The following is a 118,996-nucleotide window of genomic DNA, read 5'->3' as shown; positions in this document are numbered from 1 at the left end:
TGCAAGTCTCCTCTTTTCCCTGCTTCCGTAGCCCAGTGCGGTCGTCGCACCGATACAATCAGGTTTGACTGTGCTGTTGCTTGTTGTAGTGCTATTGCTCGGGAAGGAAGGTGGTTACTAACAGTCCCTCTTTTTAAAAAATAGCAAATTTCTACTGAATTACAAGGCAAATCATGGATATATCCGAGAATGGTACAAACTGAAAACGGGTGCATTTCCACTCGCTGGTTTTGTGCCCATGGTTTTCAGTATGCCCTGCATTTCACTTGTAGCTATGCAACACAGCCAGGAAGACAAAAATTGAGAAATTTCTTGTGTTGCCTGGCTTTAAAAAAAAAACCACAGTTGCAGCAAGACAGCCTTTCTGTTTGGGCTGTTGCTGGGGAATCGGGAGAGAGCTACTGCCATTCAGACAAAGAGGGTTCAAAACCAGAAAGACTGGTTTTGTGTTAAATAAAGGGTGGGAAATATTAAGATACAGTCTGGCTACAAAGCTCATCCTAAGGTATTCTAAACCTCATCCCATATTAGTTGAAATGGTAACTAGTATTCTAGATTCAAATGTACACCTCTATACTAGAACAAAGTTAGCACAATGAACAAATTGTATGACTTTTATATTACTGTATCTGGTGCAGAGACATGGACAGAGCATTTGCTTTAAAAAAAACCAACCAACCAACCAACCAACAACTAAATTACTGGTCTTGGCCCAGAGTGCTGCTCTAATGGGGAATTAAATCATTCAAAGAGGAGGATGTCTTCATCTGGGTTAGGTGAGACCCTACGCTGCCGTTCTGCTCAATTCGTAGAGCTGGCCCATGGTTCTACCACCAGCACCACAGGTGCGTGATCCATCACTATTGATTATCTTAATTACATTCAAAGCATCTCCCAAACGTCTTGCATATTTACTAAAGATCTGTCCTATGTGACCATTTCTGCATCTGCAGGAACAGTTTGTGTTGACTGTTTACAAGCATCTTCTCTATGTACAACCTGCTCGTTTTTTCAGCAGGAACCCCCTCGGGGAGTCTCTGGGAGGAAAGGCGATGCTCTCCACCCAGGAGGATGGCTCATTTATGCACAGGTGCTGCCTGAAGGTTGTCTTCAGGGCACACTGAAATTCCCACCTGGAGAGCTCCTGCACCAATTGCTCAGATGCTTTCTTATGAAGATCTTCAGTCAATTGCCTGGCTTCAAGTCAGTTCATTGTCTCAACTCAGGTCATTATCTCAGCTGTGCAGATGATTAAGTGAGGAGTTCCTGGTCCACCTTGATGACTTAGCTGCACTGGCTGTGCACACAGGGACAACCTTGATCCCCAGCTATACCACAACTAGCAAACTGGATAGCAAACTGGCTGGATGGTCACATCCAGAGGGTAGTGGTCAATGGCTCGATGTCCCAATGGAGACCAGTGACGAGCGGTGTCCCTCAGGGGTCCGTACTGGGGCCAGTGCTGTTCAATATCTTCATTAGTGACACAGATAGCGGGATCGAGTGCACCCTCAGCACGTTTGCAGGTGACACCAGGCTGAGGGGTGCAGCAGACACGCCTGAGGGACGGGATGGCGTCCAGAGGGACCTGGGCAGGCTGGAGAGGGGGGCCTGTGTGAGCCTCAGGGGGTTCAGCAAGGCCAAGGGCAGGGTCCTGCCCCTGGGTGGGGGCAACCCCCGGCATCAGCACAGGCTGGGGGATGGAGGGATGGAGAGCAGCCCTGAGGAGAGGGACTTGGGGGTGCTGATAGATGAAAAGCTGGCCATGGGCCGGCAATGTGCGCTTGCAGCCCAGAAAGCCAAGCGTCTCCTGGGCTGCATCCCCCGCAGCGTGGGCAGCGGGGCGAGGGAGGGGATTCTGCCCCTCTGCTCCGCTCTGGGGAGACCCCCCTGGAGCCCTGCGTCCAGCTCGGGGGTCCTCAGCACGGGAAGGACATGGAGCTGTGGGAGCGGGGCCAGGGGAGGCCACTGAAATGCTCCGAGGGTGGCCCAGCTCTGCTGTGAGGACAGGCTGAGAGCTGGGGGTGCTCAGCCTGGGGAGGAGGAGGCTGCGGGGAGAGCTGATTGCGGCCTTGCAGTGCTTAAAGGGGGCTTATAAGAAAGATGGGGACAGACTTTTTAGCAGGGCCAGTAGCCATAGGACAAGGGGTGATGGTTTTAAACTAAAAGAGGGCATTTTTAGACTGAACACAAGGAAGAAATTTTTCATGGTGAGGGTGGTGAAACACTGGCAGGGGTTGCCCAGAGAGGTGGGAGATGCCCCATTCTTGGACACATTCAAGGCCAGGCTGGACGGGGCTCTGAGCACCCTGATCTGGTTGAAGATGTCCCTGCCCATGGCAGGGGGTTGGACTGGGTGGGCTTTAAAGGTCCCTTCCATCCCAAAGCGTTCTGTGATTCTACAAACTACAAGATACACTTGAGTTTCATACAGCTCACTTGCTACAAGTTCCATAGCTCTTGCCACATATCCCAAATGATTTTAATTTTTTTTCTACTTTAGAAGGGAATGAAGGTTGCGTAGCATACATAGCAAATAAGAGAGACCTTTTCACTCACCGTAACGAACGGCAGCAGCCCAGACTTCCAGCATTCACAGGCCCAGTGCTGTTGTGTAGTAGGAGGTGGAAGAAAGCTACTTGAACAGAAAAATAGTGATGATGAGTGAAAATACAAAGCTCTGAACTTCTTTAGCCTTTACGCATAATATTAAGTATGAATCTGTGGTATTTTTCTTTTTGTGGTATCTGTATTCAGGCAAAGAGAGTATTTTGAATTTTGATCTCAGGTTTTTCTGTTTAAATACAACTCTCGTATTCATGGTTTGTCAGTCTCCACATCCCTTCTCTTCAGTGTCACCTCCAAGATAGCCTTGACTCTAGATCACCTCTCCATACTGCTCTCAGTAGAAGAGTTCCTTGGAAAGAGGCGCAGCTTTGGGAAGAGGTGTGCTGTGGGTCTCCAGTGGCTCCTCGCAATCAGCCTGTTCCCAGCAGCTGCTCCTGAGCAAGTCCAAAACAACCCCTGGCTCTACCCCAGGGGAATCTTCCCATCTTCTCAGGTATCTTTAAAGGACTGCTTTTTTCACTTTTGCCTCACTGGTGAACTGCAGTGGAGCAGAAGCAGTAATCTACTGTTATATCTTATTTTGGGGTTGATGCATCAGATCAGGACAGCTGTCACTAGTTCTTGCATAAGAGATTTCCATAAAAAATCTAGATGCTTTGGGGAAAAATGGTTAGGAGGGCAAATGACGTCCCATTATTCCTTCCCAGGTATCCATCAAAATGTCCTTATGATCTTCAGCCTCATCATGGTCAAGTATGGATGTGTCCTCTGCTAGCGCATAGCCATATAGTCCAGCCATTCGTGTGTTCCACGTTTTCCTCTGTGTGGGGCAGGGGAAATCCTCTTTTCATAGAATCATAGCATCGTTAAGGTTGGAAAAGACCCTTAAGATCATCGAGTCCAACCGTTAACTTATCAATTTTCCCTGGAGGATACAAGGAAACACTGTCTAGTCAGCAAGCCTTGGCCTGGTGCCTCCTCCTAGGTCAGTTTGCTTCCTGGCCGGGGGATGGCCTGGTACAGGCGGAGGGCATTACGGAGCTGCATGGCCTCGGGTGTGGGGTTAGGCCGTCCCAGGGGCAGAATTTTTCAGTCTTGTTGCACTTCAGGAGATTTCTTTCGTCCTGTTGGCTGCACCGTGTTACTACTCTGACATTACTGTCACGTTAGCCATAGGCAGCAGCTCCTTAAAGCTGGCAAACAGATCCACAGAACCTACTACAGGGATGAGGGCGACATGCGAGAAGTTGGTGTAGAGACGTCCAGCAGTCCCTATCGAGAGTCTGTTCATTTTGCACCTTAGCTAGGATGGAGGTGAGCGAAGGGACCCAGCGCTGAGACTGTTACAGAGCTGTTCAGTGGCTGCCATACACTGAAAACAGCTCCATCAGAGTTCAAATACCTTTCATTTAACAAGTCACTCGTTATTTCTATAATATTTCTGTGGAATAAAAGAGGGGGAAACTCCTACCAGGAAAAAGCCATATAACCATCAGTTTTCTATATTTATAAAAATCACTAGTGCAGAATTGGATTGTATGGGAAAAAATGTTTTTTTCTTCAAATTTTCTCATAAAGTTCTGTACGAGTATTATTTCTTCTGTTGTTCCTATATTCTCTTATATTTGGATTGGTTTATCTCTCCGAAATCAAGTGTTAAAAGGAAATAAAATCAACAGATACTGTTTTTGTTCCCTTCAGGTCTAAGAAATGCCTCTTCCCAGTGCAGAAGCAGAAAATGCACAGAGGAACCCTGCACCGAGACCGCGGCTTGGGCGTGGTGCTGCAGAGCGGGCACTGCCCATCCTCCGTGTATCGGGACGGGGGGGCTGATGATAAAATAACTCTTACCTGCTGATCGGATGCCATACGCTGCTATTTTCTGTCCCCATTCCATGTCTCAGTTGTTGTATCTCAGGAAGAGAACCAGGAGACACGACCCTGCAACCTCAAGTTCATGTTTTCCACACCGTCAGTAAAAAAGGGTTTCCCAGGATGCAGGATGAAACAAATGGTCTCTGAAATCCTTGCATGTAGAGCCCTCCTTGCCGTGCATTTTGCACCTAGAAATGTTCTTGCCCATTGAAACAGTTACGTATCCTGTGCAAAGCGTTTTCCTGCACTCCAACGTGTAACATAGCAAACCAGCTAAATACCGTTATAGGCGTTTAAATCCTTCTGGTGCGTCATGATGTTTTCCTGATTGTTCTGTTGAATTTCGAGTGTTACATTGCCTTAGTGCAGTGTTTATTTGATCTGGAGGTTATAACAGGGTGTGCAGCAAACCTGCAATGAGCAGTGCGGCCCCAGCTGCCCCGCGGAGTTTGGCTGCCGGTGCTCCCACTCGCAGGGACTGTCTTCTCGCTTAACTTTAACACGTTTGCTCCCAGCCCCTTCAGCAGGAGCGCAGCGACTGCTGCTCCTCATTTCTAACCTGTTCTACCACTGATTCTGCTGGTTTCTTCTTTTATTGCAGCCATCTCTCCCCTCCTCCCCTTATTGCTTTTGGGGTCTGGTCAAGCAGTTTTGTCTTCTCCAGTCCCACAAAGATACGTGCAGGTTTTCCTTATCTGCTGAACTTTTAGAGGACATCAGTCTCCTGCTCAGCACTCTCACGGGGATGCACACATGGGATGCAGCTTCTCAGCAGGGACCGGAGCTGCTTGCAGCATTCACCGGCTCACTTACAGCCAAATGTGTTTATATTCGGAGACTGCTGTATTTTCCTGGTTCATGCAACCTGCAGGAGGAATTTTAACCAGGCAAGTCTTCGTTATTGGTGCTCAGAAGGAAACCTCAAACAGGTTTCGGTGGTTGCTGCTCAGTCTGGAGAGATCCATGGGAGAGCAGATGTTAGGAATGAAAGACTATGCTCAAAACCAACTTCAGAGACGTTTCTATGATCAATTTATAATTTAAAAATCTTACGTTCTTTCCTTGCTCTGCTCTTTAAACACCCTAACTGCTAAAGTTTGTCGTTAATGTTGAAGCTGCTTAGGCTCAGAAGCAGCAATCGGGTGAGAGCTGACGGTGTCAAGCGGCAGGCAAAAATTCAGATTAAAGCAAAACCAGTTCTCAGTTTTCCATGTGCTTTTTGTCTTTTCAAGGTGGCAGAACGGTCATTTGTGGGCTCAAACATCAGCTTCAGCACAAGGAACCCTGCGCTGTTTTGGCCTCTGCCGTAGGTGTGTGTGGCGGGAGGTAATCCCTGCCGGTCCCTGGGCAGCCGTCAGGCCCTCTTCCTCGCACAGGGATTGTTCAGATGGTAAATAGAGTACGGACTGTAAGGGCTCTGGATGTCTGGCTGAGGAAATGAGGGTTTCTTTTAAAAGTGCTCCCCTTTACTGTTTTCTGTGTGCATGGGACAGTGCCCGCTAACCCACCATGCGGTTTTTGTGGGGGGCCGACAAGTTCTAGTGAGCGGGGTGAATTCAGCGCTGCTGGCGTCAACCACCAGCACTTCAGGCAGCAATTTTGCTTTCTGTCCTGCTGGTGAAACGCTACTGAAGTGAGCGGGAGTTGTACAGTGACCTGCAGAAACTGTGCTGCGGGCTGGGGAGAAGCAAGAGCTGGGGCATCTCCCCTCGAGGTCCCAGCTCGGGGCGGGGGGGGGAAGTGCTTAAACCCAAAGTCCAGTGAAGAAACAAACCAGCTTTTCAGGTGCATCGCTTCTGCGCTCAGCCTGTGCCTTTAAGCTCCGCAGGCAAACGCCGCCCCCCCGCCCCCCCCAGCGCCTCCCGGGCCGGGGCCGGGCAGCACCGCGCCGGGGCCGGGGGGAGCAGCGCTGCGGGGCCGGGCAGCACCGCGCCGGGGCCGGGAGGCAGCACCGCGCCGGGGCCGGGAGGCAGCGCAGTGGCCCCGGGGAAGGCAAAGCCGGTGAGTTCCTGCTCCTTCTCGAGTCCTTTTTAGTTCCTTCAGGGTGCCGGGCTCTCTTGGCTCGGGTGGGAAGAGAAGAACCTGCACCGTCTCCGATAGCTGCACCCAGCTGTGGGTGCTTCTTGTCCCCGTGGTTTCTGAATTTATTGCTTGTTAGGGGAAACGTTAACCTTTTATTTAAGTAATAGATGCAAATAAGTTCAGTGCTTCCTTTTTAGTCGCTTATGGCTAAATAATTTTTCTTGATCCTGGAGTGCTTTTTAGTGTTTTTCGATTCCATGTGTCTCCCAAATGTTTCGGGGGAGGCTAGGAGCACTTAGCACACACGAACTGGTGATGCTGGAGGGGATTTGTTCTGGTCGGAGCAAAGGAACCAATGCTGGCCGCAGCCATGGACTCCCCGTTGAACGGCCGGGCAAGTTGGACGCTGCGGCCAGTTGTGCCCTGCAGCTTCTCTCTCTGCAGGACTTTGCATCTTTTGCCCATTAACCTGCGTCTGGGCAGCAAGCTGTGACCTGATGGGTGAGCCTTGGGGGAAAGGGATCGCTGGACCCTCTTCTCGGAAGTCCTGGTTAAGGAGGGACGTCTTAGGTTCTTTAACACTCTGGAAACCAAGCGCAGAGAATGGTCCACATTATTTAAAAGCTGTAACGAATTCTGAAATATTCTAGAAAGAAAGTTCAGGGTACTTCATGGGAAATAAAAAGAAGTCCAGCTTTAGCAATAATGCAGACCTAACCGCTAAAATAAGCAACATTATCGTGATATGAAATACGCTAGTGACACAGCCATGGCTGTGAGCAGTTTTGACTGTGGCATGGGACAAATCTTGCAGCAGCCTCCATGGCCTTGGAATCGCACCATCATTTGAACTAAGCTGCACGTTTCTGCAGCTGGATGGTGCTTCGCTCCCGCGGTTGAAGGAAAGGGCGTGAGAGTGCTGTTGTGCTGCTTCGCACCCGCTTGTCTTCCAGCCGTGAGGCGCCCGCGGAGCGTGGCGGTGTACGGCCCCGTGTCCCGCCTGAGGGCAGCCCTGCGGGCGAGGGTGCCGAGCACAGCACAGGCCAGCGGGGGCCGAGCTGGCCGGGTGTGCCAGCGGCCAGTGGCCAGCGGCCCGTGCCTGGGGACTGCTCAGGCAGGGAGGGCTGGCTGAAGCTGTACGTGGTCGCACAGCCTCGGCGCTCGAGTTTAGCAGATGACGCTATCCCGTATCAAGACGTGTGGAGTTTCATTCCGCAGCCTCTGAAGTCAATGACAAAAATCCCATTGACTCGGATGCTGCGAGTTCCCCGCTTGACTGCTGTCTTTCATCACTGGCTGGTTTCTCTGTGTGAATTCTTCCTTTGAGGGAGCACGCCTTGCAGATGGCTGGTTTCAGGGTAGCATGGGGGTTTTGTGCCCGTGAATGGTAATGCCTACCTGTCAAACTGTAATAAGGGCTGAAGCTAGGTACAAAAAAATGTAATTTACACATTGCTTCTAATGTCTGTAAGCTGGTAAGAAAGAATACAATGTGATTATCTGCAAAATGAAGATGCCTGCTTTAGCCCCTGCTCCTCCAAGAACCTCTGGCCCAGTATGTCCACCGGCTTCATCGGGACCAAGACTTCTCCCGCAGCCTTTGCCCTGGCCCAGAGACAGTGTCCAAGGGAGGAGGGTGGTTGTCACTGAAGGAAATGCCATGAGTTAAGCATGTGAGCTTTCCTTGACCATTCATGAGCTGCAAAGTATCAAATTATATAGTGCTCCTATTGTGAAAAGTAGCTGGACAAAAATGGCACTTCTTTGCTTACTGGATACTCCCCGCGTGTATTTACTATCTGTACCGAGTTGTCAGCGAGCGCTGCCGGGGGGGAGGAAGGCAGCCTTTATTTTACTGTGTAATCCACGGCTAAAAGTTTAAAAAGTAATTGCAGGTACAAATCTGCCCAGTACTCTGTTACTAAAGGGAGAGCTCGAGGCTGAGTGTCTCTAAGGTGGAAAGGATGATAGAGCCTTTGTTACCGGCGATAATACGAGCAACGGGGAGCTCAGCCTGTCTGTCCTGTCCCAGTGAGACTGCAGAGCTGGCAGGCAGGGAGAGGATCTTCTTACTTGTAAATTGAGAGACATTTGAGGTCCAAGAGGGACAATAAACAAGGCCCGCACAGTGTCACTGGGCTTGCTGAGAGCAGGACTGCAGCTGAAGCAGCTGCACCTCCAAGAGGAGGCTGCGAGTGAGCAGGCCTTCGGGATCGCTGCTGAACTGAATGGCGGGGACTGGGAACGCGCAGCAATTTGTTCACTCGCAGGCTGCTGGCGGCCGACAGCGCTGGGGGCTCTTTGCTCACTTGCCACAGTAGAAAAGAGGTGTCCTCAGCTCAGGGTCTGCAGCCTCTTAGGTGACAGTGTCTGCTTGGAAGTAGGGTATAGCCTTTCAAATGCAGCACAACCCCACTAAATGTGAACCTACAGAGAGGTGGGGGACATGCGCAGCTCTACACGTCCAGTTACAGAAGTTGGAGATGGGTTAAAGCAAAAGGATTAAAGAAATACAATGTTAGGTGGTTGAAGGAATCAGTCTGGTGGCAGGAGATGCTCATGCCACGTGAAACAAAAAGGCCGAGTTGCTGAGCTCCGTTTGCATACAATTAAATTCCCAGCTGTAAGGAGGAAAAAGCACAAGGCTTGACCCCATTTTAACTGAGATATTGGGGTTTCGCTGTTCTCACCAGCAGACCTGTTTGCACACCCACATCTCATCATCTCCTCTGGTCGTGCTTCTGCTTCACTTACCACAAGTGACCATCTTCTCTCTTCTGCTCGAGGTCGTGGTTTGGTGGCACAGATGTGGTTTGTTCTGGCGCCTGTGATTTTGAATGGTGAACCCACCAAGTGAGGCACGTTGGAGTCTAATTTTTTCATTTTGGGCTTTCTCCTTCTGGAGAAAGGTGATTCTGCTTCTGCTGTATTCCTGCCTTGAAGTGTCACAAGTCTGATCTCGGTGATAAAATCATTGGTGCTTCACTCACCTTTGACCAAATGCTCATTACTTCCTGAGGCTGCAGGTGGATTTGCTGCTGATCTTGTTGTCTGCCTCAAGCAAGTCACATATTTTTCATACCAATGCCATCATTTCGCAAAGGCTCCGTCTGGGTGAGGACTTACAGGCATGACCTTAGGCCATGGGATGGTTTTACAGCCCTTCTGCCTGAAGGCTCAGCAGACACAGGATTGCTGTGCTGAGAGCCAGACTGCCCTGTAATGGTACCAACTTAATGTGGGATAAAGGAAATGTTTTATTAACAAATGGTTGCAGCATATCGGCTGCCCTTTATAATGATAGCGTTGGAGAAAACCATCCAAACATGCTAGAATAGAGAAATGCAGCACAAAGACTCCAGAGCAGCCTGGATTCTGCCATCTGGGGACATCAGGGTTTTCTCATATTCGTTATCTGTAAATGAAGTTGACTTTTGAAGACACGGGTACCACTGTTGCTTTCCTGTGTTTCTTTCCCTGTTTCTTTCCTCTGGTCAACAGAGCAGAGGAGAGGCTTGGCTCGTGTCCTCCTGGTGCAGGGCTGCTGCTAGGGGCTGGCAGGCCAGGAACAGGAGAAGCTGGAGAGGAGCAGGAGGGAGCCTGGGGCGGAGCAGGGTGAGATGGAGGAGTGAGCATTCCTGTTCTGAAGGGGGAGAGGCTAAGTGTGAAGAGCAGGAGAGGGCTGGGAGGGTGGAAGGAAAGGTCTCAAGAGGTGAAAACATGAAGGGAAAAACGCAGCAGAGGCAAAGGAAGAGAAGTACCAAGCAGTGGAAGACAGGAGGCCAGGGAACGTGGAGGTAAATGAAGGAAAAACAAGCCCTTTTGCTGGGTAGCCGTCAGCACCCTGCTGGGAGGTCACCACCGCACTTCAGCCTCAGGAGCGGTCACATTTTGCAAGAAGCCAGTTTCTACCTAAAACCAGGAACCACCACCATTTGTGCTGAACAGTTGTGTGCTCTGGGCCAGTCTTACAGGTGTGCATGCCACGGGGCTCAGCAGGCTGAAACCCAGAACCCTGCCATGGGGAGTCCAATCTGTGCCCCGTGCACAGACAGACGCCCAGGATCTCCCTCCACTGGCTCTGCCTCGTCCCCTTGTTGCTCCTGCACGTGACGTGCCCCGGCCCGCTGCACACGTGCTCTCACACACACGTGCTCACACACACGCGTGCTACTTTCTTGTCCTCCTTGATGAGAAGAGCGGGTGTTAGTGACAGCTTGGCTAATTAGAAGAAATATTATGGGTAACTGGATATTTGCACCATTCCACTTCATATTTTGAAATTTCCCTATCTATCTGAACCAGTTGAGAAATAAAACACATCTTCCAAGGAAATCCTATGGAGTGACTCAAGGCTGCCCTGGAGCAAAATCCACACTCCCATAGAGAAGACAAACCCTGAGCTGGCAAGTAGAAGAGCAGAGGTGGTGGCCATCTCCCAGGAACCTCAGCAGATCCTTAGGGACAGACAGAGATGGTTGCTTTCACAGGACAGTTCTTGTTGACTTTCTCTGCAGCACACCTCATGTGCCTTCTCTGCTAAAATGGAGCCATGAGAAGAAACCCCACGAAGGCAGGACTGGAAGGACTCTCTTACATCACTGAGTTTCCCCCCCCTGCTGTCAGGGGCATCGTAATTTATAACCATTCACAATTTATAATCTGACAAAACCCATAAATGTGCTTTTTCTTCTCAACATTCCTACTGGAAACTCATGCTCCTCTGACTGTTAATACTCTCCTAATTTCTGCCTCCACCAAAAAAATTTACTTTTTGCTCATCTGATTTTATGCAACGATGTTTTTCAACACATACAGCTCCTTGCCACTCATCTCCATTATGTATTTAGAGATGGTCCTTATCTTCTGTCACTAAAAAAAATTCCAGTCTCTATTTTTCTCTTTTAAGATGGACTTTCCATTTACATGCCTTTTTAACTTTTTAATTCTTTTTTAACTTGCACCACTCACACCAAAAGAAAATAAACTTTCCTTATGCTAAAAGGGAGAGCAAAGAAGATGATAAGTTTTGATTGTTTTGGGAAGTAGAAGGCTTCTCTGTCTCTAAATAGTGTATTTTTTCCAGTTAAAATGCCAGTGCAATCAATAATATGAACTTCTTTCTAGGGTCCCAAGTATCTTTTATCGTGGTATGACTTTTTATATGCAGACAAGATTAGTTCAATCATCTAACTCGTATTGTCAAAATAACAGCCAGCCATAGCCATAGTCTGTGATGTTAATTTTTTTCTCAGATGAGACCGTTGTACCTTTAAAGTCCTTTAAAGTCCATTGGTGGTAAGGCCTCGGTTGCACTGGTCGGCATATCTGGATAGATTTTTGAGCTTTCACATCCAGCATGCTGCAAGAGAGCCGGTGGCTCCAAAGCTGTTGAAAGAGGGGAGGAGGCATCACTCATCTGTATGTATTTAGGTCACAGGGACCACTGGAAAAAATGTTTCCTACCTGTCTCCTCTTAGGCAGGGCTGAATTGTCAAATGGAGATATTGTTAGCAAAACACAGGGGCCCAAAGTGCCGATCTCTGCCAGGCTCAGTTACAGCCGAAAAAGAATATTTGGAGGTCTGTTAGAAAAAAAGAGGCATCTTGAACAGATTCTCCCTTCCTCTCCCCTTTCTCTCTGTCTGTTGCCTCACAAAGAAGTCACCTTTTAAAATCTCTTATCTAGAAGCTTCAGTTTAAAGAGCTGCTGATGTCTCTTGGAAAACACTGAAAAGCTCCTCTGAAACCGTGGGGCTGCTCCCTGTGTCCTGGGTCCCTTTCTGCCCTCTCTCTCTTTCATTGCTAGATGCATTTGCATTAGAAAAGGCTGCTCCTCCGCAGCTTCCCTGTTTGCTGAAGTCACAGCCTGATTTACAGCATCAGCCAATAGCTGCTATTGCAGCCCAGCCCCTCACAGCTTCTTCTGACCTGGTAGGAACCGGCCAGTGCAGAAGTGACCAGAGGAGATGTCCCTCAGCAGGACAGAATGTGGGACTGAGGAAGGAAAAGCTCAGTGGCTTTTATGTTCTTGAGGCTGTCGATATCTAGGCAGAGTAAGTTTGAGAGATGACTTTGCCTTGCCAAGACTCTTCTGGTGGCACCTGTAAATCTGAAGTTTCCCGGCAGCTAGAGGTTGAGTCCTCAAAAAACTCACTCTGAAGCTGAGGAACTTTGGACCTTTGGCCAAGAAGGCTGGACTTCCTTGTATTTCCACTCTGACCAACCAAATTGTCTTAGATGGGCTTTTGTGTGCCAGTCTGAAGGGAAGGGTTGTGTGTCTTCTTCCTACCTGTGCTTTAATACATTTTAGGGACAGGGGAAATCAGTGCCCCGTCTTGTCTCGTTAGGCTTCTTGCAAAAACTATGACGGCTGAAGTATGGCCGATTGAATGACTGTGGAGAAAGCAGGTTATCTCAGGCTGTTTCTTTCCTACCAGTATCCAGTTGTTGATGACATGCAAAAGAAGGCCAACCACAGGCTGGCTTGTACTAGCAAGACTGCAGACAGAAAAACAAGATAAAAGTGCCCTATTTTTGGCATTTTTGAGACCATGTTTGGAGTACTGTATCCCGTCTGAGCATCTTCAGCGCATGAAAAGCATTGACATACTGGAGCAAGCCTAGCAGAGGCCACTGAGTTGATCTCGGGAGGAAGGAAAGATCACATGAAAGGGCTTTGGTTCCTGCGCAAGGTGTTTGTACCACTGGAACCAAAATACTGGAAGGATGAGTGCCGGTGCTGACCACAGGGAAGGAGAAACTGCAGCAGGATAGTAGCACAGCTGTGATTAAAGCACATATTAATTGCTCTGCTTTACTAGGCACTGGGAGCTCTCTGCTAAACACTGCAGTGAGTTTTGTCACCCACTGAATTTATTGACTGCGATTTTATATTTCCTTCACAATTCTTGCAAAAATATGGACTAGCATTGGGCTATATATGAAACCTCACCCTGGAACCTGCCTCATAAACAACTACAGGGTGAGGTTTATTATTAGCCGGTTTTAATCCACATAACATATACCATGGGGGTATAAGTAGCCTAGTGTCAGGATTTCAGTAGCTGGGTCAGAATGGTCCAGTAGAAGCAGCCAAGGATTCTTGAGGTTTTCAGTACCAGTTGGCTTTCGTACATTTACCAGCCGGAGTCGCGGGCAGGTCTCTCTCCATAGCTCTCTATTCAGACTGCAGAGTTTCATATTTAAGGATGTGACTGCAGCCTTGTCTTGTTATTTGCAGGCCTATAAGATTACTCTGAGATAAATGTTGTACTTTCCAACTTAACTGTTCCACCTGCCACTGCAGCTCCGTGACTCCTGAGCAGCACCAAAGCATCTGCTAGTGACACTGGTTGGGTTTAGGATCTTTACTAGGGGTGATGTTTGAGGCAGAAAGAGCAAGCCATGATGCCAAGCCCGGTCCGTACTCACCCCTCGCTATGAGCTGTCGTACCAGTTCACCCCGGCATCGTAGGCGGTAGGACCTTGAAACCCTGCTGCTAAATCAAGCCTGGGGGCCTGCCTGCTGAAGAGCAGGTACCGTGTGCTGTCCTGACCCTGAGGCAGAGCCCGTGATGGTAGGACACTCGTTCAGCGCTTGCCCAGAGCTCGTGTCACCAAAAGCGCCTGTGCAGAGCATGGAGATGGAGGCATCACGCTGGTTCGTACTCACAACGGGTATGGCCGTGCTCAGTGGTGGCCTCCTAGGAAGAAAGGGAAGGGGAACCAGGCAGGGAGGGGCCACCATGGTTGATGTGTTTAGGTCCTACAACCTGGATGCATTAGTAAAATCTCCTGACTGCAGCCTGAGGCACATTCAGGGGACACGGTGTGTGTCCATCCTTTTATTTGTGATAATGCGCTGGTTGCAGCTCCTGGAGTCCCCATAGCTGGCATGTCACATTTCATCCCCGTCTTGTCCTTTTCCTCCTCTTCTTTTTAATCACAGAGGCCATCTGTAGAGCTGCTCAGAAAGCATGGACCAGGTCAAGCCAGTGCTAGGCACCCAAAGAGGACTGAGGGCCAGCCGCTGGAAAGTAACCATTGCTGCTGCCGTGGTGGGCAGTGTGACAGCCCTCTACTTGGGGATCCTGCTGGGTGAGTGTGCAGCCGGGTACGTTCTGTCGGTTCGTCTGCTCCAAAAAAGAAATGATCTGCACAGCTCACAGTCCTCATAGCAAAAATCTTCAAAAGCCTTCTGCTGAGGACAAAAACTGCAAGGGTTGTCATCATCTCATGTTCTGAATATTTGACTTTAAAGCACTTTACCTTCAGTGTCGCGTGACACACATGCTCTGTTCATCTGCTCTAATGTACCCTGCAACTCCCAGGTTTCCCCTCGCTGTACCTCACTGCCCCAGCCATCTCCTGTCACAACCTCCTGCAGCTGCTGACCGGTGCCTGTTTTACCGTCCCACTCAAGAGCATGACCACCATCTCCTCTCCCACCTCCCTCCTGCTGCCTCTGGTGCCCCATGGCCAGATGCCACCTCAGGCCAGCACCCTGGTGTGGACCCCCGCCTGACGTGACCGATGGATCCCACCAGCACAGTTCTGCTGTACCGTACCACTTCCTAAGCTGGCCTCGGTACCCAGCTTGCCTTTTCCCAGCCTGTTACTGCAAGGATGGGGCCAATCTGGGGTTGCACCCATCTGTTCATGAACTTTTGTCTCAGGCTTGACAAAGATCCACCATTTTCAAGTTCAAATTAGTTCAGTGCAAATTTCTCCTATTGCATGTGTGTGGGGTAGCCCAGCATGGCCATGGGGCACCCCCAAGGCAGCCTGGGGTGGTCAGGGACAGTCAAGCTGCTCAGACCAGCGGGGTCTAAAGGACCTGATGGGACCCATGTTGCAAAGGGGACAGCGAGGAAACCTGGGTCCAGCCATGGCCCCAAACCTCTGTGTGTCCTTTGTGCCTCTGACAGACACCTTCCCTCTCTGGCAGCCTGTCATCCCATGGGAGAGACCAGCTTCGAGCACACAGTGGAGCTGCGAGGAATCACATTCAACAGCAGCCTACAGCTGGAGAACTCGGAGTACTACAGGGTGCTGACGCCTGCTCTTGAGAGGCTGGTGAGTTGAGCTGGGGTTCCCAGGAAAAGGCTTGGGAAAGACTCTGGTGGTTCCCCAGGGCCCAGCTCGACTGTCCTCATCTGCCTGGATGCCAAGGGCGGGAGGAGAACAGGGATTTCTTAAACATAGCAGCGTACACCGTGGGGCTGAGCTGCACTTTGAGAGGCTCCGTCAAGGCTCTAAGAGACATTTGCAGAGTGCGAAATGTGTGCTCAGGTCTGTTCCTTGCAAAAGAGAGGTGGTAGGAAGGCATAAAGAATGTATGTGCTGCCTCATGCCATGAGCCAGGGTGGGAAAAGGGTTACACAGGAGCTGGACAGAGGTGCTCCTGCTGCCTGCAGAGACGAGAAGATGCTCCAGCTCCCTGCAAAATCCCAGGCATCATCTAGTCCCATCTCCCAGGGGTCTTCTGCCCAGTAAGTGTGTGACCGTTGTTCTTTGCTTTGCAGTTTCTGTCCAGTTTCCAGGAATCCCAGCTGGACTGGAGCTGCACTGGTTGCACCATCCTGGGCTACAGGTGAGTGCAGACATCTCTCTCTGCAGCCTGTGCAGCTCGTGCTTCAGGGCATTCTGAGCAGCTCCACCAAGAAGGTGCGCTCACGCCTGTGTTCTTGTTCAAACCCTGTACACAGAGAAGCTGCTTTTTGGTCAAGGCTGGATTTTCTCCTAGGATTGCGCCAATGTTCTGGATTCTTTCATTTGGAAATGCAGTCAGAAAGGCAGAGGAAAATGGCTTTGTTCAACCAAAGCTGAACTTTGGGCCAAACAAAAAAATGCAAATGACCGTTTCGACCCAGAGCACATCTCCAGAGAAACCTGCGCCTTAAATTATTAAGAATTAGTTTTGTTTCCCTTGAGTTCCCTGTAGGCAGCTAGCACAAGACCCCATCCCTTGTACTGACCGTGGAGCCAATGTACCCACTAATTCTCTGTCTTCCAGCAGGAATGGCAACTCAAGCGTGATCGTCCGTTTCCGCCTCCGCTTTGCCCCCCAGGATTCCCAGCCCCTGAGCTCTGCCATGGAGGAGGAAGCTCTCAGGCACGGGCTGGCGGCTGCCCTGCACAAGCAGGGTCTCTCCCTGGCTGCCTACGGCACTATATCCTCAGCCTCTCTTACAGGTATGCTCCTCCCGCAACCGCCGGGCAGCCGGAGCAAGGCGCCCTGTGCTGGTGCTGCTGGCACCACAGGTCACACTAGCAAAACTGAAGACTGTGTCTCGGATAGCCAGCCTGCCACGGGGCTTTAGCTCCGGGGGTCCAGTGAAGGCGTCATGCCCAGCAGCAATGCTAGAAATGGAGGTGCTGTCAGGCACCCAAGCAAACCAACAAAAGATGCTCTGCCTGGCTCCCAGCGGCTACCAGCTTCACAAAAAAGCAGCACAAAGATGCGTAGCTCTTGGCGGTTGCTGAACTTCGTGGGGAGTCCCCCAGGTCCCCCTCCAGTGCTGATGCTGTCCTGCTGCTCTCTGCCTTGCAAGAGCAGCTTTGGAGGCTTGCAGCAACAAGAGAACCTAAAGCATAAATTGCAGCCTCTTTGGCTTTTCTTGCAGCACCTGGAACCAGGCTGAGGAACAGGAGATCACGCCTCAGGAGGTTAATTGCTGGGTTGTCTGTACTTACAACTGCACGGCAGCCCTTAGGCAGTCCTCAGAGTTGTAGCAATAATTCCTGCTTAGGTAGATATTTCTCATATTTTAATTATTCTCTGAAACCACCTGACTAGAAATTCTCCTTTCCTTCAGTGACTGTGGCATTGCATGCGACCATAGGACTCCAGATCCAGCGGATTTAAAAAAAAACATGTGCCTGGAAAACATGAAGGTGTGGGTTCCTCTGCAGCTCCCTCTGCCCGCCCTGCAACGATGGGCAGGGTCCCTGGGTCTTTGGGAGCCTTGTGCAGCCCAAACGGAGGGTGCACAGACACCCCTTGGCTGTAGGGAACAGCCCTGCGTGGCTTCAGCCTTGGAGCCTGCTCCTGGGAGGCTGCTCACTGCCACGGCTGCTGGGAATTCCTCCCTGCACCTGGGATCACCCCAGCAGCCTGCAGGGCTGTAGATGGCTGCTCCCCCGCTGCGCACGGTGCCTGTGGAGGAGCAAACTGAGGAGGGGCCCCGGGAAGGGAACTGGGCCAGGAGCTCACCGCTGGCCATGGGGCAGGGAAAGCGATTGCCAGGCAGGAGGAAAAGATGAAGCAAAGCCTCTGCCAGCCCTGGCCCGGGAACAGCACAGTCCACGGGAGCAAGCAGCTCCTGTGCCTCCCCCCGGGACGCCCTCACTAATCCCCATTCCTTCCACTTTGCCGCAGGTCCCAGTGAGGTTTCTCCCCACAGACCTGGACTGAAATCAGGTAAGAGCCAGGCAGCAGGAAGAGCCATCTGCCTCTTCCTCGGCTGCGCTCCGCAGCCTGACCTGTAGCCCCCGCCGCACCGGTGGCCTGGCTGCAGGTACAAGAGGCGTTTGTGCCCCATCTTGTCCATAACCTGGTGGTCCAGGGCCCTGCACCTCTTTCTCCCTGCAAGCTCAACAAGAGCTGCAGCTCCGCTCCCAGCTCCATCCCGCAGGGACACTGGCACTGCCAGGGAGCAGAGTGACAAGGACACCACAGTGGTTGCCCCTGAGGAAGCCAGGGGACAGTTGCTGGGAGGGCTGCAGAAGACACGAGTGACTCAAACCTTGCTGTCCCCAGGGAGCTGCCCTGGAGACACATTCACTTGCCTCAACACTCAGTGCACGTGGAAAGAAAACCCTGAATGCGATGGCCAAAAAGACTGCGCCAATGCCTCTGATGAAAGGGGCTGTGGCGAGTCTCTCGCAGCAGCTCTCCTGGACATGGGGGACGGGCCACAACCCGCTGCTGCAGACCTTGACAGCTGTACCACCACTGGGCTGTAACACCTTCTGGGCACTGAGTAGAGCCAAGGACATGGCACAACTCGTCAGGCCAATAGTAGATACCTGCATCAGGATGAGGGGAATTGCACCCTAGAAACACCTCGGTCCCAGCACCAACTGCAGAGGGTCCTGACAAGGCCCACCTTCCTGGTGGGCAGGTACCACGTGCCCCGAGCTGCTGGGAGCAGATCACGAGGCAGTGTCTGAGCTTATGAAACCAGCCAAGATCTTTCTCTCCAGAATTTCTTGCTTTAGAAGAGTTTCAGGGAGGATGCTGTGATGGGCCAGTGCTTTGCAGTGCTCTTTTCCAAGCCTGCAGGTTAAAGGCTGCCCTGTGACATCCCTGGCAATGTCCTGCTGCTTGAGCATGTGCTGGGAGCGTGCACAAAGCCCCAGCAGCTTTTCCCACTTGCCCCCGAGAACGCTTCGCTGGGGCGCAGCTGGCAGGATCCTGATGCACTGGCTCTCTCCTCCCTTTCAGACTGCGGGAGCCGCCCTGCCATGCAGATTGCCACCAGGATAGTTGGAGGCTCAGAGGCGTCCCGTGGGGAGTTCCCATGGCAAGTCAGCCTGCGAGAGAACAACGAGCACTTCTGCGGTGCTGCAATCCTCACGGAGAAGTGGCTGGTGTCTGCCGCTCACTGCTTTACTGAGTAAGCTCTAGCCACGCTAGCTTGCCCCCCACCCCGTTTCCAAAAGCTGCCGTATATTCTAGCCCAAGCTCCCGCTGTCCCACGCTGCCCCAGCACGCCTGGTTTCCTTCCCCTACGCCACGGGGAGCTCCTGTCCCAGAGCGGATGGCAGCATGGCTACTGGCAGCACCACCCGCACCAAGTGGCTCTGGTTTGCAGGGCGATGCTGTGGCTGCGGGCTCAGACGCTCCTGGCTCTCTCTCTTCCAGGTTTCAGGACCCAGCCATGTGGGCAGCTTACACGGGGACCACCTCCCTCAGAGGCTCAGACAGTGGCGCAGTGAAAATGGGCATCAGACGGATCATCCTGCACCCCTCCTACAACACCGACACGGCTGACTATGACGTGGCCGTGCTGGAGCTGAAGAGGCCTGTGACCTTCACTAAGTATATCCAGCCCGTGTGCCTGCCAGACGCTGGCCATCACTTCCCCACCAGCAAGAAGTGCCTTATCTCTGGCTGGGGCTACCTCAAGGAGGATTTCTGTAAGCGAAGCGTGGCAGGCGGCAGAGGAGGCATGGTGGGGTGTGAGCGGTGCGGGAGGCACCGGGGACGGGAACTCGGGCCATGCTCTGGCCGGCCGGGAGGGCTGTAACACGGGGAGCTGGTCCTGTGCAAGGCTCCCTGCTGTGAGCTCACGGCCGCATCTTTCTCATTTAGTGGTGAAACCCGAGTTCCTGCAGAAAGCAACAGTGGAGCTGCTGGACCAGACGCTGTGCTCCAGCCTCTACAGCCATGTCCTCACAGACAGGATGCTGTGTGCTGGCTATCTGGAGGGGAAAATCGACTCCTGCCAGGTAAGCTTTGCCCAGGGGAGCCGGCACACCTCCCTGCAGGAGTCTTTTCCGTGCCAGTATGCACCAAACAGCACTTCAAGAAGCCGGAGCTGACACCATGGTCACAGTCCTCCCCCAAGGTTTGAGGCCATGCCTTGGACCCAAGCACAGATCAGGGACTGCAGAAGACAAAAATGAGGCTATGTTCTCCAGTGCTTAGAGCAGGCAGTGCTATTTAAGGGGCTCTTTTGGCTATGTAACTGCTTTTCTTTGCTTCCTGAGCTGTAATCAGGGCTGGCGCTACCAACGTACCTGGCGGGTCCTCAAATCAAAATCCAGATGGCAAAGGGCAGCAGAGGAAACTAAAACATACACAACAGTTTTTGGTGAACAACTTGGTGTTTTCCCTATTAGTCTTTATCCAGCCTGGAACTGCAAGTGGTCAGCTGGAGAAAATGGTGCCTTTCACAGTGTGCGGGGAGAGGAGGACTGTGTTGGGAGAGGACGACTGTGAGTTCCATGGCTGTCCCTGTGGTTTGGCAAGGTCCTTCGTACCCGCAGCCACCAGCCGAGCAAACTGCACTTCTCTGGTGGTAACGCTTCATATTTCTGCACCAAATGCAGCACAAACACTGGAGAAGGGGCCAAGAATAGAAGACTCAAGGTTGGATGATGAACGTGATCCATCCAGTTATTCATTATTCACCCAGAGCAATCCAACCCCCAGAAGGCACTGCCAGCTTCACAAACACCACATGTCCTCCATCGGTGACACTCATATGGCCCCACAGTACCAAAGAATTGACCAGGGAACCATAGGCCAAATTAAGAAAACATCACACCAAGCTTAGCGTGGTCTCCCTGGGTTGTGTATCATGCAATGAACACCCATCATCTGGCTGTCTGGCTTAACCTTTAAGAGAAGCAATAAATGATTGAACCAGTAGAAATACTTACCCTAGATTTTATGGAGGATGTCCTTGTGCTCTTCTGGCCTATCAAGGGCACAAGGCTGCTGCTGGATAGGGTGCCCACACAGAGGAGCACCCAGAGGCCAGCAGAGGAGACGCTTAACTCATCACTAGGCTGGAGCAAATCGGCAGAGGTGAGCTGGGGTACACAGGGACAGAGAGGCACAGTCCGGCAGAGGTACGCTGAGGGTGGCCAGGGCGAGCTCGCAGCGTCCCCAGGGAGAGCTCACCATCTGGCTTCTCTTGCAGGGTGACTCTGGTGGGCCCCTGGTTTGTGAAGAACCATCTGGCAAGTTTTTCCTGGCAGGAATCGTGAGTTGGGGAATTGGATGTGCTGAAGCCAGGCGGCCTGGGGTTTACACACGTGTCACCAAACTCAGAGACTGGATCTTGGATGCTATTTCTGCCTTCCCCACCTCCATAGCCCGTACTGTCCCTCCAGTACACTCCAGTACTAACAGTAATGTGGTCAGCTCTGAAGAGCACACCACTACCACTGGAGCAATCCCCACCGCTTCACCAGCCCCAGCTGCCAGCAAGCCAGTGACTGCATCAAGACCACAAGGTATGAGCACCCGCAGGGTGGATGCACCTTGGCAGGAAGAGTGGCTGGTGCAGGTCCAGATGTCAGGTTTGTTCTGCCACTGAGCTGAAATGACTTTCAGTAGGGTGACCTACACAACCCTCGCCTAAGGGCTAAGGGCCAAGGCACAAGTGACACGCTCTGGCTGCCCTGGCTCAGCCCAGAGCAGCCCAGCAAAGTCACTCAGTGCCTGCGCAGATGAGTTTCCTGGGCTCCTTTGCTTATGCAACTGAATGTGTAATTTTGTCTGCTACCTGTGGAATTGGTTTGCTCCTGCAGGGCCAGGGCAGGGTACTAAGACACAGCAGGGTCTGACAGTGTTTAACCTGTTGACCACTCGCTCTTGTTTGCCACCTAAGGATCTCCCAGCAGTTCAAAGTTGATGGCTGCAACTTCACAGCAGACATGCATCTTCTCCCTGAAGGGAAGGAGGGCAGGTGTCCATAGGAGGACCACCGCGCTCAGCAGGCAGGGCATGGGCATGGACAGATGCCTGACACTTCAGCCCCGAGCTGCCCCTCCTCAGACTTACTGGTTAGAGAGAGCAAAAATCTCTCCTTGCTTGCCTTCTGCTAGGAGTACTCATGAGTCGTGTTTTGGCTTTTGTTCAGAGTGTGGAGGACGACCTGGGTTCTCTAAACCCAGCAAGATCGTGGGAGGAACAGACGCTTCCAGAGGAGAGATCCCCTGGCAAGTCAGCCTGAAAGAAGACTCAAGGCATTTCTGCGGCGCCACCGTCATTGGGGACCGCTGGCTGCTGTCGGCAGCTCACTGCTTCAATGAGTAAGAGCCCATCCCTGCCAGCACCGCTGTTCCAGCTCGCCTGCCCCCCGGCACAGAGCTGCGCAGCTCTACGCGGCCGTGCAGCCAAACCCACAGCTGCGGTACTGGAGTCACTGGGGAAGAACAAGAACGCACACTGGACATTAACTTTTGTTGTAGCTAGAGATTCATAGTAAAAGGGGTTTTGTGGGGAGGCTGGGATGAGGCAGGGGAAGGTTAAAGCAGCCTGGGCAGGGAGCAAGGACAACACATCTCATGGGTGGAAAAGGACAGGTGCCACAAGAGAAGTTCTTCAAGAAATTTAACTTCAAAAATTGGCTGTAATATAGGAAATAGAGACATGTGGTCAGTTCAGTCCAGTCCTGCATAGTTCTGTTAAAGGGCAGGAGCCCAAGCCCAGATTTATAAATAACCTAGACAAAGAAATAAGTAGCAAGAGGATAATGTTTGTCAAGAATAAAAATTCCTGAGAAGGCAGAAAAGGTGGGGGACTAACTATGTAGAGTTTCAAGACAACCTTAGGCATTAAATAGCTGGGCAATAAAGCAGCAAGTGAAATGGAAGGTAGGCAAGTGTGAAGTGAGGCACATCGCAAAAAAGCAGTGCTATCTGTCTGCAGATGACGATGGGTCTCCATCAGCTTTTACCATTCAGAAAGAGGTCAGAAACACTGTGGATATTGCCATGAGGACAGCAGTTCTGTGGGCAGTGGCAATGAGACAGCAAGTGAATGGTAGTAATTATTAGAAAAACAACTGAGATTACCAGTATGTTGCTGATAATCCGCAGCATACCAACTTCTCGAGCATTGCATGCAGTGCTAGAGTAACGTATTGTAAAAAGGCTAACGTAAGACACAAGGATGAGCTGGGTGGGGAACAGCATCCATAACAAGCACAACAAAATAGATCAGACTAGACTTGGGAAAAGGGACCACTGGGTGGGAATGGAGTGTGTGACAGGGACTATAAAATTACGAGGGGTACAGACAAAGTGTTCAGGGAATGCCTTCCTACTGGTTTTCTAAGATATCAAATAATCACCAAGAGCAGGCGGAAAACAAGCAAAAGGAAGCAGTTCTTCATAAATGTCATTAAACTGAATGTTTAAAATTCACGTGGGGAAAAAAAAGGAATAAAACACAACTCTAGAAAAATCCAAATAAAACCCCCAAATCCATCAAGACCTACTGAATAGAGACACCATCTGTGTGCCAGAACTCCTGAAATCACAGATTTCTGGAGGTGAGGATTACTACATGTTTACCTGCTCTTCAGGAGAGGTCCAACACTGCTGGGAACAGTTCTTTGGGCCTGACTTAGCCAGGGCTGCTCTTCTGTGTGCTGGGCTCTGCTTTGGTAAAGGAAGGTTTCAAACACCAATCATTTAAAATTGCCTGCAATTTAAATGTCAGAATTCATGGTAGGCATATGTGTGCGAGCATGCATGTTTAGGATTATGTATTTGCAGGACAAATCCAGAAGAGATCGAAGCCTACGTGGGAACAACATCACTAAACGGAACAGATGGGAACGCAGTGAAAGTCAACGTAACAAGAGTGATCCAGCATCCCCTCTTCAACCCTCTTATTCTGGACTTTGATGTGGCTGTACTTGAGCTGGCAAGACCTCTTGTCTTCAACAAATACATCCAGCCTGTCTGTCTCCCACTTGCTGTGCAGAAGTTTCCTATTGGCAAGAAATGCACCATTTCTGGGTGGGGTAACCTCCAAGAAGGGAACGGTAAGCAGGGAGCCATTACCGCTAATTTGCTTTGGAGCAGTGACGGACTCTGCAGCAAAGCCTGTGCCACTGGGACCCAGACAGTCCTGGGAGCATACAGGACAGGGGACGGTAATGGGGACAGTCAGGAACTGACAGAAGCACAAGAATAAGCGAGAATAAGGGCACACAGAGCACTGCCTTAAACCGCAGTTATTTAGGAGCCACCAGCCAACAAGAAAATGGAGAGAGCAGCTTGGCAGGAACCAGGAGAAACCAGCTGGGCTCCCCTCAGTAGTTCTCCCGTGTTAGGCTGGAGTGGGGCACTGCCTCAGTGGCCTGCTGTAGCTCTGGCAGGACAGTATGTTGGCCTCAGCAACCACGCTCTAGCAATTAGATAAAGCAAAGATCCCATCGTAGGGGGAAGGCCTGAGGGTGGCACATGTGAAGGGACAGAAGCCCCACTGTCCCTCTGACAGTTGAGCAGCAGCCCAAAGGCTGTCAGGATAACAGAAACTTGCTGCCTCTGTGCAGGATCCTTTGCACAGGTATGGAACTGCACCCTGGGGTGGGCCAGGAGCTTCAGGGCTGCTGAGAGAGGAGCTCATGTAGGACTCAACTCCTGCGTGGGATTAGATCTGTTTTCCTGAAATATGTGTTGGGTCAGTCTAAAAGCCGTTGGCTCCCACTTTCCTCTGCTGCACTCACTAATCCCGTGGTTTTCATGCAGTCACCAAGCCTGAGATCCTGCAGAAAGCGTCCGTGGGCATCATAGACCAGAACACCTGCAACTTCCTCTACAACTTCTCCCTCACTGACCGAATGATCTGTGCTGGCTTCCTGGAGGGGAAGGTAGACTCATGCCAGGTAAGAGTCTGGGATTTCTCTGCTCCTCTGTGGATTGTTCCAGAAAGCTGGGCTAACTCCCAGCCTCAGCACATCCTTGGGAAATATTTACCGAGCTGCTGTGGCCAGGCTGTAATCCACATGTACCTTAGCTCAAAAAACCCAGCCCCCTGCCTTGGAGCTTTAGAAAAGTAAATAAAGCGCCATCAAGTTGAGCATGACTTAAACCAACATCCCACTGCTCCGTCTGGCCAGACTGGAGTCCTGGAGGAAGCAGGTCTCCTGTGGCAGCGAGACAGTGGTAGGTGGTGGATGCCGTCCTTCACTGGTGGAAAGGTGCTGTCAGGAGCTATTAACTTCCATGACAAACGCCACTTGTATCTGTGCAGCCAGGTTGAGCCACTGACCCTGGTTTCAGCCTCTGCACGCTCATGTCTTGCACGCACACTGCGTGGCAGCAGCCAGCGCCGTGGGGCTGGAGAAAGAAGAGTTTGGGGCTAGCTAAGCCCTCCCAGTGTGGCTAAGGGGCAGCTCCACGCAGACCTGTCTTGGGGAGATTGGGCTGAGCAGCCATTGCCTTGCTTCTTCCTCAGGGAGATTCAGGCGGACCCTTGGCCTGTGAGGTGACCCCAGGAGTGTTTTATCTGGCTGGCATCGTGAGCTGGGGAATTGGTTGTGCCCAGGCTATGAAACCCGGTGTGTACTCCAGAATTACCAAACTCAAGGACTGGATCCTGGATACCATCTCACAGCTGCCCAGTCCTGGCACAGGCACCCCTTCCAGTTCAGCCGTCACTAGAACTTCCGCAGCCATCCTCACCCGCCAGCCCAGCACAACAGCTCCAAGTCCAATCAACAGAACCACTCTGGGGATGGAGATGACCACAACCACGAAAGAAACCTCCACAGCTCTGAAAAGCACTGAGCCTGCCAAGCCCACCCAAACCCCAGGTAAAACTGACAACAGATAATTATTGACATGTTGGTAGGAGACCTCCAGCCCCATGCTCCTCCTACACACGCTGCTGCCTCTCGCGTGCTGAGCAGGCCATGGGTTATTGCCTTCCAGTGGTGCCTTGTACCAGCCTCACCTTCAAGTGTTCCAGCAACGTCTGTATTGGAAAAGAAAATCCCGAATGTGATGGCATTGTTGACTGCAGCAACGGCTTCGATGAGCGCAGCTGCGGTGAGTACAGCTTTGCAGCCTGCAGCTGCTGCCCAGCCTTATTCTACATTACCCAGACTCCCCAGTGCAACCCACCAACTTCACATGGGCTGTCTTGGGCCCCACACTGTACACTGGGGGCCTGGGCCAGCCCCTTCTGGTCCAGGTCCTACTCAGTCTGCCAGAGCCTAGGACAAGATAAAACTGGATGAGCAGGGTCCAAATTTTCTGCCAGGGAATGTGGCCTCTTCTCCTGTGCTATAAACATTTGAACTCATTTCCCAGCACACAGGCCTTCTGGCCAGTCAGTCTGCTAGTACAAGCTGGCAAGATGGCTCTGCACAACACGGCAGCCCAGAAGATGTCTTGTCATCCCCAGGACTGCTCCTTGGACTGTACATTCCTTGCTGTGTGACAGCTCAGCCAGTCCAAATGTCCCCTCCCTGGAGGGATGATCTGTGATAACAAGTAGAAGTTCCCAAACCATACCATGTCTGCTGAGCCTTGCCTCAGATGGGTGAACGAAACTCATCCTACCACCCTGCGTATGTCTCCCAGAAGGCTGACCCATGGCACGGGCTGTGGAAGGAGGGCAGATACCCCTTTCCCTTATGGTTACTTAAAACCACGGTGCCTCTTCTTCTGTCCCAGACTGTGGCTTAACAACTGCTCTGGCCTTCAGCAAGATCGTGGGTGGCAGCACTGCGGCTCGAGGAGAATGGCCCTGGCAAGTCAGTCTCTGGCTTCGGCGTAAGGAGCACAAGTGCGGGGCTGTCCTCATTGCCGACCGGTGGCTGCTCTCTGCAGCTCACTGCTTTGATATGTAAGTCTGAGATGGGCTAGTGAAGCCAGCTGGCTCTTGGCCTCACTCCCGTCAGCCCACCTGCCCCTCCCCTTCCTCGCAGTCCAGCACCGTGGCTGGGATGTTGTGCCCCACTGGCAGCACACACTCCCTATTGCAGACGTGCCCCTACAGGTAAGCGTGAAGAGGAATGAGTGGAGCAAAGCCTGGGTATGTCCACAGTGTGATGGAGACAGGGTCCTGGCCTCCCAAGGTGTGGCCATAGTGCATCCCAGCCCCACAAGTGGAGGAACAGCCCTCCTCGTGAGGCCATGCTCCTAACAGCCAGGTTTGCTGTCTTTCTGCAGTTACAGTGACCCCAAAATGTGGGTGGCCTTTCTAGGAACACCCTTCCTGAGTGGCATCGATGGCAAAATGGAGAAAATATTCCGTATCTACAAGCACCCTTTTTACAACGTCTACAGCCTGGACTACGATGTGGCACTGCTAGAGCTGAACACACCCGTCAAGTTCAGCAACACCATCAAACCTATATGTCTCCCAGACAATTCCCACATCTTCCATGAAGGAGCCAGATGCTTCATCACAGGCTGGGGCTCCACAAAGGAAGGAGGTACTGGCTGAGAGGGCTCCCTCACATCCACGATGGCCAAACTAAGTGCCACCTACCCTGCAAGCCCAAACATCCACAATTCCCACTCCACTGCCCCAAGCGCTCCCCATGCCAGGCCAGACGCAGCCTGCAGGGGATACTAACCTGGGCAAGGCCTGGCGTCACCACAATCTCCTCCCCGGCTGCCATGCACTGTACTCCTCCATTTGGTTACACCTCTGCCCTCTTGCAGCCTTCCCAAGCTTTCTACATGCCCGCCACTGTGCTCCCCATCCCCGTAGCAGCTGCTCCAGCTGTGCTCCTGCAGTACAAGGACCACCCTGATACCATTTCTATCTGGTCAGCCGAGCTGCCTGACAAACTACACACCAAAGGGACCTTCCTGGGCTTGCTCTGCTGGGGAGGAACCCGTGCAGGTCTCTCCCTTGGCAAGCAAGTAAGGCCACAGAGATGCTCGTCCTACACACGCTGCTGCCTCTCGTGTGCTCTGCGCCAGGCTAACAGCGATACTTGTCTCCTCAGGTCTCATGTCAAAGCATCTGCAAAAAGCAGCAGTGAACATGATTGGAGACCAGGCCTGCAAAAAGTTCTACCCTGTCCAGATCAGCAGCAGGATGGTGTGTGCCGGTTTCCCACAGGGCACCGTCGACAGTTGTTCAGTGAGTGCGAGAGCAGCAAATGCTGCGGCTGGGACAGAGCAAACTCGGGCCAAGTCCCCAGGCTGTATTCCCTCAGCAGGGCCCTGCCCTGCCTCCCCTAGCTCAGCTGTCCATCCGTCCGGCTCCACTGGCCGTTGCCATTATCCAAGTCCATCCTGCATACACCTCGTTCTGCTTGCCCCACCATCCTGTCAGGGAAACATGCAGAGAGGTAATGCCAGACAAGAGCCCGCAGGGATACCATGGAGCCTGTTTCATGACCCTGCTGTGCCTTTGAACACGGCTCTTCCGTGTTCCAGAACCCCAACCTCGGATTGCGCGTGCAGGCACATCACTGAGCCGCGCTCCAGCCTGGGGAGGTAGGGGAGAGGACAGCAAATGCTCCTCTGTCCCAGAGAGAACGAACATCTCACGGCTGGGGGGGCTGGGCTGCCTTTGGCTTGACACAGGACCCCTTTCCTCTCTCCGCAGGGCGATGCAGGCGGGCCCCTGGCATGTAAAGAACCCTCAGGGAAGTGGTTTCTAGCAGGAATCACAAGCTGGGGCTATGGCTGTGCCAGGCCATACTTCCCTGGTGTCTACACCAAAGTCACGGCTGTCCAGGGCTGGATTGCGCAGAACCTCAAGCTCTGAAGCTGCACACTTCGCCACTCAGGGAAGGCGATGAATGAGAGGAGCAATTGCCAGAGGATGCACTGACCCCTCAGCTATTGTACATTTTTTTTTGATGCTGCAAAGGGGTGAAGATGGCCTGCAGGTATTAAGCAAATACCAGTGTTGTATGACCCACTGCAGTTGTGACACCAGGGCATTTGATAACTGCTTTGCATAGAAAGGTACAATTCTAGACATTTTCTATAAATAAATAAGGCCTGTTCCATCTTAAGACCTGGCCAAACATCCTATGCATTAAACCGTGGCCTTTCTAGTTGGAGGGGTGCCCGAAACATCTGCCAGAGATTCACGTAGTTTGGCTGACCGCTGTCTGTGAGCTGTCATCCCAAAGCCGAGCCAAGAGACAAGGGAACTTTGCCCCAGCCCAGAGTTACGCCCTTGCAGAAGCCTCAGCTCTCGCTGCCTTGATGAAGCCGTTGTATTGTGCAATGACTTTTGGAAAGGGTTCCCACTCAGTGCCTGGTACTAGTAAGCTCAGTGGTGATCCCCTGGGCCACCATTTGATCACAAGAGAAGGTAGGACTAAAACACTTGGACTGAAGACTGCACAGGCCCTCACCTGTATTAGAGACTAAGGACAGGCTTCTCACACCCCCCACGCCCCCAGCTCCCTTTGCATAAGGGACCACGCGATTAAACTGACAAAGATTAAGGCATAGCCGCACTGACCACTGTTCTGTTTAAGCTAGGTGGGAAAAATTCAAAGTGCTGAGATAGTGGCCCAAGGATGCAGCTCCTTCAGTGGGAGGTCAGGGCCCACTCGCCAGCATGAGGCACAGACACCTTTGTTCACAAGAAAAAACTGCTGCAGACCTTGTGTGTCAAGTCTTAGAGATGTCCCCATAGATTGGACCACCAAAGCTGAACAGCAGCTAGTACCCCAAACGCCTTCCTAGTCTTTGGCACTTAAGCTCTGTATTTGGGTATAGCAAGAGGTTTCTTCTTTCCCAGCCCAGCTGGCAGGGAGATCCACTGCTTTCCCAGGTAGAGCGCGAGCAAGGTGGGAGACCTGGCTTCCAGGCATGGCTCAGCTCAAGAGGGGTTCAGATGCGTGGCTGGAACACCTGTGGGATGCTCCCATCAATGAAACGGGACCGCTGCACAGCCAGCACCAAAAAATTCATACAGCCATAAAGAAAAGTAAAAAGGCCCCTAAGCAAACATGGCTGGAAAGCACTTTATTTTCAAGTAGTCACTCTGCCCAGTCTGGATGGGGAACTCCAGTTCAGTTTCAGTTAGTCCAAACATCCAGTTATCTCCTACTAGTTTACCTTGTGTGAGAACACTTTAGTCCCTTCACAGAAGCCAGGACCTTGGGAGATGAAGTGAAATCGGGTTTTCCCTAGCAGCTAAGGAGATGTCATCCTTTCAGCCTGTCTCCCTGCCCCAGCAAACAGTGAAATATTTTATAAAATACCGAAGAGCTTCAAAAGAAGGGACTTCAGAAATCTCACTACAGAGGCATGGGCACTTGTAATCTCCAACACTCTCCTCTTCCAGCTGCTGTGCACGCTGCTGGCTACACAGCATAAGCCCACCTTTCCAGGAGAGGTGTGTAAGCCAAGAGCACCACAGAGCTCAGCCCCAAAGCAGACCCCAGTCCTCTGCTGCAGAAGTGCTCCTCCCTCAAAAAAATGATGCCTAGAAGGTAGGCTCCAAGATGGAAGGTCTGTGCCAGAGCCAAACCAGCAGTTACAGAATACCACAGCCACACAACACATTTTATTCTATAAAGCAAGCACCCAAGTACTTCCCAGCCCTCTTCATCCCCAGCTGTGCTTGTACAGCTATTTGCCAGGCTGTGCTGCAAACCGGGTAAGAGCACCCCTGCTCCCCGGCACACTGCTGGAGCCGAGTCAAAGCCTGCAAGCCCAAGAGGGAGCCCCACATTCAGCCATACAAATACAAGGGAAGAAAGAGCCCAGTGTGGCCTGCGCAGCATCTTATAGCAGCTTTCCCACTGATGAAAAGGGACTGGGTAACTACCTGATGGCTGGGTCCGTGCTTGCTTCCTGCGCAAGGGGACCGTGTTGCTGGCTTGGCCCCCCTTTTCCACAGAAGGCTCCTTGCCCCTTGCAGCCCTTCAGCAGGGGTTTATCAGCTGCTGTATGCCTTGGCCAGGCTGGACCGGTGGGAAGGGCATGAGGCAAACCAAGCAGCTCACGGCGGCTCTCAAAGCTGGAAAATTCACTCGCTCCTGGGGCTGGTGCTAATAAAAGCCAATGGATGCAAAAGGTTCAGCGAGGGTTTATTGCTCTGCCATGGCAGGGGCTGGAAAGGCAGCAGGGTTTCGCCCCCAGCCACCTGGACTGGCCGCTCGTCCCTTCCCCACATGGTCCCTCCCTGCTCCGGGAGCCGGGGCGCTTCACATGTTGGCTCTCTCCCGCTGCAGCCGAGAGTTGTAGGCTCGGGAAACCGTGTTCCAGGCGTCCATGTACCGGTCCATGCACATGGCGATGCACTTCTGCGGGACGGAGAGCCCTCAGCGGCCGCCCCGGGCGCGGGCCCGCGGCTCCCCGCCTCTCCCCGACCGCGCTCACCTGCTCCGAGTTGTCCAGCGCCCCGCCGGGCTTCCCGATGCACTTCCGAAAGCACTTGTCCGTCATGCGCTGCGGAGAGAGGCCGTGAGAGGCGCCGCGGGCCCGGCCCGGCCCGGCCCGCCGCGTCCCGCCGCCCGCGCTGCGAGGGCAGCGGCAGGGCCGGGCTCCCCCGGGCCGCAGGGCCGCCCGCGCTGCCGGGGCTGAGCGGGACCGAGCGGCACCGGCGCAGCCCCCGCCCGCCCCCCGCGGCCCCTCCTGACCTGCAAGAGCTCCTGCGCGTTGGCCACGGCGATCTGCACCTTCACCTGCTCCATGATGAGCCCCGGGTCCAGCTTCCCCCCACCGCCACCCCCGGAGCCGAAGTCGGAGCCGAAGTCGGAGCCGAAGCCGCTCTCCATGCCGCAAAGTCACCGCGGGCGGCGGCCCCCACGCTGCCGGCGAAATGGCGGCTCGCCGGGACTACGGCTCCCAGCGTGCTCCGGGGCGGCCGCCGGGCGGCACCGCCGCTCCCAGGGGCCTCCGGCGGCGGAGGGCGGTGGCGAGGGCGGGGGGGGCCCGCGAAGGCCCCGGGGGCGGCCCCGCTCCCCGCCGTGCGCAGCGGTGGCGGGTGGCCGCTCCGCCTGAGGCGCCCGGGGGCGCGGGGTGCGGGCAGGGGCCCGCGGGCCGGGTCGGGACGAGTTCGGTGTCACCACCCACTGTGGCGGCGGCCCTGAGGCAGCTTCTGAGTCCCGGGGCTGGAAGCGCTCCTGCAGGGCTGCCCCGGGGCCGGGTGTCCCCCCGCTGCCTGGTCCCCGGCGGTGCGAGGGCGGGAGGCCGGGCCGGCGGCGGGGCCGCGCAGGGGGCTGCGGCAGGGCGGGCGCAGCGCAGCGCCCGGGTGCCGGGTTTTAAGGGGAGCCGCGCACACTGCGGCAGCGGGAAGGGACCTGGAACGGCTTTACCACAGAGAAAAGTGCCGCACGACGGCGTCCCGACATGAAATAGGAGCGTTGTGGTCTGGGCTCCCTACAGAGAGCAACCCCCTGGTGAATTTTCTCTGAAATTAATTCTTCTGTCCTTTGGTTCCCTCTGCCTTAGATGGCTCAGGTAAGAGGCTCGTACCCTTAAAGCCCGCATCAGTTGCACGATGGTGTAACCTCCATTAAGTGAGAACGTACGAATGCTGTGGGAGTTGGTAGAAGCAAACGGGAGATGACAACGCTACAGAGCTTTTTCCAGGAGTAGATGTGATGGGCAGAAAGGAGATCCCTGCTTCCCTCTGTGAGCCAAGGAACCGAGCATTACAGCAGAGCTACAGCTAAAACTCCTCTCATCTTCACAACCTAGAGCCCACGCTCCGAGAGGAGTGTGGACTGTATCACCCTGTCTGTGGGTCTGGCCCCTTGAAATCATGCCTACCCCTCGCAGAACTATCGTCAGCTGGCGTTAAAGATGGGGTAGTTGCCTATGGCACAATTTTATAATGAGTACAGAGTAGTGAAAAGAAACAGACTGGAAACTGAGCCAGGCTGGTGCTGGACAGGGCAGCTCAGCACCGCCTCAGCCCCTGCCCTAGGGCCCGAGGACCAACCCCTGCCAGGGTCTGCATCTGCTCTTGTTCTCCCAAGTCCGGATCAGGCAGGCTAAGTGGAAAGGAGCCCTTCAGGGGCTGCAGAGGTCAGCAGGGCAGCGAGGGAGGGAGAGAAGTTTATCTGCTCCAGCTACTCACGATCCTCCCTCTGCTTTTGTCGGGATCAGAGAGGACAGCGCTTTCCACAAGCGCCGCATCTACGTACAGTTCAAAGGAAAGCACGTGGTTGCTTCTGGAGCACACGCAAGGATTCAGCTGACCGCTTTTAGGGTGCGGAGCTCATCGTCCCCGCTCTCTACACAGGGAGGGCCCCTGGGCTGTATCATCTCAAACAGCCCCCGTGGCCTCTGTGTTGGTCAAATGAGAGAAGGAAACAAATAAAATGCAAAACATTTATTCGAGTGTGTTGTACAAAAAGTTTCCAGTCATAAAATGTATATTACAAATCATTGAAAAAGACAAGACATTTGGCATGCATATTCTAAAAAGAAAAAAAAAAAACCACTTTGAAATGATAAAGTCTAGATCATTATATAGTTTTCCTAAGTTCCATGTGAACATTTTCATCATTTTGTCTTCGTATTTCAATTTGCAATCTTTTACACAATTCTTTAAAAACTTGAACCTTCTAAAAACTCGTCTGCAGCAGCTGACCAGAGGTGGTCAGTTAAACTGACCAGTGACCTATAGAACCAGACCCACTACATACAGGTCGGGTTAAGAAAAAAAAAAAAATTAAAAAAAAAAAAAAAAAATCACAATTCAAGTCAGAAGGCATCACTGTTATGAAAATAGAGTTCAACTGAGAATGTACTGTTGTGCCTAAATGGAAAGCGTTTTGGCTTAAACTTTTTTAAAACAGCTTATTGCTTGCAGTTTTAGTGTAACGACGATCTGGGCAGCTGGAATACACAGTAACATCTACCTTATCGACACGGAATCGTCACTTCATTAAAAGCTCACTAGCAGCTCAATGAAATGCGTTTTCTTTTCCTGAACTCCAAGTCAATTCACTGCTTGTGCTATTCTTTCAATATTAAGCATCCTGTTCACTCTCTAGACCTTAGCATTTCAAGAAAGGCATTATGTTTACAAATAATAATTGCATGTAAATATGGTCTTGTATAAAAAAACACTTTTAAATTATTTTAAACTGGTTTAAAGCTAAGCATATTGAAGGGCAAATAAAAATTCTGTTTCCCAGGCCATTTTAAGTGAGAAAAGAAACTCTCCAATATAATTTGTCTTGACATTCAGCTAAAACAAAGCTTTGAACAATGCAATCGCTATCTCACCTTCCACTCACTGGGTTACAACAAGGCTTTGTTTCCTGCTCACACAGGGTTTGGACCCAACAGTGGCAATAAAATCCAGTATCAAATACGGATAATGCCTTTGTTTAGAGATAAGACTTTCAAAAGAAGATACAGAAAGAAGAGAGAGAAGTGGCTAAAAGAGAGCTAAAACAGAGAGCATGCGTGTTTTCACACAGCATCAAAATCTTTCTGATGCCCACAAAAGAAACAGATTCTCAAGTGTTCTGGGCTGCGGACAGGATTTCTACAAGCCTCTTCTACCTAACGCCTGCTCAGGCGGCAGTTAAAGGGCCTTTATACAGGATGCGCATTAAAAAGAAGAAAAAAAGGGCTATAAAAACCAGTAAGATCCCTGAACTGAACATGAGGTGTCCCGTTGCTCAAGGATAAACACGCACAGTAAGTGATCGCCGTTCACAGTATGGTCTGCTCCGCCCTGCAGTACAACTTTCACAATTAACACAAGCTGCAGACAAGCTCATCTGGCTTTTGCATTGCAGGTCACGGGGAGCAGATCTTTATTTTCTTCCTGAGACTTTTGGTTCCTGCTACAAACGCAAACTGCGCCAGCCAACTCCTATCTAAGGGCAAAATGGTGCTGAAGACAAGAGCGCAATGCATCGGTGTAAACTATTGTTTTTGTCAGGGCAAATCTAGAGTCCGAACCCGCCTAACCAGACACACGGGGGAATAAAGCTGTGCAGCAACCAGGGAACCACAGCCACTCTGTTACGTGGAATAAGTCGCTGCAACACAACAGCTAAAGTAACAAATACAGAGGCAAGGGAGAAAGATGTGGCGTGAAATGCCAGAGCTGTCTGTAGCCGTGTCCCGCTGCAGGGCGCCACGTCACCGTTGGGTCTGCAGGTGGATGGGCTTGCTCCGACACAAGCGTTTTCACATGGTACGAACTTAGAAGTAGGTAGTATGCGTTTATCGTATTTTATGTTATATCCTGTGATGATCTACACAATGAAAAGATTGGCTTAACTATTCCGCTGCAGGTATGCTGTTATTCCTTCCCCCTCTTAACCAGTGAGAATCATTTAGGAATCGTTTTTACTGTTTCATCCAGAATAAAGGTGTTTGCTTATTTTTCTGGAATAAGAACATCCATATGGGTAGTTACACTCAAGTAACTACTGTGATAAGAGCTATACTGCTTAACTTCCCTAATCAGAGAAGCCTTAAAATCATTTTTGTCCTGACAAGTCAAATCTACTTCAGGCTCTACATCTGATACCAGACACTGGAGTAGAAGTGCTGACTGTCCTCCAGCTTCTTCAAGAGTGGTTCACATACAGGATCAAATCAGAGAAGAGGGCAAGGGGACACTGGGTTTTATTGTAACAGAAAGCTTTAATTATCCTGAAAATGGAAAAAAAAAATCCTTGAAAGACAGAAAAAAAAAGAAACAATGCTTTTTGGTTTGGTAAAGCCAAAAAAACTCCCAGTATGGATCACCAGCCTCAAAGGGGTAGTGCTGTTATACTGGAGCTCAGCATCAAAAGCAAGAGGAAGGGATGGTGTCTAGAGAAGACACAGACACACAAAAGGACGCACGTGGAATACAGTAGTTTTTCTGTGTCTTGTAATTTACAGCTAGGAATTATTTCTCATTTTTAGTAGCCTTTTAGAAAGCACTGTGGTGACAGAATCGCCCGCATTTAGACTGCTGGCATTCAGCTTTTCCCACAGTGTCCATCACTGTTTTATATGAACATCTGTACATACCTGAACATGGTACTGAAGAATAAACCAAACTGCTTCCAACGTTAAAAAGGACACAGTTCCTAATCTAAGGACAAATTCTGCAGACTGTTACCGAAGGGCACAGTGCTCATCACAAAAGATCTGCAAGCACCAGTCCTTAAGGCTACGAGAAGACACATTCCCCATACAGTAGCTGTTACGAAAACTATGGCTCAGGTAGCAAGAGGTTTTTCCTCATTCGAGCTGCCTTTCCTAGCCCATTCTTTACAGAAACAAAAAAATTCACAGAAAAAATGCAAATTAACTACACACTCATTGTTTTAGTATTTAAGATCACAGAACAATCTTCAATTTACAGGACAATCTTGAAGAATAAGCAATCTGAAAACTGGCCAATGTAAAAAAAAATAAATACAGATCTTTAGAAAAAAAGCAAAAAGCCCTCAAACATTCTGTAAGTCTGTTATAGAAGCCATGGGTCAGAAAGGGAAATGATGTCCAGTGGTTGGAAGGTGCATTGCAAAAATACTTTTACATTGATTGCATTCATTTGCATAACAACCAATTTAGAAAAGGTAATTGATAACAGTATGTCTGAGAAACATAATTTCACTAGATACATTTTACAGAGAGATAGACATGATTTACTACATATTTAACCTTCTACTCAAGCAGAGTGGGAAAATTACATCAGAAAAATGGCCAAGTACATCAATAAAGTTGTCCCATTAGCCCAAACAGCCAAATCTGCATACTGTAATGGATCTTCTGATAATGGATTAAACCATAATTCTAAATTTCTATTAGTTTAACTTCAGTAATTCAGTCGTCCCACTCAAAAAGTTGCATCTCTGATTTATTTTTAAATGGTAAAATAAATCCTTAAGCTTCAAAAAAGTCGTTTGTTCCCACCCTGCTTGCATTACAAAGCCATCAGTCAAAGCCACTAAACTGACCTGCTAGGTTATATCTGTCAGTCACAATACTGTTCAGAGAACACAATGTCCAAAAGCCACCGAAAACATCCAAACCTTGTAGCTTGTTTGCGGAGTCTAAACTATTTGAATGGCAAGATCAGAGCTCAAGAGTGCAGGTAAAAACAGGATTCTTTGCTGGCATCAAATGGTATCCAAATTTTGTATCCAAACTAACAACTAGTGGAAAAAACATTGGCTTGTACAGTAGCCAGTACATTCTTTGGAGCAGTCAAGTATTTTTCCTAGTGCTTAAAGATGTACTACTGTATATCCCTATAGTAACCTGACGGGACTAACCCTTACGGGAGCCGGTTATCGCCACAGAAATGCAGCAGAAGAAACCTTGAGCTAAAGGGGCACTGTCAGATACAAAATGCATCATACTGCAATAAAAGTCCCCTGCTGCTCATACAAAGCTTTTTTTTTTTTTTTTTTTTTAACAAACCAAATTATTCTCCCTTCACTCACTGGTAGACTTTACTTCGAGCATTTGAACATTGCAAAGCAACGCTTACGCCCTAAACAACAGCAGTTCCTTTTAACTTTTTAAAAAAAGTCATTAAACTATTTCTGTACTATTTTGCAAATGCGGCTCCTTAAGATATCCGACAGTGCCCCTTTAAATACAACACAAGTATGAACAAGCTGCATCTAGCTCCGATTAAAAAAAGTCAACATTTACACAGGATAACCTTTAAAATCCCCAATAATTATCATCGCCAGAAGTAAAAATATTTTTAACAGCTAAAAACTTAATCATTCTGTTTAATGCTGAATATGTCAAAAGCATTAAATCATGATGCTTAACATCATAAATGCTGTACATCACAACTTGTGCCCATGATTTAACAAGGTCTCCTTTGTGACAATGTCAAAATCCCCTGAAAAAAAAACAGTTAAAAAACTCAGGTTTTGACACTTTCGCACTTTAAGATGGTGTATGTGTTCAGGAAGCAGAACCCACCACTCTCCATCTTCTGAACTCATGATTTGGAACTCAGGTGTTGACCAGTTCGGATGGTTTTACACTGGGCTGTCAAATCCTGGAGCAGGACAAGACGCCACGGTCCTGAGCCGAGACCGTCTCACGTGCAGCTTCCCTGTGGAACTGCCACTGGGGGAGGAGCGTTTTTTAATGAACTTGGCGTCTAGTTTCCCTAAGCTGGCCACTGCTGAGGACACCAGGCAAGATACTACCATTTCTTAAAGCAGGGAGGAAACACTACTGTGAAGCTCTCCTGGGGCCCTGCAGATAAACATGCTGTCTTAAACTTTTTTTTTTTTAGTTATCCTGGTTATATATGAAATTATAGATTTACCGTACACTCGAGGAGTCTCATCCCATTTTAGCTAAAAATTCCTTTTCTGCTGCAGGTTTGTACATAGCACTTTAAACTCTGTGTGGGAAAATGTTGTATTCCAATATAGTGTTTCAACAAAGAGGGAAAAAATAAAGAAATCTATTAAAAATTCTGGCAGTTTTGTTCAGTAAAGGTTTTTTTTGATTTTTTTATAAAAATGTACCAAGGAGTAAACTTCAAAGAAATCAGATGATGCATATAAAAATAGTTTTCAGTGGCTCTGGAGGGAAAAAAATAGCAAAAATAAAAGGAAATAAATGAAAAAAATTAGCAAATAATAGTTTCTTTTTTCTTTCTTCACATCACTGAGCATCCTCTAGAGGTTGTTCTGGGATCCCCCTAAAATAAGACAGACACAGTTGAACTCAAGTCTTACTAGCTTTTCATATTGTAAGCCTAGACTCTGACTATAATCTCAGTAGTTAAAAGCATTTTTTTTTTTTTTTTTAGTTTAGTTACATTCAAGGAACATCACAACTACAGGGAAAGCACAGCACACGTCACAGTCTGCTGCAGGATTAAGACACTGCTACTCGGGCTGTGGTTTTCTACGACAGGTTGGTTGGTCCATACTCTCAACACTGATACAGGTGAGAAATGAAAATGTTGTTAGCTTTAGAACAGGAGGTTCCTTCCTTTATTTCAAAGGATGTTGCCATTTGAGAGAGATCTGTGCTGCATAGCTGCTGCTTTGCGTTAAAAAAAAAGTTTCTGTTTCAGTTGCTTTATACCACAAATACTCTGCTCAATCTCCTGGAGACCAAAAAAGCTTTCAGAACTCAACTTCAAACCTCAAAGAATGAGTTGTGAAAAGAGCTACTAATGGCCACTGATCAGGAGAACCAATCGCTTGACTTTGAAATAAAATATTTTCTGGTGTCACCTGTGTGAAGTATCTTTTTCCTTTTCACTCTGCCAGTTGCTGGTCAGTTATTTCATAGTACTTGACTAAGGGTTATGACAATGTACAGGTGGTGTTATTAAGAAAAAACAAGTGTATTTCAAATGTAGCAGGTGTATACTATCAGAAAATAAACCAATAAGCTGAAGCTTGCAGCAACAGAAGCACTCCCCCTTTCCTGGTTTGTAGTGGTTGTATTTCCCAATGGTTATAATCTGTTTCCAGCAAGAATGCCACAGACGGTTTTGTAGAGACACAAATACCGGAATGGGAGGAACAGTGACTGCTAATACTAATCTTACGAACCCTAAAAATAGTCTAGATCATCGCAATGCTGTAAATCTGTGATCTGTCGCATACTTCCATAGATACCCTGGCATCCGGACCTGCCATTAGCCACCGCTTGAGCTGCACCGCTATGGGTTCAAGCAGCAGTTCCTGGAGGAAGCGCTCCTGTTCCTGGAGGAAGCGCTCCTGTTCCTGGAGGAAGCGCTCCTGTTCCTGGAGGAAGCGCTCCTGTTCCACTCTCTCTGTGCACTGTAGCAATGCTGCAGGGTTGCGAGCATTCTGAGATCATCCTCTGCAAGCACCCATTGTGGACCAGGAAGCTCAGAGCTGGCAAAAGTTGAAGGGACCCCCCCTAAATCTTATGTCTGATTAATCCAACCACCGAGGCATAAGTTAAACATCTGGTCTGCATCTTCTTACCTGTTGGTTGAAAAGGTCTTCCTCTCCAAACTCCGCTTCATCCTCCTCCTCCTCGTTCTCTCGCACGACTACTGATTTAGTAACACTTCTCACTGCAACTTCCTACATAAAATGACAGATAAGGAGATGGCCAGTAGTCTACGTCTATCTCAAGTTTTTGCTATACCATCAATATAATACCCCTATTAAATTTTGGAGGATTTAAAGCAGCTCGCCCTAGATTTAATGTCAGCTATGCAAGCAAATACTCGTAATATCCTGCAAACCACAACAACGTTCCTATTTCTATCGACTAAAAGGCATGGTAATGTAATTGAGCTTCAGGAATTTTCTTTCATTGCCTAGGGATCTGAGAGGAAGCAGCCGTGTTTCAGGTGATCGTTACTCAATTTTATAGAAGCTCATAGCCGACACAGCTAGGTGCTGTCTGAGACATCGTAATGTGAGAAACTAAAGTTTCTCAGTATGATTACACAGCATTAAGAATATTCCTAATTTCTCCTCAATAGTCTGTATCAATTGCATGTATCAATTATCAGCACGGTCTTCCAAACCAGGCACTCAAAAGAATTCTAAAGCCCCAGGAAGCTTCCTTTATTACTAAATTATTTTTAACCCTTCTTAGTAGTAAGAAATTCTTCTGTACCCTTGCACCCTTCAAATCACAGGTGCAAATTTCTACTTGTGGCAAAAGTCGCCCTAAACATACACGTCTAAGCAGGGATACTAAAGGCAACCGCAGTGGGAACGGACATGGGTTTGAAATGTTTTCGGATACTAATTTAACCACTTCTATTTGAATACTAAGGCAGTTAGCTTTCTATTTGTACAAACGACCCTCCCTCCTACCTTGTCCTGTGCTGCTGTTCCTGCACAAAGCGCTTCCACAGAATTGCCAGCAAGAAAGGCAGCATGAAAACTGATACAACTGTGGTCTGTTTCACCTTCCTATTTCTATCAGATCGCTGGGATAATGGCACATTTATGAATAACAGCCAAAGCACGATCCTCCCTTGCAGGAGTCTTCTGCAGGGATGGTTTTAAAAAAATCAGTTGTGGGCAGATGTAGGACAATGCAGAATACACAGGAACCTGTGCCAAATGAAAACTTCTGATATACTTCCAACATTGAAAGGACTCTATTGTCCTACATTAATATTTACATTGCACCCCAGAATATTGTAGGTACTGTATACTGTAACTTGGAATTGCCAGCAATACTTGTTTTCTTTGTCTCTTCTGAAAATACATACTCAAATTCCAAACAAATTCTCCACTAGCAGGGCATTTTTCTAAAACAGGGAAAAAAGTCTACAGATGTAATCAGGATGATGATCACAGTTTTCCAGAATTTCCCCAAAATCTCAGAGATACGTACAGATATTTAATTATTTCAGCCTTATAAACTGTCTTACTTTAGAAGACAATAGGGGAGATCTTAAAATCAGGGGTTTGTTGTCATCGCCCCCGCCCCCCAGGTTAAAGAGTTTGGGAGCTAACCCAGCCCACAGCTTTTTTCTGCAGACACCGCCTACCTCCCCTTCGGAGTTGACGAGGTACGTGCGGATATTTGCTCCGGTGCCCCAGCTGCCTTGATTCTTCCACACGAGAACAGAAGGGGGGCTATGAGATACGCCTGCATCTGCACCCCAAATCTACAGAGAAAGACATTCTGTAATTAGCCGTTTATGCACTTTTTGTTTTTAAATATACAGAACGCCCTATTCCCCTACTTCTCTCTACATACCAGTTTTGTTTCTGAATTCCCATGGCAGTTTTACCCTTTTACCTGCACCATGACTTGTATCAATTTCATCTTTTATATGTATCTGAGCAATTGATACTTAAGTAGAAGTAGCTGGAACTGACTAAAAGAAAGCCATTTCCTCTTCTGAAAGAACATTGTTGCAGATTGAAAATAAAATACAAAATTACAGAAAAGCAGCTGTTCTACTACAGTTTAGGCTGAGAATGGCTAGTCTTAAACTTAACTGAAGCCTACTAGACTGAATGAATGCTCTGAAATGTTCCTGTCTCATCAAGAGGTTGGGCAGGGTTAGTGCTCCAAACCTGGGCAAAAGTGTTTGAAAACAAGCAGCCCTTGACCTGCTCCCCAAAATCCCTTTTTCTTCAACTTTCTCTGTGCTCGAAATGGTCTTAAATACTGACGTGCTGCTATAGAAATCCAATTTCTGTTCTGCATTTTTATAACTGAAATCCTGCTCCTCCGAAGTGAGATCCATGAAACCAGAAGTTATACACCAAATCAGTACCAAACGTCAGATTTACAACTGCCACGGCATCAACTAAGGAACATGCTCTTGACATACTGTAAGTATAACTTACTGTAACAGTCTGGCCAGCTCTGAGGACATACTTAGGAGTAAATTTGTAAGCAATTTCTTCTCCATCTCCAATTTGTCTTTTCAGTCTCCAGTTACCCAAAGACTGATCCTAATGGAGAGAGTCATAAGGTTATTTACTGTGAGCAAAACAGAGCAAACGGGCATCAGAGCTTTCTCTAGGTCTCTGTTACTAAAATAACGTGAATATAAATTTATTCACATGGCTGGTAGACAGCTGCATTCTAACTTGAAAGTATTTTTCTATACCCACTAATAGTCTAAAATGTAAATCCTGTAAGGTCATTCACCAAAATTTTAAAAGTTACACATTTCACACAAAGCAGTTCTTCTCGAGCCAGCAAGGCTATTTACATGAGCAAGGTACCAGCACGCATGTTTAGACCTTTGGGACACAAACTGTTCTCTTCCTGCAGCAAACGTTACACTTGTGCTAGCACACTGTAACGTTCAGCTTTCAAATGCCCCTGTTAATTGCAGGATGCTGCACCTTGAGCTGTGGCTCCTGCTCTCCACATGCCTCCACCTGCTCGTGCTACAAAGGCCGTGTAACATTTCAGTTCAGCTCCTCCTCCTGGCTTCCTAGGAGTTCTGCTGACACTCACCTTCTCCGAGTTGTTCTTCAGTTGAACATATTTGCCCTCCAGGTCTATCTCTTCTATGCTGATACTTCCCGTAGCTGAAGCTTGCTGGGACATTTGGAAGCTACTGCTACTACTGCTGCCGCTGATACTTCCAGTGCCAATTCCACTTGTTCCGCTGCCTGAAAGCTCCTCTGCTTCAATACGTTTTCGTTTGCCTCGGGAGGAGCGAACAAGTGAAGTACTGCTACTGCTGCTGCTGGAGGTAGCCCGAGAGACTGTAACACGGGAGGAGGGACTTGGAGAGAGCTTCAACCTTAACACAACGAAGCAAGCATTTTAATTAACTCATCCAGGGAACTACACACAAAGCAATAATGCTACAATATACTTGGTAACCAGACTGTAATACACCCCGAGGCTGAAAGCGGCCTCAGTCTGTGTCAGGAGGACTGCATGTAAGAGAAGGGGGGGGCCTAACCATCCCTGAGAAATTTTCTGGTAGTATGATTCTGTGACATAGAAAGCAGTGCTAATGAGAGCAACACTGGTCACTTAGCCCTCCCCTCCAGTATATCTGCTCCTTAACACGCTATTCTTGGGCCACATCCTTTAAAAACAGGAAAATACAGAAGTATAACCACTTAAATAAAAAGAGGAGATGAGTGTCAAGCACAGAATGATATATTCCACTGTACTCTGAGACCATTATAAAAAACAAAATAAAATAAAGACGGTGTTTGGATGAAAACACTTGCAAGTATTCCATGTAAGTGTTCCGCGTGAAGCCAGTATGACTTCAGTGAAACAAAATCTGGGCATTCCTGCTCAAATGGTACAAAAAATAAGCATTAGAAATGAAAATAACACCTGCTAGTCCTAAGAGAAGAATGTGGAATCTGTACATACCTTTCCTCTTCTCCTTCCAGGAGTTTTCGGTAAGCACTGATCTCCATGTCCAGTGCTAACTTAACATCAAGCAGCTCCTGGTACTCTGTAAGCTGCTGCTGCATCTGGTCCCTCATTTCTGTCATTTCCCTCTCCTTTGCATCTAGCATCTTCCTAAACTTTTCCCGCTCACCAGCCATCATTTCCTCCAATTCACGAATGCGATCTTCTGCTGCACTAGCCTAGGTAGACAGCACAACGGAAAAGGCAGTTGGCATCTATGTGGGTACAGTAAAAAAGTTAAAGATTCATCTCCCTCCCAAAGGAACATAACAAAGATTTCTCTCCGTAAAATTCAGAAAATATGAAGGGACAGAAATGTTAATATATCCAGAGAATACAGTGCTCTGTCTCAGAGACGAAAGCAAATGTAGTGCCTTTACCTGTTTCTGAAGGCCAGAAAGCTGGTAGCTGAGAGCTTCTATTCTCATGCGAGCCTCCTTCAACTCCTCTCGAGCTGCCCCGGCAGCTTTGTCATTTTGGTCAGAGGACAGTTTGGCATTCTCCAGCTGGAAGGCAAGTTTTACACAAGTCACTTGCAGTGAGTTAGATATCCCATAAATATTATTTTGGTAAACAATAGAAGCTATATAATGTTAAATAATTTTAAATGGAAATCTGGTAAGTTAATGATAAGAATTGCATAAGATTAAGGAAATGCCCTGAGGACCAGGAAAATCTATTTCAGTCCTATTCCTATAGGATTTGCTTATGCTATTAAAAAAATAGTCTATTAGCCCTTCCGTTACGCAAGCAGCCTTATGTTTCCAAAAACCGAGGTTCATGTGATCACGCTATCTGCCTGTTTGTCGTAAGAACAATCACCGTGGGTCAGAGGGAAGGCTGCGTAGTTCATGGCCTGGACTAACAGTTCCCTGGATGCCAGGGACTAAGCGCAATAAAATATTCCATGGGTACTGTGATTCAGGTGGCCATTTGCAGCTCAGGGACTTCCTAAGCATCAAAATACTGTTTCTGGCTTACTATCGCAGTGGATTTTTCAGGCAGGAATTTGTCTCTGCTTTTTGAATTTATGGGGCGAGGAGTTTAGGTTTATATTAATGAACATCAACCTTCTTTTGTTTCTTCCGAATCTGCCACTGGACATTCACTGTCCCTACTTCTACTGGAAAATAATAAACAATTACTTCTCATTTTCTGTGCTATTTATCCTTTTACAGACATCCACTGTACCTTCCCCTTCTCTCGACTCATCTCTTTTCCCAGGTGAAGTTTTATTTTAAACTTTTCTCTGCAGGACCTGTTTCATACTCTTAATTGTCTTTGTTAGTCTTCTCTGTATTACTCGGTACTACCTTTTTGGGAAGGACTGAAATGACCCACAGCATTCCAGATGACATCCTGCCCCAGGGGTAAAGCAATGCTTTGGCTTGTGTTCTCTTTCCTTAATAGTTGCCAACATTCAATTTGTTTGCAGTTTTTGTTAACTTCACCTAGTGAACAAGCTTCATTTCTAGTGGCTGATTTTAACCAAATCTGACAGAGCAACAACGGAGCTCAAACCTCCATCCCATGATAAGTTATCCTTATCCCATGATAAGTTTCATCAAAGTAGAGGGCTAGAAAAAGCACCCTTACCATGCCTTGCAGCTGGAGTTCAACAATTCTGCTACACGCCATGGAATCGCCCAGGAACTAAACTGCCCCAATGCTAAGCACAGTTGCAGGCAGAACATGGTCTTTAGCCACACAGCACAAAGCTTTAAAATCAACCGTTAGCTCTGCTGTCCACAGGGTTTGGCGTAGGGAAGAACACACACAGAGCCTTCTTTAGGCTAAGGGTTTTGAAGGGACTTCAAGTCAAATACATACTCCATTACTTCTTGTAAAGTTTAAAATTAAAAATTATTTGAATGCTGACAACAACTCACTTCCTTACAGTCATGCTGGCATAGTGCCAAATCCTCAGATTTAGAATTTCTATTGCTTTATTATCAAAGACCGTGGTCAGCGCAAGAAATGAGCTTTTACCCAAGACCCTGGAGAAGTTCAGTAGCTAAACTTAACCATCCACTTTGGCATCGGATTCCTTAACAGCTCAGGCTCTCTGAACTGGGACACCTCTTTATCCAGAAATCCACAGAATGAAGTTCACAGCTAAGCCTGTTTTCCCCTTCGCATTCCAACTTCATCCGTAACAACAACTATCTTTTACGTGGAGGAAAAAAGAGCTTAATTTGTTCATCCTCCTGTTTAAATCTTGTCACTTTTTCATTCTTTAAGTCTCTATTTTGCAGACTTTTTTTTTTTTTTTCCTACTAGGCATCTTCTACCCTGGATCTTCTTCAAACTGTGACAAGTCAATCCAAATATCTCGTATAAAAATATCATATGTTCCTAACTTCCGTGAGTAATGCCAAGACTTCTAACTGTACTTAATTTTGGTTTTCAGTATCTACTATCTATATTGTTGCTGCTGTAAGAAGTAGTTAAATATTTGTAGATCAATGTTTCTCAAGCTGTAAATCATCAAACCGAAGAATTCAAAGGGAGTTTCAGTGAAGGGTGGGGGAGAACAAAGTTAGCAGCACCAGAATTTCTCCACTGCAAGAGAATTAGAAGTGGCGGTAATTATTGGCAAGTATTTTCAATAACCAGAAAACTGGCAGCTGCCTAATTCCTTCAGGTAGGGAAATGAATATTATTAAAAACAAACCAACCAACCTGTAACCAGCAATTGTACCAATAACAATGCTGCTACTCCTCCCATGTCCCCAGTGCTGGGTGAACCGGGATTTGCTAACTCAGGATTTTGCACGGGTGTGATGGACACTCTTGACCCCTCGCCGTACTTTGGTTCAGGCTGGCTAAGGAGCAACAGGCCTCACATCCTTGGGGTGAACTTGCGAGCTGGAAAGCCCCTGGCTCACATACAGGGGAGTGAAGGTGTCTTGAAAAATATTTCAAAAGGTGGTTTCAAAACCCGAAAGCGCAAGATAACCAAAGCACAGAACAAGATACCAGAGCTAAAATGAAGACATCTGTCTTGTCTGTACTACTGACCAGCAGCCAACTACTTCACCCCATAAATGTTACCATCAGGATGGGCCCAGTTTGAGTACTCCCTGAATGGCAGCTGGACTGCTGGCCAGGTGAGCCTCCCCTTCAGCAGGGATGCCTCTCCAGGTTAGCCATTCCTTACCTGAGACTAAGAGATCCTTCCTTACCTAAGGCGGAGAGATCCCTTACTGGTGACCGACAGCATGCTGAATTAACACTATGAAACATTACTAACCCATGCAGCTACTCAGTATTATTGTAAACACTGCATGAATAATTCCATGAGACAAACCGTTGGCCAAGTCTGAGACTAAAATTCGATCCAGCCACACCTAGGCTCCAAAAGGAGTTTAGAAAGCAAGGGGATCCACTCTGAACCTTGTGGCTCAATGGGAGGGTTGTCCTTACTCTTTGCATCTCCAGTCTCTGCGTGAATCATTCTAACTCAATTTTCCTTTGTATGTTCCTTCCACGCAGTAATTAAAATGGTGAACCTTTCCAAACTTATTGAACCTTGTCAAACCACTGTTAAACTTTGTTAAATTCCATCGAACTAACTAAACTCTGTCAAATTATTATTTTACCTCAATAAAACATATTGTTGCTTCTCTCTTTTGCATGAATGCATTTCACTCATCCACAACGGGCAGATAAACCAAAGGAGTGCAAATATTTTTAAGAAGTTTAAGGAGCATTCTCCTGGATTAAATTACTCCTATGTTCACATTTCCCCTCTACTCCACTCTGGTGGGACCCCCCCCGGGAGCCCTGCGTCCAGCTCTGGAGTCCTCAGCCCAGGAAAGACATGGGCCTGTTGGAGCGGGGCCAGAGGGGGCCATGAAAATGATCTGATCCTGTGGGGATGACGATCCAATGGGGACAGGCTGAGAGAGCTGGGGGTGTTCAGCCTGGAGAAGAGAAGCATCCACGGAAACTTTATTGAGGCCTTTCAGTACCTAAAGGGGGCTTATAGGAAAGATGGGGACAGACTTTTTATCAGGGCCTGTTGCGATAGGACAAGGGGTGATGGTTTTGAATGAAAAGAGGATAGATTCAGACTAGCTGTAAGGAAGAAATTTTTTACTATGAGGGTGGTGAAACACTGGAAGGGGTTGCCCAGAGAGGTGGTAGATGTCCCATCCCTGGCAACGTTCAAGCTCAGGTTGGACAGGGCTCTGAGCAACCTGATTGAGTTGAAGATGTCCCTGCTCACTGCAGAGGGTTGGACTAGATGACCTTTAAAGGCCCTTTCCAACCCAAACCATTCTATGATTCTACGATTTCCAATTTACATACCATGGCTTTCATCACCACGGTTGGTCAAAAAAGGTCCGATACCTTGCCTGAAGTTGAAACCACAACTGCATCGAGTAATTTTCTAATCCAAAACTTAGATCATCGAAATGTGATAAGGCTTACACACATTTAAGAGAGTATTGGGGCTAGTAAGAACATTGCCAAGGCCACAGTAAGAGCAAAGTGACAATGCAACCTTAGACATGGAGCCCCTCTCAGCATGTCCATATTATTTTGCAAGCTCACTGCACCCAAGCAAAAGTCCATATTGAAATGCAGCCCTTCCCCAAGCTCTCCAAACCCATCCCTCCAGGTAGTGAGCTTCTTAGAGCCAACGTATTACACCTATTGCAAGTCTCTTCCACCACCTCAATTTTGGAGGAAGAACTGGATCTACTGACACCAAGGAAAAAGCCCTTCTAGCAGAAGACATTGTCTAACCAGTATTGTGTGACATCCACTATTCCCACTGTGTCCTCCACAGTGACCAAGAGTTCCATGTGTTTTCTCACAAACTGGCCTTTCTTGGCTAAAGATATTCCTAGCTATTACGTCTGGCTATAACCTCTCTGGAAACACATTTGTGTGCAAGCACCAGAGGAGGCATTTGAACACTGGGGCAAAGCTTCTTCAAATTACAATTACTTGTCCCCTTAAAGGCAGTAGGGTTGGTGGAAGTGGTTTTATCTCACCAACTGGACCTCCTGTCAGTGCCGTGGATAGCAGCAGTTACCTTAGCCTGATAGGTCTGCTCCAGCTCCATTTTGTACAGTCTGACTTGCTCATCATGTTGATTGCGCAGATCCTCCAGGGCCTGAGTCATTTTGGATTCATACTCCTGTTGGCGACTAGTGTCCACCTCAACCAAACGATGTTCATGTCGTTTTCTTGTTTCCCTTATTTCCTACAAACACACAAAAAAAAGGGGGGGGATGACAGAAATTTCCACATTAGGGTAAGCAGTACAGCAATTACATTCAGACAACAATTAACTATTTCAGTACTAATTATTTAGTATATAGGAGCTACAGTACTAAAGGCATTTAAGCCTAAGAATTGCTGCGTGTACTAACAGATGCAAGTTACCATTCTCATTTGCAGGGCAGGACAAACAAGAAGGGAGCGGTTCTGAGTACTGGGAGGAGGCCCGAAAGTAGCAGCAGGGCCCGAGGAGGAACAGCAGGCAAGTGAAGCAAGGTTCACTTTGCATGCCTGAACTGGAGTCATGGCAGGCTAACACAAATTCAGGGTGACTTTACAAGTTCTTTTGCAGAAACGCTCTACATCTAAAAATAGACTCTTAGAAACATGCCCTTCTACTCGCAGAAATGTGCCCTGATGTGATCTGGAAGAAGCTTTCCCTGCTGTGGTGAATTTTTATACCAAGAAAACTAGCAAGCAGCAGTCTCTCAGTAACTGTAGGCAATGAGCCCTTGGAAGGCCACAAAAACGTCACGGAGGACTACAAACTATCAGGTGAAGGGCTGAGCTGATCTAGCAGTTCAACACCACTAGAATAAGTAGGCTTCACTTGCCACGCCCCCCATCATGATGTTCTAACTCTAACGGAGCTTTGGACCCTTCACTGAACCAAATGAATTCACTAACCTAAAGGAAACCAATTCCTTTTTTTTCTTTGTGTGTTGAATTGGTCCATACAAGGATCAAAGAGCTCCAGCGATGGCTAAAGGAACACCCCCACTTCAGCATGGTAAGCTTTAAGATTAGCTTCTGCCGTCTAATGAGACAGCTTTAGAAGCTTTAGACTAGCTTCACCTTTAGTCAGTAGCAAGACAGTTCTCCTCAGGAAGCCAAGTTGTTTTAAGGCCCTACAACCAAGCAAGGGTCTGTCATTGCAGTCACGTGCAGCAATCCAGCTGCTCCAGGGCACGGCTGTGAGACAGTGGTCAGTACAACTCAGGGGGGATCTACCTGGCTGGTTCCTTTGCCCTGCTCCAGCCCCTGTCCTTAGCCACACAGCCCTGCCCCATCCCTTAATCCAGTCTGGGCACTCATTTGATTCCACAGTAAGACATAACTCAGCCACTAAGCTGGCAAAAATTAAACTCAATCATAAAACATTATCTTACTAGTTAATCAGGCTGAAATGGTTTGGCGCATGGTGAGCCAAACATCACAACTAGCATGGGTGAGATGAAGGGCAGAAGCATGTGGCAATTGCTCAGCAGCCACTAATTGAATGAGCTTACAGAAGAACCAAAGGTCAGAGTTGGTGTTCACAGGGTGGAATAAACTCACGTAACACTTTGCATCTGGTACAGAAAGATGGTCACGCTTCCTTTTCCCAGTCCCCCATCCCCACCCGTGCATTCCTGCTATTCACTTTATAAAAACTCTGGTCCTCGCTAGAACCACTATGAGCCAACTCAACTCACTAAACAGGCAGAAAAGTACCCCTGCAAAAAGCAGGGTAGTTGCATGCTGTTCTTGTCAATGAAAACAGGTTACAGTCAGGTCCAACAGCCACCCAAGTTGGCGTGAGTAAGGAGCAGGGCCATGCAACCAGGTCCAGAGAGAGGGAACAAGACTCTCCCCTCCCCACAGCAGTCAGCTCCTACATTAGCTCACCTGCCACAGAACAATACCCTTGTCACTCGGCTCTCATGCCAGCTCCGCCACTGATTTACCATGCAACTCTTGCAAAACTTTTAACTATTTTATTACTCAAGCCATTTATAGCAAGGATAATACTGATTTTCCCTACCTGGACCAGTTAGTAATTGCTTATAGTCAGTTTAAATAAAAGCTACATAAAACTTCAGACTATGATGAGATTACTAGGTTGGTAATACCTCCTCAAACACATTCTTTCTGAAATCCAGATCCTCTTGCAAGCTCTGGCATCGGTTCTCCAGGTCCACACGCATGAGCGTCTCCTTCTCCAACTGCTTCTTAGCCACAGCATGACTATCTTCAGCCTAGTAACGAATTTTAAAGATAAAGATTTAATTTTGTCTGGATCCCTATTTTCCATCCCCATAATCTCTTTATGGTCTTCATTTGACATCTTTGGACAAGTTACTCGGAACAACAAATCTAATGTGAAACCACTGATTTAAAAAAAAAAAAAAAAACAACAGAAAAGAAAAAGAGTGGACGTGTGCTTATGAGTATTTCAAACAAGCTTTCACATTTGTATACCAAATGTAGGATTTAAAACCTAGGATTATTTCAATACAGTATGATAACGGGGCTGAGGACTATTAATTCCTCAAGCACAATACGTTGCATGTTCTTTTTCTTGCTAGCATAGTCCCACTGAGTACTCCAGCATAAGTTTAGAATTATGCAGGACCTTACAAAGGACAACATTTAGTAACCTGATATCTCATGAATATAGGAACACTTACCAGAAATTTTTAAATAAAAGCTTTTGACTAACAAAATTTCTAAACCACTTTGTTTTGGTTGCTTTACAGAGATTTCTTACAATTTAGTGTTATATCCAAGAGGGGCAGGCAAAAGTTCAGCAGTAAGCGAGCTGGATCAATGATGTTCAGACTATAAACTAACTGCAAAGAAAAATAACAAATTTCACAATACACAGCCTCTCCTGTGCTAAAGCAAGGAAGCATTCACCGCCGTACCTTAGCCAGCTGGGCACGCAAATCGGCCACCTCTGCTTCCAGACTGCGCTTCTCATTCAGGACAGTATTGAGTTCTGCTTCACTTCTATGGAACAGCACTTCAAGATCCTTAATGCGACCCTGAGCCACAGACAAATCTGCATCTTTCTTCTTGTAGCTGAAAAAAGAGAAGTTAGTTACATTTATACAAGGGTGCACACACATCTTGAGCATGTCTCGGTTACAACTACGGATATTTTGTTGTTGTACACGTTATTAGTATTAGTGTACCACTAGGTGGCTCCTAGAGTAACCTGCAAACGCAGGTAATCATAAACACCTCTTAAAACTCGCAGCTTGTACCAATGTGTTGTAAATGCATTGCCTAATAAAGAAGAACATATGTCATGGGCAGGCAAGGGAAAAACAAGGAGGCAACTCTGACAGCTAAGAGATGACAATAAAGCTGCTTTACACACAAGGTGTAAAGAGTATTTTTTCATCTCGCTGCTGCACAGCACATTTAATTGCTGACATCTATCACTCTGGACTGCAGCCCCTGAGAAGCAGAGCGCATGCATCTCCCAAAGAGGCCCATGAGCATCCCCAGTGCTTTGCACTTGATCTGGCCAGGCCCATTCCCTTGGGTGGATTCCCACACAAAGTAGTAAGGTAATCCACTAGGGAAACGTGCTCACCTTTCAGGGGTAAACCAGGATTTCTTCAGCAGTATTCATTATGAGCAAAGCAACTCTGGTCACTTTAAATATGATTATATGAGCTGTTATAGCCAACTCACAGAAATCAAAGTCATCTTCCTCCTGCCCAACAAGTATTTGTCTACCTTTCCTCTGACGTACTGACTTTCTGCAGTATCGTTACGTTATTAAAGAACTGTTTTGTTATGTGAAGTAATCCTTCCTTGCTGCAGTTTAAGCTCACTATTCTAGTCTCACACCACTAAGAATGCAGGGAATGGCTTTTTTCCTTTTTCTCTTAAACCATCTTAGAATTCATTTTTCTCCTTTCCTTTCCTCAAACTTCTCTTCTATAGATCTGTAGTTTTCAGCCTGTGGTCAGTGAGCTGCTTTTAAGGGCCACGGAAATAACTTTGAAGAGGAATCCTACTACCTATAGGCTTTAAAAAGCTCTGTATTTGGTCTGCAACTCCAAACATGGAAATAACATTATGTTTGCAAAGAAAAAAAAAAAAAAAAGCTGAAAACCACTGCTCTAGATTATACAAACCTTGCTCCCCAGCCCAAATCCCGAGTCTTGGTTCCCCAAACTTCTGATCACTTGTACTGTCCTCTTGAATTTCTAATTTGCCCATAACTCTAACAAAATGCGATGCCCAGAATTATTTTACAAAAATCTTGCTTTATGGGGGATTGGTGTGCCCAACAGACAGTATTTCTCTACATGCTTCAGCATGATGTGCATCTTTTTCTAACTACAGAATAAATCAACACATTTATTTTGCGATATGCTCCAGCTATGAGGCTCATGTGTTCTCTCTCCATTTCTTGGTGTAGATCTCTGAATTTGTTTTCATTTAAACTGTAACCAATTTTTCTTAATCATTGGCCCAATCTGTCACTGTGAATCCTGTTCTGCAACATATGTGCAGTGTCTTCAAGCTCAGCAGCTTGCAGAAGACATATAGACAAAACATGACTTCTACTTAAAAGACAGTTATTTAGCAGCAAGCAGGAAAAGGCTTCACAACAGACTCTCCAGACACATGCCCCTGCGTCACACGTGTCACACAGTCAAACAAGCCACTGTGCGCGTGTCACAGACAATCGGATCTGGAAGCCTTCTGTCTGTGCAGTACCTGAAGAGCAAACATCACTGCACACCGCGTGTGAACAGCAGGGTACTTACGCAGCCCATAGCGTCCTCCCACCTGCAGAAGCCAGGCAGCGTGCGAGTATTCCCAGGGAGATGGGAACAAATGGAAGCGTTCAATGGACAGCTTGACAGAGCACCATAGAGAATTCCTGACAGTGATAAGTAACTCCTTGCTCCTTCATGAACACTGACACTGGAAGACACTCCAAGCTGCTTTCATTCACATTTTTATTTGCATTTATAATTTCAGCCTGGTTTATTGTCTTCATGCAGAAAATTGACAGAAGGCTTTACAAAGGTGCAACCTGCTTTTGGGGGTCTCCGAGATGCCTGGAAGTTACAAATGGCAGTCAATCTGGCAGTTGAGATGTACCAATGTTCTTTGGAGGACACCAGGTTAGGGCAGCCCTCTAGAGCTCTTTTTTCCAGAAAGCAGCCAAGTTTGCTCAAGGGCAATATTTCAGTGATCATGCGGGGTAGCAGGCAGAAGATGCCACAGCAAGACAGTCACACAACTCAGAGCTGCAGCTCAAGCAGGAAGACTGCTAAAAGGAGCAGATGGATGAGGCCTATGTATGTCTATCTCCAGGCTTTGCTTGACCTGGGGACCCGTGACAGTGGTAAAGCTATGAACAGACTCTTCACGAACATCAGGACAGGAGACTTCCCTTAACCAGGCCGTCAAAGTTACCTCTGCTGTGACTGAATGCACCCTGATCACTACACCAGGTCTGGTTCAGCAGTCTTGTGGGAGGGTGCTGTTCCACCAAAGCAAAAGTGTTGCGTATCTCACGAGTAAATTACATGTTCCCATCTATACCTCCTCCACTCATCCCCTCCTTCAAGCAGTCAAAAGTTTTATCAAGCAGCTAAAGATGCACACAAAAGCGCTGGAAGCTGTTATATAACATACAGGAAAGAACCATACTTGCTTCAGAATGATAGCAGAATGTCTATTTTTACAACAATATTTTAAACCTAGATTTAAAAATGTTCCTACTCCTGATACAAATATCTCTAAACTAAAATGTTAAGCTGTTCCTTATATCATATAAAAAGTGTTAGAATATCCTAAAGACATTTCACTTTTTATAAAGTGAAACTATCCAACTGCTTTATGAACCTAGTTATGAACTTGGCTCAACAGAAAAAATTCTCAATTCATGAGTTGTGTTCAAGGGCCTCATTGTATGTACATGCATGTATTGTGCATGTTGTAAAATACATAGAATCACAGAATGGTTTGGGTTGGAAGGGACCTCAGAGATCATCTAGATCCCACCCCTCTGCCATGGGCAGGGACATCTTCCACTAGATCAGGTTGCTCAAAGCCTCATCCAACCTTGAACACTTCCAGGCATGGGGCATCCACAACCTCTCTGGACAACCTGTTCCAGTGTCTCACCACCCTCACGGTAAAGAATTTCTTCCTAATATCTAATCTAAATCTACCCTCTTTCAGTTTAAAGCCATTACCCCCATCCTATCTCTCCACTCCCTGGTAAAGAGTCAGAGTCACAGAACGCTTTGGGATGGAAGGGACCTTTAAAGCCCATCCAGTCCAACCCCCCTGCAGTGAGCAGGGACATCTTCAACTCAATCAGGTTGCTCAGAGCCCTGTCTAACCTGAGCTTGAACGTTGCCAGGGATGGGACATCTACCACCTCTCTGGGCAACCCCTGCCAGTGTTTCACCACCCTCATTGCGAAAATTTTTTTCCTTGTGTTTAGTCTAAATCTGCCCTCCTTTAGTTTAAAAAGTCCCTTCTCACCTTTTCTGTAGGCCCTCTTTAAGTCCAGGAAGGCTGCTGTAAGGTGTCCCCAGAGCCTTCTCTTCTCCAGGGTGAACAACCCCAACTCTCTCAGCCTGTCCTCAGAAAAGAGGTGCTCCAGCCCCCTGATCGTCTTTGTGGCCCTCCTCTGGACTTGCTCCAACAGGTCCATGTCTGTCTTATGCTGGGGGCCCCCAGAGCTGAACACAGTACTCCAGGTGGGGTCTTCACAAGAGCCAAGGGGGAGAATCACCTCCCTTGACCTGCTGGCCATGCTTCTTTTGATGCGGCCCAGGATACAGCTGGCACACATTGCCGGCTCACATTCAGTTTTTCATCAATCAACACCCCCAAGTCCTTCTCCACAGGGCTGTTCTCAATCCACACATTGCCCAACGTGTATCCGTATTTGTGATTGCCCCGACCCAGGTGCAGGACCTTGCACCTGGCCTTGTTGAACATCATGAGGTTCACATGGGCCCCCCTCTCCAGCCTGTCAAGCTCCCTCTGGATGGCATCCCTTTCCTCCAGAGCATCAAACACACCACACACGTTTTGGTTGGTTGGTTTTTCAGATTAGAAAAAAAGTGCTTCCCACCCCCAAACAAGTCTTACATTCAATTTCTTTTCAGGATGTTTCTTTTTTATTTTACTGGCATCTTGCAACAAAAGTAAAAGCTGTAAATAACAAACACATACAATTCTATCTACTAGTTTTCATTGCAAAACAATTGTCCCAAGCAGTGTGAAGGCCCCTACCCCAACGTAGTTTTGTTTCTTAATTTACATTTGAAACCTGATCATTGATTGTAACTTGATTGCTGATCAAAGAACATGGTAAAGGACAATGACAAATATGTCTATTGTGAATAACACCAAAAAACCCCAAGTCCCCACAAAAAACACCCACAACACAAAAGCAATTAAAAAAAACAGCCAGTTTTATGACAACAATGAAGGCAATGATTGAAAAATCAAGATATTTTCCCAGAAGACCTCCCCCATAGGAAACCCTTTGAAGTTTAGTTAAGATAAGATTTGGGTGCTTCAACTTAATCTCTGGGATATCTGCAACATGCACATTGTACTGGCAGGTATGACACAAAAAGGACCCGCAGGAGGTTCATACCATAGCACAGGATAACTGACAATGTCTACAGTGCAGGAGACATTGATGCTCAGGCACCTGAACCCCATTTGTAACATCAGGAAATCACACATCCCATTATTCACTTGCAAACTGAATTGAAAGGTGTATAGATGCTAACACATTAACCAACAGCTCCTCCTTATCTTCTGCAGATGAATTGGTAATTTGGAACCAACACTAGTTTCACCCTATGACAAAGCTCCCTCTAAAGAAATTATGGTCGAGCATTACTTAAAGTTAAACTAGACTTGAAGGAGTAGGGGGATAATATCAGGCTTGCCCATGACAAGCTGTGGGACGACACGCCAAGGTTAAACGGAGCAAGACTGCTGGCCTAAGGCTTTTAAGAGGGAAATCAGTCCCAACAGGAACATCACAGTAGGGCTGGGTGGTATCAATCTCACTTTAGGGGTTTATGTCTGACTTAGTTACCATAGGGTCTTTTTATGGTTAACAAAGGCCTCGCTAACCAAGTCCCTAAATTGTAGCACACAGGTCATCTGACCACATGCAGGCATATCTTCTGGTATGAACTCTGCACCAAGTTCCAACAGGCTTTACAGCGACTTACTCAAATAGAGATGCTTACGCTATAGCTATTTCATATTTGGACAGTTATTTTAGGGGCAAAATCCACAAAATATGGCTGACTTTAACAAGAAGGCCAGCACAGTGAATGAAGATCCAGTGATATAGCAAAGTTTATAGAGAAAACAAGAAATACTTCATCATAAATCAACTAGCTAGGCAGAAAAAACACAAGGGAGGGAACCACTTCATCCTTTTTATAACCACTTCAATGCAAATGAAGGGAGATGGGAGACTTACACTAGGCCTGTACTGGCACTGCTGGATTAAAAGCAATTTTATGACCAACAATGTTCATATACAGGTGATGTACATACTGACATGCTCAGGAAAAATCTCTAACTCCCAAATCTTATCTACTAAAATAGGCACCAAAATTCAATCAGAAGCAAAAAAATAATTTTGCCACTGCATATATTCATTTTAAAATGAAGTTTCAACTGCTAAACAGTATTTGATTACAAAAACTCCCTAGTGGGAATAGAAATAATGGATTACATTTAGCTTCAGTAGCCAGTTTATTAAGCCAGTTCTCTTTGATGCAGACTGAACAGCAGTTTTAAAAAATTTAGTCAGTACAAGGTCTTTCTCCAGCACGCTTACATCGTGGCTTCAGGTGTTTTCAAGGCAACGCTGCTTCCATATTCCCAAATGACTCAGGGCCACCCTTTTCCTTCATTGCTGCCATCAGTGAACCAGGCAATAAAACGCATAATGTTTAAACATTAACCTTCCTTGAATGGGTCAATTTTAATTTAGATCAGTTTCTTAATCCAGTTTACCAAGCAGCTGCACATGTGCATGCTCACCTAAGGACAGGTACAACAGGACAGAAGCAGGCACAACCAATCGTTTCAGCCTCTAGATGTCTGGATTGCTCAAATCACAGTATATTAATCTTATATATACAAATACATTTGCATATATACTGGTAGGATTATCTGTTCTGACTAGCTGTACCAACGAGCTGAGGAATTTCCCTCTGACAAGCCTGCATCTTCTCATTGATCTGCAATGCTTCCAAAAGGCACTTTAAGAAGCATCAATAGTATCATTCCCACTGCAAATATTGCCCATACTAATAAAAAAAAAATCATGCAGGGCTTTGCTTACCTTTTATTGAACTCCTCAAGTTCTGCTCTCAGTTTTCCTATTTCAATCTGTAATCTAGCCCTCTCTTTGGCAGTTTCATCCAGAACTCTTCGAGCATCAGCCAGTTCAGACTCATAGAGACTCTTGATTCCACTCACCTAAGGGGAAAGAAGTATTCAGATGTGAGAACATCCCAAAGACTGAAACACAGCTCCAGGTTTCAAATAGCTTTCTTGGAAAAAAGGGTGTACGATATGATTTCTGTGGTTTAAGAACATTCTATACCAAACATCTTCAATTAATATGCACCTACAATTAGATGTGATCTAGTCCCAAAGACAAGATTTATTTTTTATTCCCAGCGGGACATAACAAAACATGCTATGTTTGAAGTGCACAAGTCTTCCAACAAGATAAATCAAAGCAGGTCAGTATACCCTACAATCCAATCTTAAATTATTCACCCTCATTTCCAATACTGCTGCTTTGGGAGATTTTTTTAAGCAGTAATATCACTTAAAGAGAAATGATGATAGACTTTTGTGGAATACAGGTCCGAGGCCCAATTTGACTCTGCCGCTCTTGCACTATAAAGCTAAAAAGAACCTGAAACTACAGAAATATGACCTGTTCAGAGATGAGCTTCCACTCCTGTTCTCGTCCTCAGAGGATACGGATCTACAGACTTCTCCCTGTCCCAACTCAATATATCACATAATCAGCTACCCAGAGTGCAGCAAGGCACCTCAAAGTCTTCCACACCTTTATTTTTTTTAGAACACAAGGTTATTTGAAAGGTATGTCAGATAGCTAAAACATCAAGACCATATCAGATTGCTGCTATTGCTTCTATGAAAGGATACCAGAACAACTATTACTAATGTAAATTCAGAAACAGAGCAATCAGGGAGTGAGAAGAGCCAAAAGCAGAATGTACCAACTTTAGGAAGAGGAATTTCATAACAAAGCATAAAATGTAGAAACAAGAAAGCAAACTGTGCTATTCCTAGGAGCGCCTGTTTCAACATCAGAGTGGCACCAATGACAGACTCAACCATCTGGTCTTCAAAAAGACTGATTAAAAGCACTCAGGATATAATTAAGTTCCTGATAGACTATATTCTCATAAACCTTCTGAAATTAACTAATATATGACAGTACCAGGGCTGAGAAGTCTTAGTTTACAAGCAAACCACATAACAGAAATTACTTTACTATCTATCCATGCAATCTTACTTCTTTTCCTCAAAGAATTAATTCTTTGAAGCTTTATTCAACTTATGTTTTGGGTTGGGTTTTTTTGGTTGGTGGTTTCCCCCCCATAGCTGATAGCCAGATGTTGTCTATGGCACAAGCCAACACAACTCTCTATTATTAGTTACAAAATTTAGGAAGTCCTACGAAGAAGTGTACTATGACTACGCTAAACTCCTCCATACAGCACTCCACAATGCCAAGAAAAAAAATTGGAGATTTTAAGGCTGTAAAGCCTTTCATTATGGATGACCCTTGAGTGAAAATACAGTATTTGCAAATTGCAATACAAAACACAATTGCCAAAAGGCCAAGCACTGATTCTGCACCATGAGGTACCGCATCTACAACACCCCTTCTCTGATGCTTGCCCTTCTTCAGACCATCTGCCCTTCAGCTCTTCCGTGTGCCAAAATCCTCACCCTAGGACATCTACCAGGAACTTGGGGCTGTATTGCTGTAGGTTCAGAGAGACACACTAAATCACGGTGCAGGACACAAGGACAAATCCCTTCCCAGTACTCCAGGGCATAAACTGGAATCGCATGTCACGGTACAAAGGAAGAAAGCCTTTTTCCCTAGGTTTTTGCGCATGCTGTCACAAAAAGATGTTGCTGCTCTGATACTTACAACAGGAGGTAAATAATTTATGCTTTTGAGGCATTACAGACAATACAGAGCTTAACAACACCAAAACAACAATATTCTGAACAGAGAATAAACACTTAATGCAATTCCTGTGGAGAGAGAATATAGCTAGGTGGAGCGGTCGCAGTTTAACCCCAGCCAGCAACCAAGCCCCACGCAGCCACTTGCTCACTGCCCGCCCGGTGGGACGGGGGAGAGAATCTCAAGAGTAAGAGTGAGAAAGCTCATGAGTAGAGATAGACAGTTTAATAATTGAAATAAAGTAAGGCAGCAGTAGTAATAATAATAATAATAATATGCAAAGAAAGTGATGTGCAATGCAATTGCTCACCACCCGCTGACTGATGCCCAGCCAGTCCCCAAGCAGCGGTCACTGCCCCCCAGCCAACTCCCCCAGTTTCTATACTGGGCATGATGCCACGGGGTATGGAACAGCCCTGGGGCCAGGCAGGGGCAGTCTCCCTGGCTGTGCCCCCTCCCAGCTCCTTGGGCACCGGGCAGAGCACGGGAAGCTGAAAAGCCCTTGACCAGTGTGAGCACTGCTCAGCCACAACTGAAACATCAGTGTGGTGTCAACATGATTCTCATCCTAAATCCAAACCACAGCACCGTACCAGCTACTAGGAAGAAAATTAACTCAATCCCAGCCAAAACCAGGACAGGAGCTAAAAATTGCACGATGAAAGCCATTTCAGAACCTGTTGGTAAAAAGAGAACCAGACACTGTCCTTCTTAATTAGAAGGACTGATTCATTCACAGCATAACCAGTTGTGGTAGCTTAGCATGCATTTTTCTCCTACAGCACATTAACCTCTTCTCTGCTCTTATTCCAGTAACAAACATGAGAAGGAAACACACAGGTCCAATTCACAGTCCAAAGTGTTAGTCGAAAAGTAACTTTCACTAGAATTTTAAGCTAATGCACTGAGCAGACAGAAATAACTGAGACATAAGGACACATTGCAGCTTCCAGCACAGGGAGGCAGCAGACAACTGGGAGCAGCAACACCTTCAATCACTGAAAAAAAAAAAAACCCCAAAAAACCAAATAAACAAAAACCAAAACAACCTCCAAACTCCCACCAGAACTCTAACAACCGGATGCAAGGAGAATATGGATTCATGATAACATTGATAAAAGTTTTAGATGATCCAACTGAACTGGAGGACAGTTCAAGATGGTCTTGCTAGATCATAAAAAAATAACATCTTGTTTATTTTCAGCACTGTTCAAGCGGAGACAAGAGAACCAAACACAGCAGCAGCAGGCTCAAAGGAAAGTAAGTAGTGCCAGCTTAGCTGAGCTAGCCTGGTGTTGTGTGCTTGACCACACTTCCAGCCCAAGACAGTTATTCATTGGAAGCACCCTTCTACCCCAGCACTGAGAGAAATTCTGGGAAGTATTTCTGCTTCCTGAATCTGTCACCCCTCAAACTCTGTTCTGGTGGAAGGAACTTAACTTAGAGTCTACTGACTCTCTGAAAATCTCCAGAGAAGTATGGTCCCCAAAATGCCTCTGTTTAGTGTAGACCTATGACTTTGCTTTGTTTTGACTCTGTAGACACTCTTCTGCCCACTCCCTTTTTTAAAGCACTTTACATTTGCTTCTCAGTTTGGTCTCTAGTACAGCGACACTTCCAGACACTCTTAAAAAGGTGCTGTTAAACCAAAGCAGGACCTCCTAGGGTAAGCTTCACTGCTCCTTCTGGACCAAAAAAAAAAAAGTCAATAGGAACCACAACCAGTATCCACAGCAACAGAGAAGGAAGTTGAATAAATGCATCTGGCAACTGTGGAGCCCATTTCTGGTTCTTTGTCTCGTCACACTTCTGAGCAGAGTGCCGCCAGACAGTACCCACCTGTCCTTGAACACCCCAAAGAATACTGGATGCAAGAGAGAACCTGTCTGACAACATCTTCCATTTTTTTGTCATCTTCTATCAGTAGAATCTATCAATTCAAATTCCTTCCTTCTTTTGTTGTTTCTCCTCATTTTGCTTGGGTTACCACAACCCATTGTCTCCAGCTCCCCACATCTGAGAAAGCTACAAACTCATCCTTGAAGCCTATGCCAACACTTCCAGCATAAACCAGTAAGAACAGCTGGTAGCAAATGCTGAAGGGAAAAAGTACAGAGAACAAGGCAAACATACAATGATTCTTCACTTACATATACTCCCAGCTCCTAAAAACTAAAATCTGAGCCAAAAGTTTCTTCCAGGCACCAAAACCCAGTGGTCACCAAATACTGTTAATTTGTCTAATCCTTTTATAAATCTCTTTAGCTTTTTCCACAACATCAGAGAACATCACACAAGCACAACTGGTGGATTAAGACCTACTGCTTGATAATTTCATTTCATTCCTTTAGTTTTTGTGTTCGGAATATTTGCTTCCTAGACAAATCTCTTTGTTTGGACTCGTGACTTAGAGACCTCAGGTTTCTTCTCATCTCTTTTCCAGATTTGCTCCTAGTCAGAAATTATTCTGCTGCTCTGCTCAACGTTGTCAGCTTTTCCTTACACACTTTTCCCAGGTTCTAGATGTTTTAAAATAGGTTAAGAGAACTGCAAGCAGCATTCAGAATACAGAAACAACATTGATTTACACAGTGATTATTGACCACCAGCTACAAAGGAAAACAGGGATATTACAGGAGATTAGAGAGGCAGAAAATGCAGTAATTCTAACAGGTTTCAATTAGCCCAAGCTGATACCTGAGCTATATTTTCATATGCTAGCAGGGAGTGCCACGGAGTGGCTAATCCAGGAAGCCACAAGAGATAAAGCAACTCTTTGCCCGGTTCTCAGCAGCACATCGGTGCTGATTTGCTAAGATACTGCCGAGAACCTCAGTTGACTTGGTTTCAGCATCCTTGCAGAACCAAGAGACGCCAAAAGAAAAAAATCTACTCCTGTTGGAATTGTTTCCATATGGCAACTAGGGAACACTGAGGTATTTGTTAAAACAAGTAAAAAAGCAGGTAAGAATAAAATCTTTCTAGGAAGCAAGATGTTGTATAAATACATCATCGTAGGCTAAAAAGACCACATGTACAAAATATTTTAAGATGATCAAAACAAGGAGGATATGAGACATAGTAAAGCATTTTTCAAAAAGCTGAGGTCATGTACGTATAAGAAAACTAAAATTTATCCTGACTGCTGTTAATCACAATACAACATGGCAAGCCAAAAAATGAAGTTTGAAGAACAACTCATGAATGATGTAGAAAGCAATTACTCTTGCTCTGCTCATGAAAAAGGCATACACGAGCCTATGGCCCCAAGTCGATCAGTTTATGCAAAAGAACCACCTAAAAAGATGCAGTGAACACACACCTTTTGGGGTTCGTTTTTTTTTTTTAACTTATATTTGCACTAGAGGAATCTTTAAGAGATTTCTGCAATTAAGCATCAGTTGAAATGATCATAGAACAGATCAACAAAACAAGCAGTTAACAAACCATCACGTTTAGAAAGTATTAACAGCTTCCTAAAGCCCACTTTTTGAACTAAATCAATCAGTGTGTTATTTAAGCTCTCATTTAGAGTGCACTTTGTACTAGACAATCAGAAGATGGCTCATGCCATGTGAGTTTCTAAAATACGAACTACCTGTCACTAAACTCTGAAGTCTGTGGCAGTACAGTAGACACTAACCTGAAGAACAGAATTACAGGGCACACAAGTAAGAGTCATACTGAGGAAGAATCAATATGACTTGTGCAAAATAAAAGTTTCACAACCTACTGGACTTGCTCAGCCAACCAGGGAGCAGCTATTCACGACAGATCTGGTTAACAAAAAAAGAAGAGAAGTAGTGGGTACATGTATAAGCACAACAGAGTGGAGAAAAAAAAAAAAAGAGTCACACAGTATGGCTTTTTTAAAGAGAAGAGGCAGACAAGGGAACAAGCACATGAACAAGGGTTTGAAAAGTCCACAAGCATTCAGAGAGGAGAGACTGAGCTAAGCCAGTGTGCTTGGACTCCCAAAAGGCTTGAACAACATCCCCCACCAAAGGCTCCTACAGAGGCCATGCAGAGTCCAAGCAGGCATGGAGAAGAAAATAGACAAGGAGGCATCACCTTCCAGGAACTGAGGCGAGGCTGGCTGGCCTGTAGTTCACTGGACCTTCCTTCTTGCCCCTCCTGAAGATGGGCACGACAGTGGCTTTCTTCCAGTCTTCAGGAACCTCTCCTCATCATCATGATCTTTCAAAGATAACCGAGAGCAGCTTCGCAATGATGTCAGCCAGTTCCCTCAGCACTCATGGGTGCAACCCATCAGGTCCCATGGACTTATGTCCAGTTTGTTTAGATGTTCCCTATCCTGATCCTCCTCTACAAAGAGTAAGTCCTCCTTGCGCCAGACTTCCCCTCTGGTCTCAGAGGCCTGGAATTCTTGAAGGCTGGTCTGAGCACAAGAAGGCATTGAGTACATCAGCCTTCCTTATGTCTGAGTTTAGTCAGGACCTCCTCGCTCATCCATACAGGTCTCCTGCCACCTTTGCTCCATTTCCTGATTGTTGGGATGGACCAGTCTTGAGCTTCGAGGAGGTTATCCTTGAGTATCAACCCAGCTCTCCTGGACACCTTTTCTCTCCAGGGCTGTAACCCATGGGATTCTTCCAAGCAGAGCCCTGAAGAGGCTAAGGTCTACTCTCCTGATATCCAGGGTTGTGGTCCTGCTTTTTGCTCTGCTCCATCCTCTAAAGATCCCAAACTCCACCCTCTCATGGTCACCGTCCTGACCTTAACATCCCTTATTAAGTATTAGGTCCAGCAGAGCACAAAGACTAGGGGATGTGAGGCCTCTTCCAGTTGACTGAAGGAGGCCTTGTTTACCTCTTCTTCTTGCTGAGGTCAGCAGCAGACACATACCACAATGTCACCCATCTTGGTCTACCCATTAATCCTGACCAACAAGCTCTCAGCTAGCTCCTAACCTGTCCTTAGGCAGACCTCCAGGCACTCCCACTGCTCTCACCTAAAGGGCAACTCCCCCTCCTCACCTTCCTGAAAAGCCTGTATCCATCCATCACAGCACTCCAGTCGTGTGAGCTATCCCTGATCCCAATGAGGTCATAGTTCTGTAACTGCCCACAGACTTCTCAATCCCCCCGTTTGTTCCCCATGCTGCACAGCGTTACAGGCATTTCAGAGAGGCACCCAAGCGTGATGATTCCCCAGGAAGGGCAGGAGAGCTTTCCCCACAAGACTGTTCTGTAGGCACTTCCTTCTTTATGTGCTTGGAGTGTTTCCATTTCATCCTTTTCTGTTGCTTTCTCTTCTGTTCACATAACCCCGCGCCTTTTGCTTGCTTACCCCATCTAGCACTTCCTCACTTGACCTTACTCTCCCTCCCCCATCATTCCCAGTATAAAGTTCTTCCTAGAAGGTTGACCAGCCCTGTTGGCAAAGATACAATTGCCCTGCTTAGGTGGATCCTGTCTCTTTGAAGCAGTCGTCAATCCTGAAAGACGGTTCTATGGTCGTAGAAACCAAAATCCTGTTGCCAACAGCAGTTGTGCAATCCAGCGTCACTCTGCAAGGTCTGCTCAGCCAGCCTCAAACCCTTCCCCCTCCCCACACCACCTGGGCCCCCATGCCATTAACAATCATCCAGAGCCATGTAGTCGTGTTTACTACTTTTCAGGTCACCCCTGCCAGTATCACTGTTGCCTACATGGAAGAGCAGCAGGGATAACAGTCATATGGCCAAGTGAGCCTCAGCAGACTCTCTACGACATCCAGAATGCAAGCCCCTGGGAAGCAGCACACCTCCCCAGATGACAGGTCAGGCCAGCAAATGGGTCCCTCCACTCTGAAAATGTACTCCACCTCCATCTGAAGGTGATAGAAGAAATAAAGCTGAAACCTCAAAGTGGAGTTCAGCAGGAACCAGAAGACAGGCTGCAGCCTGATCACTACATGTCAATGTGCACCCAAGCCCAACTCTTCCTGCACAGAGGCCAAGTTGAACGTCCTACGAATTGCACTATGAGCGTGCTTTCACTTTTCCTCCTCCTCTGCTGGCAAAAGAGCTTGCAAGTTTGTAATTGGGCAACACAGAGGCCAAGGAAGCAGAGCATGTGGAGGCCAAGGAAGCAGAGATGTTTCCACAGCACAGTCTGAAAGGCAGGACTGCTGGGTGCTCTTTAACCTACCAGCCTGTGCTGGGAGCATACAACAAAGCTCACTGTGCAGCGGGTCAAGGATAGACACACGAACACAGATCCTCCCACAGCAATCACTTGAGAAAAGCTGCAAGGCGTCACTCAGTGAAGACACAGGGAACATGCCAAGAAGGCAATGAACCTACATGCTAGGGAAGAAGCATGCCCCATCCAACCACAAGTGAGTCCAGACAAATTTGGTGATGAAACATTAATCTCATTAATGTGCAAAACTTAAGTGTATTCCCACCAGGTGTGGCTCAATATGTTCTTATTCACCCAGCTCTGGACTGATGAAGGACTGCCAGTCAGCTATGGCTCAGACCCACCAAGAGTCTCATAAGTCAAGTTCTCAAGAACAATGAAGATGTGTGTTCATACCACCACCATCACCTCCCAGCTGATGTCTATAATGCCAGAAGACCATTTAACCCCATGCCTTCGAGGCTACAACTCTTGAGGGACCGCAGCAGCATCTGAACATGTATTTTGCAGGTGGCAACTAGGCAACACCAGACCGACACATCCTGTTCATGACAGTAGCTCTGGGTACTGCACATGGTGCACACGAAGGGCATAGTAGCTGCAGTACTGGCAGATAAGTGCAGACCAGGTGAGACTACAGTGAAAGTTCTGATGGCTGTGACATAAAAGATTGCAGCACCTGCAATCACACCCACAGAGCTGGGAAGACACAGGTGAAGAGGGAACTCCCTGTAGATACTGCTCTTGTCACAAGGGCAATTGCGGTCAGTGGCTGAGGCTCCCAGGGATGTTCACTTTTTTTTCCTCCCTACTTCTCCTTTCCGTGGGCAAGAACAGTGGGATGTCCTCAGAGCAGTGTAGTAACCCCTCCCGTGCCCATCAAAACATCTTTTCTGGAAGGCTGCAATCACAAGCACTACAGGGGAGGGCAGGGAGTTAGTAGAAAGGGAACTGAGGAGAGCTCTAGGACTCTCTTCCTCTTAGGCCTTCCAGTATTCCCCCTCCCAGCCTCAGAAATTCGGCAATTGTAACAGTGACCCCAGCACAGTGAGAATAGCATCAGTCATATACCAGGGAGGTAGAAAACCAAGGGGGTGAGCTAAATTTCTCTTCTGTCATAGGCTAAGCTACACAAGAGGATTCATACAAGAGAGCAAACAGAGAAAGAATGAGGACAATTATAGGTTCCCCCAGCTACACAGGCAAAATATTCTTTTGTATTTGTCTGAGGGCCTACTGTATACATTTTTTATTTCTCTAGAGGCCAACTGCATGAAAGTAAAGGTAGAACAGCATCGGACAGGGTTAGGGAAAGCAGGAAAAAGGGCTAGAATTAGTAGAGGACTAAAGATGAATCTCAAGTTCTGTAAAGTTCCTTTTTTCTACTGTTAAGACGTGGCAGCCCTGTGTTCCTCAAAAAGAGCAACAGCCTCAAAAAGAGCAACAGGAGTTATTTTGCTCCAAGGGCATGATGCAGCTGTGGTCTGTAAAACTAAGGAGGTTGCCCAACAGAGGAGGAGAAAGAGGCTGCTTTCTTCTGTCTTCTGCGGATTGGTGATTAAAACAAGAAGGAAAAAGAACATCCTGAGCAGCTGATGATTAAAGAGTCTCTGGCAGAACAGTGACTATGGTCCTTGCCTGAACAGCATCAGCAGAACTTCTCTCATCTGGAAGATGTTCCCCTAAACCAGAGCCTTGAGAACAAGATCAGAAATGCCAACCCTTTGTTCCCGTGTATGCAGGGCTGGGGGGAAAGGATGTGAGTAACGGTCTCACCCCAGCCCCTTTCTCAGACGTGGTCACTGTGGGATACTGGAGCGACAAGCAATGGACAAAACTTCTCCCATGACACCATGCTCTTGTCTACTGCTTGTCATAGCAATCCTCAACCTCCCATTGGCCTTGGATTATAGACCCATCACCTGCTCTCAAGGCAAAAGTCTCAGGTGTGAACACAGAGCCCACTGGTGAGCAGTCACTCCTGCTGCCACCCCACAACACGCATCATTCCACCTACCACAGCGGCAGAGGATGTTCGCTGCCACCACCAGAGATAAGCCAAAAATATTAGAATATTTAGACAGCTAAAAAAAGAAAAAAAATCAGAGTCAAATTTACACACAGTTGAGGACAACCAAGGGGAATTTTCATCTTCAACACCCTGGGAAAATAGTCTATTTTAAGCATGTAGAGCTAATATAAAGATATAATGATGTAGCCAGAACAGTATGCCAATATCACTGGACTACGCTTACCTGTGCTTCTACACAGAAGTTAGAGTTGCTTTGGGGTTTGTTTGGTTTTATGGGGTTTTGTGGGGTTTGGAGGGTTTATTTTTAATTACTATCTTATTTCATGCTAAGCCTAATCATTTTATGAACACAAATTCTAACAGTGTAACAAGAAAACTGAATTGTCAGCAGAAAAATCCGGTTTACTAGATTGGTCCCGAAAGTGAAAGGACAGGATTCTCCCATTCCAGTAAACCCAAAATCTGACAGCCATCTGAAGTTTTACTGGTCCCACAGTCCTAAACTGCTGCCCACTATCCTGCATCAAAACAATAAGATTACAAAGTCTCCTTTTCTGAAGATATGTAAAGAATAAATCAGCTGTCCTAAAGGGATGGGGGAAACGTGGTCCAGAGACCAGCTCAAGTATCTTACATTGTCTCTGATGTGTCAAAGGAGAGCTGGAGGAATCCTGACAAAGTTTGTTAGAATATGTTTAAGAATTAGGACTTCTTTTGAAGTCTGGAAGAAAAGTGAAGAAGGAAAGCTCAAGGGCAAAGTAAGCAAAATATTTATATCAAAATCCTCAAGCTTATTTTCCGATTACTGCATCAGAGTATTTTTCCAGAATTGATAACACAGAACTGCTACTAGGCTTGTGTTCATATTAAAAGTCTAGCAAGATTTTTCTGCTTGTCCTCTTCTTACTCTTGTTACATGTGTGCTGTCCATAGAATTACATTCTGCCTCCTACATTTAAAATGCACGCTCCTTCTAGCCTCCAGCAACCCACAGCTCAGAAGCTCCCCAAACCAGACACGGTTACCCTGTTTACAGCGTGACCCTACACAGGAGAAGTGATGTAGCCATGTTTTACATTTAGAAACATCTAGTTACTTTGAAAACTTATATAGTTATAATATATCATTAAGTGGTACAGAGAGGGACTTAAAAGGTAGTTCAATCCTGGGTGTACACTAATTGCAGGTAGGCCAACCACTCCCCAAACAAGACACTATCATATGTGGTCTGCTTAAACTAAATGAATTCAAACCCTCCTCCCACCACCCCTGGCATCATCAAACCAGACCTCTAAAGGGGGGGGAAGCCTACACAGTGGCATAGCAATCCATTGCATCACACAAGTTACAGAAAGGCTGTTATCTCCAGGCTTTCCGCAGAAGTTTAACTTCTTCTCAGAGGGGGGATGCGTTACCTTGCAGACTGCCTCCAACGGATGGAGCAGAGGGGGTGTGGGCTGGTACAGGATGGGTGGCACTGTCCCCAGCTGTGTCACCGACTACATCCTTCCTCCACATGGGAAGGAGAGTCCTGGGGGAAAGCAGATACAACAGCAGAGGGAAAAGCAAAACGTGGCTTAGGAAAAGGGATCAGCCAGTTTTGCCTTCAAGATCACAGGAAGTGAATCAGAGTAGTTCACGCTGCAAGGATTTGATTCCTGGCATTTGTGGAGACTAAGAAAGATTTTCTCCAGTGAGAAGCAAAGCCAGTCTAAACGCTTTCAAATTTTTCACCTCACCACATCAGCCGCCAGGATAGGGACAGCAAAGGAAAAGGAACATTCAGGTTGCTACAGTTCACGCGTGTGCTCGGCATGGGTCCGGCGCACCAAGGCTCAGCCTGCGCGGGGAACGGACTACAAACTACAGCAAGGAGCCAGCCCGCGGCGGGCGGCCCTACACGGAGGCTGAGCGGACCCCGAGGACGGTGCTCCGTGCCGCCAGCCCCGCCTGCACCAAGGGCGGCGTGCGACTGGAACGGCCGCCCCACGGCCGGAGGGGCGCCGCGCCCGCCCCGCCGCCCAGGGCCGCCTCCCGGCCCGGCCGCGCCAGCCCGCTCCCGCCACCGGGACGGTCCCGGCCCGAGCCGCCTTTCGCGCGTCACCGGCGGCCTCTTCGCCCAGCGTCGCGGCCAGCGAGCCCCTGACAGCCCCCGAGGGGCCACACAGACGCAGGCAGGCGCTGGATCTCCACAGCCCCCCCCGCCCCGCCCGCAGCTCCGCCCGGCCCCCGCAGCTCTCGCCCCCGGCCCCGAGCCCAGGGGCCGGGCACCGCCGGAGCCCCCCGCCCCGGGGCGACCCGAGGCCGGAGCCAGGCGGGAGCGGCGCGGCGGGCCGCGCATGGCGCCGCCGAGCCCGGGGCCGCGCAGAGCCGCCAGAGCGCGCCCCGCGCCGGGCGGGCAGGCGGCGGCGCCGCGCGGGAACGGCTCGGCCGAGCCCTGGGCCGCGGACCCCCGCCGCGGGACGGGGCGCGGTAAACGCCTCCAACGGGCCGCCGCGGCTCGCCCTCCCGGTCCGGAGAGCCGGGCGAGGGCCAGCAGGCCGCCCCGGGCCGTACCTCGCGGGTGGTGACCTCCTCCTTCTCGGAGATCTTCAGCAGCAGCCGGTCATTCTCCAGCTCCAGCGCCCGCACACGGTCGATGTAAACGGCCAGGCGGTCATTGAGCTGCCGCAGCTCCTCCTTCTCCTGCAGGCGGGAGATGCGAGTCGGCGACAGCGGGGTCCCGCCGGGGGTGCCGCGGCTCGGGGTGCCTGACATGGCGCTCAGTTCGCGGGCAGGCGGGCAGCGGGCTCATTCAATCCAGCCGCACCGGGGGAGGAGGGAGCGGTAAGATGGCGGACATCGCCTCCCCCGCCGCCGCGCCGCCTGGGAAATGAAGTCTCGGCGCCAAGATGGCGGCGCCGCGCCGCAGGGCGCGCTGGGAGCTGCAGTCCCGGCCGCCCTCCATTTTGTGGGCCGCCGGAGGCCGGCGGGCCCGCGGCCGCTCCTCGTCCGACGGCGTAGCTTGTGCTGCGTGGTAAAATGCAAAATTAGGCTGTGAGTGTGAGTAAAGCGCAGGAAGCGAGGGGCCAATCTTGAAGGCAAGATTTTATTTGTAATAAAACTGGGACCAGAGGCACCCAGCAGGGTCCTTCCTCGCGCTCCTCGGCAGCTGCTGCCAGTCCCGCTCGCACCGGAGCCGCGCGGGCGTCGGTGGGTGCCGCTGGCCCCACGGGTGCCCGCCGAGCCCCGCTCGCCGGCCCGGCCGCAGCCCCGCGCCCTCGCGCCGATGAGACGTGGCGCCGCGCTGCTCGTGGCCACGCTTCTGTCGACACCTGCGTGGTATTTCTTACAGGATGTATTTTCACATTCGTTATCTAAAACATTGGTTTATAACCCCGGTTTGAGCTGTTCATGAATTGCCGCGCTTTGCTGTCAGCACTGAAGTTTTATAGGCCAGGGACCTGCCGTTTGCTTAAACTGGGGGTGCAGAGCCTCAGAAAAAATCCCGATCAGCTACTCCAGGGGTGAATTTTTAGGAAGGCTGTTTTGTAGATTCTAGAAATTTCTTCCAAAGTTTTATTGAGAGGTTGCAATGCCTCTCGGTCTCCCATCAGGCTGTTCAAGAAGGAGGCTATCCTGAAAAACTTCTGCAGTCCTAAAGATTTGGAGTATTATTTTTCCCGAAACATATTTTTACTGAATATACCCCAACTTCTGTCAGTTCTTCTGCATTGACTGGTATAAACTGGATCACCATTCCCATGAGCTAATTCCTCCTGTCCCAGAACTTGGGAGGCTGAAAAGCCCTCACCGCTGTTGTGCCTTTCGGCTACCAGGGAAGGCTGAGAAAAGGGAGATTTTCTGCCTGAGAAGTAGAAAAAACAGATTCAAAGTCTGCCGTCCATATACATGGACAGCAAAGAAAAAAAGCAGCATGAGCGTAATGCAAAGAAGTGCTGAGCATGAGAGGGAGGACAAGTCTAGACAGAGAAACAGGAAAGAGAGCGAGAAAATACTGCATACGATATATGAAACAAAACTTAGGGAGCCAGGCTGAACAAATAGGTGTGAATGCGTTTATCCTCAAAATAGAGGGTGGACGATCCTCCTGTTAGAGGATCTGGGATCCTAATATTGAGTACACCTCAAAGCAGAAAACCTCAGAATAAATCCAGGAATTTTGGACGCTCAATACCCTCGTCGGCAAATAGCTCTAAGTCCCTCTTGCGATCATTTCATATCTTTAGCAGCTTACCCACATAAAAAGTAGGTTTTCACCTGAATGCATTTGTTTGAAAATATGCATTCAATATGAAAAGAGCTGTCCTGGCTTCCTCTGTAGACAACAGGGTGCCCACCTCTCCTGGCTTGAGCATCGTCTCTCCGAGGACAGTGTTCACTGCTCCTTCACCTCTGCCTCCCTCAGAGGGCAGGGACTTCCACACCGAGTCTGTGAAGCTGGGGGTATCAGTGGGTCACTTGGAGGGAGTTTATGAATGATAGCTAAAATGAAAATAAGCTTATATATTACTACCTGCACCTTTTCTGTAGGCACTTACACAACCTCCCTATTTGAAGGTCACTGTTGCTAGATCTTTATCAGTGAGATCTGACAATATGATATACAACTCGATGTGAAACGCAGCTTTCTGACTGATTTCAAGTTGGTTTTGACTTGAATGTCTCTGGAAAAGGAAGCAGAAAGAAAAGACTACAAATCCCAGAGTGCCGTGGCCTCCTTGCTCAGCAGAGGCCAGATCCTGCCCCATCTGCGGGCTCAGGGCGCAGGGCCACCCCAAGGCCAGCCCAGCAGCCCCCGGAGCCGCCTCCTTCCTCATTGTTTTCATCCGCTCTCTGGATTTGAAGTACAGTGCGTTTTTTGAATTTTGGCGCCTGTCCGCAAACTGTAACCCAACTGCTCCTGGATCGGCTCCAGCCCCCAGCCCCGTGCCTCTTGCCGGAGCCGCCTGTCTGCAATCTGTATCATTTCAAACACCGCTGCCTTCCCCGAGCAAAGCAAAAAAATGCGTGTGAGCATCAAGCCATGCACTTAGAATGAACTTTTTCTCTCCCAACATGCAGTTTCCAACGCCAGCAAATTCGTGGAAGACCAGTTATAAACTTTGGTTACGTTAAGCCAGAAAAAAATATTTTAGGAATGCTGAAAGCCTCTGTATAAGCATTTTTGGGTTAGCTCATCTCTCCTCTTGCGATTTGACGTGATACTCTGCGCATCTGTCATATTTTGAAAATTCTTTCAAACCTTTTGCCTCATTTTGATTGATAATGTAATCCAGATGTAAATCCCCTTTGTTCATGAAGTTTAGCCCAAACTCTCCCATTATTTTGCCTGTCTGATTTTTTAGATAATGGCTTTAAAACTTTGAATGTTTCAAACGTTTGTTTGGTTGGTTTTTTTTCATTCTGATGTTACCAGTTATTTTCATAGTGCTGATATCAACTGTGTTGCAGTAAAGTCTTTTTTCCTAAATATAATTCCTGAAATATGCCTCAATAATAATACCTGATATTTCCTACATTATTTAGAAGGTCCCTTTCTTTAGCAATAACCAGAACACCTGCACACTTTTATCCTTGGCACCAGTCTCCCCTCCTTGTTAACTGAACATAGAGTCACAGAATCATTAAGGCTGGAAGAGACCCTTAAGATCACCAAGTCCAACCGTTAGCCCAGCACTGCCAAGGCCACCACTAACCCATGTCCCCAAGCACCGCATCTCCCCGGCTGTTAAATCCCCCCAGGGATGGGGACTCAGCCCCTGCCCTGGGCAGCCTGGGCCAGGCCCTGACAGCCCTTTGGGGAAGAAGTTTTTCCCAATACCCAACCCAACCCTGCCCTGGCGCAGCTTGAGGCCGTTCCCTCTCGTCCCATCGCTTGTTCCTGGGGAGCAGAGACCGACCCCCCCGGCTCCAGCCTCCTTTCAGGCCGTTGCAGAGAGCGATGAGGGCTCCCCTCAGCCTCCTCTTCTCCAGGCTGAGCCCCCCCAGCTCCCCCAGCCGCTCCTCCCCAGCCTTGTGCTCCAGCCCCTGCCCCAGCCTCGCTGCCCTGCTCTGGCCACGCTCCAGCCCCTCCATGGCCGCCTTGGGGTGCGGGGCCCAGCGCTGAGCACAGCATTCGAGGGGCGGCCTCACCAGTGCCCAGCACAGGGGGACATGGATGTTCACTTTTCCTATCTGCTAAAAAGAAGAGAATAGTTTGGGGGTGGGACAGGGAGAGGAAAGCATCAAGGGAGGAGGGGAAGAGCAAAAGCTGAGCACCCACTAGACAACTGTGTTTTACAGGGAGTACAATGCATGCTTTAGCCGTGGAATTAGCATCGCTTCAAATACTGGTCCTCTTGGATCACTCTGATGATATGAGTTAGTATTGAACCAGAGTCAGTGTTGGCATTTGTCTCTCAATATTTAGCAATTAGTGTTTCATTGAGGGCCTCAACAGTTCAGTGCTACCCAAAACAATCTTACAGTCATCCCCTCTCTGCTTTCAGAAGGTAGAATTGATTTGTTAGCCCAGGACACGATCATTTAGTGTTTAAAAAGGGACAGTCCAGGGGTGTGTCAGCCCTACCTGACTGGGGAGGCAGAGGGCCATGGCAGTCCCTGGGGCTGCGTTCCCTGGGCTCTTCAGATTGGGAACCTGTTGGAGCACACTAAGGCTCCTGCCTCGCCCGCGCCCCTGGGCTTACCCCTCGTGGAGAGCAGAGCATGGGAGAAGGCTGGTGCACGTACAGGTTTCACCCTGATATAAAGTCAGGAACTTGGAAGTGCCCAGGGCTCAGTATCAGAGCTCTGGCTCAAAGGTCCTTGCAATATATCTGACTGTCTGGGTAGGATAAGAATAAATTTGGGGATGTCAGATAACACAGACAGCAGTGATAGGCGCTACCTAGCACTGGGGTGCTTCTCCCATCAGATAAATGAAGAGATTACTTAGAGTACGTAGTACAGACAAAGGAAAATCTCGCACATGCTTTGATGCACAGCATCTTCTCAGTCGTTGACCAGTTTCCTGCACAAGCGGGTGTAACCAGTTTTCTGATGCTGTCTGGGATTTCATAATGACTCCGACATTTTCACAAATCTGGGGACACAGGGTTTCCACTGCTATTTCTTACCTCAACTGCTTTAGCTTCTCGGCAGCTGCTGCCATGCCCTCCCCTTTCTCATTCTATACTTTTATTATTTGTATATCTTTTATAGCAGGATTATTTCTGTCTTTTCTGTAGTCACCTAACTTCCCCTCCGCCTCGTGTTCCTTATCTCACTCTGAACAGCCTGTAACGTTTAATCGATTGTCTCAGATATTTTCATTAATTTCAGGAAGGGGCAAGGATTGTACATATAGCACGGAACATTTTCCTATCAATCCAAATTCAATCCAGCTCAGCATTAGTGCTTGAAAAATTGCCAGGAACAATTGCAAGTCTGGAAGAAGCACTCATACCTCACCACAGATTTCTGCTTCAGAATTTCAGCTTTCATTGAATAAAATTGCTTCCAGCAGCATCAGGACAGAAAGCACCAAAGCAAGTAGAGGAAATGAACAGTATGCCATGTGTCATGGATCCATGCTATGAGAAAGTTTGCTAAGAGACATCTAAGAGCGAGCACAGAGGAGCACGCAGCACTGTTGTGGGATTAAAGCAAACAGACAGCAGGCTGTATGGAGAACAAGGATTTTTTTCAAGACAAGACACCATGCTGTAACGTGTGGAGGGCTTATTTATTTCTAATTCCAGGCATATAATGTTTGGCAGGAGCCTTGAACAATAATATTCTTCAACTTACATTTACCTCCATACTGAGGCAGAATTCAACCTGCATCGCACTGGGGGAAGCGTTAGCCAAGCCTGGGGAGGAGGCTGCAGGGCTGCAGGGCCGTGCGTGGGGCTGTTCCCTCCTTTGTGGCAGAGAGGCGAGTGACTTGGCAGGAGGGCCTGGGCGGCCCTTTGGGCTCCTGTACTGGAACCAGACCCTGGTCTCAGGTGACCAGAAAGAAATGAGAATTTCATTTAAAAACCGTCTCATATTTTCCCCCCATCTCAACAGAAAAGTGGCAAAGGAAGAAGCTGGGGGGGGTGGGGGTGTCAATGCTCAGGGCTCCTCAACTTTCCACAGTTCCACTTCGTCACTTTTCCTCACAGTGATTTGCTTATAATACCACAAGCTACAACGAGCCACGTCTGTAACACAAGAGCAATGGAGAGGCTTTCTGCAGCCCAACTCATTCACAGCCTTTGTCAGGCAAGGGAAGCGTTGGTAGTGCGTGATAGACCATGGCCTTCAGCGTAACGTTAGCTACTGAGTCTTCCCCTCGCCGGCTCCCCGGAGCTCAGAATTCTTCCAAAGGAATAGGAAGACAAATTTCTTGGCAGTAAAATACTGTGAAAACACCACTGAAAACAGATGAGGTGGCCAGGTAGGAACAATATCACAATTTCCTTCTAGTCAGGCTGCCGGCAGCCCCGGAGTCTGTGGAGATGGAGCCATGGGCGTTCGTGTGCGTAACTACCTGCTATTTATATAGGTAAATAGCAGCATTAATCTAAGATCAAGGAAGGGATTATTCATATCACCTTTAATGAAATATTGGGCCAATAATCTCTAACATTAAGAGTTTTGACTTTCACATACAGAGCTGAATTTCATTCTAGTTATACTTTCAGGGTTCCAAAGATAAAAGACTCCTGTGCAGCCTGCCGGGGTAGCCCCAGGTTCCCAGCACTCCGTGGAGTTCAGGTTCCCTCATAACACAAGCAAGACGCTAATGTTTTAGCCATTCGGCAGTTTGGAGAGTACGGGAGGAGGGAGGGGACTGGCTCTGAAGTGCAGTTCCTCCGAGTTCACATCGCTTGCTCTATCAGCCAGGAGCAATCCCAGCTCTGCTCCGAGATCACTTCCATCACTGCTACAGCAGCGGAGCTGTGGGCAGGGAGCGTGCAGTGCTCCCGCCCCCGCACCGTTATTATAGAAAACCTGGCACTGAGCTCAAATGCTAATGAAAACAAAGCCAGCGTTTTGTTCAAAACAACCATTTGGCGCCTAATTTTCAAATCCGCAGCCCAACTGCAGCTGGCTCAGCGCCCATCACCATAGAGCTATTTACATATTTTCCTCCGGCAGCTGCAGTAACCTCTTACGTGCCTCGTGTCTGGCCAGGCTGGCTCAGCCTCTGTCATGGTCTCACTGGAGATGGGTGAAGATTTCAATTTTATTTCGTTAAACAAACAAACCAACCTGACATGTGTTAGGATCTCAGTTTCTAGCAAAGAAAGGTGAAAGCAGAAACCTTTGGCTCCGCTTTGAAAGATAATTAGCTCGCCGTGCACTATAACCTGAGAAATGCTGTGTACGTCTGGGACTGCTGAGATTCCTTAAGACAGAGCCTCTGGCAAAGGGAAAGTTTACGGAGTGAGTGTATGTGAGGGGGGAGAAGACAGGTCTACGGAGATAAAGAGGTATGTGCATGGGATCAGTCTCCCTTGTGCGTATTACATGATTAATAAAGGAGATGAAAGGAATGCTTTCTGCAGTTCCAAAGTGCACTCCACCCAAGATCTCAAAGTATTTTAAAAAGGATAATTTATCAAGCTTTATAATGATCTTGCGACAAAATTAAATGACTGTGAAGATTACTCAGTTAATGTCTGTTTGTCTTGAGCTTCATGGAGTAGCTCAGTGGACCTGGCTTTTAGGTCCTATCAATGCATCTGTCTCATTGGAAAACATTTTTCCAGCCCACAGCTGGTGACAACAGTGAAGCGCCGGAGCACAGGCTGCGTTAGCCCTTGTGCTGAAGCTGCACCTCCTTAACGCGCGGGCCAGCTCTGACTAACCACGAACCTGCAACAGGAAGCCTTCGCTGTCTGGAGTTTGGTGCCTGACTGTGCAAACCAGGAGAGCCCCTGCCCTGCCCCGGCCTCCTGCAGCCTGTGCTGTGCACTGAATTTTGAAGGCCAGCAGCATCACGTCACTTCTTTCTCTACCACCAGTGCACTGTGGGTGGGTGTGGGTGGGTAGGTGCAAGAATCAGATATTTTGGGCAGCTGTGAAAGAGATTTGCTTGGATGGAGTAAATGAGCAGGAGCTACAGCAAATGAGGAGAAGCTTTAGGTTGATGGAGATATTTGCAGGCTACCTCAACACTGCTAAACTCCATTTCTGGGTATGAGAATATCAGAGCTTTGTAAGATTTGATTTGTTTTACAGTGTCTGCAGAGATCTTGCATGTAAAAGGAAAATCAGCTTCAGCCTGGCCCTGCACGGTGCAGCGTGGACAGAATGGGACGCGGTTTTGCCCACTGGAAAGATCGGGGCTGTTACACATTGGGGCTGGAGAGATGTCGTTGCTCTGACTGAACCTCTGAGCTCCCTCAAGTGCGAAAGATTATATATCACTCCATGGAATCCAGAGAGGTAACTGGTGAGTTCGAAGTATTGAGCTTCCCAACCTGCAGAGAACTGATAAATGGCATGAATTCACTAGCTGACCATTCTTCCCATGCACCAAAGAGACCAGGCCAGCTCTCCCTCAGTACATCAGGAGAGATTGCCTCAGTTTACCAGCACGGTGTCCACCTCTGTCAGTCGCAGCAGTGTGGGCAGGTGCTCTGAAGGGGTCTGCGATACTGCCATCACAAATCATTCAGGGCTTCACCAGTCTCTGGGGAGTTACTCACACCATTAGCAGAGAGGCAGGCGTAATCCCCCGCTGCAGTGCACACAGCCCGTGCAGGTGTGTGCAGCCCCCGTGGCACGTGTGGCTGGGTTCCTGATGCCTGCTTGGGTGGTTGGCTTGGGGAGTGGTCTCACTCCTCAACAGCTGCCTGATGTGTGAGACCCGGACTCTGTCTGCTCAGCTTTAACCCGTGAGATTAATCTGGTGTCGGCTGGATCATAAAGAAGCAGCTGATAAACTGTTATGCAGCTGTTGCTGGGTTTGCATTTTTATAACACGTTCGGAGCGGGAGGCCGACGAGAGCTAGGAAACTGCAAACTGCGAAGTGGCCTCAGGTACGGAGAAAGGCAGAGGGACTGGTGTGGGGCTACGTGGTTAGGGAGGCCATTGGCAGCTTAAACTGACAATTTAGTTTAAAAAGCAGTAAAGAGTTGAGTCAGTGATGCGTCTGTGTCGGGGAACACCACATGCATGGCTGACATCACGTAGATGAACCGCCACTGGCAGCAGTCAGCATGCTGGTGGCTGGAAGTGAGCATCCGCTTTCCTGTGCCTGGTTCGTGCTGGTCCGAACTGGTCTGGAGGGGCTCTGATCTGCGCAAGCCTGTCGTGTCTGCATGTTGCAGAATAGAAATCACTACGCACCCACTATACCCCTCCTGCTAAGCAAACACATTTGGATGATACCACACTCAGTGGTTCTGGTTCAGTGGCCACCCCACCCAGTTTCCCAGTGGCAGGGGCTGGGTCTGCAGGACTGGCTGGAGGCCAGAGGGGAGAATACCTCCACCCTACATCTGGCAAGGAGCTGGGAGTCCTTCCAGTGTAGCGACTGGGCACCACGGGCACCCAGAGCTGCTCAGCCAACCTCAGGACATCTTTGGCTGCGTGACCAGACAGCAGGACTCCCACAAGGAGAAAATCCTGTGTGAAGAACCTACACTGATATGGGCCACCCATGGGTGCTATGACTGCTTAGCCCTTTGCCTTTGCTCTGTCTTTACACAAATCTCTTGAATTCTGTTTACTTTTTAATTCAAATAGTTTTCTCCTCCCCACCCTGCACATTTCTTCTTTGGTGTCAACAACAGGCAGCACCCTGGCCACATCAACCAATTCATGACCAATTTTCCTGTTCGTTCTTGTCAAAAATGCCTTCTTATGTAAAAGAAATAGCAACATTTGCTTTCTGCAGGACTCTCCTGTTGGCATATGTGTAAGGAAGGTCTGACACCTCCTTGGAAGGTGGATACCCCATGGTTGTCCCTGCAATCCTTGGCCTGTTGGTGGGTCTTCTTCCAAAAGAACTCACTTTGGGAAGGACCCCCCTCTGCAGTCCCCCCATCTTCCTCAACCCTTGCATCATTCTTGCTGCTTTTCTGGCTTCCTTTGGCCTGAGGACCTCTGTGACCTGCAGCTGCTCCCTGCCCTGCAGGAGGCCACAGGTATGCCCCAGACTCTGCAGATGTCCCCAGGCCAAAGGAAGCCAGAAAAGCAGGAAGAATCCATCCAGGCAAGCAAGGAGTGGGAAATGTCAGCGCTCTAAGCCTTTGCTAAACATGCTGTGTCATGAGATCAGTCATGTAAAAACGCTTCATAGCTGGTATACAGTGCAAGCAGACAGCACAGCTGAGAGCCAGCTCACACACAGCTGCTCCTCTGGAATGGCGTCACTGGAGAAATGAAGAGGAGCCTCTATGCTGGGGAGCCCTTCTCGCCTCCACCGGGGCATGCCGGTCAAAGCCCTCTCGGGGTGGGTAAGAGACGTGCCCTTGCTTAGTGGGACCGGGCCTGGGCAGGCAGTGTCCAGCCACAGACAGTGCAGGACACCTCGGGGCTGTGGGAAAGCCGGTGCCAGAGAGGTGAAGGATCCTTCACACAGGCACTCTGCAGCCTGGGACATGCGTCCTTCCCCTGCAGACCTAACACACCCGCCTGCACAGGGCGCAGCGGTTCGTAGCAATCGTCCCGTTCGCTGGCTGTGACTGCTGCCCATGTCTCTTGTCCATGCCGCAGACTGAGCACCTCACGCCACCTTCCCCTCCGACCTCCTCTTCAGCAGCCGGGTGCTCGGGACCCCAGGGGCCTCCCTGCAGGCTCCTGTGGTGGCCACCTTTCTCCTGTGCCGTTACTGCACAGCCGAGAGCTGCACCCTGGGCCTGGAGCAGCGCTCCTCCCCTTCCAGAACAGCATGCCCAGGTAAAGGAAAGCCGGGGAGGGCCAAGCACCTGCTGAACTAGAAATGAGGGCCAGCTCCGAACCTCCGTCTGAACCCTGAGGTCCTCACAGGCTCCCAAGATGCCACTCTGGGCTTCTGCCTCCCTCCAGGAGGCTGCTTGTGCCTGGGACACCCCAAGACCCCACCGGCACAGACTGACGACTGGACTGAGCTCATCTGGCCTCCCAGTGCTGCCCAAAGGGGCAACGCACCCTCGCTGCCCCAACCACACCATCCAGCCTTGTCCCTTGTGCCTGCAGTGACACTCAACTGGCCCACCAAGGACCTGGGGCATGGGCTCATCCCCCTGGAAGCCATTCATAGACATATGGCATTCAGCCACTGCAAAACATTGGCTGTCTTGGAAAAGGCAGCAATAACACAAATGGTGGCTGCCTTTGTCCGAAGTGGCTAATTTTGAGGGAAGTCTGTAGGGCTGTAAATGGCCTTTCCCACCTGCTGAGGGTGAAACCTTTCCATCCCCAGCAAGGAAAGGCAGGTAAGTCACTGGGGTCCCACCGAAAGGCGTGCTGGCACGGGGGAGAAGCGGCACGTGATGATACACCAGCACAGCGGCCGCAGGGGAAGCTGAGGTCCTCCTCTATGTGGTTCCCTACAGGAAGGCGGGAAATTTGCTCCTCCATGACAGAAATACAGGCTGTTTACCCACGCATATCCTTTTCACTTGGAAGCGATGAGCAACTTACAAGGAAGACCAAAGCTGAGGAACATAAAATTGCAGAAGTGGATACAAAATTAAGGCATTCCATTGCATGGCAACAGAGGTGAAGTAGATTAGCCCAGACTGTAAAATCCAAGCGTTGTAAGCCCCAGTGCAGCCCCAGAAGGGTTAAATCCTTCCCTTCAGCAGATGGAAGCAGCCTGTCTGAAGCGGCAGCCGCAGATGGTTCCTCTGCTCAGGCAGAGCAGGCAGTTGGACTGGGCAGGTGGACGAAAACCATCGTTCAGCAGAAGCTCCAAGGAACAGGCAGGGGTTGTTCTCCAGTTCTTCCTGGAGCAGGTGGACTCGGGAACAGATGCCGGTCTGTGGCAGCACGGGTGACAGTTTTAGCAGTGCGCCTGTGCTATAAAAGAAGCCTTTGCACAAAACATAACATTAGAAATACACGTAGCCCTCCCTGTTCACTGCTGTTACACGTAGTGGTAGGGGACCCGCTGCAGGGTCGTCTGCCTTTCCGCTCTCAGGGGTGCAGTTTTTGTGGCTTCTCTGTGTGCTGTGTGCCCACGAACACGTGCGGCTTCGGAGGGGAGACCACAGCCCGAGCGGAGCAGCTGGTGCCCTTTTTATGGGGCGAGGTAGGAGAAGGATTGAGCCTACTCTTTCCTCTCCTGGTTTTGGTGGTAGAGGCTGTTGGTTTCTGATTTTGCTGTGGAAAGTCTTGCAAGTTACCGCATACTTCTGGGGGATATTGTCTGGACCCCAGTTTAATTACCAAGACCAGAGTTTTCTTTAAAGTCAGGTTCAAACTACCTCAGCTGGAAGAACCAAGGACCAATGTGAAAATTGCCCTATGATGCGCAAAGCAGTGTTTTGTTTAAAAATATGCTTAAACCTAACTAATAAACCATCACCAAAGAAAGCGGTTAGTGTCTCTGATTGCCTCAAAGCAGGGCTTTAAAACTTTGTGAGAGAGACAGCGAGCAACACAGTAAGTGTCCGGCAGAAGGCAGCCAGAGGCGAGCCTGGCTGGGCCGAGAGCGATGCAGCGCGTCCCCCTGCGCTGACGCTTGCTTGGCAAACCCGACGTGGGAGAGAGACGGAGCATCCAAAGGCAGCGGAGTCATTCCAGTGGCAGAGGGCTGGTTTTATTAAAAGAGGTCGCAGTGGGGACTCTGCAGCAACCTTCACTGCTCTCCCAAGAAGCCTAAGCGAGGAAGGGCCACCTTGGTTTGGCTCCGATCGCTCCCTGGACAGCCCCGTTACCTACCAGGGACCCTTCCACCCCCAGCATCTCCCCAACAGAGGCTGGATGGACCCGTGCCCTAGCTCCCTCCTGCCCCCTCAACAGAGCACAGTGGAGCGACAGTGGCACCCACCACCAAGCGCCCAGGCAGCACCAGCACAGCACTGCGTGCTCATCGTCACAAGTTTCTGTGTCTGACGGCCACAGCCACTTCGTAGCTGGCAGAGAGAGATGTTATCGCTGCTGCTCTCCCCACATCCTCTTTTCAGAGCCCTGCTCTATCTTGGTGCAGGGGATTATTTCCATCCCTGACTGTGAGGGCCTCAGTTGCAGACATATTGCGTATGATGAACCCCGCACAGGGATTTTTGCTGGTTGCTGTTGTGAGTAATTATTTCCTGGAAGACAGCGAGGCTCCATCACTTGGGGAAACTCCCTGCGCGAACACGTGGAGTTGAGCTAATGAAGCACGGAGCAGACCTCAGTGCAGAACCAAACAGCCCCGAGCCCTGCAGAAGTGAGCAGGGCTTTCAGGTGCTTGAGGTCCAGGAGCCCCCAGCGGGACAGCCAGGAGGCCTGGGGGAAGGGGCACTTCCAGAAGAAACCAGTGCACTGAGAGCAACAAGGTCTCAGCTCAAAGGGGAGGCCTCTGGCTCCCTATGGGAATGGTGCTGCAGTGCTTTCACACTGGTTGCTGTGCGTATTTTTGTTAATTAACATAAGATGGTGGCCTGTGAATTGAAAGCGGCCTGGATTTAGGCTGAGCCTGCCTCCTGCTTGCCTTCCGGATGCCCAGACCCACCCGCCTCCCTGGGCCTGCTGGCTCACCCATGCTGCTTGCTAGAAGACATCTGGCAGAGAAACATGGCTGGATCTTGGCAAATGCAAACACCTGCCTCTTGCAAGGCCTTGGCCAAGGAGGGGTTAGACAGGGAGGTGAAGCACTGCTGGACAGCAGCAGGCTACAGCTTCCTGACCGTCCTCCTCTCTTCTGGGGAGGCAATTAAATTCACACTTGGAATTACTGGGCAAAGGGCCTCCACCACTGCGCCAGCTATGAGCGCATCCTGCAGAGCATCTTCAGTATTGCACAACAGCTCGTTGGTGGGTGCAGGCTCCACAGTGACCCCGGGGAATTCTGGCTCCCCTAGCAGGAGGGAAGGGAGCTCTGCCTTTCCATGGTCGCAAGTGGTGGATCTCAGAAAGCGTGTGTGGCTTTTTGGCCGTGACGGCATGCAGGAGGCTGGGGAAAGAGGGATGCAGTGAAATGGGCAGGTGGACGTGATTTTGGACCTGCCATGGCTGCCTGCCGGGAAGGCCCATACCTCTGCAGTGAGCAGGATGAGCTTCAGGTCCAGAAGACGATGGGGTCCAAGGCATCATCATTTAGCTGTGTATCCTGCGCCTCTGTGAGGTGGATCACGGATTGTGCTGGTTCTATACTTGGAAAAAAGGAGGGGCACTAAGATAAACCTCATCTGTCATGTGGCGGAGGATGCCTCTCTCTTTATAAACCTGGAGCAATGGGAGAGAAGGGCAAGGTGTTCACATGCTGAACTTTTCCTTCTTCCCTCGGTCTTCAGCCAAGTCCAGCTGAACTCTGGCTTTTCCAGTTCTGTCCCCGCGTGTCCATGCAATGCTTGTGTACGTCTCCTGGGTGGCTCGATGCTGTGTCCGTCTTCCATGCACTTTATTTTTGCATATAAACTCAATCCAGAATCCCCTTTCAGCCAGTCTGGCCCCTTGCTGTACTTGCTCGACTTCTGGCACAGTGGGATGGTTCGTTCTTACACTTGTTCTTCCCCACTGGTTAATCAGAAATTCAGGTGGCTGCTTCACATCCACCTCAGCTCACGTCTGCTCCTCCCCCATGCTGAAAAAGCCTCGGTCCTTCCACCCTCCTCACAGGACACATGCTCCAGGCCTCAAACACCTTCATGGCCCTCCTCTGAACTCATTCCAGTTTATCCACGGTTTTCTTGCACTGCGAGGCCCAAGCCTCGACCCAGCACTCCAGGTGTGACCGAAGGAGTGCAGAGCAAAGGGAACAATGTCCTGGTTTCAGCTGGGATAGAGTTAATTTTCTTCCTAGTAGCTGGTAGAGCGCTGTGTTTTGGATTTAGGATGAGAATAATGTTGATACCACACTGATGTTTTGGTTCTTGCTGAGCAGAGTTTACACCAGTCAAGGACTTTTCAGCTTCTTGTGCTCTGCCAGGTGCATAAGAAGCTGGGGGGAGCATAGCTGGGACAGCTGACCCAGACTGGCCCCAGGCCTATTCCATACCATATGGTGTCACGCTCAGTATATAAGTTGGGGGAAGAAGAAGGAAGGGGGGGACATTGGGTGTGATGGCGTTTGTCTTCCCAAGTCACCGTTACGCACGATGGAGCCCTGCTTCCCTGGGGATGGCTGAGCACCTGCCTGTCCATGGGAAGCAGTGACTGAATTCCTTGGTTTGCTTTGCTTGCGTGCACGGCTTTTGCTTTGCCTATTAAACTGCCTTTATCTCAGCCCACAAGTTTTCTCACTTTTACTCTTCCGATTCTCTCCCCCATCCCACTGGTGGGGAGTGAGCGAGCGGCTGGGTGGGGCTCAGTTGCTGGCTGGGGTCAAACCACGACAAACAATCACCTCCCTTGGCCGACCAGGCGCGCTTCTGTTAATCCAGCCCAGTGCGTTCACCGCAGCCAGGCCACGCCGCAGCTGTCCACCCTGTCGTCCGCCAGGACCCCCACGGCCTTCACAGCAGAGCGCGTCAGCCCCAGCCGGGGCCTTCTGATTCAGCCCCAACACGCGGTTTCCTTCACCTTATCGCCCTTTTTTCTCCCTCCCATGCTCACCTGATGGGGTCTTTGCTCGTAACCGCTCTGGGAAAGTAATAAGGCAAAGAGTGTGGGGACTTAACGTAGAATTCAAAGAAAGGGGGAAATTCAGCTGAATGCAAACCATTTGCAAATGCTGGGAACGTGGGAGAAGGCATTTACCACTGCTGGAATGGGGGAAAAGCTTCTGGAAAGTGAAAAACTGGATTTTCTAGTAGGGACTTGTGAAGGCAATGATGGGAGGCAAAGTGTCTGAAAGAACCTTTTCTTGGGGGAAAGGCAGTGGTTTGGGGGGGTTCAAAGAAGAACAGGAAGGTAAAATTAGCTGCCTCATATGATAGTTCTCATTAGTAAAGGTGACATTAAACGTGGGTTGATTTTAGACGTGCGGATAAAAAATTTGGCATTCCTAATTTTTTTTTGCTTGACTTTCAGAAATGTTAGAGCGAAGCAGAGTGGGGGTTCCTTCTGCCTGTGTAGGACAGTCATCGTCACCCTGCGAATGTCTGTCAATCTTCTGCCCTCCTGTGGAGAAAAGCATTAGAGCTGGACCCGTGTCATGATCTAAGGGACGAATATTCCTCACTGCTTGAATTTGTGCCACGGCTGGGTGACAGACTCCAAGGAGACTTTGTCTTCTAGCTGGGACAACTGCCCTGGTACGGCAGGAACAAGTTCTGCAGAGACTAGTTCTGTAGTGTGCCTAACAGCAAGATGTAAAATTCTGTAATTTGTTTAAAAATTCAAGATTTTCAAATTTTCGATTAAAATTATATTTTCAATTCAGTATTTTCAACTTTAAGAAATTAAATGGAATTGCCTTTGAAAGCAGAAAACAGTTCATTGGGTTGAACAACATGTTCGCCTCAGTGCTTTCTCAGACAATTTGTTCAGACAAAAAAATCCAATCTTTTGTTTCAACAAGATCCTTTAATCTTACGAGTTTTGGTGTCTAGACATCAAGTCCAGCTGCAGGTCTAACGCCTGTATTCATGGGTGCCTCATGTTCGTGGACCTGCAAAAACCTAATTCCTCCTGCACATGTTTTGTCTTCCTGTCTTCACAAATCACCGCTGGTAGAGAATCATAGAATTATGGAATCGTTTAGGTTGGAAAAGACCTTTAAGATCATAGACTCCAACCATTAGCCCAGCACTGCCAAGGCCACCACTAACCCATGTCCCCAAGCACCACATCTCCCCGGCTGTTAAATCCCCCCAGGGATGGGGACTCAGCCCCTGCCCTGGGCAGCCTGGGCCAGGGCCTGACAGCCCTTTGGGGAAGAAGTTTTTCCCAATACCCAACCCAACCCTGCCCTGGCGCAGCTTGAGGCCGTTCCCTCTCGTCCCATCGCTCGTTCCTGGGGAGCAGAGACCGACCCCCCCGGCTCCAGCCTCCTTTCAGGCCGTTGCAGAGAGCGATGAGGGCTCCCCTCAGCCTCCTCTTCTCCAGGCTGAGCCCCCCCAGCTCCCCCAGCCGCTCCTCCCCAGCCTTGTGCTCCAGCCCCTGCCCCAGCCTCGCTGCCCTGCTCTGGCCACGCTCCAGCCCCTCCATGGCCGCCTTGGGGTGCGGGGCCCAGCGCTGAGCACAGCATTCGAGGGGCGGCCTCACCAGTGCCCAGCGCAGGGGACGATCCCTGCCCTGCTCCTGCTGGCCACACCGTTCCTGACACAAGCCAGGGTGCCATTGGCCCCCTTGGCCACCTGGGCACACTGCTGGCTCGTGTTCAGCCGCTGCGGACCACCCCCCCCAGCTCCCCCCCCGGGCCGCTCTCCCCACCCCGCGGTGCCCCCAGCGCAGGCCCCGCCCGCGCGGACCCCTCCCCCCCCCCCGGGACCCCGCGCTCTCCCCGGCCCCCGCCCCCCCGGCACTCTATGGTCACGGAGCGAGCCAGAGCGCCCCCCGCCCCGCGCGGGCGGGCCGGAAGCGGCGCCGTCCCAGCGTTCCGCGCGCTCCCCCTTCTTCCGGTGCGGCGCCATCGGCGGGGCGGCAGGTGAGGGCCGGGGCCGGGGATCCGCGTCCATCCACGGCGGCGCTGACCGCTCTCTCCCCGCAGACATGGCGATCCGCTACCCCATGGCCGTTGGCCTCAACAAGGGCTACAAGGTGACGAAGAACGTGTCCAAGCCCAGGCAGTGCCGCCGCCGCGGGGTGAGTACGAGGCGAGGGAGGGCTGGGCCGCGGGGGAGGCTCCGCCGGCGGCCGCGGGGCTCGGCTGGAGCCGGCGCCCGGGCGGGGGCCTGCTGCCCCCCGGAGCCTCCCGGCCGGCGGAGCGCCCGGGCGGGGCCCTGCTGCTCCGGGGCCGCGCGCCTCGTTTTGCCGTCGTGGGGCCGGCGGGGAACCGGGGGCCGCGGCGCTCCCATCCGCCTCTCCCCGTCCCGGGGGGGCGGGCGAAGGGGTGAGCCGCGGCTCGCAGCAGCTCGGGACGGCGGTCAGGGAGCGGCGCGGCACTCCCGTTCTTTCTGCGGCGGGGAGAGGGGGAGGCTCGGAGCCCGGCCCACCTCGGTGGCGCGGCGGGCGGCTGCTGCTGCTGCTCTGCCGCCTGAGCCCCGCTTAGCCGGAGGCGCGGGGCGGGTGAGTGCGGGGCGGGTGGCTGGCTGCGGCGGGGCGTGGGGGAGCTGAAGGTACGCGGTGGGCTGCAGCAGTTTGTGCTTAGCGGGTCTTCTCCGCCCCTGGTCTCAGGGGGAGGCGTGCAGCGCTTAAGGGTTGAGAAAGCCGGTGGCGTTCCACGGGGAGCGGGGACTTAAATCCTGGAAACACTAAATCTGCGAAGGTGGGCGGGGAGCAAAGTCGCTGGTTACGGGAGAACTGGCCGTGGAGCAGTCTGTGATGGAGGAATGAGAGATGCATTCCAGCCGCCGCTGAGATCGAATTAGCAGTGAAGTAGAAAATGGGCTGGGCGGCTTCTGAAGTCCCTCCTCGCCTGCTGCTCCTGGTAGCACCAACAGGCGCCCCTGCAAAGCCGCCCCTTAAGGACAAACACTGAGAGCTACCTGGCCTCAGCGAACGTGTGCGTGTGGACACGAGACATTGATTCAGTTTCCATCTTTTATCCCACTTTGATTAAATGCTGTTTAATTGTGGTGTTTGAGATGCGTAGTAACGCACACCCTGGGTATCTAACGGTCTTGCTGTTTCTAAAAACGTTGGTGCATGCAAATACACAAAATGCCCAACTCCGTGGCTAAAACGAAGGGACTGTTGCGTCTCAGTGAGATCACGGCGCTGCTTAGCGCCTGCCAGGGGACCGTGCTTCCTTGAGGCGCGCCAGTAGCGTAAGCGGCTTTGGGGGCCTTAGCCCGGAGTTTGCCGCAGCCCTTTGCAGCCCAGTCCGGGTGAAGGAGCACCTGCGCTCACCGTGATCCATGCATTCCCCCCTTCCTCCCCACAGCGCCTGACCAAACACACCAAGTTTGTGCGAGACATGATCCGGGAGGTCTGTGGCTTTGCACCCTATGAGAGACGCGCCATGGAATTGCTGAAAGTTTCCAAAGATAAACGTGCGCTGAAGTTCATAAAGAAACGGGTAGGTCAATCCGACATCTTAACAAGAATGGCAAAACCTCTGCTGCAGTTAACTTTGTTCTCTGCACTTCCCTAGGGATACTTCGCTTTTTCATTAATGCTCTTATTTTTTCAATTGTTTGGGAAGTTTCTGGCAAATCCAAGGGAGCGGCAGAAACGCTCCTTGGGTTGGGTGGGAGAGCAGGAGGTGGGCATAAAGGTACTTCGCCAAAAAGGCCCTCAGCCACAGTAACCCAGGCTCGCCTGCTATTTTTGCGTTATTTGCAAGTCTGAAGAGGAGGAGCAGTACTGGTGGAGACTGGGTACCATTAACTGGAAATGGGGTTCACTGGGGGCAGCCCTGAGAACCGAAAGCAGCTTCTACCTCGCCGTGGGCAATTGCTGAGCGGAAGCACTGTGGGGATGCGATGGCAGGTAGCTCCTCGCTGGCCCGTCGAGGTGGGTGGGGTTCGAGTCCGCGTTTGCCGGAACTTCACCATCCCGCCTGCTTTTTGAGTAAAGCATCTTCAGTGAGCGCCTGCAGCAGCCAAGAAGTTCTGTCTGTCTCTGCCAGGATGAACGCTGACTGCACCGCTCTCTCCCCCGCAGGTCGGCACTCACATTCGGGCCAAGCGAAAGCGGGAAGAACTGAGTAACGTCCTGGCAGCCATGAGGAAAGCTGCTGCAAAGAAGGATTGAGTTGTACAGTCTGTAACTCAATAAAGTCCTTTCTCAGAAACCCGGCGCAGCGACTGTCCATGGTATGTCTGCTTCAGCCTGTAGGAGCGGGGTGCTCCTGGGGGTGCTGAGGGGTGGTGCTGACAAGGCCCTGAGCTGCAGTAATCCAGAACCTGCGCGGCTGTTTTGTTTTGCCTGTAGCTGGCGATGCTGGTACTGGTCTGTGCTACGTTCTAGAGGGGGAATCCTCCTCCACCAGACCTCACAGAGCTAGCCTTTCTTGGGACGCGGGAGCCTCTGCGGTAGCTAAGCCTGTGAAGGCTGCGATACCTTCCACCTCCCAGTCTGTCTCCAGACCTAAATGGTGGGAGAGGAGAAGTCAGCGGACAAAAATTGCTGTTGGAAGTAGCAACAGCTTTGCACTCCTTCCCATGGCACTTCAGCCTCAGGCAGCTCGTCCTGCTCAGGCGTTGCCCCTCGCGCCCTCTGCTCACACCCTGCTCTGCAGGGTTTATCACATCACGAGAGGGAACCGCAGTCAGGAGGAGCTCCCTGGATTTCAGCAGGATGGTTCTTAGTTCTCCACTAAGGGCTGCCTGGCTGTGAGACAGGCCCTGTGCAGGAAGAACAGCACTAAGAAGTGCATTTCAGCTAAACTTCATGTCACTGCTCTTCCCCTATTTAAACTCTTTTTCTAGCATTCACTATAAGACAAAGTACTGATGTTCTCTGGCCCACGCCTGTGTTTATTGATGTACAACAGTCACGCTAAGACATTTTAGTTCCTTTTTATAACTCGGTGAACACACGGAGGTGCAGTGGCAAAGAGCCCATGGTGGAGCGCAGTGCTCTTCTGTCCAGGTTTGCTCTCTCTGTAAGCCTGGGGTTGTTTCTGGTGGGGCTGGCCTGTGACTGAGTGTGGAGGAGAACCGTGTCCCTCTGCAGCTGAATGCGCTAGCTCTGCTGAGCCGGCGTAGGAGAATTTCACAGTTTCCCCTCGGGCCAGGCACAGGCTCATACACAGAGACAGGGAGAGGTTTCCGAGAGCTACTGAACTACCAGTACATCAGGAACACTGCAGCTGTGAATCATAGCCCCAGCTCTGTTTGTAGAGTTAACATTGCCATAAGCAGGTATTTAGAATTACAGTGAAGTAACCGAAAAATCTTTAATTAGAAGAGACGAGACTAGCTCTACTGCCTGTGGCTGATAACATACCCATTCCTTAGGTAAAATTTCACAATTTTATTGGAAATACTTAACAGGGATCATAATTCGATATTAAAGAGTGAGAAATACTTTATTCTACCAAAGCCATAATTCATTCGAGCAGCTGCGCAGCAGCAATAGCTCCACGTCCCACGTCAGGATTGCCCCAGGTTGCCCCATCCCTGGGCGGGGGCCGAGCGTTGAGGGACAGACCACCTTCCAGCCAGGTCGGCGAGCATCATCCTCCAGCAGAGTCCAGCTTTGAAAAAGCTATATCAAATACCTCTTTGTAGTGCTCAACAAAATGCACTTCCAGTCCTTCTGTAATGAACCCAGCAAGGTCGTAATAATCCTTTTTGTTCTCTGATGGCAGAATGATACAGGTAACGCCTGCCCTCTTCGCCTGTGGGGAAATGAAACGAATGCAGTCTGTTGGGTCCCAGAAATCCATCCATCTACTAGAAACACGCTCTCCTACTTTAGAAAGCAAGAACAGCTATTTAGGAGCCTGATCTGGCTTTACTCTGTTCGTTGGCGAGCAGCAAGGGCATTCCGTATAGGAGATGAATGAAGGATGGATCGTGGCGTAGATCTCCCCAAGCCCCCAAAGCCCACATCTCCAGTCCCCCCTGCTCAGCTGCAGCGACAGCGGAAGCGGGAGGTAGTTTAGCAGGGCTATGTCAGCACACTGGGGGATTGTTCAGACCAATTCCTACGATTTTACAGAGTTTTAAAAGTCTGTTCCAACTTGGGTGAGGATAAACCCTAGAATCAAAGGAAGAATTAGAAAGAGCTTATCAGAGCAACCCGCTGCATCAGTATGCGTGACCCATTGTACAGAACCTTTTGCTACGGACACCTGCATCGGCAGGGGCGCAGGAAGGAGCCCGCTCAAGCGGCAGGTTTGTACCCCCTCGCTTTACGGGCGATCCTGCGCTCACCCCTGTCTGGCCACTCGCGCTCCTGCAAGTGCAGCCAGCGTCAGTGCCACAGACATCCCTCTCATGTGCTGGTCCTTCTGCAACGACCGTCACGAAACAAAATGCAAAATTACGCATTTTAAAGCCACGTGAGGAAAAGGAATCCCATCGCACAAGGCTGTCGCCCAAACAGGTTTGGGGACAGAACACTGGTGTGAAGCCCCAGCTCAACAGGCTGCTGACAGAGCGAATGCCGTTCTTGGAGACAGGAAAACGTGTGATGCAGGGCTGGGGTAGGCAGGAGCTGTGCAGATGCCAAGTACGGAGAGAGATTCAGTGCTTGGAAAAGAATTCTGAAAACTGCAAAGGGTTGAAACCAAAAAAGGAAGCGCTGCTATAAATCCACTGCTTGCAAGAGTCCTTCAGAGAACTCAGGCTATATAGCTTACTAAAAAAAAAAAGGATTAAGTAACTTGATTATGGTGTAGAAAGAAACCTTGCAGGGGAAAATGCAAGAGACTAAAAGTAAGTTCCTTCCATCTAAACCAGAAAAACATAGTGATATCTGTACGCAATTTTAAGTCAGACAAATTCAAGCTTGAACTGGGGAACAGAGCCTTAGCGTTAAGGACGATACCTTATGGATACCGTCAGATCTACACTGGATGCCCTCCTTAAACACGCGCTGCAGCCCAGCACAGATCACTGCACCATCCCAGCCTGTCACAGACAGCTTTAATAGCCGGACGACCCCTTCCACCCTTAATTCTACCAGTGCAGTAATGCCCTGGAACAAAGCCTGGGGTCCCACCTCCTTCCTCGCAGCCAGAGGTGCAGGCAAGACCCCCACGTTCCCCCAGCAGGCTTCTCCAGTGTGCACTGCACCCCTGCCTCTCCCACTCCGCTTGTCCCAGTCACTGCTGAGCCAAACCCAGGGCGCTCTCCCACAGATGATGCACAGAGACAAGACACGAGCTCTTACCGCAATAGTCTTCTCCTTGATTCCACCAACAGGAAGAATTTTTCCAGTTAATGACACCTCTCCAGTCATGGCCACGTTCTGCCTCACTGGGCAATTCATGGCCAGCGATAACAAAGCTGTTACTATAGTACACCCGGCACTTGGTCCGTCCTTTGGTGTTGCTCCCTGTTTAAAAAAAAAAAACAAGCACAACCCCCTGCCTTTAGCTCATTCAAAGAGTAGCGAAGCCAGACAACACCTTTGTCGTTGCTGTTTTAACGTGGCCCCGATTTCAGGGGGTCTCACAAAGGTTTCTGTGAAAGCGTCACTGATGGGATCCTGCTGTTTGAATTGGCCGATCTCTTAACAGCGATGTCGCTCCTCATCTTATTCATGAGGAATAATCCATCAGTCTACAATTTGGTTTCTGGCCTGATGCCACCACAATACTCATCAGGCTCAGGACTCTGAATAAGCAACAGGAGCAAAAATCGTGAATGCTTTGAAGCTTTTTGTTGACCTAAGCCAACCATGGAAACACGTAACAGGTCAGCATCACAAGGGAAGAGAGCATCAAGCGTCACAAAACAGTGGGGGACAATACTGAAAACCACTCAAGGCAGTAAAGATCATTCCGTTTAGAAATCCTGACAAAACCCAGGCCTAAACTAGTGACAGTCTGGATTTATCCGAGATCAAACAGATCTTTGAGGTAAGAGCAGAAGAAATTAATGCTTCCGAGGGAGTAGAGGCAGAGATAGTGTCTGCTGTTTTCTGATTCTCCAGGAAGCGAACACACAGATACCAACCAAGCACCTTGACGAACAGAGCAAGCTGCAACAAGGAGACTGTGCACCAGGTTAAAGCATGCAACAGTTCAGAAGCAAAGCTGGGGCAGAGTGATAGCACAAACTTTGTCTTCAGTAAAGCACCTGCCCAAAGCCCGTTACACAGCATACGAGCCCCTCCGAGCATCGTGTGCATTTATTTTCAGTCCCAAACACTGGAAAAATGCAACCGCTGCCATTATATGGACTTGGAACCATGGCACAGAGACCAAGAGTAGTGTTACTAACTAGGTGTGAGTGACCTGAAGCCTTTATGAAGGTCTGGTAACACAGAGACCTAAACTTTGGTTTCCGTGTAGCTGCATACAAGCTTTAATCCAAATCACTCATCTCTCTGCCATGGTTTCCCCACCTGCGGAACAGGGCCAACAGCTACAACAAAAGCCTAGGATTCATAGAATCATAGAATCGTTAAGGTTGGAAAAGACCCTTAAGATCATCGAGTCCAACCGTTAACCTATCACTGCCAAGTCCATCACTATACCATGTCCTCGAGCACCACGTCTATCCGTTCTTTAAATACCTCCAGGGATGGAGATTCAACCACTTCCCTGGGCAGCCTGTTCCAATGCTTGACCACCCCCTCGGTGAAGAATTTTTTCCTAATATCCAACCCAACCCTGCCCTGGCGCAGCTTGAGGCCGTTCCCTCTCGTCCCATCGCTCGTTCCTGGGGAGCGGAGACCGACCCCCCCGGCTCCAGCCTCCTTTCAGGCAGCTGCAGAGAGCGATGAGGGCTCCCCTCAGCCTCCTCTTCTCCAGACTACACAACCCCCATTCCTTCAGCCGCTCCTCATAACACTTGTACTCTAGACCCTTCACCAACTTCGTTGCCCTCCTCTGGCCACGCTCCAGCACCTCGATGTCCTTGTAGTGAGGGGCCCAACACTGAACACAGTGCTCGAGGTGTGGCCTCACCAGTGCCGAGTACAGGGGCACTATCACCTCCCTGGTCCTGCTGGCCACACTATTCCTGATACAGGCCAGGATGCCATTGGCCCTGTTGGCCACCTGGGCACACTGCTGGCTCGTGTTCAGGCGGCTGTCAACCAACACCCCCAGGTCCTTTTCCGCCAGACAGCTCTCCAGCCACTCCAATCCAGCCACTCCATTCCTTACAGCATTATCCAAGCCCCTGTATTCTTGCCGCATGCTTGCTGCAGAAAGGAATGGAAACATAGCTCATAAGAATGCTTTCACGGGATTCTGAGGAAAATCTCATCTTTTCTAGGTTTTACTGCTAGAATAGGGCGTTCTGCACAACGTACGGACAAATGAAGTGCTTTCCAGCTTCACGTCTAGGGGAGCAAACCAGCCGAGCTGCTACACATGCTCTGAACTCTGCATCAGTTTACCTCTGGCACATGCAAGTGGATATGGGAAGACATGAGAAAGTCGTTGTTGGGGTCCTTCTGCATCAGAAAGGCTCTTGCAAATGTGTAAGCTATTTTGGCACTCTCTTTCATTACATCGCCCAGCTGCCCTGTTACTTCCAGGGACCCATCCTTGTTCTCCTTGTCTTTGGGTCGCCTCAGGGATGTTTCAACAAACAGAGTGGAACCTCCTAAGAGTGAAAAGAAAAACAACATCCTGAGAAAAGTTAAAGGAAAATCAAACCAGAAGGTTTTGGTGATGCAGAGGCAACGTCAGGAATTTGGAACTGGGGCCCCGATGAGACTCTGGGGTAAAGGGCAGTTGAAACCTGCTCTCCGAATCCTTCCGGGAAGGCTAGCTAGAAATCTCAAAAGCACTGCACTGACAGTCTCCATTGCTTCTTTGGACTTCACACCCCACCAATACAGATGCAACCCCTATTTAGTGGAAATAGTCAGTTCTTGTAATGGTTTCAGGCTCTTCGTAGCCAAAAAGGTGGGCTCCTACCATAACACACTTCCAGCCAGTTCAGCTTTCCGGTGTCAGACACCTCTCACCTTCTCCACCACTTCCCTCTCAACTACTTCCATTCTACCCAAGGTCAATTAGAATACGCAGGGGTCACCTCCTTTGCTGCGTGCTGTATTTCCATACTGTGGTGCACATAGGCCCCCAAGTTCTTAGGGGAGCAATCCAATGCACGGTAACTAGCCAAAGGCACCCACCCCGACAGAGCGCTAGAATACCGCTATCTGCCCTTGACATGGAAAGCCACATCAGTGTTGTGGCATCACTGAAGAGATACAGCACGCCTCAGCTGTGCCGTAAGTCAGAATGGCACCTCCTCCTTTTAAGGAAGCAGACGAGGTCTTGTCCTCTCTGAAAAGCCTTACGCTTTGAGTCATTGATGTTCCTAAGGTATGCTGTTCTTATGGGATATGGAGCATAAAGAGAAAACACGCTGGCCTGAAGCTAAAATGAGCTTGGGTAAGGGAATAAGAAAGGGTCCCTTCTTCAGGGACACAGTCGTCAGATCTAAAAGGCCACAGAATTGAATTTTACTGGTGCCAGTAAACTTCACTGGACTCAGTAGGGAAAATTCAGTTTGACTATCACATTCAATTTTTGAAAATTATACAGAAATGTAGATGTTAACCCAAAAGTCGTTTTGTCTCACCCATAGCTGTCCAGGCCAGACCCATCACCACTCCTGGAGGAGTGGTTTCATACATGCGATCCACGGTGAAGATGGGCTTTCCTACAAAGTCCTGCAGGTTTTCGGGTGTTACTTGGACCGTCTCTGCTTCTCCACTCACAATTTTATAGGCAGATTTCCTCAGTACCTGAGTGAGACAGTAATTTGTTTCTGTAGAAAAAGCTGAGAAGGCTGAAGCACAGTGGTCGTGGTTACACACAACTTTCCCTCACCTTTTCTACTTGTTTCTGCAGATTCCTCACCCCACTCTCTCTGCAGTACTGCTTGATGAGAACAGTCAGGACATCCGATGTGATTTTGGCTTTGTTTTCATCCAAGCCACACAGAACTCGTGCTTGAGGGACCAAGTACCTCTGAAAGAAATCATCCCCCACATCCTTCTGTCAGCATTTGTCACAAAAGCCTGGTGGTTCCAATTCACTCAACTTCATCCTGCAATTAGCTCAATGTCATCTTCTGGAGTCCACAGCCTGTGGAACACTGGAGTTCCTTTAACTGGGCGTTCAAATCAGAGGAACTCCATCCAAAATGCCACGTGCCTATTTTCTTTGCACACAGTTGGATGTAAATATGTAAGCCTGAATCTGCCAAAAACATTTTATCAGATGTAATTCACAGCCCATCAGTGGTTTCGCTTACCTCTGCAATTGCAAGTTTCTCTTCTGCTACATATCCTGATACATTGATCACTTCCATTCTATCCCGCAGCGGCTCTGGGATGGTTTCCGTTACATTGGCAGTACAAATAAAAAGTACCTAGAAATATTACAAGATCCTATTAAGCATTTTCATTAACCTGCTGCTTTAGTCCAAGCGATAGTTCCTCAGTTCTGTGTTTCTCTATCTGAAGGGCTGAGCAAGATCATCTTCTCTGTGGAATCTAGTTTTTATCACAGGAAAAGTTTTGGATTTTAGAACAATGTAGTAGGATGTTTCCTACCCCCAAAACAAATTTTTAGAAATACACACAGCACAAACTGGGAAATTGGAATGGTCTGATACGGACCAGGAAACTATTTGCCTGGAGAGATCTAGATCTCACTTCTAAGTTATTGCCACCTTCTACGAAGTTAGCACAGAAGTGACCAAATTATGTATATATATTTCTAATCCATCAGTTCTGCAATTAATGTAAGCTGCACAAAGAGTGCAACAGTGTGCAGAGAGAACCAATTTCAAAAGCTTGACAGCAGCATGAAGCCACCTCACTTGATAGCGACTCTGCCAGTCATTGCATAGAAGAAAAACTCCCGCCTTTTGTAGCTGAGACCACACATCTCTGTGTCCCTAGCTCTACAGGGAGTTAGGGCTATAGGACACAGGCTGGTAATCGTGTTCTCTTAAGTATGTACAGACACTTGGGTTAAAGCCAACTCCTGCAGAGACAGCCCTGTACCACTCCTGTCTCAATCCCATCTGTCTGAATTTCCAACTGACTAAAATGTCGGCATCTTTTCACGGACAGGAAATCTCTGCATTGATACGCCTTCATACATTCCAGCTCTACAGCCTCTGCAGAAGAGAGAAATACCTTTGATAAATCCACAGGAACATCAAGGTAATGATCCAAGAAGTTAGAGTTCTGTTCTGGGTCCAACAGCTCTAGAAGGGCTGAGGATGGATCCCCTTGATATCCTCTTCCTATTTTATCCACCTATGGGAGAAAAACTTTAAATGTTCAAAGAAGTTTCTCACCACAATAAATTCTCACGCAAAGATTCTCTAAAGGCTCCATCTGAAAATCTTCATGTGTTTGTTCATAAACAGCCACTACCAGTCTATCAGTTTTCTGTGCATCCACCCAAGCCCCCACTGTCCTACCGCGTGAGGGCCTGACACACCTGGCAAGACACAGGACTTTAACAGTGTTGTAGAAAAGCACCACAAAGTCTCAGGGGGTGTGCATGCAATCAAAAGCAAGTGAGTTATCATGGATGAGTGGGTTACTACTTGTTAGACTAAGCTAAGCTACAGTCATAGACCAGTCCACCGTGGGAGGACTACAGGGTGCTAGCTTATACCATTTCCCCAATACGTAAGCTAAGACGTTCTCCTCACTCTGCCCAAGGTGCCAAGTGCCTACACACAGCCACTCCTCACAGCTCAGCTAGTGACCTCTGTTGCTTGCACAGAGTCATAGACTGATTGAGGCTGGTAGGGACTTCTCGAGGTCATCTTGTCCAACCCCACTGCTCAAGCAGGGCCACCTAGAGCCGGCTGCCCAGGACCCTGCCCAAGGTTGTTGTCTCTTCCAGCATTGTTCATGTCCTCAGAAGAAGAGGAAACAACAGGGCCACTCTCCACTGCTTTTTCTCCCTAAAGAGTAGCAATAACTAGATGGACATAATGCAGTTTGCTACTATGGCCAACACAAGTCTCCTCACCAGCACCACTTAAGTGCCATGACCTACAGGTTTCATTACCTTTCAAATCAAGATACTCATTGGTTACATTACACTGCAACTCATTACCCAGGTTCTTGGTCCCCCATACCATTCCCAAGACATCTGCTGTTGGTCCTTCCCAGGCCTGGCACACAAGGACGCTAGAGAGACCTTTAGCCTATTCTGAACACCTGCTATTATATCCTGTCCTTGCTTGCTTTTCCACCAAGCAGTAGGCCAGCAGCTCATTTATTCTCAAATCAGACCACAAACTGACTAAGCATCTTATTCCTCACAGTCTTGCTTTAGACCTGCTGAGAGAGTGACTCTTCCTAATAATCGCATGGGCAATGGTGGGTTTGTGCACAGTGATGGACCCACACCTGGGCAGGGAACACAAGAGCTACTGAAGCCTCCAAATATCCAGCCAGCTCCATTAGGATCCTCGCGATCCAAATAGCTGCAATTTAATGAGAAGGGCACAACTGAAATATTGAAGTTGAAGTCTCTTACAGGAAGAGAAAACAAAGGGTCTAAGGTATCACCGTCACCCAAAGAACTTGAGAGCCCTGCCTCATTTAAATGAAAAAACCTCTGGGATTTTTAAGAGAGTTACTGCTTCACCTTTCCTACTGGGGTCAAGAATTGATACATGTTTTTAAGAGCAAAAACGAGAAGACCAGATACATCACCTCATCAATCAGTATAAGCGGATTCTCTGTCTTGGTCTTCTTCAGACACTGGATGATTTTTCCTGGCATTGCTCCCACGTATGTCCTCCTGTTTTACCAGAGACTGTATTTAGAGAACCACTGTGAAGTACAGCACACATCACACGACAGCACGCAGCTGATGGAACAGGTATATCCTGCTGGGAAACAAGTCTCTATTTCTTCTACCTCTATCAGAAGCATTCTCCATCACCATACTGAGCACCAAGACCCATCTAGTCTCTTTCTAGTAGAGATCAGACATGAATTTTGGGTGAACACTCCCAGACTGCAGTTTTTATCTTTAGTTTTAACCACTTTTAAATTAGAGGGAAGCAAGGAGGTAAGGCTGAGAACAGAGATATTTGAATAGTGACTTCTTGCTTTTTGGGTAAAGAAACATTAGAAAAGGGAACGTTTCATTCCCTCACTTGGTAGGGACAAAAAAGGAAGATCAGTGTAAATCAAAAGATACGCTGGAGGAACAAACTGCTAACAGCAAAACACAATCTTTGTGCTAGAGGGAACTGGAATCCAGGAACGCGCAGAAGCAGAGCAAGAGCATAACAACAGAGTGAACGCTAAGAGGCACAGAGCAGAGAACATCCCAAGTATGTAAAATATTTCTCTCTGCTTCTGTATTATAGAATCACAGAATCATTAAGGTTGGATAAGACCCTTAAGATCATCAAGTCCAACCGTTAACCCAGCACTGCCAAGGCCACCACTAACCCGTGTCCCCAAGCACCACATCTCCCCGGCTGTTAAATCCCCCCAGGGATGGGGACTCAGCCCCTGCCCTGGGCAGCCTGGGCCAGGGCCTGACAGCCCTTTGGGGAAGGGATTGTTCCTAACATCCACCCCAAACCTGCCCTGGCGCAGCTTGAGGCCGTTCCCTCTTGTCCCATTGCTTGTTCCTGGGGAGAAGAGACCGACCCCCCGGCTCCAGCCTCCTTTCAGGCCATTGCAGAGAGTGATGAGGGCTCCCCTCAGCCTCCTCCAGACTAAACAACCCCAGAAGAACCCTATCATATAGGGCAGAACCTCGCAGGTTCAATTCACGCTGCAGAACTGCTACTCTTACTAGTTTGAAAACAGTGCTAGTTTTGTTTTCAGGTGTATGTGGAAGGAAAATAAACCCGTGGCAGGGTCGGATTTACTCCATTTGTATTCACACCTTCTTGTTCTCCCCATAAATACTCTTGTTCCCAAGTTTTCCTCATGCAGCACCTCCCTCCTGATTATTCAGAAACTGAGTCTCAATCACACCTGAACACGTGAATGACCCCGCTCAAACCGTCACCGTTCTCTAGCGCTGGCATTTATAGACAGACAGGAATTAGCATCTGGCATCGGTCCAATGCTTTTGAGTAGCTCACACAGCTTTTCAAAGATCTCCCATAAGCATTCACAAGAAGCAGGGAGCAACTGCACTTAGAGACCAGAATATGATTAGGTTCTAAACTCCGCCCTTTGCTATCCGCTTCACCTCTCCCTATATCCCAACTCCTGTCAGCAAGGGTTGGCAGAACAGAGAAGGAAAGTACGCACAGTGTCAAAACAGGAACCTACTGAAGTTGGACAACATTAGTAAAAATTGCTGGATAGAGAAACTGCTCAAGTTACACTGACCTGTGTCCTTTTATTTCTGCTACGTCAGTCATCCCTCCAACACTGAAGCGGAAGTACTCTCTGTTCAGGGCCCTGGCGATGGAGCGGGCAATGCTGGTCTTGCCAACCCCAGGGGGGCCATAAAAACAGAGGATCTTCCCCTGGGTGGATCCTCGCAGCTGGCTGACTGCTATAAATTCCTGCAGAACAGAGGAAGCACCAGTAGTGAACAGACTGCAACTGCAGCAACACCAAAACATATTTGTTATCAGGTCAAGCAACTATTACAAAATGAGCATCATAGACAAAACTAGTCCTCAAAGGAGCTGGGGAGGGCCAGGGGAGAAGCTAAGTAAGAGTTCTGTGCACCTCTTCCTTCTGGTTATTTACACACTTGGTTGTCCCTGGGCTGTGTGCTCTGTACTCATCTCACCAGGAGAAGCAGTCTCTCTCCCTCCACTGTCTTAAGAGTTGGAAGACAGACTTCTAGTTCTCCCAGCTTCCCAAGTTCTCACCTGAGTCTCTCAAGCTACAAGTCAGCATCTCCTACTGTACCACTTCTTCTTTGCTAAGTTAAACTTGCATCTTTTCACACTCCTATGCTAGGCAACCCTCAAATAACACTCGGCAGTTGAGAAATCAAAAGATCACGGTTCAGAACTGAAGTCTCACCTGCTCATACACTTACAGTGGAGAAATCACTGTGCAAGTGGGCAGAGAGATGCGGCTCCCCTGTAACAAGCTGGTTATTTAGTAAAGATGAGCCCTACAGCACTGAACTCCACAGCAATACTGCACGAGGACAATAGCACCAATCTAATTAAGGCTCAAACCTGTGCAGATATTTCTCAGTACCTTAAAATCATCAACTTCGCTTGCATTGCTACAACTGGGGAGTCTCCTCTGCGTGGAATTAATCACATCAATAATCAAAGGCACAGACCTGTATGATGCAACTCAATCTATTTCTGTATAAAGGCTGGGCCTAGTCAGCATGAATAGCGTTGACAAGCAACACAAGAGACTGATACTTAAAAGAGGTTATCTGCTTGCAAGTGTGCAACAGGCTTACCATAAAACATTCAAAATAATAAATCAGATAGTGAGATTTAGTCACAAGACTTGGGCACTCCTAGGGAAAGAAGCCCCCTTTGGCTGTCAGCAAGGAGATACTTCACAACCTTTATCTTTTTTCTAGAAGAGACTGGAACAAAGCAATTTAATAAAAGCAAAATCCCAGGATGTCTAAGAATTTACTATTGATTATGTATAATGGCATCGTACTGTTAGCTTAGGAGATGCCTATATGTTTCTATGCACAACAATTACTGAGGTGGCCTCAGTGCTGTCCCCAAGGCAACACAAAGCTCTGCTATATACAGCACGTGGGAACCGTCAGAGAAACTGCCTTACTGCACTCTCTGGAAGGCAATGGCCAAGTTGAAGGCTAGCTACACTCAACGGCTTCACTGAACCGCTAAGCTCTCACCACGATTTGTCAATGCGAAGTCAGTATCTGCACCTGCCTCCCCTCCACGGGGCACTTTCATGCACTTGCCCAGTATGATACAAGTGCTGCCAGACTGGGATTGTCTTTTACTGCTTGAACGCATTGGCTGGGTACAAGGAGGAGCCTATTCCTGTCCCCTGGAAAGGAAGGCCGTTTCCACAGCAAGCTGCCGAAGTTGTTGCAACCTGTTGCAAGTATCTACTCTCATCTAAAACAGCTTCCCTAACCACAGCAAGCACAGGCGGGACATCCTCAGGCAAAAGTGACAGAAGTTGCAGAGCAAGGCAACACTGAAAACTACCCTGTCTGCTTATGTGAGGGCTGTATTGCACTGCCTATAAATCCTTCAGCCTCCAACACAACTCTGGGGATAGGCAAAGGTTGTGAGGCAAACATGCATCTTTGCTGACTTCCCCCCCTCTTAATTTTAGAGGTATGAGTAGAAGTTCCATGTGTTTTGGAAAGGCAGTAACTTTGCCAGTCAAGTGGAACCATTTTAATAGTCTCTGAATGAACTGATTAAATTCCAGAGACTATTTCCCTTGGACACTTATTCACTTGCTCAGCAGTAAGGAGCAAAACAGTATATTGCTGTTCAAAATCAGAATATGACATTTATTGCCATAAGTAATTAAACACATTAACTGATCACCAGAACATTCTGTTCTTTGCTTCAGCTTTCTGTTTGATCCATGAATTGACACAAATTCAATGGAGAGCTGCAATCTGAAACACAACCAAAATGCCTGATGCCAAGCAGAGCGTGAAATGGGACACGCTGCCTATTCCTGCCTTACCAGAATTCGCTTCTTGACGTCATCCATTCCATAATGATCCTCCTCCAGAACTGCTCGGGCTCTGCTCAGCTCCAGGTTCTCCTCACTACACTTTCCCCACGGGATGGATGTCAGCCAGTCCAAGTAGTTCCGTGTAACACTGACAGAAACACACAAATGAGAGCGATTTGACAACAACCAGCTCATGCCATCCTCCACTACCTCCCAAAATAACCTCAGCCAGAACAAGTGGGATATAAACGACTCATGGAAGGGAGGCTATGAAAAGATCATCATTATCTGGGCAGTCATTGCTAACCTTTCATTATGGTCTTCATTCCTTGTGTCGTCGTCTCCCTCCCCCCCACCCCCCCCCAAAAAAAAAAAAAAATCAAAGCTTTTTTCCCCACAGCTTTTGCCTTCCTGAGACAAAGAACCCCCAACATACCATGCAAAGACCTAGACTTCTGCACACAAACTCCCCATTTGGTTTTTCGGTGTGGGGCTGGGTCCTGCCTCAAGATGGGCAGGATTGTTTGTAAGCTCTGCACTACTGTCAACTGTTTGGATCAGGTCATGAAACTTAACAATAGCAACCCAGTTTTCTCTGTTTCTCCAGTGGACCAAGACAATGTAAAGAAGAAAGACTCCTGGCTCAGAAGCAAGGAAAAACAGCTGGATGTACAACACGACAGAGAAAGACTTAAGGCTGGGAGATAAGGATGTTATTGCGGAAGCTAACGGTAGAGATAATCAGTTTAAACAGACCATGACTGAGGAGAAAACAAGCGCATAAAAGCAGAACTCATCTGTTCTAAAACTCTGCACACTCAGATCAGGGATTCAAATGTCCAGGGAGGACTGCAAGACGCAGCAAATAGTAAATAGTGCGCAGTCAGGAACACAGAGAAGCACAGCCTTCCCATGCTTGGCTGGCTGGTCCCAGGATTCGCTCGACCGCAATCGCCACACCAACAGAGCTTTGGCTTTTCTCTCCCAAGTGCTTCCTTTGCCAACTTGCCACCACTGTTACTGCTCCGAGGGAAAGGGAAAGGCACTGTGCTGGCTGGGAAGCCCAGCGTGTCTTTCCTAGCTTCCTCCCTCCTCCTCCTCGTCTATGATTATCAAGATGTTTCTCATCCAAATGACACATCTGACCTCAAACACAGTCGTTTACTCCATAAAAGATACTTTGTTTTAGAAGGAAAGATCCAGGACATTAAAGTGCTGATGAGTACGCTGACCGCTGTATTGTATAGCACACATGCCTCAACAGGCAAGCAATGTTCCAAGCGAGCTCAGTTTCTGACGATCCATGTCATGGATTATGTGGTAAAAGCTATTCACTCCTTTGCAATTCCAACCCTGCCCCACCACTTCAGGGACCACCTCAGGTAGCTTAGCCAATGTCACGTAACTAGCTTCTCTTCTCTCGCATCTAAGGAAAACACCTAAGTACAAGGGAGGATAGCCAAAATTAAGGGCTGAAGGAATCACTGCACATTTCACAGGGGGTAAGGAAGGGCACAGTTCTTATCCACAGCATTAGGCTGCAAGAGAAGACCTGAAATGATCAAAAGAGGTAAATTACAATAAAACACAGGAGATTTGGAGAACAATCCTATAGCTAGGATGTGATTGCATGCTACAGTCAGGGAAAACAACTATGACAAAAAAAGAAAAGAAAGTCATGAGGTAAGAGCTTCACAGAATTGTATTGATTTCTCTCATTCTCCCAACTAACCCTGAGAGCAGAGGACACAGCCATGCACTCACTTGAATTCTGAGGAGTGATTATCCAGCAAGCCCAACTTGTTCAACTCTTCGTCAATCACATCCATGACATGTTTTGGCACAACCAGCTCCTTTAGTCGCTCACGGAATTTCTCTTCTATAGCATCCTTGTCCTCTTTTTCCAGACCTAGCTCTTTCTTAATGATCTTCAATTGCTCTTGGAGAAGATATTTGCGATGTGTTTGCTTGATCTTCTCCTCAACCTAGACACAGCAACAAATACAGTAATTATTCTGTTCCTGGTACAACCCATCAAACGCTTCCAAATACTTCTCAGTTATGACCTTCTCAGTAACTGAAAATATGACTCGGAAATCATTTACAGCATGTTCCAATGTAAAAAGTGACTCTATGACATACTCCAGCTCCCTCCACATCTCGGTGGCCTCCACTGGCCATGATTCAGTACTTCAGTGTTTTGTTTATGCTGGGAAGACCAAAAGCTGGGCAGAGCAAGCCAGATGTGATCTCCCTAGTGCCAAATAGAAGGGAATAACCACTTCTCTCAACCTGCTGTCTACACAACTGCAAACAGAGCCCAGTATGCAGTTGGCCTTCCTTGCCACAAGGACAAGCTGCTAATTCATGGTCAGCTTCCTGCATAGCAGGGCCTCAAAGTCCTTTTCTGCAAAGCTATTTTCTATCCAGTTGGCACCCAGCCTGTCCTGTTGCACAGGGTTATTCCAACCCAGGTGTGGGACTATGAATTTTTCTTTGCTGAACTTGAGGAGGTTCTTACCGACTCCGAGGGACACCACTAGTAGCTAGCTGCAGTCAGACCTTACAGTGTTGATCACAACCCTTTCTGCCCAGTAGTCTAGCCAATTTTTTCACCCACTTTGTACTACATCCTTCCAGTCTGTAACATCCCAATTTGGTCACAAGAATACTATGGCTGACCATAACAAAGGCCTCGCTAACGTCAAAGTATACAACAGTCACTGTTTTCCCTTTGTGCTCTAGGCCTTCTTATCAGAGAAGGCAATCAGGTTGATGAGGCACAGTTTGCTCTTGGAAAATCCCTTCTGGCTCTTCCAAATCATGTCCTCCTTCATTTGCCTGTAGAGGGCTTTCAGAAGGATTTTCTCCATAATCTTCCCAGGGGTTGAGGGCAGACTGACATGTCTGTAGTCTCCCCAGTTCTCTTTCTTGAAGACGGGCATGGCATTTAAATTTTTCCACTCCCCAGGAACCTCTCCAATCACCACAGTGTTTTAAAGATGATTGAGACAACAAAACAGTGACATTCATAAGCCCTCTCAGCATCCTTGGATGCATCCCATCTGGTCCCACAGACTGCATGTGTCCAATTTGCTTAAGAAGTCTCCAATGATTCCTGCACCCTGGTCCAAAAGCATTTTGCATGTAGCATGAATTTTAAAAGCCCCAATTACTGGGAGTTAATAAACCCAGGAACTTTTGACTCAGTATACACAAATCTTTGCATTTCATATACTTAGCTACCATTTTGATGCAGTTATTGTATTCTGATTAAAACTTACAACAGTCAGGAACTGCTGCAGTTCACAGTGGTTAGCAGAGGGTCTCCTAAAATAACGTTGTGCTATTTACACTATTCTGTGCTATATACAGTATTATGCTGTATATTTTTACACAGATGCTTGGTAAACTGCAGTCCTCTAGGATTTACCTGCTTGCATGAAATTACAGCTTGGACGCATTTTAACAGCAGATGCCGTAGCCTCACGTCTTGTTACTTTTAAAACGTGCATGAAAAAAATCTAATTTCTAACAGAAGAATAATATCAAATTTTAACTCTAAAATAACCTCCCTTTAGAGTGTGTACCACTGTCTTGCTTTAAAAGTCTCCACTGGCCGTGCTAAGCATCACAGCGGTGGACATGATATAAATACATAGAAGGTATGTGTCACTTGAAAAAACTTACCTCCCTTCCAAGACGCTGCTGAAGTTTGCTCAGCTCATATTCCTTCTTTAGAAGGGAAAGGGCTTTGTAAAGCCGTTTGGGAATCTGGAAAAGACAGACACAAAATGACTTTTCAGACTCTGTACTCTTGGCAACTCCCCGTGAGAAAGGGAGAATAAAAAGCTCCCAGCAGGTTGTCTGGGAGAACTCTCCAGCACCTGCAGATGTAAAAAGACGAACCGTGTGGCAATCCCACAGCATGCAACCAATGCGCGAAAGACAATTATTTGCCACCAAAGATGCAGAGCATCCAGCCTTTCCCTTAAGGCAAGTTATTAATGACTTACTATATCCCTCAACAGGAACCTAATCACCGATATTAACCTGTCATCAAACACCATACTGAAGTCCCCTCTGTACTGAGGCTGGTAAAGAAACCATGCCGTATAGCAGACATACTTCTGACTCAGTTAGCATAGCCTTAGTTAAAAGCGTCATCTTACACTGGTTTCTTCCAAGATGTCTTGAAGTTCTTGCGACTCTGCCCCCGTTAGTGCTGCACCCATGTCACTCAGGTAGATAGGGTTATCTACCACACGTTGTCCAGCCTGCATCATCTGAAGTACAGACTCTCTGAAAAAATGATAATAAAACCCCAAATGCTCAGTAAACTTTTACATTCATAAGGGAGTATCCTTATAGAGTTATTTACTTGTTATGACAGAGTAAAGAAATGAAACACAGCTCAGTTTCATAGCAAAATAACTCATTTTTTAAAAATTTGACTAAGCCAGTACTCAGTAACAAACACATAAATCACTTAATGAAAGGAATGATTGATGATAAATAAAACTAAATACATGAAATGCTCTCTTAAGTTATGTAAAAATTTTGTGTGCCAGTATGCTAACACTCTTACTATGCTCATATTACATGGATCAGACCACGATACTTATTGCAGTGAGCTTCACTTAGACCCAGATCACCTGCCATAGGACTTATCGTCCTACTTCGGATTTAAGTTTCACATGAGGTTTTCAAAACTTCCCCTGTTTCCAACAATGGATGATAAAGCTTGCATCCCAAAACAAAATTCTAGGCGACGATTCAGCAAATCTCTCTTCTTCATTACAGCAAAAGAACAAGCGGAATAGAAAATCTCAGTGTACTCCAGCCTGAGAACACGCTGTTCCCAAAGCAGGGCAGCATGGGAAACACATACCTGTACAAGGGGTTCAAGGCAATGATGTCCCGGATTGTTTTGACAATTTCTGCAGTAAGTGCCTATAAACGCAACAAAGATGTCATCAACAAAAAGACTGGAAAAGGGCAGACAAGGCCTGTACAAGTACAAATATGACATTCCCCAACCTCTCCAGCACGGGAGCACAGCCAGCCAGCCCCTGGCCCCCCATCTGCAACGCTGTGCTGTAATGGTACTTGGTGGTGGGGCAGCTGTCCCTCCTGGGAGACACGGGAAGGCAAGAAGGACTACAGGCGGGCTTCCTGCACGCACAAAATTTAACTGCTTCTTGGCCAGAAGGTATCATCAGGTTGACCATTCAAGTCACCTTGGAGCAAAGACTCAGCTTGATAGAGGATATTACACAGATTTAAGGACAGCCCAAATTCTTCATTCAGCAACTTTCTGAAGTGACCAGTTCTAAGGAATTGAGCTGTCGTAATGAAAAATCATTATTTTTATATAACCCCCTCATGTAGTGACTGTGAGAAGGAGGAACTGGTTTCTGAGGCCTGAAATTAGAGCCTCATTTTAGAACTCTTCCTTTTAAGCAAGAAATATAGGTGCAACTCTGCAGGACAAGTCCAGGCTCGCATGATTAATTCACTCACTTTAACCTCTTCTGTGATCTGAAAATCTTCATGAACCACGTTCTCTACTTCTACCATGAGAACTTCCTGCGAGGAAGCAGCTACAGGATCTAGTACCACTTCCACAGCTTGGTCCTTTGCTCCAGGCTCCTCTTCAGCCTCCTTCTTAGAGCGCTTCTGCTTCCTTCTGACTTTTTGTTTGTTCTCAGGCTCCTCAGGCTCAACCTCTAGTTGCTTGTTTATACGAATTCTGAAAGCCAAAAGAAACCAGCTACAACCAATTCCCTTCCGTTATATGTGATTTCAGCTCTTCAGCATGAAAAGGAAACAGGCTAAGTTGTATTTTGAGTAAACTAAAATTTCAAACTTTAACAATGGTGACTGATTGTATGTGTTTTGACAAGATTTAGCTTTTGCTTCATTTTGTCAAAATAAGGCTTGATTTAGTAAAACAGTAATAATGAAGTGGTAGATACCGACAGGACTTACTAAGTAAACTTATAAGTAAGTCACCATACATAAAAGTTAACTGACCACTGAATCAGCCTATTGGTGTGTGAACGAGAGGCCAAGGGCAGCTGACAGCACCTTTATCATAGACTGTGTTAGTTTAAACCAGCTGCAGAACTACAAAAACAGATTTCTAACGATTAAAAGAAAAATAATCTAAAAATGTCGGTGAACACACACGCACACAAATCTCAATATCACGGACTGTCTGACTTCTCAGCGACAAGTTGCAGCACATGAACAGAACGATTAGTAAGGCATCGTTGTTAGTATGTCTGCTCAGGAGCTAGTTTCTCCAGCTCCATGAGCCAACAACTCTGATGTGGGCTGATACCCTCTTCTTGTCTCTCCTGAAAAGCAAGTTCACTGTTTCACTTAAATTCTGAATATAATGTTCTGCTTTTTCAGTTTTCTGATTCTCAGCAATCAATCTCTCTGCTTTAAAACACATCTGCTGCATTATCTACTGTAATACAAATATTACATACCATGTGTATAACAGACCTTGAAGTCATTCCATAGCGAGACATTTGAAATTTTGCTTTATTACACAAAGAGATTTCCTAGGTTATGATTTTGAAAGAGATCAAACCCACAATATATTCCACAACAATTAACTGAGTCCCCTAAAAGGGACAGGCTAGATCACATGGCATAATCACCTTCCAAAAAATTAGTTTCCCTGTTACTGTTTCTAAACGTCTCAGAATTTTGCCTGCTGTGCATACAGCCTCACGTCAGACCTTGTCAATACAGATTATGACCTACAGTTCTCCAGAAAGGGATCAAAATCTTGCCCCCTCCACTGTCTTAAAAGGTTACCCCACTAAAGACGAGTGCTAGACAAACACTCAGGAACTGCAACAGCCTTTGACAAAGGTGTCTCACTAGGCTGTGAATACGGAGTCCAAAAAACCTTGTGGGGTAGCAGCCTCCCAGCTGTCGTGGTTTAACCCCAGTCGGGAACTAAGCATCACCCAGCCGCTCGCTCACTGCCCCCACCCCAGCGGGATGGGGGAGAGAATTGGAAGGGTGAAAGTCAGAAAACTCGTGGGTTGAGATAAGAACAGTTTAATAATTGAAGTAAAATGAAATAGAATAGTAGTAGTAATAATAATAATATACAAAACAAGTGATACACGATACAGTTGCTCACCACCTGCCAACTGATGCCCAGCCCGTCCCTGAGCAGCGATCGCTGCCCCCCAGCCAGCTCCCCCCAGTTTCTATACTGGGCATGACGCCACAGGGTATGGAATAGCCCTGGGGCCAGGCGGGGGCAGCCCCCCTGGCTGTGCCCCCTCCCAGCTCCTTGGGCACCGGGCAGAGCACGGGAAGCTGAAAAGCCCTTGACCAGTGTGAGCGCTGCTCAGCCACAACTGAAACATCAGTGTGGTGTCAACATGATTCTCATCCTAAATCCAAACACAGCACCGTACCAGCTACTAGGAAGAAAAAAATCAACTCTATCCCAGCTGAAACCAGGACACCAGCTCACAGGACAACTGCCATTATGTGCATTTTCCATGCGATCTCCTTCAAAAAAATAAGACTTCCTCAACTACTCTGACTATCTGCCACTAGCAGATTTTACTACTCTTGTCAACAGAATAGAGTCACAGACAACGATGTCCAAAAACATTTTCTGGAGGGTGGGGCTGCTGGTGGTGGAAATCAGTTGCTGGGTAGAAGAACATCCCCTCACAGGGCAACCGGAAAGGAGCCTGGCAGCAGCCAGCTGGCCAGTCAGCATGCAAATATCTCTGGATTGACTACAGAACCTGCTGCCCTGACCCAGAAGGCATGCTAGAAGGTGTATGGGGAGAGCTAAGGGAGGCATTTAGAAATGAGAGGACCCACACTTGCAGGACATCACATTTCATTATTTTGGCTGCTGATACAACAGTTTCCTTTTCTATATTTTTCCCTGCAAATACAGCATGCTCCTCAGATCTGATATCCAGTGTGGTTCCTGTGGACATGACTGATCAGTGCCCTGTGTCTCAGGCAAATAAATAAAGCCCAATTCCCCACACCTTCCAAGCAAACCAAAACCAATAGCTGCCTATTTCCAAAATCTAATCAAACAAGGTTGTGCTTTGATAATGCAGCAGGATGTCTAAGACTTCATTTGGAAAGGAGCTGACTTGCAAACTGTGCAAATTCAGCTTCGAGAAGTACTGCCCATTCATTGCTGCCCAGAACAAATGCAACTGAAGCAAAGTGAGTGGGAGGAAAAAACCAATGCTTCGAAGCAAAGCCCACCCTGAATCTGTCTCCCCCACCATGGTTCTCTCCTTGTATTTTTCCTTGTAATGGAAATTAATTATTTGATGCTTTTAAAACCACAATTTTATATTGTCTTAGCTCAAAGTACTTCACACAAATAGCTAAACCTATATTCCCAACAATAATCTACTTCGATTCAGTTCTGGGACAAGATTATGCACACAAGACATAATTGCAGTTCTGGACCACTTCGTTTTTTTAAAGCAATAACACTGGCTTGAATTAGTTCCAGAGAATTTCTTTCACCATTACTAAACGTTGCTGTACTTGTCAAAGAAACTGCTAAACTTCAGCTTAATGAATGCTTGCTTGCATCACAGTACAGTTTATATGAGAATGACATGCACCAGCTCTTCCTTTTTTGGGCTAACCTGACGCATTTGTAACAGCACACGGAATATCGGGGCTGGAGCACCAGAGCACTATCAGGTAACAAAGCAAAAGCTTGCCACACACGAGTTGTGTATGAAAATGCATACACATAGTGAAAACAATAAAGGAATATATCTATTTATAAAGAAGTCTGGTGAGATGCAGCGGAAGTACAAGTAATTACCTTCGGTGTCCCATGACTATCATCCGCAGCTTGTCTCCGAGGTCCTGCATTTCATGAATCTGTACGAAAGTTCCCATCTGGTAGATCTCATTCAGATCCTCCACCACATCAGATTCATTGCTATGGAGGAAAAAAATTGGAGTAGATGTTCAGAATCTTGAGAAAGCAGCTAAGATTAAAAAAAAGACAGAAACAATCACTGGTTGCAGATCTTGAAACTGGACTCAGGAGCAGAGACACCTCACCTTACCCCCACTGCTACCACCACGTAGCCCCGTTCCAAATCACCCAACGACCTGGACGGTTCATCTCCCTCCCAAATAATAACAGCCTTTCCTAAAGCAAGACTCAAGCTCCTAGCAGTGCTGGTGGTGGCAATGAAAACTGTCACAGTGAGAGGATGGTCCAAGCCTATAAGCAATTTCTGTAATACTATCCAAGGCAGGGAATTTCAGATCATAGCTTTTAGTGTAAATGCAGCCTAGTCATGAAAATAGCTTATTTTTAAATTTTTAAAAAGATCAAGAGAAACAACTTACTTATCATCCTTTTTAAGAAAAACACCAGCATAAGGCTGGGCAAGACGAACTTTCCTCCTCAGCAGCTCAACCAGCTTCTTATTTTTTACCTAGGACAACAAGAGGTATGAAGTCAGAGGCGGATTTTCTGTAAGCTTTGCACCCTCAGCATGTAAGGCCAGGCATGGTGAAACCCTATGACTGAATTATGAAGTCTAACATCGTTTTTTTTCTAGCCTTGCCGTCATTAGGGGACAGTAATATGGAAGTGGAAGAGTATTAGAGAAACATGAACTTTGAGTATTTAAAACAAGCCACTGAGTACACAAGACAAGCTCGAAGGCAGGGGGGGGAAACTAGGCCTAATCTGTACAAGTCTTAGAAGCAAGAAACCTCTCAGTCACTTGAATAACACTTTATAAAAGCTTCTGTTGCCATCATTGCTCCCTTCCCCTTCCATACCTGCACGTCCCAGCTCTCCACTCCCACTGGGGAGCTAGTCCAATCTTCCCCACCCATTGCCTGAATTCTGCCCACCCAGCCTAGTTTAAATCCTCTTCTCCAAAGCCCCCTCTGTTCAATTGCTCTCCGACACCCACCAGCCTACCCGAGTCCCTGCTTTGAGTCCCAGCCAGTATTTCTTCCTGCTTTACTTTCGTACTCCCCTCCGCTCCCTGGGTGCCACACATCTGTCCCTGGCACCGCTGTAACTGTTATCACAGCAGGCTGAACCCCCAGTGACCAAGAAAATGCCTCCTTGTGAATTCTGCTGCTGCATGAAGTCACACTGCCGACCACCGAGCGTTCTTTCAAAGTGATGGACGTAAGCTGCATTGCTCAACGCTTTTGACAATAAACAGCATGGTCTTGACAGAGCAGCGTGACCGATACCACCGTTGTTGGCCTATTCTACTCTTGGCACACCTATTTTAATTTTGCACAATGTCTAGCAAAACTGTGCTTGCCAGTGTCAGACATTAACAGAAAGAACAAAATTAATAATTCCGTATTCACTGTAGAGATTTCACATTGTCAGGAAATAAAGTATTAAATGGCAGCACAATGAATTCGCAGGATAAGAGAGAGCATTTAACAATTATCCTGATGTAAGACACTGTTGACCTATGCACTGAAATTAATGACTTACACATAGAAGTGTCATATGGTGCCTAAAGACCATAATAATATACAATCTTCTCCTTCCCCCAACACATCTAGAAAGACACTAAAAGTTGCACATAGTAGATCTGGACATGCAAAAAATATTACCGTAGAAATAACATTATGATAAACAAGACTACAGGAACAGGAAACTCTTGATTCAGTTCTTGTTACATCTACTCCAAAATCAGATTGGTAAAATATTAGTGAGGAGCAAAAACATGAGTACTTGTTCCAAAACAGTTGCAGTTCAGGAGGAAGAAGTATTTCTGGCCTGTGAGCTCAAGTCACATATCAAAGATCAAATTTATGGCTCTTAAAAATACATATAGAGGTGCAGAGGGGAAAGATCACACTCCGAAATGTTGAGATTACCATCCCCATCTCTCAGCACCCTCTCCCACCATAGCAGCGTTGCTCTACACTGAATTCATGCTTTCTTCTTGCAGCTCACGGTTTACTGCCTTCACAAATATTGTTCTTGGTGCTATGACACAAACCCGTGAAGCTAAACCAAGGACACATTTGCTTAACCTTCAGAAAAAGAACACGGAGGAGACAGCAGACTCGGAAAGAGTTTCTGTGTGAATCACTGACCTTCCCTGTTAGAAGCAGCGTTACCGACTCTGATGCAATACTTGTGAAACGTGAAGCCCGTAACTACCCCAAAAGAAACCGCTATTCCAACACGGTCAGGCTATATAGTTAGAAATAAGCACTAAGAAGCAGAAGGCTGTAGAGTGTTACACACCTTGCTACCCGCCCCAGTACTCTACGATTAAAAGAAACCGGGAGAGACAAGGAGTATGGCTTGGAGGAGAAGAGCGCCCCGGCATTGCCAGAGGCTGGGCGGCAAGCCCAGGCACCCGGGCCCGCGGCCACGCCGCCCACCATACGGCCCGGGCCGAAAGGCTGCCGGCCCCCTTAAGGGCTCCGGGCCAAGGCCAGGCAAAGCCCCGCTCGGCAGCCGGGGCAACACCGCCCCGGAGCCATCGCCCGCCCCGCGGCCCCGGGCTGGGCTCGGCGGCGGTCAGCGAGCCCCTTCCAGCCGAGCCGGCTGGGGCGGCGAGGGCGAGCCCCCGGCCCCGGGACCGCCCCGCCGGGCTGGGCCGGGCCGGGCCGGGCCGGGCTCGGCGGCCCCTCACCTCGATGATCTTAATGAAGCGCGGGAAGACGGGGTTGCGCGTCACGGCGATGAGAGGGACGTTGGGGAAATGCTCCGGGACGAGCAGCGGCGTCAGCGCCGTCATCACCGGCCCGGCCCCGCCAGCGTCCGCCCCGCCGCCGCCGCCGCCGCCGCCGCCGCTACCGTCCTCGCCGCCGCCGCCCTCCAGCGCGTCGCCCCCCGCCAGGCCGCCGGGGCTCCGCTGGTGCCAGCGCGGGCCGGTGCTGAAGGCGGCGCGGGCCGGCGGCGCGGAGCCCCGCGGGGCCGGGGGGGCCGCGGAGGAGGCGGCCGCCAAGAGGCGGCGCCGCGCGGGCCCCAGCAGCGCCGGCCGCCAGCGCCCGCAGAGCCGCAAGCAGCGGGCGGCCGCCATGCTGCCGGCGCGCGCCCCTGCGCCACTTCCGCCGCCCGCCCCGCCCCGCCCCGCCGCGGCGCGCAGGCGCCGGGAGCGCCGGGCCCCGTCCTGCCGAGGGGCGCGTGGCGGCGCGCACGTCCGAGCCCGCCCGGGGTGGCGGGTTCGCGCCCCGGCCCCGGCCCCGGCCCCGGCCCCGGCCCGGGCCGAGCGCCCCTTGCGGGCGGGGGCGCGGCGGCCGCCGGCGGGGATTTCTGAGGGGACGGGCGGCCGCTGGGTTCCCGCGCTCTCCTGAGGGGGCTCCGCCCCGCCGCCCTTGCGGCAGCCCGGCCACCGCCGAGCCTCGCCGCTCCCCGGGCGTGGGTGGCGGGTGCGCAGGAGGCAAACCGGCCCGGGGAAACGAGCGGAGAGATGCTGGGGGAAGGGGGTGCGTGGCCAAAAATGGGCTCGGGCTCCCGTGAATGTCCCTTTGGCCACCGCCCCAACCTCGCCCTCAGCAGGCCAGGACCTCGGTGGTCCCCAGGACCGTGCCCAGACAGCTGTTGAGTACCTCCATGCGTGGAGGCCCCCCAGCCTCTCTGGGCACCCTGTGCCAGCGCGCAGTCGCCCTCACAGTAAAAAAGTGTTTCCTTGCGTTAAGAAGGAACCTCCCGTGTTCCGGTCTGTGCCCTTGGCCTCTTGTCCTGTCGCTGGGCACTGCTGAGAGGCATCTGGCTCCATCTTCCTTACAGCTGCCCTTCAGGTATCGGTGTACATCGGTAAGATCCCCCTGAACCTTCTCTCCTCCAGGTTGAACAGTCCCAGCTCTCTCCGCCTTTCCTCATGGGAGATGCTCCAGTCCCTTCATCTTCCTGGCCCTTCCCTGGGCTCTCCGGTGTGCCCTCTTGTATTCAGGAGCCCAGAACTGGATACCGCACGCCAGCTGCGGCCTCACCAGAGCGGAGCAGAGGGGAAGGATCACCTCCCTCAGCCTGCTGCCAAGGCTCCTCCTGACGCAGCCCCCATCGGCCGCCTTCGCAGCACGGGCAGACTGCTGTCTCCTGCTCAACTCGGTGTCCGCCAGGACCTCCGGGTCCGTTTCTGCAAAGCTGCTTTCCAGCTGTGTGGCCCCCAGCATGTACTGGTGCATGGAGTTATTCCTCCCCAAGTGCAAGACTTTGCATTTCTCTTTGTTGAGCTTCATGAAGTTCCTGTCATCCCATTTCTCCAGCCTGTTGAAAGATGAAATGAAATTTAAAGATTCAAGGGAGCCTTGAGACTTGTCTCAGTGGTATCCAGTGAAAGGACAAGAGGCAATGGGCGCAAATTGAAATACAAGAGGTTCTATTTAAAGAAAGAAAAAGGTTTTTTACTGTGAGGGTGATTGAACACTGGCACAGGTTGCCCAGAGAGGCTGTGGAACCTACATCCCTGGAGGTGTTCAAAATCCAACTGGATGAAGTCCTGAGCAGCCTGCTCTAGTTGACCCTGCTTTGAGCAGAGGGGTTTGACTACGGATGATCTCCAGAGATCCCTCAGCCAAACCACCTGTACCACGCAGGAGGGTCTGCATGGCTGGGAAGGCAGGAGGCGTGGACTTGTCTGCACGTGCACCCCAAGTACACCAATAGGCTCTAATGGCCCTGGGCAGCCTCACCTGAGCCCAGGAGCTCTAAGCTCAGCCCTGGGCCTTCGTAGGCTGAGCTGTATCACTGGAGGAGTACAGGCCTCTAGTTCAGCAACAGCTGTGACCATGCCTGGCTGTGGACCCTGTTGATATGAACCCCAATCCCTGGACTAACTTTTCAGAGCTTGACCTCAGCCTTGCCTTGTCACTGTGTGCCTGCCCAGCAATCACCAGACCTGGCCTGACCGCAGACCTGCTTCGTCACCGTGCTACTGTCTGTCCATCCTCTCTGAGTCTGTGCTGCTTGCCTTTCTTGGGTACTGTGGAACTGGGCCCTGACTGGTGATGCCCTTGCCCCATCGGCTGTGTTATTCACCTCGGTTCCTGTCCCTTAGGGAAGAGAAGACAAGAAAAAAGGATATCAAGGGGAGAAGAACTAGCAGCTTTCACTTTGCTCAAATACCATGCTGTTAATGCAACATTTCAGCGAGTAATGTAAACTCATTATTGTTTAAGCCTCAGACACCTCTTCCACATAACCTTTGTTTGGGGTGGGGTTCCTAGATGGAAGTGTGTGCTTGTGCGCTGGGTACTACATGGGAAGTAAGCCTTGTGCAGCTTTGCCAGTTCATAGGCATATGCAAAAGATGGCATCAAAGAAAAAGCTTCAGGGAAAGGCCTTGTAAAAAATCTGAATTTAGTATTTGACCCATGACATCATAGGCACATGGAGATAAGGAAGTGTAATACATAATGCTAAAAGTAACATCCCTGACTTTGTAAGGTCATGGTCCTGAGGAAAAATAATAGGAAAAAAACATCATGGAAAAGCATTGTGGAAAAAATTCCCTTTATTTTTCAAATATGCATACTATCTTTATAAACACTGAAACTCACAGCATGAAGAAAAAGCCCTCAGGAATTAACATGGTCAAACTGCCAGAATGCTATGAACACGCCGCACAGCACTGATGTCCAGTTCTCTCTTTCTTCCTTGGGCAGAGCAAAAGAAGGCCGTACAATTTCAGGGCAGTTTTCATGGGCAGATCTGACTCCTGAACAATGTGCACGTATCACATACGTAACGTGACACATGGCCTATCATCTGAAAATCCATATTCCTCATGGATTTTCTCTCTTAAAATTAATTTTGAAGAGATGTGTCCTAATCCAAGAGCTCCTCATGTATGTATGCATTGCGATAGCTCTCTGTTTCATCCCAAATGTTGCCCATCTAATCATTAGGAATAAATCTGTTTGCAAATAGGAGAAACTCAGAAAGTTTCTGCAAGTAGAAGCAGCAGGACTGCAGTAAAGAAAAGACTGCATAAACTCTCAAATATCTGATAATTTAAAAGAGCAGTTGATAAAATTATTTAATACTTTCAGTCATCCAGTTTCGAAGGTTGAGTTAGTGCAAGGTCAGTGTTGGGTTTGGAAGGAGTACAAACACTTCTGTCTTCTTGGCTGAGCTCTTAAAGCCTGCCTCCTTGCCAAGTCAGATGCAGTGGAGGTGTGGGTCCTTGGGATATGCGCAGGGAAGTCAAAGACGAAGTAGAGAACTTTCTCTATACATCGAGCAGTTCTCATTACATCACCGGCAGGTACAACGCAAAATCAGCATGCATTGAGCTCCTTCTGGTAAACTTTGCTTTGGAAGACTCATTACTGGAATGAAGTAAAATAGCCTCTGTTGTTTTAAGGATGGGATTAGTTGGATAAATCGAGGTGGGCATCAAAATGAAGTATGCATCTTTACAGAGTGAGAGTTTAGTATTGCCTTTCCTTCTTGGATTAGCAACAAAAAAATTAACTCTGTGTATA

General features: G+C 48.7%; 5 protein-coding genes across 8 annotated transcripts; 2 read left to right on the top strand and 3 right to left on the bottom strand.

Moving 5' to 3' along the window:
- Positions 1-6,375: 6,375 nt before the first annotated feature.
- TMPRSS9 (transmembrane serine protease 9) lies at positions 6,376-28,677 on the top strand (the record flags this gene model as incomplete). Its single annotated transcript, XM_082331036.1, has 19 exons — positions 6,376-6,444; positions 14,416-14,564; positions 15,415-15,542; positions 15,992-16,059; positions 16,486-16,661; positions 17,848-17,889; positions 18,916-19,087; positions 19,336-19,610; positions 19,786-19,922; positions 21,122-21,437; positions 22,067-22,238; positions 23,709-23,980; positions 24,690-24,826; positions 25,399-25,756; positions 25,875-25,991; positions 26,622-26,793; positions 27,120-27,385; positions 27,908-28,044; positions 28,516-28,677. Exons 2-19 carry the CDS (start codon positions 14,444-14,446, stop codon positions 28,675-28,677), a joined length of 3,228 nt encoding a protein of 1,075 aa, XP_082187162.1. The 5' UTR covers positions 6,376-6,444; positions 14,416-14,443.
- Positions 28,678-30,946: 2,269 nt separating this feature from the next.
- Positions 30,947-31,741, bottom strand: TIMM13 (translocase of inner mitochondrial membrane 13). Its single transcript, XM_082331498.1, has 3 exons — positions 31,520-31,741; positions 31,260-31,328; positions 30,947-31,183 (listed from the first exon to the last, which is right to left on the bottom strand). The coding sequence occupies exons 1-3, from the start codon at positions 31,655-31,657 to the stop codon at positions 31,085-31,087; spliced, it is 306 nt and encodes a 101-aa protein (XP_082187624.1). The 5' UTR covers positions 31,658-31,741; the 3' UTR covers positions 30,947-31,084.
- A 3,298-nt stretch (positions 31,742-35,039) lies between these two features.
- On the bottom strand, positions 35,040-71,009 carry LMNB2 (lamin B2). Of its 2 annotated transcripts, none has more exons than XM_082331496.1 (12): positions 70,711-71,009; positions 58,075-58,211; positions 51,620-51,776; positions 50,825-50,950; positions 48,745-48,915; positions 44,078-44,203; positions 43,656-43,876; positions 42,771-43,062; positions 42,149-42,256; positions 41,338-41,457; positions 39,803-39,904; positions 35,040-38,532 (listed from the first exon to the last, which is right to left on the bottom strand). In XM_082331496.1, exons 1-12 carry the CDS (start codon positions 70,909-70,911, stop codon positions 38,491-38,493), a joined length of 1,803 nt encoding a protein of 600 aa, XP_082187622.1. In that variant the 5' UTR covers positions 70,912-71,009; the 3' UTR covers positions 35,040-38,490. The 2 variants fall into 2 exon arrangements, with proteins under 2 accessions (XP_082187622.1, XP_082187623.1); XM_082331497.1 differs by lacking the exon at positions 35,040-38,532 and adding an exon at positions 39,272-39,709.
- A 16,752-nt stretch (positions 71,010-87,761) lies between these two features.
- RPL36 (ribosomal protein L36) lies at positions 87,762-90,047 on the top strand. The gene is made up of 3 exons (XM_082331393.1): positions 87,762-87,955; positions 89,196-89,330; positions 89,918-90,047. Exons 1-3 carry the CDS (start codon positions 87,863-87,865, stop codon positions 90,005-90,007), a joined length of 318 nt encoding a protein of 105 aa, XP_082187519.1. The 5' UTR covers positions 87,762-87,862; the 3' UTR covers positions 90,008-90,047.
- A 1,145-nt stretch (positions 90,048-91,192) lies between these two features.
- LONP1 (lon peptidase 1, mitochondrial) lies at positions 91,193-115,398 on the bottom strand. Of its 3 annotated transcripts, XM_082331369.1 has the most exons (18): positions 115,198-115,398; positions 112,913-113,001; positions 112,374-112,493; positions 109,040-109,268; positions 108,408-108,469; positions 107,689-107,818; positions 107,207-107,290; positions 105,281-105,501; positions 103,526-103,664; positions 101,240-101,418; positions 99,590-99,677; positions 98,045-98,167; positions 97,153-97,269; positions 96,726-96,866; positions 96,475-96,640; positions 95,279-95,487; positions 93,098-93,262; positions 91,193-91,598 (listed from the first exon to the last, which is right to left on the bottom strand). In XM_082331369.1, exons 1-18 carry the CDS (start codon positions 115,300-115,302, stop codon positions 91,434-91,436), a joined length of 2,532 nt encoding a protein of 843 aa, XP_082187495.1. In that variant the 5' UTR covers positions 115,303-115,398; the 3' UTR covers positions 91,193-91,433. The 3 variants fall into 3 exon arrangements, 2 of the variants coding, with proteins under 2 accessions (XP_082187495.1, XP_082187496.1); XM_082331370.1 differs by lacking the exon at positions 115,198-115,398 and having other exon boundaries at positions 112,374-112,542; XR_014230311.1 differs by lacking the exons at positions 91,193-91,598; positions 93,098-93,262 and adding an exon at positions 93,269-95,080 and having other exon boundaries at positions 95,192-95,487; positions 115,198-115,391.
- Positions 115,399-118,996: the final 3,598 nt, after the last annotated feature.

This window comes from Platalea leucorodia, assembly GCF_965183815.1.
Source record: "Platalea leucorodia genome assembly, chromosome: 21".
Lineage (NCBI taxonomy): Eukaryota > Metazoa > Chordata > Aves > Pelecaniformes > Threskiornithidae > Platalea > Platalea leucorodia.
This window is presented reverse-complemented; position numbering and strand designations above follow the sequence as displayed.

Coding starts and splice junctions, on each gene's coding strand:
- TIMM13 (XM_082331498.1), bottom strand. CDS start 31,657: ATGGAGAGCGGCTTCGGCTCCGACTTCGGCTCCGACTTCGGCTCCGGG. Junction 31,329..31,519: donor ACGCGCAGGAGCTCTTGCAG/GTCAGGAGGGGC, acceptor CTCTCTCCGCAG/CGCATGACGGACAAGTGCTT. Junction 31,184..31,259: donor CGCTGGACAACTCGGAGCAG/GTGAGCGCGGTC, acceptor TCCGTCCCGCAG/AAGTGCATCGCCATGTGCAT.
- LMNB2 (XM_082331496.1), bottom strand. CDS start 70,911: ATGTCAGGCACCCCGAGCCGCGGCACCCCCGGCGGGACCCCGCTGTCG. Junction 48,916..50,824: donor GAAAGAATGTGTTTGAGGAG/GTATTACCAACC, acceptor GTGTGTTTGTAG/GAAATAAGGGAAACAAGAAA. Junction 43,063..43,655: donor CTGGAAGGAGAAGAGGAAAG/GTATGTACAGAT, acceptor CGTTGTGTTAAG/GTTGAAGCTCTCTCCAAGTC.
- RPL36 (XM_082331393.1), top strand. CDS start 87,863: ATGGCGATCCGCTACCCCATGGCCGTTGGCCTCAACAAGGGCTACAAG. Junction 87,956..89,195: donor GGCAGTGCCGCCGCCGCGGG/GTGAGTACGAGG, acceptor TCCTCCCCACAG/CGCCTGACCAAACACACCAA. Junction 89,331..89,917: donor TGAAGTTCATAAAGAAACGG/GTAGGTCAATCC, acceptor TCTCCCCCGCAG/GTCGGCACTCACATTCGGGC.
- LONP1 (XM_082331369.1), bottom strand. CDS start 115,302: ATGACGGCGCTGACGCCGCTGCTCGTCCCGGAGCATTTCCCCAACGTC. Junction 105,502..107,206: donor AGCAGCGTCTTGGAAGGGAG/GTAAGTTTTTTC, acceptor TGCTGTGTCTAG/GTTGAGGAGAAGATCAAGCA. Junction 99,678..101,239: donor GCAGAAATAAAAGGACACAG/GTCAGTGTAACT, acceptor CTGGTAAAACAG/GAGGACATACGTGGGAGCAA.